Genomic DNA, 144,179 nt, shown 5'->3' on the forward strand with positions numbered 1-144,179 from the left:
TGTTAAATTCCCCTTGTCCGTAGAGTGACCCACGATTTTCTCCATGTTAATTCCCCTTGTCCGTAGAGTGACCCACGATTTTTCTCCATGTTAAATTTCCATTGTCCGTAGAGTGACCCAGGGGTCCCTGTAATGCTAATTCCCATTGTCCGTAGGGTGACCCCTTTCACTACTCACGTCGGCGACTTCAGCACGAAGTTCTCCTGTATCTTCAAGTATTTCCTCACCAAAAGTTGGAGGTTGAACCCCAGCTATACCAGCTGAAAGATCTCGTAAAATCTTCTTTGTTTGTTTAGTTCTTCTTGCTATTTTTTCGGTTTGTTCTGCTGTTTGTTTTGATACCGGAAGAAGGTCTTCCTTGATGACTGTTTAACTTTCTCAGTAGCTGCAGTGACGGGCTTAAACAGTTTTTTAGTGTCTTCTTCGTACTCAACTTGTGCTTCTTGCTGCGCTTGTAGATTTTTTCTAAATGAATCTCGCACGGGAAGAAATTTTTTAATTGCTTCTAGTCTCTCTCGTGCTATTCTTGCAGTATGAGATTCTGGATGTACCATTATTTTTAATATAACAATTTTTTAATTAATAGCAGCAGAGAGGGCTCGTCTACAATTCTGTTTGGGACAAACAATAACCGTAGACGTGGTATTGACCTCTATGAAGGGTCACTATCTTTTTTTTTTGTCTAAAAACAAAGGGTGACCATTCCCTATAGTGGTCTGATCGCCCTCTCTGCTGTTAATACAGCAAAATGTACAACAGATAAAAATATAATTCACTTCACTATACAATATAATCCTTCAGTACCTAGTATAGGCCATAGTTAATAAATATTGGAATCTCCTAAATTTATCAAATACAAATAGCGTAAAAACAATTTACAAAAATAGACTAATTTTTACTTATAGAAGACCCAATAATTTGCACGATTTAAAAAAAAAAAAAACTAAACAGACTGAAAACAAAAAAAAACTATTTTTCATCATCTAAATGCAACAGACATCGTTGCTCTCAATGTGCATATATAAGAGAAAGTACTTCTTTTGGCAGCGCCAATACAGAAGAAGTATTTTCTCTACGTTATAGCACTAACTGCGCGTATCAACTGATGTGATTTAATTGATAACCTGTAAAAAATGTAACATGCAATATGTTGGACAAACACTTCAACTATATAAAATTGTATAAAATGTTGATATTTCAATAAATTTTAATACCAATAATCACTCTACTCGATTTTTCTTCATGCCAATTTATATTGTACATGGACACATGAACACACTCATGAAAGAAAGTTATTGGATTCATAAGATACTTTGTATGATAATGGCCTTAATACCAAGGCACTATATAAAATTGTATGAAATGTTAATTAAAAGATTGATATGTTGTATGTCCTTTATAAAAAATGCAATTGTATGTATGACGGTTGTCTCTATTTTATTAACTTACTATAATTTTAAATGAACTTTTCGCACTTTTCGTAACTTTTCGCATTTTAGTCATACCGATTTGTTCTGATAAATACTTTAACCCTTTTTATATTACAATCCTCAGTGCACAAAAAAAAAACATTGATATTACAGCTTACTTTGTGAGAAAGGATTAACACATTTATTAGTTCTTTTCGTTGTTGTTTTGTTCTTTGTATACGAAATTACTCCTAGCTTGGATCTTAGTGTGTATGTTAGCAGTGGACTTCCGGTTATAGTAGGGTACTAGCGCAAGATACTTTTGTTTCCACAGGGGCGAATTTTTGCAATTTGAATTTTCCCGCAGTGGATGTAAAGATCATCCGTATCGATTAGGTAATGAATGATGGATAAACAATCAATTTCTTAAATATCTGCATGATTAATGGAATAATTATTTCCCATATAAAGAGCTTTTTACCTGAGCGAAAGACAAACAACCAATCCACCCCCGATCATTAACCAATAACATGGAATTTTTTATTTTTTATTTATATTATCAGACTAAAACTTTTTAACAATCACATTAGCCCAGTCGAAATTCGTCGAAACATAAACTATCACTGGAGCTTAACGTTAGATTATGTTACGTTTTTATGTGGATCGTACCCTCTCTGTTTAGTCCTACATGTAAGACAGCACATTTTGATTTTGTTGAGGTGCTATGTCTTACTATCCAAATAACGGCCTTGTATTGTGTGTTCCGATGTCGTTGACATCGGAATGAGTAATCAGAGTTTCAGAAACATCTCACACATTTGGCAGCCTATATCGACATTTTTCCACTAATTTATGTGTAATTAATATACTTACTGTACTGTCTTTATCCTGGTGGAATGAAAATATGACACTAGCAAAAGGGTGCATTTTCACGTTCCGTTGACATACATTTGAATTTGTTGCGATGCAACGGTAGTCGAGGTATGCCGAAGTAAGTTCAAGTAGAATGATGTTTGGGATTTGTTTCTTGAACGAAACGAACTGTTGCTTATAGTTCCCATAGGCATAATATATTTTTATTCGTTTCGTTAAAAAATAATGTTTCAACTTTATCCTATTTCGGCATTCTCGGCTTTCATCGCTTTCCAGCCAACTGAAAAGTAGGCCAAAGAAACTTGAAAACGGGTCCATTTCTTTTGTGAGAATTTGAATTAGAGAAAAGGCATCATAGTAAAGTCTGACTAAAACATTATAACTTTACTTTGTAGAAAAGCATCATTATTTTAGTTGTCAGTTGTGTGAAATATTCCTGAAAAATTTACTTTCGATACGATATTAGTCGACATCAAATCACACTACACAGTGCCATTAGTTAAGCTGTAAGACCCCGACTCCCACAACATAAATATCAGCGTCGGGTCTTACAGTTAGGACTACCTCTCTGTTATAAAGACAAGACTGGAAGGGTAATCTTCGATGCCCTTCATTGGAGTTCAGGCCAATGGATTATTGTCCCTTGCAGTGTTGCTTTGACATTATTCTTGGTTTACAATAAATTCTTGTCTGCACCACTTTAGTAGCTTGTATTATCGATTTACCCAGAGGCCTTTGAAATTATATCACTGTAATAAGAAAATGTCGGAATATCCACACAAAAAGAAACAAACGCAATATATATACACTGTTGTCGGGCATTTTTGCGCACCTAAGGTTTCCATCTCCAATATTGAAGCAAAATGTTTACCAAATTTGACCGATGAAAAAAAAAATACTGCAATACTTACCATTTGAAAAGAGGCATTTGTCACCAGAATATTCTGTTCAAAATAATATTAATTTTGGACACATGGGATACCACCCCAGTGTTTTCTTGACTCGAGATATGTCGGCCTATTCTGCTCACAGCTTTGAAAAGATGTAATGTTTATCCATTGGGATATAGAAATGAAATAGATTACTTTCAACTGTTTAGGTCAGCAATTAGGTCAGGATTATAGCTAGTTTTACAAAATTCGACGTAACAGTGCAATAGATGGCAAGAGATATTAAGCAACCTAAATCAATCTTGTAAAAAAATTAGTAAAGGTGAACATTTTATAAAAAGAAAGCTTTTGCGTGGAAGAGAAACAACATCGAATAGGATGTAATATGTTTACAATGTTTTATTTATGGGGAAGAATTACTAAAGAATTTAGAAACAGACTACAGGGAATTTCTTGAGAATTTATGTTCTGTCGGCAAGTTGACACATTGAGTAGCAGATGATATTTGTACATGTGGGATAACTTGCAAAATTAGAAACTTGGATTAAGATGCAGAATTTTTGAAGGTAGTACATTTTCATGTTTTTTAAAATGTATTTATTTGTATGATTCTAAAAGATACATAGTAAATAGGATTTTCTGGGTTACAGGTTTAAGAGGTGATTGAGTTGGTCTTTATGTTGACATTTAGAAATCATATTTACATATACCTTTCGAGTCGAAATGTGGGATATTTTTTTATACTTTATGGATATCCTTTTTCTTGATTAAAGTATGATTGTTCTTTCTTGATACAAAATGTATTTTTGATCCAGAATAGCATGTGATTTAATGTTTACAGAAATGACGTATCATTCTGCAGAATTGGCTGACATGGTGGTATATATATAAACACAAGGTGGCAACACATTCTCTTGGAGCGTGTGGTGGGTGCTGAATACAAATCATAATTTTCTGATATGGCCCACAAAATCATTTGACAGATCTTGCCTTATGTAGGAGAACAAGTGTTAATCATATGCCATAGTAAAAAACTTTCCTTAAATTATGTGGCAGCTAACCTTGCTATGACATAGTGTACCAGCTATGTATAAGGGACCTACCACTTATTTAGGGGGTGATGGGGAAAAGTGATAAAAATAAAAATATACCCCTGCCAGGTAAGTGGAATTTAAGTCTGGGCAATTGATTTTTTTATATATGCCTCTACTAGTCCAACACCAGAAGCACTTATGGGATGATCTTTTGTCTGTCCATTAGGACAAGTTTGTTATTGCTACTCCTGAACTACTTGAAGAATTGTCAGGAAACTATGTACACACATTCATCCCATGGTCTGGTTTGTCCTTAATGAAAATCGTGACAAATAGTAAGGCGACCAATAGCCTGTTAAATCAACCTATTCTGTGTTGATAATGATGGACAATATGTGGGTCTGCTGTCACCTGTTTATTAAAATATGCAATTTTGCTGCATGCCAGATCTTTTTGGAACACACCTGTGTACTGTTTAGACACTTCCTGTTATTTGGTAAGAGCCATATCTGGCGCAGAGTTCAAAGTGGCGACAGGACAGAGGGTTATGTTATTCCATGTGGATTTACAAGTCACCAAACAGCTATTGATCTGTAAATAGTATGTATGTATTACAAAAGAACCCCATAGCTGATGGTAGCTCAAAAGCTGAAAGAAATACCAGTAAAAATGTATTAAATATACACTGATGTGTACAGACAAGTGTGTTTGCAGATTTTTGCAGGTTTTAGTGAATATAAAATATCAGGCCCAAAACCGTCAGTCAGTATCATTATAGGTGTGGGACTAATTCATCGACCTTCAGCCACCACCTTGAAAATCTTACTGTTACTTCTTTTCAGTGGATTTTATATTAACATGGAGTTTTCACTAAAAGTCTGCTTAGTTATAAATGAAAATGGTGCCCATCTGATGTCCAAATATGAATGCCATGACAAATATCTTGAAAGTCTTGTTATAGCTAATCCTTGTGAATGAATGAATAATAATATCAACTTAAGTTTTCACTTAAAAACTTCATATGAAGTATAGATGGTCCTTAATGAAAGTTGTGGTCCTTAATGAAAGTTTTACCAATCTGATGCCCAGTATGGCCATGATGATAGTCGCCATCTTGAAAACTTGTTATTGCTTCCTTCTGAATGGCTGGCCATGTCATGATGGTGTTTTCACTACAAGCCTTCCCATGATGTCTAGTTGGTCCTCAATGACAAGGCTTGTCATATAGTCATAGCATTTTCACATAAAGCCTTCCCCTGATGTCTAGTTGGTCCTCAATGACAAGCCTAGTCATACAGAGTGTTTTCACTACAAGCCTTTCCATGATGTCTAGTTGGTCCTCAATGACAAGGCTAGTCATATAGTCATTGTATTTTCACAAAAAGCCTTCCCATGATGTCTAGTTGGTCCTCAATGACAAGGCTAGTCATATAGTCATTGTATTTTCACAAAAAGCCTTCCCATGATGTCTAGTTGGTCCTCAATGACAAGGCTAGTCATATAGTCATTGTATTTTCACAAAAAGCCTTCCCATGATGTCTAGTTGGTCCTCAATGACAAGGCTAGTCATATAGTCATTGTATTTTCACAAAAAGCCTTCCCATGATGTCTAGTTGGTCCTCAATGACAAGGCTAGTCATATAGTCATTGTATTTTCACAAAAAGCCTTCCCATGATGTCTAGTTGGTCCTCAATGACAAGGCTAGTCATATAGTCATTGTATTTTCACAAAAAGCCTTCCCATGATGTCTAGTTGGTCCTCAGTGACAAGGCTAGTCATATAGTCATTGTATTTTCACAAAAAGCCATATCATGATGTCTAGTTGGTCCTCAATGACAAGGCTAGTCATATAGTCATTGTATTTTCACAAAAAGCCATATCATGATGTCTAGTTGGTCCTCAATGACAAGGCTAGTCATATAGTCATTGTATTTTCACAAAAAGCCTTCCCATGATGTCTAGTTGGTCCTCAATGACAAGGCTAGTCATATAGTCATTGTATTTTCACAAAAAGCCTTCCCATGATGTCTAGTTGGTCCTCAATGACAAGGCTAGTCATATAGTCATTGTATTTTCACAAAAAGCCATATCATGATGTCTAGTTGGTCCTCAATGACAAGGCTAGTCATATAGTCATTGTATTTTCACAAAAAGCCATATCATGATGTCTAGTTGGTCCTCAATGACCAGGCTAGTCATATAGTCATTGTATTTTCTCAAAAAGCCATATCATGATGTCTAGTTGGTCCTCAATGACAAGGCTAGTCATATAGTCATTGTATTTTCACAAAAAGCCTTCCCATGATGTCTAGTTGGTCCTCAATGACAAGGCTAGTCATATAGTCATTGTATTTTCACAAAAAGCCTTCCCATGATGTCTAGTTGGTCCTCAATGACAAGGCTAGTCATATAGCCATTGTATTTTCACAAAAAGCCATATCATGATGTCTAGTTGGTCCTCAATGACAAGGCTAGTCATATAGTCATTGTATTTTCACAAAAAGCCTTCCCATGATGTCTAGTTGGTCCTCAATGACAAGGCTAGTCATATAGTCATTGTATTTTCACAAAAAGCCTTCCCATGATGTCTAGTTGGTCCTCAATGACAAGGCTAGTCATATAGTCATTGTATTTTCACAAAAAGCCATATCATGATGTCTAGTTGGTCCTCAATGACAAGGCTAGTCATATAGTCATTGTATTTTCACAAAAAGCCTTCCCATGATGTCTAGTTGGTCCACAATGACAAGGCTAGTCATATAGTCATTGTATTTTCACAAAAAGCCTTCCCATGATGTCTAGTTGGTCCTCAATGACAAGGCTAGTCATATAGTCATTGTATTTTCACAAAAAGCCATATCATGATGTCTAGTTGGTCCTCAATGACAAGGCTAGTCATATAGTCATTGTATTTTCACAAAAAGCCTTCCCATGATGTCTAGTTGGTCCTCAATGACAAGGCTAGTCATATAGTCATTGTAATTTCACAAAAAGCCATATCATGATGTCTAGTTGGTCCTCAATGACCAGGCTAGTCATATAGTCATTGTATTTTCACAAAAAGCCTTCCCATGATGTCTAGTTGGTCCTCAATGACAAGGCTAGTCATATAGTCATTGTATTTTCGCAAAAAGCCTTCCCATGATGTCTAGTTGGTCCTCAATGACAAGGCTAGTCATATAGTCATTGTATTTTCACAAAAAGCCATATCATGATGTCTAGTTGGTCCTCAATGACAAGGCTAGTCATATAGTCATTGTATTTTCACAAAAAGCCTTCCCATGATGTCTAGTTGGTCCTCAATGACAAGGCTAGTCATATAGTCATTGTATTTTCACAAAAAGCCTTCCCATGATGTCTAGTTGGTCCTCAATGACAAGGCTAGTCATATAGTCATTGTATTTTCACAAAAAGCCATATCATGATGTCTAGTTGGTCCTCAATGACAAGGCTAGTCATATAGTCATTGTATTTTCACAAAAAGCCTTCCCATGATGTCTAGTTGGTCCTCAATGACAAGGCTAGTCATATAGTCATTGTATTTTCACAAAAAGCCTTCCCATGATGTCTAGTTGGTCCTCAATGACAAGGCTAGTCATATAGTCATTGTATTTTCACAAAAAGCCTTCCCATGATGTCTAGTTGGTCCTCAATGACAAGGCTAGTCATATAGTCATTGTATTTTCACAAAAAGCCATATCATGATGTCTAGTTGGTCCTCAATGACAAGGCTAGTCATATAGTCATTGTATTTTCACAAAAAGCCATTTCATGATGTCTAGTTGGTCCTCAATGACCAGGCTAGTCATATAGTCATTGTAATTTCACAAAAAGCCATATCATGATGTCTAGTTGGTCCTCAATGACAAGGCTAGTCATATAGTCATTGTAATTTCACAAAAAGCCATATCATGATGTCTAGTTGGTCCTCAATGACAAGGCTAGTCATATAGTCATTGTATTTTCACAAAAAGCCATATCATGATGTCTAGTTAGTCCTCAATGACAAGGCTAGTCATATAGTCATTGTATTTTCACAAAAAGCCATATCATGATGTCTAGTTAGTCCTCAATGACAAGGCTAGTCATATAGTCATTGTATTTTCACAAAAAGCCTTCCCATGATGTCTAGTTGGTCCTCAATGACAAGGCTAGTCATATAGTCATTGTATTTTCACAAAAAGCCTTCCCATGATGTCTAGTTGGTCCTCAATGACAAGGCTAGTCATATAGTCATTGTATTTTCACAAAAAGCCATATCATGATGTCTAGTTGGTCCTCAATGACAAGGCTAGTCATATAGTCATTGTATTTTCACAAAAAGCCATATCATGATGTCTAGTTGGTCCTCAATGACCAGGCTAGTCATATAGTCATTGTAATTTCACAAAAAGCCATATCATGATGTCTAGTTGGTCCTCAATGACAAGGCTAGTCATATAGTCATTGTAATTTCACAAAAAGCCATATCATGATGTCTAGTTGGTCCTCAATGACAAGGCTAGTCATATAGTCATTGTATTTTCACAAAAAGCCATATCATGATGTCTAGTTAGTCCTCAATGACAAGGCTAGTCATATAGTCATTGTATTTTCACAAAAAGCCATATCATGATGTCTAGTTGGTCCTCAATGACAAGGCTAGTCATATAGTCATTGTATTTTCACAAAAAGCCTTCCCATGATGTCTAGTTGGTCCTCAATGACAAGGCTAGTCATATAGTCATTGTATTTTCACAAAAAGCCATATCATGATGTCTAGTTGGTTCTCAATGATAGGGCTAGTCATATAGTCATAGCATTTTCACATAAAACCTTTCCATGAGGTCTAGTTGGTCGTCAATGAGTTTGATATCCAAGGCCCCCAAAAATATGTGTTTCCTATTGCGCTGGTATTAAAATTAGGGTAGGTACATAGGTCTGTTTTAAACATTATATATACTTCAGTGTATTATGATTAGTATATATACATTGTTCTAATGGCATCAAAGTACTGGTCAAACTCAATTAGATGCAAAAAATCATTTTTTAATTTTATTTTATACAAAAGGATTACCATTGGGGGAATGTGCTAGGGTTGACAGTGAAAAACAGGGACAGTTGGTAGACTGAAAATACACATATTTGGTTTTTCTTGTCCAATATGGCCACCACAGTAATATTAGCATTGTCTTTGTCATAGATCAACCAGCATATTAAAAGTTAAGTTCTACTGATCTAATACATGTACTTCATTAATAACCACTGTATTCGTTTGACAGACTGAGATAAAGGTTTGAGAAGTAGCTACATCTATCAAGATAAAGTCTTGTCCTGCTTGCTCACTATGTTCCAGAAAGTGAGATTGTTACTGATAAAAGTACCCAATCAAACACACATGATGTCTTGGTCAAATTTTTGTGAAATAGCTATATCCACCTTGATCAGTGAACCTTGGTCAGAATTTCAGATTCATGTAAACATGTAACAAAAGAGCCTAAGCAGGTTCTTTATATGTTTGAAAATGCCAAATGGTAAGTTTACATGGTCAAATTTATACTAAACAAGATTTAAAAAATGACAAAGTATTTGGAGCTTCATTTTTACCATCTTAATATTTTCCATCTTTTTCTTTTAGTCCGACTATGAGTGAATTTTCCACCAACACCTTGATGTACTACCTCCTGCTCCTTCCCAGTACACTCATTGTCCTTGTAGTGTGTCTGTTCTTTCGATGGATGGGGCTGAAATTTTTCCGGCATAATTAGACCTCTGTGTGTCAGCTTGCATATTATTATTATGCATGGGTGAGTATTTCTACTGTAGCCCTAGCTGTTGTGATGGAATAAAGCTATTTTATTCTATTCACACATCCAAAACTTAATAGATAACATAATTTTCAAAGCATTCAAAGCTCCCAAACAGTCATTTTACCACTGTTTTTGATTAGTTAGCTCCCCTTTCTCCCCGACAGTGATGCAGGTTTTCTTGGCTATAGAGTTGTCATTTCTTTTTTTTATAACAAATACTGTCTGAAAAGTCACCTTAATTGTTAGCTCCACAAAACAACTCTTAATGCCAAAACTTGCTTCATTGGAAGCTTTTCAAGCTTGTCTACCATAAGCCTTTTCAGGCTTGGTTGCATGCATGAATAAATCATTATTTCAATGATATCACTTCTTGCCTGTGATCTGGAGATCTTCACAGGAGGCTGATTATCAAATTTATTGTCTTCAGCATCTTGCTTGGACATATTATACTTGAAACTGTATTTCATGGCTGGAGATTATGATAGTATTCTTCATGGTGAATTGTACCAAAAATGTTGAATGAAATATTAAATGATGGTATTACAGTGCAACCCTGATATAACGTGCCCTGCTATAATGTGAATTTGGATATAACACAATCGTTTCATGACTCCTGAAATTTCGTATATTCATTCGAACATGAAGATATATTTTTTCTTCAAAGTACATGAAATAGTGTATAAAAATGTATTATCATTATGGGGAAAAGATCGCTTATGAATTTGAATTTAATATGATTGTTCTGTGGTTCTTGAAATTCTAAAGAAATGTAAGTGTATTTTTCTCATACTGGGAAAGAACATTGTTTAAAAGTACGAGAAATAGTGTGTAAAACGTTTATTATCATTTTGGGGAAGAGTTCACGTATGAATTTTAATATAATACGATCGTGGCTTGGCTTCTGAAATTTAACAATATCACCAGGTTCTTGAAATGATACGCCAAAATAAATATCAGAAATGTTACTTATTACTGGTCCATGAGTAAAGTCAGTACGTCATCTTTGACTGTCTTCAATTAATTCTGTATACAATCGTTGCTCAAACAATAGCCAACATGTGTTTCTTCTTTGACTGCATACACAACCATGGGGCAGACAATGCGGTGGTTGATAAAAGATACTCACAGTTTAATAAAGATCAAAAAACAAAAGCTGCCAAGATGTTTGCTGGGCTTGGCAGTGTTATTAGATGCGATCAGTTGACCAGTAAATAATGTCATCTTTATTAGCTGGAAATTGAAAGGGTATGAAATTGTACATGTGTTCAACTGTAATTTTTTAAAATAAAAGTGACTACTGCACTTAGTATTGGGTTTTCTTGTGAACTCTATTAATTTCCTATTTTTTATAAGAATATTTTGCCATTATGGAAAAGCATGTTCACAAACGCAATTTGTTCTCTGCACTGTGCACAAAAATTTTTTAAAATCATTTTGGGGAAGAGATTATGTTTGAATTCAAATATAATACGATCATGGTGTGGCTCTTGAAATTTTAAATACATGTACTTGTATTTATCTCATACCCAGAAAAATACTTTTTTTTAAGGCATGAGAAATAGTGTGTAGATGTTTATTATCACTTTGGGGAAGTGTTGGCATACAAATTCGAATCTAATATGATCGTGGCTTGGCTTCAGAAATTTAAAAATTTCACCAGGTTCTTGAAGTGTTATGCCAAAATAAACATTATCGGAAATGTTACTTATTACTGATCCATGAGCAAAGCCAGTAAGTCATCTTTATAATTGTCTTCAATTAATTCTGTATACAATCGTTGCTCAAACAATAGCAGACATGCGTTTCTTCTTTACCATAACCAAGCAGCAGACAATGCGGTGGTTGATAAAAGAGTCTCACAATTTAATAAACATTTAAAAAAAGTGAAAGCTGCCAAGATATGTGCTGGGCATTGCGGTGTTATTAGATGCAATCAGTTGACCAGTAAATAATGTCGTCTTTATTAGCTGGAAATTGAAAGGGTATGAAATTGTACATGCATTAAGCTTAACAAATTTGTAAACATTACTTGTGACCCTACTGCACTTAGTTCTCGGGCTTTACAATGGTATGTTGTTTGTTTATGAACTAGTTATTAATTTACTATTTTTTAATAATAATAGTTTACCATTATGGAAAAGCAAGTTCACAAACACAAGTTGTTCTCTGTGTTTTGCGCAGTGATTAGTATAGCAGTTTTCACGTTTTTTTTGATATTCACAAAATCTGAAGTAAAAGTTATATACAGTCACGCTGAAAGCATATGTTGATTGTTAATTATTCTTGCTGTAGTCTTTCAGACGAACAGGTGTACAAGTGTTAATTATTGGAAATTTGCAATGGATAAATGTACACGGAAACGCTTATGAAATTTTTTTAGCACTATGAAATTTGTACATACACCGTTCAGAGACCCCGGAACGTAATGAACCATACACGTGCTTCGTCTTTCTTAACCTAATTTTGTTGTTAATTTTTCCCATTGAATTCAGACACATAATGATCTGTGACAAAATTATTAAATAGTTTAAATATGTATGCAGTTTTGGCAATGGAATTACATGTATTATGGATTAATTGCTAGCCCCGACAGTATCATATCAGACAGCAAGTAAACGGTGTTGATAATCTGTTCATGCTGTATATTAGACATTGAATTCAGACACAATGATCTGGAATTTTTTATATTAAATATTGTAAATATGTGTGCAATTTTTCAATGGAATTACATGCATTATTGATGAACTGCATGCCACGATGGCACAGAATAGTAAATGGTATTGATTCATCGTACACATTAGACATGAATACACGTATATGTGCCAATGAGTTGTTCTTTGAAAACAGTAAAATACTGTAACACCCCACATTAACGCGACCCCGATATTAATGCAATCCAATTTTTTGGACCCCAATTATCACATTATAGCAGGGTTCCACTGTAATTCCATATTATTATTATTGTTGTTGTTGTTATTATTATTATTATTATTATTCTGGTGAGTATTTCTACTCAAACACTGAAATCTATACCACTCATTCCCAGCCAGTGATGTGGATTTCTTTGGAGTCAGTTCTTTTGAAAACAACACCTTAAATATGTCTTTGTATAAAGACCACTTTTACTTTTTGTCCCATGAAACCACATTTAAATGCCAAAACTTGCTTCATTGGAAGTATTTCAAGCTTGACAGCATGCATGAATGAATCTAAATTAGGGTAATCCATTTTCTATGACATGACTTGAAGCTATTCACAGCGGACTAGTTATCTCTCTGTCATATTCAGCAGCATTGTGCTAAAGCAATAAAGCATGTTACACTTAAAACTAATTTTCATGGCTGAGATTATAATACTGTCCATAATGGATCAAGCATGTAAATTGACACACACACCACACACACGCAAACACACAAACACACAGAGGTCTAATAACATAGTGCATTGAACAGACAAATAAATGCTGACACATACATACAAAGGTCAAATAATGTAGTGGATTGAACACAAAAATGCTGATACATGCAAAGGATGATAGTGGATTGAACACACAAGTGAATGCTGACACACAGATACAAGGATCTAATGCTGACACAAAGTTTGGAGCTGCAGTGGAAAGGTCTAATGCTGACATGTGTATACAAAAGTTCTAATGCTGACATGTACATACAAAAGTTCTAATGCTGACATGTGGTTAGAACATCTGCCCCGGCCGAGTCATACCAAAGACTTCTAAAAATGGTACTAACAGCTGCCTGGTTATACAAAAAAAAACCACCATACTCCACAATACCATCATCTCTATACCTTTATTTCTTCTTTCACATTTGATGTTTACAGTAAAATATTTCTGTTGTAAACACTTTTTAATTGCTGTTGGACATTATAACACTATTGTATGTATAATTTTCAGTCTTGAAATTGTTAAATGCTAATAAAGGACACTAATGTGTTGATGAGAGAGGCTATTATATTGATGGCTGACAGTGTTGTGTTGATGAGAAACACTGCATTGATGAGGGACACTGTTATATTGATGGCTGAATCTCTTGTGTTGATGCAAGACACTATTTTGTTGATGAGAGACACTATTGATTTGATGAGGGACACTTATGTTGATGACTGACACTGTTGTGTTGATGACTGACACTGTTGTGTTGATGAGGGACACATGTTGTTGCAAGACAGTATTGTGTTGATGAGAGCCACTATTGATTTGATGAGGGACACTGTTATGTTGATGGCTGACACTGTTATGTTGATGCAGTACTCTATTTTGTTGATGAGGGACACTACTGTGTTGATGAGAAACACTATTGTGTTGATGAAGGACACTGTTATGTTGATGCAATACACTATTTTGTTGATGAGGGACACTATTTTGTTGATGAGACACTATTGATTTGATGAGGGACATATGTTGATGGCTGACACTTTTGTGTTGATGGAGGGACACATGTTGATGGCTGACACTGTTGTGTTGATGAGGTACACTATTATATTGATGGCTGACACTATTATGTTTATGAGAAACATTATTGCATTGATGAGGGACACTTATATTGATGGCTGACACTGTTGTGTTGCTGAGGGACACTTTCGCATTGATGCAAGACTCTCTTTTGTTAATGAGGGACACTATTGTGTTGATGAGATAAACTATTGCATTGATTAGGGATACTTTTGTGTTGATGAGTGACACTATCACATTGATACAAGACATTTTTGTTGATGAGGGACACTTGTGTTGATGAGAAACACTGCATTGATGAGGGTCACTGTTATATTGATGGCTGACACTTTTGTATTGATGAGGGACTTGATTTTATTGATGAAAGTGGAAGTTTGTTAACCATCATTTTGTGAATCAGATTTTGTTTGTTGTTTTACGGATATTGAAGGAACTGTTTACTTATTTCATATTTAATTCTTTTCATGAGATAATCAAGTTTAAGTTTAGATGAGAGCTTCATTTGATAAAATTTTACTTGGTATTGCATTATTGCAGTGTTGAATAATTTCATTTTACAGGAGAAAGAAGAATTCTTAACGGTGAAAATGGCAACTAATATTGAAGAAACTGGGTAAGCATAAACGCAAGTGAAAGTAACATTACTTGCTATTTCATACATTAACTTGCAAATACCTTCCAAATAATTCCAAATACAGTAGTCAGAGATCACACTGGCATTAATAATGTTGTTCTTGGGTTTAACGCCATTTTTCAGTACAAGATAGGCTATACATGGTGGCCAGTATTAATGGTGGAGGAAGAGTCCTGGAAAACCCAGGGAAGAACCACCGACCCATGAGAAATAACTGGCAGGCTTTCCCACATACCCACACTAGCCGAGCCTTGGACTTGAACCCACGCAGACATAGGTGAGATGGCAGTGATCTGGAACTGTGAGCGCTTTAGACCACTCTGCCACTCGGGGCCCCTCTGGCATTAATAAAGTTGTTGACCAAAAAATTTAATAATTAATTATTAGTAGATTAATAATCCCTGTCTGTTATCCTTGAAACTTGTAGTTTGTTATTCTGGAAATATCAGTTAATTTTTATCAGTCTGATGTGGAATTAATTTGGTGCACAGGTACACATAGCACAGCAGAACATGTACGGTAAACAGCTGGCATTACTGTAAGAAATCAGCTAATTCACTGTGTCACAAACTTTAGATAGCCAATGTATATGAGCATAAAACAAAAAGAATATTTGCTTGAAACGAGTGAATAACGGATACATTTCATCTCGTGGGTGAAAAACTCTAGTATTGTCATCCACTTGATGGAATATATCTATTTTTCACTCGTTTCAAGCAAATATCCTATATTTAATCCACTGCAGTGTCATCTTGTCAAAACAACCCTTCTGCAAATTTATGATAAATCCTTTTCAGTAAATGAATATTTTTTTTACCTTCCTCATACTGTAAAAAATTATAATTGGAGGCAACATGCTTCCAGAATTGGAAACTGCAAGGACTAAAGTAAGATTTGTTTATCTGCACAAGTTGTAAAAATTCTCACATTATTAACCTCCTTCTTATCAACAGTCTGTCCAGGAATGAGATCAAAATATACTTGAGTTTCATCCATGTTAATGATCATATTAATTATCTTCTCTTTTGATCTTCACAAATTCTTAAATGATTTTATTTTCTCATCCAAATTGTCTGGGATAAATTGGGTAATCAATATCCAAGCACAAAGCACTAGATTGTATCTCCTTAAAAACTATTCCTTTATTTCATATTTTTTCTTAAAATTCTGATAGATACCAGTAAAAGGGAACAAAAGTTGGCTTCCCTATCTCGGCCCACGTTGTATTAAAAAAAAAAAATTGACACGCTTAAAAGAATCCAGTCAGCTTACCAGGTCCATTTATTTTGCAATAAAATTTGTGTTTGAGATCCTTTTGGTAAGTTCAATGAATTAGTTCATTGCTTGCTGCCAGTTGTGTTTATTCACCACCTGTCTTCTATTTACTTGCCATCTGTAGTCATAATTGATACAGACTTTGATGTTTATATGGTAAATAGTATACACAGCTATGACTTGCTTTAATAATACTTTTTATAACCCATGCTAGCGAAAAGATTGTCAATTGCACTCACAGTGGATGTATTTTTAAATGATGATTTTTATTCGTGAGATACTGTCATACAGCTTACATGTATATAATACAATCTTGGTTAATTTGCATTTAACACTGTGTCATGCTTGAGTGGCAGGTGCTTTAAAGCAGCTGGTTGATATTTTCCTCTCTTTCTAATTTTGCAATTTTGTTGGATCCAGTTTTCAGTCTGATGACATATTCAAACCTCTGAGTACAACCTTCATTTCTCTTTATTCATGTCAATGAACAATGTCTTGGGTTATTTGAGATAATGCAATGTCAAGGGAGGTAATGCACTCCTTAAGTTTGGACAATCTAACTATTCTGATGTTAAATTTTGGGAATATGGTTGGAGTCAATTTTCCAAGGGTAAATGGATTTTTAATCTATTTCACTGTTCTATAAATGCATTAAAATCAACATTTTGAAGATTTTCTCCATATTTGACTAAAAAAACATAATTGGATACCATTTTAGTAGGTGAATTATTGCCCTTTTTATCAGTTTTAAATGTCTTCTACAGCAGTTCCTTGTAACCATCATACAGTTAGGAACCATTCTGATGCAAAATTTATTGTGTACATTGTCTCATAGACCTAGGTATGCCATTTATGAGTTTTGTCTCATCAGCTCCGCTTTGCAGTTATGGCCTTTGATGATTAACTTTAATCTTCACGTGGAATGTTGCTTATAACCATCATAGTTCAAGACCCATTCAACATTTTCTCATGCAGGTTGATTTGAACATTGATTGATAGACCTTATGTGACTTTTATGGGTTTAGTCTTGTTTCATCTTGGATAAAGTTATAGATTTTTTCTATCTTTTGTTTCAGTGCAGGACTCTTTTACTCTTTCTGGTTACTTATTTTTCTTAGAGTAAAAACTTCATCAATATTGGTCATATGCTGAAAGAACTTACTGGATAACATGTTGTTTGTCCTCATTCTGCCCATTTGACAAAGTTTGTTATTGCAGCAAATCCATAACTGCTTGAAACTTAGCTACATATTTATTCCAAGACCTATTTGGACCTAAATGAAATTATTATTACTCAAAGATCCAGTATGGCTGCTACAGTGGCCATCTTGAAAATCTTATTGATGCTACTCCTGAATGGATGGTCATGTTGAGATGGGGTAATGTGACTTTTTGACTTTCTCTTTTGTTATTTCTTTGAGCTGAATTTTTTGAGTTTTGAAGTACATCTACACTCGGTATATTGAAAAAATTTTAATACCGTTTCCAAATATTCAGTTGCCTTCAACAGTTCTTTTTCTTCTTTCTATTTTCGTTTTTTTTTTCTGAAAGAAGACTATTTTTTATCAGGGTGCAGATTTCTAATTAAATCATTTCAAAGTATTATTGCTCATCCATATTATTAATATTTGTAGTTGTAGTGGTAGTGTATTGTGAATTTATTTCTTCAAAGTTTTTCTTCACCTTTTCTACATGTACTTGGTCTTTTAGCAACAAATTCTTGAATTTCAAAAAACCTGGTTCCTTTATAAATTGTGTAAATTGATAGGTGAATGGTCATACCTATAACTTGGACATGCGTGTGCATTCTTATTATCAATAAAATTTAAACTTTCTTCATTTATGAAGAGAAAATCAAAGTGTACCATAATTAAAGAATATTTCTAAATCCAAGAATACTCTTTAAACTCAAAATTATAAATTCTCCATGGAGATGCAATTATTTTTGACAGTATCCAGTCCTTTGCTTTTTGTTTTTTTTTCATTCTTCTGACTCTTTATACATTTATGTTACATGCTTGAAATTAGTTCCAATCTGCACAGATGACAGTAGTGGGATTTTCATACTCTGATAATTGACTCAGTTGCATCAAAAATATATTCAAGAACCATTATTTAGGTAATACATATTACTGCTTGTTGTTTTTTAACTTTGATATCAAGATTATACTTAAAGTGTCTTGAAACTTGAAAGCCGAATATTATTTTGGAAGAGCATTGCCGCACCACATGATGTGCTTGTGCGAGAAGAGCTAAAATAACGTTTACATCCCCACTCTGTTTCCGTGTATGGTATGATTGCTTCAGTGAAATGAGTAGCTTGTGAGCAATATATGGAACATTTTTGTCTTACAAATTCAAACTCATCTTTTTGTTTTGCATGTCTCCTAGTCCCTTTGTATTTAAAGACAAAATACTTGCCATTTTCAGATAGGATTGAAAAGAACAGTACAATTCTTACAAATGTACCCATGCAACATAAATTGTAAATATAACAATAAAGAGCTACATACTGTGAACAACCCATTGAATGACCAGGCAAGAAAATTAGCTTAAAACGTTTAGAAAGAAGCGAGAGAGAATTGAAGCAGTGGGCATATTGGTAACATAAAGACCACACACTCAGAACAAAAATCATAGTATGCTTCATTTTGGAATGTGAAGTACAGTGAAGTTGTATAAAGAAAAAATAATCTATTGATTTGCATTAATCCATCTAGGCGGTAACTGCTTTTATTTATATTTTTTTACATATATTTCATCTCCACAGAAGAGGGGCTCTGAGTGGCTGAGTGGTTTTAAAACACTCACCATTATGGACCATTGTCATCTCACCTCTGTCTACATGGGTTTGAGTCTAAGGTTAGGCCAATATGGGTATTTGAGAAAGCATACCAGTAGCTTCTCGTGGGTCAGTGGTTCTTACTGGCTGCCATGTATAGCCTATCTTGTGCTGAAAAATGGCATTAAACCCTACAACAATAACAACAATATCCAGAGGAGAAGCTTGTTCATAGTAAAAATGATTTTTTCTATTAAGAAAGTCCACAACACTAATGCTGACTAGAATTTGACCAAGCTTGATAGAAAGCATCCTGTTCATGCCAGATTGCATATTAAAGCAAGGGAAATAAGTGTTATTGGCACTATCGAGAATTAAATTTTTGAGGTTATGCACAGTTCTCCATTTTGCAGTAAATGGAACAAATAACTTTAGAATCCATTTTGATAAAACAGGTTGTTAAGCTTTGCACACAACAAAATTGTGTTAAGGATTAAATCAAATAGTCTGTAATTTTAAGCTGAAGAAAAATATAAAATAGAAATAAAAGAAGTAAGACTACATATTAGATAAAATAAGTTACTGGTAGGGATAAGATTAGCTTGGAAATCAATGAAGTGTATGCAGACTTGAGGGTGAACTTGCTTATATTGTGTACAGGAGACATCTTGCTCCCACTGCCAAACAAAAATGAACGAAAGCCACTAAATACCTTCGACGCTGTCTGTTATGGATCATTGCCATCTCACCTCTGTCTGCGTGGGTTTGAGTCTCGGATTCAGCCAATGTGGGTATGTGAGAAAGTTTGCCAGTAGCTTCTCGTGGGTCAGTGGTTCTTTCCGGGGTTTTACCGGGTTCTTCCTCCACCATTAATACTGACCGCCATGTATCGCCTATCGTGTGCTGAAAAATGGCGTTAAACCCTACAACAACAACAAGTAAATACCTTCAAATGGTTTTGACATTAAAATGTCAGAAATATTTGATTTTATATCTTAGGTGTATATACATTCTTTTATGGCATTTCATATATTAAACACATTTAATCACAAATTCTTTTTAATTAATATTTTGTATCTTTCTCTTACAATTTAAAAAAGAAACAGACTGATGCTTTATCCCAGAAACACTTTAAAATAAAAAATGCAGTTATTACTTTATTATTTAGATATCCAGATGCTCTATTTTTCTGGACCCTGACCCCAGCAATTTCCATCCAAAGAAGAATTTTAAAAAATCCCCATCAAACAGATGAATTGAAGATTGTCTGTATGCTGTGACAGAATTGCATTTCATTTCATTCATAGGCAATACTATAGACATTACACTCACAAAGATGCTTACCATTTCTCCCAATTTTTTGTGTGCACCTATTTGATACAGACTAGAAAGCTTAATTCAGTAATAAGTATCTTTGTGTACTGTTTGCCAGTTGTGAAGAATTAAAATGTGCAGCAAGTTATATAAAATTAAATTATTTAAGCTACAATATAATGCTTGTATATGTAATTTAACATCATGACGAGTAGTACAGACAAGATCATTTGTCAAAAGAATACTATTCAGTCATGTATCCATGGCTCACTTTTAGCAAATGGAGGGTGGAAAATAAGTTTTAAAAATCTTATTCTGTCTGATCTACCCATTTTTGTTTCGCTTGGACCTGAAACAAAGTGCATACTTTTCTAGGCTTAGTAGACAATGAGGCAACTAATTGCTCAAATTTTGTTTCCACTCTACAGTTCAGTGCATTTATGAATTTGCTTTTAGAAGCTTGCATAAGTCAGTTACCTAGGTGAGCAATATCATTGAACATCAGATCTCTTGTTTAGAATTTATCATTTGTCATAAGCTTCTGGGTAAAAGAGTACCCATCACTTGTTTGCAGTACAGTCATCTGATTTATGGGAGTAAGACCCATCATGAATTACAATGCTGGTAAAGGAAAAACAGCTCTACTTTCAGTTGTCTTGAAAAGGCTAGTTCACCACAAGGTTGACAGGAGTGATGGTAGTTTCATAGTTCAGACATCTAATGCATCTGTTGCAGTGAAAACAATGCATTCATTACATCTTGCCATGCAAACCCAGGAAATAGACCCACACATTTTTCAAAGTAGTAATGGTTAAATGAATTCAAGCATTTTTTTTATGGACTTAGGTTTAAGAAAAACCATAATGCCATACCAAAATTGTGCATCCCATCTCAAATGTCAAGGTCACCATAAGGATACAGTAACCTGTTACTTTGTCACGGCTGTAACTTCGAAACTTGTTGGTGCAGAAAAAGTGCAACTTATTAGCTCTTTACAAATCGGAAAAGAATAATATGCAAGATGCAGACCTCAGATTGAGCACATCATCATACTCATTGCACAATTTGTGGACTTGACGTTATTGTCAATCAGTGAAAGTTTGACATGTAGATTGATTAACACATTAACCCCTGTTTTTTTGTGGTCATTTTTGCCTGAAATTCAAGTAGGAAACACATTTTAAAAACTATTTCTGAATAGATCCAAAAACACCAGATCCCAGGTGATCTTTCAATAACATACTGCCTAGTTGTGTTGGAAACACTTTTTTTTCATTAGCTATCTGGCTCGCGCATGAGCAGAAGGGTAACATGTGGATTTTTTTTTCTTCTTTTTTTTGTTGGTGCTAAACGGAGGCATTATTTTTGTATCATTGTAGAGCTACATCTGTCTACCTTTCTATAATACCACCCACTTTAGTGTATCGTGCATGACCATGATGCTACAGAGCTTGGCGGTAGGCTACTACCTCCTCTCACGTTAACACATTAACCCCTTAAACTTTTTGTCATTTTCGCCTGAAAATCGAGTAGGAAACACATTTTGAAATTTATTTCTGAATAGACTCGAAAACACCAAATCCCCGGTCATCTTTCAACAACATACTGCCTAGATGTGTTAGAAACATCGTTTTTCATTGGCTATTTGACTCACGCATGAGCAGAAGGGTACAAGTTTTTTTTTGCTACACGGAGCCATTATTTTTGTATCGAGACTGCTATTTATTCAAAATGCCCATCTTATCCTACTTTTTGCAAAGGCTTATCTGTCTGTTTTCAGTTCATACCAGTTTGCCTTAGATCTGAGACCAAAAAGTCTAAAATCCGGACACAAAATTGGATTCTGACCGCTGGCAAATTTTGGGTTAAAAAAGCCAGGTCCAAAAGATGAGGTTTTTTTATCTGTATTTTGTAGTGCAACTAAATATTCCAGATTATTTGGTATCATTGTAGAGCTACATCTATCTATAATACCATCCACTTTAGTGTATCATGCATAACCATGACGCTACAGAGCTCGGCAGTAGGTGACTACCTCCTGCCCTGTTAAGCCATCAATATGTTTTGTATTTGAATTTTTTACTAATTCACATGGATTTTGCCCATTTGTGACAAGAATTTTAACCAGCTGCAGGTCCTGGTTAGTCTAAAAAAAATGTCCATTTTTCACACATTTTTCTGCAATAATAGTATGTAATATATAGATTACACTTTTATGTTCACATTATAATTTTTGCACTTTCATTAATAATAACTAAACTTATAGCTGTCTATATGAATCACTGTTGTAGTTTAAGTTATTGACATGGCTCATTTTCTGACCCAGTGATCAGTTAGTTTAATAATTTCTTGTATGTAGGGTAATAAAAATGTATATGTGTATATGAGTAGAGCTTTTTTCTCTATTTAGATTATGCAATGGAATTTACATATCTCCTTAATCACTACAGGTACAGACAACTTCTAGAGGCACTTGCAGGAGAACTTACAAGTGATGAAGTCAGAGAACTGGTATTTCTGCTGAGATTGCATATTAAAGGGAAGAAAAAAAGGTCTGATATAAAGTTAGATGCTACAAAACTGCTGACTGAGCTGGAGAAACTGGATTGCATCAGAATTGATAATTTGACTCTTTTGGTTGAATTATTTGAATTAATTGGTCGTACTGATTTAAGAAATATAATTGCAGAAAAGCTAGGTCACAGCTGCCAAGTTTCTGAACATGAAATTAATGAATTTATGAGAATATTATGGAAATTTGGACAGAAGCTTGATTCAGATGATTTGAAGAGTGCCAAATTTATATTAGGTTTGACCAAAGATAAAGAGAATGTAGAAAATGTTTGGCAGATGTTTGAAAAAGCTTTTGAAGAAGGAATTTTAGTAGAGAATAATATTAATTCAATTAGGAATTTTGCTGAACGTATAAAGCAATTAGAAAGACTACAATCAGTTATGAATCAGGATCCATTCAGGTATCCCAGCGGCAAGTATACTTCAGGCATCACCTTTACACCAGGCATGTCGCAGGACAAGTATCCATATACAAGAGTTGGTATAACACCAGGGAAGGAGGAAAGACGTTCTTGGCCACCAGAACAACCTCAGCCTGAGAATAATTTGCCTCATTATTCACCCTATGTTGGAATTAACCCAAGGCAGTCTCAGAGCAATAACCAATATTTTCAACAGATCAGTGTTACTCATGTAGACGATATGTCTATACCTGCATCAGCAGCATTTAGAAATCCTCATGCGGCAAGAGATTTTCATTTACCTCTTGAAAAACCAGCAAGTAATATAGGAGCCAAGACAGATCATTATGACTTGATAATGGAACCAGTAGAAAAATTTCAAAGGCAAGATGCAGGTGCTAGACAGAAAGATGCAGGCCATGACACTCAATTTAGAGATTTTAATGAACAGATTGCCAGTTCAAAATTATTTGAATCTCAAAACACTTTTGATGAAATCATAGAAGGAAAAAAAAGTCAGAGTCAAGTTGAAGATGCAAGAGAAATGGGTATCGCAGGCAGTCCATCAGATAATGTAAACTTTACATCAGAACAAGCTGCCCCAACGGGGACTCAATTCAAAGGAGATCTTGATATAAATCATTTAATAACCAATGAAGATCAAGTACCTGAACAAGCTTCCAGAAGAGACAAACAGAAAGAGGCAAGTAAGGACGTTCAGACAGGAGCTGGTTATGAAGAGGCAATTCACCCTAGAGAAATGGTTAACACAAGTCATTTACATGATAAAGTAAACTTGACAGTAGGAAAAAGTGCCGAAACTGAAACTGGAAAATTCAGAGGTAGATTAATAGATGTTATTAATTTAGAACCAGAACCTGAGCAAGCTTCAAAAAGAGGAGAACAGAATGAGGCAAGTCAGGAGATTGAGTCAAGTGGTAGGGATGAAAAACAGATGTCTGAGCTGAATATATCTGGATCTCATCCAGACTTTCCTGATGAAGGAAAAGAAAGCAAAAGCATCCAGAGTGAAGCAATATATGTAAGAGATGTGGCTAATCCAGGCAATTTAGGAGCTACTTCACATCTTGTAATTAATAACCAGAATGAGGCAAGTCCAGAAATTAAGAAGGATATTAATGAAGATCTAAAAGACATCAGAGAAATGCCTAATACAAGCGAATCACCTAGTGGTGAAAACTTAACATTAGGCCAAACTTTCCAAACTGAAACAGGCAATTTCAGTTCACCATTTGATACTCCTACACATATATTCAGTCGAGACTCTAGGTCTAAAGGAGCTCAACAGAAAGGGGAAAGCCAGGAGATTATTTCCAGCACTCTCATTGAAGAAGCGATATCCAAATTGAATTTATCTAAAGAAAGCAATGCCAACTTGAATGAAACCAGTAAAATTAATGATTTGATTAATTCAGAACATGTAGACATAACATATGGACAAGATGAACAAGATGAAAAAGGAATGCCTGGTAATATAAATCAATCTAATAATGGTACAACCTCAAATTCTGTTGAGCGAACCAACACCTCAGATGAAAATCACCATGTAGGGAATGGGAGAGAGGGGCACAGCTCATTTGGTTCAAACCTCTTCAGCTCAAGTCATGCAAGGACCAGTGAAAGTGAGGGAGGTGATGCCAATGGAAAACAGGAAGCAGTAGATGGAAAAAGCACTGAGTAAGTTTATGCACAATTATGTTTGTACAGAGGATTCAACTTTTGGGTCTGTTCACTTTACTTTACAGTTAGAAGGTCTTGTCAAAAGACAAGTTTTCTGTAGTTTTTCCAATGTACTCCTTCCATTGAAAAGTTGGTTAAGCAGGCACTCTTGCCATGTCAAATGAGTCCCAAAGTCCATACAATTCATCAGCTAAGTCCCAAAGTCCATACAATTCATCAGCCAAGTCCCAGTGTTCATGAGATACATCAGCTAGGTAAGATGTTCATATAAAATAAATGTTCAGTACTCAAAATCAAAATGTTGCTTATTGTTTGTGTTCTGCCAGCATTTCTTTTTTCCAGCTTCTTTGCAAGACCACTGTGCCTGTTGGAATCAAACGTTAGGACATGATCTGCCAAAATTGTGCTTCCCTGGCATTGGTGTGACAATGTTGCAATCAAAATGGAAAGCCTAGTTTTGACTTCACAAGAATGGCCAAGCCAATTTTTATCAAGCTCAGTCTTATGTTTCCAAGGACATGCTCTGTAAAAGCCTTTTTCATGGTGACTCCCCTAGCAAATAGTGTGACTTCCTGAGCAACTATGTGGGAAGCCTTTTTCCCACTTCCTTTGATTGGTTCATTAAATATTAGCAACATTGTGAGCTCCATTGCAATCATATGCAACCTATTCTCAGTTTTTCCAGATGTCTGAGTAGACTAAATAATGAATGTTTGTTTTGATCGGTTCTAATTAAATTATGTCTTGATGGCTTCCTAAGCAGTGATGTGGCTTCCTTTGCAACCATATGGAAACCTTGAACAGCCAGGTGATAATCAAGCGATGCAAGATGTGTCATAATTAAATTCTCCATGACTACTCAAGAATCATCAGCTTTGAAATTGAAATGGTGTACGGAACAATGTTGCTTCAGCCAGCTGGCAAGGGTTAGTAACAATAATATCAGTTTCAAGCTGGAGTTGTGGGAAATGTAATTATGACATAACAACTTTGCATAAATACAGTAGCACCATCAGTAGAATATTCAGGCTTTCAAGGCCATATAGAAAGGGAGAGACACAGATGTTCTCAGTTATTCAGAAGTTTTCCAAATGAAAGCCTTTAAAAGAAAACCCCCTTTCCAGATTTGTATACAGAAGTTAACTAATGTATTTTGAGTTTTGAAAATAAGGCAGATAAGATTGTCCTAAGTTGTGGTGTGTAGTTTATTTCTTGGTTTGGAAATTAACTGAGTTTTTTCAGTTTAAATAAGGATTTTGTGAACACTATGCAACAGAAAGTCATGGTATCTGACATAATTATAATTAGTGAGATGTTTATTATGCCCACAAGACTGTAACAGATGATTTAGTGACCAACACAAATTTGGTACCTAGTTGTAATTAGTGAAATGTTTATTATGTCTGTGAGAATGCAGAAGATGATATGGTGACCAATACTAAGAGTGCTTTATTATATGGCTGTAGTTGAATTGTGTCCTTACCATATTAGGCACTATCATTTCAAGCATGTATGGAACATCAGGAATCCTTACCATTCATATAGTACATACTGATTGAATGAACCCTTAATGCACAATAGAATGTGACTACGGCAAATGACATATGCTGACAATTTTGGATCTGATGCTAAAAAATGTTGCATACATTGAATGCATTAAAAAATTTCTATATGCATTTGTGATCAATTTATTTTCATAAAATGTATTGATATGCTATTTATCAAAAGGTCTGATGAAGTGAAGTGAATTCATGTAAGAAAACATGAGTATTATAATGTTGATTGTATCAAGTCATGGAAACTGGTAAGCTCTAACTTCAAGAAATGTTAGGCTTATCAAGTGTTATTATGGGTTTTCCTTTTTTGTACTTTTACATCAGACAGAAGCTTGATATGACAATCACATTACCATCCTGTATGTTTGTCCATCTATCCATCCATACTTCTGTCCACGCCCTAGATTTAATGTTGAAGTTGGATGAAACACAGTTACAAAGTTTCTTTCTTTCTGGCTGAATTAATAGAGGACTTAACAAAAAGTTGGGGGGCTTGTTTATATTTCTTGTTTTTATTTTTGCATGATATTCGTCATTATTTACTTATCTTTTAATAGTCCAAGAAGTCAAGAACAGCCCCAGGAATTGCATGATCATGGAGACAGCAGGAAATCAGAGACATATGATATATTTCCTACAACTAAAAAGCAGGCAGTTTGCAGCCCAAACTATCCTAGATATGGACAGATCATTACAATGACTGTTCGAGAAATGACAAGTTATCTTGGGAAAGAGATTGGAAAAGGAGCATTTGGAACAGTTTACAAAGGTATGTAATTTTTAGCTCTACTATTCATAGACCAGAAGAGCTCATGGGCTATATGTCATCTGTCTATTCAATGACCAGAAGAGCTCATAGGGTTATATGTCATCTGTCTATTCAAAGACCAGAAGAGCTCATAGGGTTATATATCATCTGTCTATTCAAAGACCAGAAGAGCTCATAGGGTTATATGTCATCTGTCTATCCAAAGACCAAAAGAGCTCATGGGTTTATACGTCATCTGTTGACTATCCATTAGTTTATTATTGCTGTTCTACCTAAACTATTTGAAAGATATGTTAACTATTCTAGGAAAAACATAATTTACTGAAAAGTTTGCACTTGCATGTGGGGTAAGAATCAAGCCTGTTGATCTAGATGTCAAAGGTCACTGTGATTGAAAGCTGTAAAATGGCTTTTGCATAAAGGCTTTTTGGTTTTAGACTACGTACCCAGACCAGAGTTCAAACATATGCTAACTGTTAATCACAGTCAACTGCTTGTGCTTACTTACAGGGCAGGAGTACGGTACAGTTCATGTGTATTTTTGGAACCCCACGCATTACTGTGGGGCACTTAAATCCTCTTATTTCGCTCCGCAATAACACTCTGCTGTGGAGCACTAAAATACTAACAAATCACCACTAAGCCTTGGCTGGTATGCTGATGTCATCTCCACCATGGAGCAGCGGATCAGTATTATTGATTGACATTTGTTCAGAGACATATATTTCCTACAACTAAAAAGCAGTCAGTTTGCAGTAGTATTAGTACAGTTTTCGAGGCATTGCAACCATTTAATATTATTTAAATTTGATTTGACATTCTCTATTACATCATTTTCATTAGAACTAGGAAATGTGTATTATCATCTGATAATGATGTAGTTAAATTGGTCAGCCTCTCTCTCTTTATCTCTATTTCGCTCTTTAGCAGGGGTCTTATACAGTAAGTTACATCCATTTGATTGAGACCACATCCACTCCACGGTGATCATCCTCAATGAGTCCACGAGAGAGCATGGTGATCCATTTGATTGAGACCATGTCCACTCCATGGTGGTCATCCTCAATGAGTCCATTAGCGAGCATGGTGTACACAGCAATTCTCTGCGAGCTGCCATGGCAACTCCCATCAGGACACATGGAGAGATGGTGGGAGGTTTATTTTTTCGTAATCCTCTCCACTCTCTCTCCACACCACCATTTATGGTATTCTTGATTATCGTGGTCATGGTAATCATACAAGTCATGATTAATAATACAACTTAAATCGTAGAATCTAAGCTTTATACATACCATTGTTAAGGAGATTATGTAATTTTGACTGCTTGAAATTAAAAGTTGTACAGCGAATGCTTTGGTTCATACATGATTGAAAACGCTCTGTAATAAATTCTGTATTAAGTGCCTTCTAAAATCCTACTATAGACATCTTTTATGGTTTCAATTCTGGCACAGCTTATGATTATTTGAACTGTACATTTGTTTGTCAAGTCTCTACAGTTTTTCAATTTTGGAATGTAGGATTCAAAATATTGATGCAACTGTTAAGTTAAGGTCTACCATACATATTCACTTATAATATGGGGCAAACTGCACAGGCCCAGATCTACCGTTGCATGATGCACTGGCAGATCTGGGGTTGTGCAGTTTGTTGGAAGTAATCAGTAGAACAAACAAAATAGACCCTGATCTACAGGTGCATTATGACATGGCAGATCTTTGTTGTTTGCAGTTTGGCTTGACTTGTGAGTATATATGGCACTCCTTGTCAGGAGTAGTGATGTACTTTTTCTTGGTTGCATAATAGCCAAGCCAGTACACCAAGGGTCACGAGTTTGCTACCTGCCCAAGCCAGCCTGGGTTGGCTGCTATGTTGTGTCCTTGGGAAAGGCACTTAGCTCCCATTTCCTTGGCAAAATGTAGCCAATAGTGTTTTAAAAATGCCTTTAAAACTAACAAAAACAAAAATCTCCAAACACACCAAAATTATTTTCACTTATCCCAGATGTTGTATTGATGGAATTTGCTCAGCTTTGCTATACTTTGTAATGGTTGAGCTTGCCTGCCATTGATCAAGAAGTTTGTTTCTGTGCAATGCCTGTACTTTTGCTTCATATAACTACTAAATGTTTGAGTTGGGTTGCCAAATGGGGTGCAAAGAAGCCTATCAAATATTGTGTTATAAGGGTCAGAGGTAAAGGTCATGTGACCTGATAAAATAAAACTACTCAATAATGTGTTCAAGTTCTATCAGTAAACCTTTGCTTACACTGTAGACATGTTACCCCTATATTGAAGCATAATGAATCTAGGGTGAACAAGTTGGTTGGAATAAATAGCATTCTACTTAACATGCCTTGAGAAATCAGATTCTTCAGATTATTTGTTGTTGACATTACAAGATGTTCGTTGATTTAGTGGTCCAAAGACCATGAGAAAATATGATTTAGTGAAAAGATTGACATAGACTTAATATACCATAATAAAACGTTATAGATGGAGAAACTTGTTGATTTGGCAGCCAACAGTTAAAGGTCACATTCACAACAATCTTACAAATGGCAATTTTTATGTAACTTTCGCTGTCTGCTGAAGAAAAGTGTGTAACTTTGACAGATTAGTGACATTAGAATCCAAAGATTAGGGCTACCCTGACTCACATTAAAGTATGTGTACTAAGTATTCATATTGTGACCCCTTGTACTACACAGTTTATCCTTCCTTCTTTTTTCAGCAAAGATGCCCATGGAAGTAAAATGCAAGTTTGCAATCAAAGAAATCAGGGTCACAGAAGAACTCTTCCAGAAATCCTACGACAAGGTATAATAGCAATAAATTATATGATATACTTAAATGTGAAATATAGAAGGTCATTGGTGAAACGTATTTCATACTTTTGTCATTTCTTTATTTTCGCATGTGAAAAATATATACTTATAAAGCCACATGTGAAATACAAGATTTCCCATTGTGCCTTGTGATATCTGATTCTGTATAACTACAGTCCTACACGCTTATCTCAACATTATTGGACCTCTGGTATAATTGTTGACATCAGTGGATGTTGAGGTAAGTGGGTGGTCGGCTGAAGAAAGCAAATTTCTCAAGAGAAGCTTTACGTAAAAGTGGTTATTAAATGATCAGTAAAGTATTATGAAATTACCCTTAAAATACAGACTTGCGGCATAGAAGCAAACACTACAAAAAATAATCATTGTCGAAAAGTCCGGATAATTTGTTTGATTTAGATCCGGGTTACATATTAGAATTAGTGAAATTAGTCAGGGAACCAGACTCACTTTACAGCAGCACCTCAGATGCTTTAAACTGCACCTATTTGTTCATGCAAAGCATGTACATGATCAAACTATTGATTATAGATTATTTTTTTAAAATGGTGTCGAGCAAGCAATGCATGTTTAAGACAATAAGGAAAATAATCCTCTTGAACAGTGTTAATGATCAACACAGAAGAATAAAAAGGAATATTCAGATTCTGCCTTCATATGAAATGAAAAAAATTACGTCAAGTTGAGAGATAGCAACAAGGCATTGAGCTGCATTGGGTTTGGAATTAAAGTTTGTGCATCTGTACTAGTGGTAGTTAAAGTCTGTGCATACTTTACAAATTTTTCAGTTGAACATAACATTTATCATCACTGCATGTTTCAAATAGCAAAATTTTTAATTACATTTTCCAGCTTTACAATAGCAGTTTATAATATTTTGGTTCAACTTACTGAAAACTGGTCAAACTTATGGAAGAAAAATCAACTGCCTTACTGAGACAGACTCGTCAGGGTTGGCAGGTCTGACATGCTGATGGGATGACTAGATTAGAAGAGCATTGTAGGAGGTAGGGCAGATTTCAAGCTATGAGAGTTAGTCATCTTGTTTTTGTTGTTGTTGTGGGGTTTAACACCATTTTTCAGCACAAGATAGGCTATACATGGCGGCCAGTATAACTGGTGGAGGAAGAACCCTGGAAAACTCCGGGAAGAACCACTGACCCATGAGAAGCTACTGGGAGGCTTTCTCACAAACCCATGTTAGCCGAGCCTGAGACTCGAACTCATGCAGACAGAGGTGAGATGGCAGCGATCCATAATAACGGTTAGTGCTTTAGACCACTCGGCTTCTCAAGGCCCTGTTAGTCATCTTGTGGTAATTTGTATAGTACAAGGCACACAGGTCATGTAAGTGCATTGACTGATTTAAATTTAAAAATATTTTTATTTTTAAAATTTAATTGCAATGTAGTTATAACAAAGTTTATTCAGTAATGATTTTTGAGTGATCTACATGTTAATTGTCAGAACAAAATTTTCAGATATAAATTATCAATCACTAAGGACTTTTACAATGGCATTTCAGCATTACACTGGGTCAAGAAAGTCAATATTGGATGTGCAGGGGGAATCCAGGTATGATTGCATGAACAAGAAGTCATGCGCATCTTCATTCATCTCCTGTATGGATATTCATCTGTCATTGGGATAGAGGAGTAACATATATTAAGTTTGATTCTTAGCTTGTACATATAACATTTCTTCAAAATGATAATTTTGCATGATGTAAAATTTTACTAAAATAAATCAATTGACAGCCATGTTTCTAATCATTTATGTGTATGAAAGCACATATTTGTATGGAAAAAATAGGTATTGTCTATGAATTGAAATGAAAAAGATGACAGACCATGCGGAAGATATATAAGAAGTTATATAATTGCCTCCTATTTATTGGACTTGTTTGCTGATATTTTTCTTCCTGCCAGTGTTTTCATCGGCTTTGTTTATGAATGATGACATAGTCCTGTCTGTTTGTTTGTAGCACAAGTTTTTGCCTGCCACAGGCATGTTCCCTCTTTCATCATAGCGTTCAACAAAACCGGTTAAAAGGAGATCACTCTGCTTGATTGTGCCTAAAAATGTCAGAGTACATTATCATTGAATTTGCCGTTTAGCATTTAGATGTATGTGTTGTTAAATTCTCCAAAATGACACCTGTAGCTGCAAAAAGTGACTTAGAGTGCATACATGAGCTATTTGACTTGTACTACAGAAGGCAAGTGGGTATTGTCAGTAGTTTTTTTTTTTAAATCTGTCAAGCATGAATGTATATGCCTGCTACAGCTGTCTAGGGAAAATTATCAATTTAAAGAATATAAAGCACACAACTAATAAAATTTCTTGGCTGCTGAAGATTGAAGTAAATTGTATAGCATAAGTATTGTTTTGTGTCAGTTCTGAATTTCATGTATCAATATTAGTATCAGTATGGAACAAATTTCCATATATTGATTCATCACTGACAGTGATTTGGTTCTATGCCAGTGTGATGGAGGTGATGATTGCAGACCCACTTAAGTCTGTTGTTATTACTTTACATTGATGGTGTCTTTCAGGTCATTGATGTTTGATTCTGGTTTCTTGCAACAGAAAAATAACAATATATAGTCAGTACTGAAGAAGATAGTTAAAATTAAATTTGTTCTTGTTGCCATGACATGGATTGTGTTTATATTTATGCAGGAAATTCATCATGGAAGGATTCTTCACCCATTCATCAACCCCATTGTTGCACGTGCTGAAAGCCTTCCAACCAAGTTAGACAAAGGGTTAGTAGTTGTATGTGTAAACATGATGAGAAATAGATATCACTTTTACACTGATAACAGCTTCATTTTCAATAATGTTAAAGTTTCATGTTCAAGTTTTCTAAATAATATACAGGTATTTTTAGTTAGATACTGGTTTTAGAACTGCTCGTTAGACTAAAGATATTTCATGTAATTTTTCATACCTTTTAATTTTTCATTTAGCTATGAAAAATATTATTAATTAAATGTATCATATTTTTCATACATGGCACTTTGTATTTTTCAGAAAATCCTTCTTTAAAATGTCAGACGTATAATGTCTGAGATGTACGTTTGCAAAATGAATGAGAGATTAAAATCAGCTCCAAAAACTGAAACAACTGTAACACTTAATTTCAATTTTACCCTAAAAGAACCCCATAAGACTGAATCTCACTTCAAACTTGGAAATGTATTTGGCTATTAAGTTTCTGACGCACTGGAACATTAATTTTGGGTAGCAACTGCTGTAGTAGGCTTATCTATGAGACAGAAAATGTAACAAGGACATGTTAGGTTAAAACAGTACTTGACTCATTTGCTAACACAGAGCTAACAGTGGGATAATTGAAGTCTTTACACCACAAAAAGTGCCACCTTTTAAGGCAGAATAATAATTAAATGCATTTAGGTACACCATTTAAAAAGGATTATGTTTGTATGATTATTATCTGATTGTGATTGATGATATTTGTTTGTCTGCATGATAAGTAAAACATTTTTAAAAAAATTAAATATCAGGGCTTTATTAACTGGGCATGAGGCCTTCCTTTTTTATAAAAAGCTTTGCCAATGGAAACTGACAAAGCAGTTTCTAATTTAAGGCAGGTTCACTATATTGATTTTCAAAATAGAAAAATCATTACATATATTAAAGAAATCATGACTGTCATTTGTTTTCACTCACATGTCAAGATGTCAGAACATCCAGCAGAAGTATAGAAGGATTGAACAATCCTTACAAGATAAAATGAGTCTTATCAATGGCTATGAATCTATCCTAAAGCCTACAGTGAAGAAAGTAGGGGAACAGTTTGACGTAGGAATGCTTGCCATTTTGAATATTCTTAAGAAAATTGATTTGTACAAGAACGAAATTGGAAACTGCGGTGATGCAAACAAGCATCATTTCAATTGTGCATGCAAATTTGACAGAATGATCTTGTGTGGCAATGGTTTAGTGAAGCTAGGACCAAACACATTCCAGTCTTAGACCCTATAATATATACCCTATCTCTTGTCGCACAAGTTCTTAGAAAAAAAATAGTTTTCACATTCTGTGAAAATGTTGTAAACTAAAAAAAAATCAAAACCAAATTTTGTTGGGGTCCCAGTTGTTTTCAGTTTTGGAGGGTTTCACTGTATTATGATGATGCTGAATGAATTTGATAATGAGCAGAATTTATGCATATTTATGAGGTAATCTTTATCCCGATCATGGCAGCTTATATTAATAAAACCTTAGCCATATTGTTTTTAATGGCAATTTGACTGGCCATAATTTACTGCTGGCTAATTTGCACCTGTTTTATTTCAGTGTCTGCATTTTTCTGAATCTTTACTGTCAGTTGAGGTTGATTGCATGGGTTATGTATTGGACTGGTCACACATAGACTGAGCCTTGTCAGTAGTAATGTGGGCACTTAGTGTGTGAGCTGGCATTTATTTGTATATTTCAAAAATTTTATTACCACTCAATATGACTGATGTAAAATGTTATGGATTCGTGGCATATTTGGTATTTAATATAAAATGGTCCTGGTAAAGTTTGATTCTCCTTCAAGGACAATCCCTGATCACATTAATCTAAGGGATATCAGCCCGCTACCTCACGAATCCAGCCCTACTAAAAGACTAAAATTGTCTTTTTCTATATATCTCATGTAGACAAAGGGCAATACATCTTGCTCATTACCTCCCCTTGCCACTGCCAGGTGTTGCCAGTTTTTTTTAGCTTTGCTGCTGTACTGATAAGATGATCATTATACCTACTACAATCCAAGCCATTTTAGTGTTAAAATTGGACCATTCAACTTTAAATTTGGATTTATTGTGTGATCATGTTGTCATTAACGAGTTTGCATGACACTATTTTCACTTACTCCATTAGTAATGGGGGTGGCATTAGAAAGTTAGTAACATGCTGAATTGCTAATTTATGCTTTCTTTTCTCATTGGCAATTTTCCAACTCCCAGGGAAATCAGGCAATGACCATGCTTGGGAGGCGACAGCCAGGATTGCTAGAGTCATTAACCAGGCAGTTCACCATTCCATGGTCAATGTGTCGACTGCATCTGCCAGTTTAGACCTGATATGATGCATGTTTGTGGTCCATGTTGCTCAAGCCTCACCTTACAGGTGACCCCATTTGGGTTGTGATTACTATTTGGGGGGAGGGGAATGCAGTTTGGATGCAGGCAGCTCAGGAACTGCACCTCCAACTTGCTATTCAATCCACACAGGCATTTCAAAACAATCAGCTCATGTCACTGTAGAAGTACAATAAGCGGACTAGGGACAAGGGATCTTTTCAGTCATTGTGCAATATAGATCCCTGCCCAGTGCAGTGAGCCAACAGACTAACCAAGGTAGGAGGCAACCATATAGAGACAGCAGAAAACCAAGTTTCTCTGCCTTTAAGCATGCTAACTTTAGACATTGACCTATCCTCCCCACCACCCACAGACAGCCTGCCTGTGGGTAGTCACCTCCAGTAATTTCAGGCCCATTGGATAACCCTATTCCCTCAGTATTATTGGATGATCCAGGTCATTTTGGAGGGGCTTCAGATTTTATTTATTCAACCCATTTCCCTTTCTTCTTTCCCCCTCATTATGGATGTACCATCAGATCAGGAGAAGGATGCCTTTCTACAGCCGGTGATACAGTCACCTGTCAAAAAACAGGTGGTGGAGATTGTGCAAAAACCACTTTTGCTAGGGTTTTATTTCAGACTGTTTCTTATTTGAAAGGAGAATTGCAAATTGAGGCCGATCATTGACCTGAGTTGCCTCACCCGATACCTTTTGCCACCAAAATTCAAGATGGAGTTGGTGAGATCCATCCTATCCATCGAAGGGGATGAGTATAGCATCAGTCTTGATCTGACCAATGCATTTTTTCATGTCCTGTCCACCCTGTGTCACAGATGTTTCTCTGTTCTGCTTACCACAACATGTTTTATCAGTCCAGGGTTCTACTCTTTGTCCTCAACATCAGCCCTTGGGTTTTTACCGGTGTTATGGGTTGCATCATCACCCTCTTATGATCGACTTCATCTACTATGATGGTAGCATCCCTGGGACCACATCCACTAGAAACATATGTTAAGTTCTATTCCACTTCAAGGCAGAAAATGATCTCTCACTTTTAGATCATCTCGGCTTTCTAGTGAACTGGGAAAAGTGTGACCTCCGTTCATCACAGCTTTTTGTCCGTCTGGGCATGGAGTTTATCATCAACCTAAATCTGGTATAGCTTCCTTGTGTTTGTGTTATCATGATCATTGAACTTGTCAAGTCTGTTTCCAATAGGACTAGGATTTCAGCAAGAAAATTCTTGCGACTTCTTGGATTATTCAATGCAGAATTCCTTTCACTTTTGGAAGGATCAACTCAAAGGCAAAATGGTCTTCTTGCAACTCCTCAGTTTATCAAATGTGGCAGCCAACCTTACCCTGCTCTGCCATCTTTTTGTGTGCCCTTATAAATGGCATTGCAAATGCAGTGGTGCCCCTTTGCAAGTCCTCTCATTCAAACAGTCATGATCACACCCAATATTTCATCATTCCTGCATCACTGGTGCAACCCAAATTGGCTGACCATGGGAATCCCGCTGGAGAAGCTCCAAGCAGAAATAACAGTATGTACTGATGTCAGTGTGTATGGTTGGGGTGCTGGACTTCACTACCATCAGCAGCATGTGGCAGCCAGGGGAATGGTCTCTACACATAAACATGCTAGAAATGAAGACCATCATCAGTGCCTTTCACTTCCGAAAAGACCAGCTCTCAGGCAAAATGGTCCTTATTGTGCCAGCAGATCTGTGGTGGTGACAAGTGTCCCCAAACAGGGCACCAAATCACCTGACCTGTGTGTTCTGATTTGACAGTTTCTGCATTGTTGTGACAACCTCCATATTAACATACAAATCAGACACATTTCTGGCAGACTTAATGTCTTGGCCATCACTCTGTCAAGGAAAGGTTATGTCATTTACATGTATTGGTCTCTCCATCAATCAGTCTTTATTTGTCTGTGTGCACTTCAGGGGTGTCTGATGATCAATCTTGTTGTGACAAGGTGGAATCAAAACTTGCCCACCTTTATCTCCAGTTCAAGACCCAGAAGCTTGGGCCATGGACACTCTGTCAATCAGTTGGGAGGTGGTGTGGGCATTAGCTCTCCCTCCCATGGTCTTGGCACCAAAAGTAATCCAGAAGTTATTGTGTCAGCAATGCAAGATGATTTTGATAGCCCCTCTCAGATCTACTAGATCTAGCGATATATCTGTCCAGAAAGGTTCCGATCAACCTGAATCTTCTCAAGCCACCAGTCCTGGGTGTTCATCCCTTCTCAGACTATCATCTTCTTCATGCTTGGCTCTTGCAAGACAAACAGTTTAAACTTTGATTGTGGAAAGAATCTTGAGAGCAAGAAGGCCCTCCACTCTGAAGGCTTACGAGAGAAAGTGACGTGCTTTCAGGGACTGGTGCCATATCAGTAACATTGTCTGAGCGCCTCAGTCTCTCAGCTGGCTGAATTCTTTCTCTGGCTCTTTGAGGAGAAAGTTTGCACTAATTACTATCAAAGGTTACTGCTCCATGATACATTACGGCATCATGGTAGATGTGATATCAGGCATGATAAAGATCTGTCAGATTACACCCTGCAGTGTGAATATCTTTGTTAGTAAATCACTCAGCTAAAAAATACTAGTGACACCTCATAGTGGCAAGTGGAGGAAATGGGCAAGAGTGATTGTATTTTGTCTACATGTGAGAGAGAAAAAGAAAATTTTTGTCTTTTAATAGGGCTAGATGAGGTAGAAGCCTAATATCGCTAATGTTAATGTGACTGGGTAAGATTTCTTGGAGAAATACAATTTACTTAAAAATTCATTATTTTGCCATACATTTCTTTTATCTGTCCCATAATTTTTTAAGAGTTTATGAATTTAAGCCAGGTTGTATTTTGATTTTCTCATTCCATCTGATTTTGATGCAGATATGGCCCCACTTTGACTTGCCCTTGCATCATGACCACTTAACTTCTGGATGATTCAATGGAATAAAGCCAAATTTAACATGAAGCTTAACAAAATAGCATTCAATTTAATCATCATCACCTCTTCTACAGTTTTAACTATAGTAATTCAGCCCTTGCTGCACAGATGATTAAATTGATTTCTTTAGTGTTGTAAAAATGTTTGACTTGTTCCTTAATCTCATTTAAAAGAACTCCAATCTTTTTTTCTGCAACCTAGCATGACTGAATTAATTTTTTTTATTGTGTATTAGAAATGCCATTTGTTTTTAGAAACAAAACTCCTCATTTTGGGTACTTCAGATGCATTCATTGTTCTGCAGTAGATTTGTCAACTAAACCCTGATATCTCGGGACCCAGTTATGATATTTTGACAGCCCTGACATATTTGAGATAAGTAGGTTTGACTATTAAAATATGCATATCAAACTCATCAGATCAGTCCTTTGTTGCCATTCATAGCATTTTTAGCATTTGAAAGGAAATCATTGCCTGGATTATTAAGGTGGCATTGTTGATCTTAGCATTTAGGAGATGATGTATTTTGACTGGATTATGCATTCCCTTTGACCTTGAAGTCTGCCCTTAATCTAGGTTCTTGAGTAATGCCATATAGTACAAGTAGTGTGAATACATTTCTATTTTGTTTTTATTTTTTCTTCAGAATTTGCTATTTAATGTACCCTTACATGAAGAACAGAGAACTCCGCTGTAATATTGACATTGTAAACAGTGGAAAGAATTTGTGTCCCAAGGAATCAAATTCTAAAATATGGAGTCGTTGTATATATCAGATTGTACAAGCTGTGGATTTCCTTCACAGACCTGTTGCATCAGTAAGGTATGTACTCAGAGCAGTTGTATGTACAGTTTAATTGCAACAATGAGTTTGATTTTGTTTAAACATATGCACTCTGCCCTGCATTTTAAAATATCAGTAAAGTAACTGGCGGGATGTACATGCAGTGGAATTGAAAAGACCAAGTGTTGAGGTTGCAAAAGTATTCTAATGCACAAACTCAACCTTAACAAAAATTAAGATGTTGGCTGATACAAAATTAATAGGGGTGGATGGCTACCATTCTAGGGATGGATGGGTACCAGTACTGGCCAGGTTTTGCACTACCCAAAAATACCCAACCCTGTCAGATTTTAAGATCTTGCTGGGTTGGTTCCACCCCCATGCCCACAGGAATAAAATTATTTTAAAAAATGTTCAAGGTTGCCAAAAATGGGGGTGAGAGAAGGAGGTATGGAAAGTGGACAAAATGGAAGTGGAGAAACTGGATCTGGTTAAAGCTGATCTTGCCTGCTACCTGGACCCTGGTACCTGGCAAGATTTCACTACCTGTCCAACCCAGATAATGATGGCAATCAGAATGCCAAAATTTCACTTCCTGTCCAACCCAGATAATGATGGCAATCAGAATGGCAAAATGTCATTACCTGTCCAACCCAGATAATGATGGCAATCAGAATGGCAAAATTTTACTTCCTGTCCAACCCAGATAATGATGGCAGAGTGGCAAAATTTCACTTCCTGTCCAACCTAGATAATGATGGCAATCAGAATGGCAAAATTTCACTTCCTGTCCAACCCAGATAATGATGGCAATCAGAATGGCACAGTTTTACTTCCTGTCCAACCCAGATAATGATGGCAATCAGAGTGGCAAAATTTCACTTCCTGTCCAACCCAGATAATGACGGCAATCAGAGTGGCAAAATTTCACTTCCTGTCCAACCTAGATAATGATGGCAATCAGAATGGCAAAATTTCACTACCTGTCCAACCCAGATAATGATGGCAATCAGACATCAAATTCTGATGTTTGGTCAGCTTATGAAAAATGACTGATCAGCCAGATTTCAGCATTTTATGTTTGATTCTGCCCTTGTGTGAGAGCGTGTTTTTATAACTTTTGGGCCAGGCTCTATTGTCATGAAACCAACTTAGTATGAAAATTTAACTCCATTTTATCTTTCAATACTTATATTTTTTCATAACTTCACCAAGCAGGAGGGCTGTTCAATTTATACATACATGGTACCCAGGGAAGGCAGTTTATTAAAAATATATGCCAGTCTACTTTGATTTCACAGAGTTCACATTAAAGTAATAAGAAAGTTCTAAATTGCATATATGGGTGAGTACCCCACTTTAAAAGTGCCTTCCTTGGGTCCCATGTATGTTTTAATGGAATGGCCCAGAGTGTAGATTCACAAACATTTTAGAATTATCTTGTTTTTTTATGTCTTTACATCTAAAGCTTCTGTGATATTGAAAGATAATAAGTCTGGTGTTAGCTGACTGAGATAAATAGATAAAATTAGACAAGAGTAGCTTGGCAAACAATTAAGCAGTCTGGGGAATAAATTTGCTCTATGGTGTCCTTTAGCATCAAAGAAAAAGCAATGCTCCATAACGTTTTAGCAAGGTTTATATGAGCAGGAATTGACTAATGCTTGGTCCAGAGCTAGATTGTTTGGAAGTGATGCATTCTGCATTGGAGTGATGATGCTTTCCATGTATGTTTCACTAGTTCAAATATAAATTCAACTAGTGTTGCTGTTTTCCATTCCTGTTTCACCAGTTCAGATCTAACTTCAACTGCTATTGAATACACATGGCTTTTGTTCTGTCAGAACTGATACCAAAAAGGTGAGGTAGTGTTCTAAAGCATTAATGCCTTGGATCAGTAGAAGAGGGACTTGCTAAAATAATTGAAATGATTGTATTATTATAGTGAATGGCCTGGTTTCTATCTTTTTGTTTTACAAATCAGGCTATTGACCAATGATTCTGTCTAAATATAGTTGTTCTCTGTCACCAGTTATGTCATAAATATTTTTAAAAAGAGGTGGAGAACAATTTGTGATGAAGTTACCAACTTAAATTGAAACGGTTTATGCATAATAACTTGAGTTCACCACGATCTACAATTACCAAACTTTATGGGCAACTTCCTCTTGAACTAAGGAAAAATGTTATCAGTTTAAAGGTCAAAAGGTCAGTAGTTTCTGCACAATAAAACAAGTTCTACATGAGAGTTATGGATCAAGCTTTGCGGATGGCTTGTATATGGGTTAAATAATAACCTTACTGATTCGGCATCAAAATGTCAAGCTTCAAGGCCACCTTGACTAAAAGAAGAAAAGTGGTTTCTGCACAGGTCCTCCACTATCTGCAATTACCAAACTTTGTTGACGGCTTGCAATTGGGTTTGGAAAGGACCCCATGTCTTAAAGAATACAAATTGTTTCTGCATAATAACATTCGCTCTTCATCACAGCCTGGACATAACTTTGTGGAATGTTTCAAGTAATGGTAATGATAAACCTATCTATTTGGGAATCAAACTGTTTTCATAAAAAGAATTTAGCTGTATGGCAGAGTTTTTTAGTTGCTCCACTCTGATGGCAAGGTGAAATAAATTTTTGCTGGCTGGTGTCGGCTAGCTTTGGATAATCTGTCAAAATGTGCATAAGTTAACTGATAACAATGTTCCTTTGAGCAGAGGCTTTCTTTTAGGTGAGTCTAGCATTTAATTGGACCAGCTTTGCAACTGCACACATATATTAGCAACTGGTGTATCAGCTACTTGAGCAATCTTAACCTCAGACAAGCCTCTTGTTTTGAATAAAGCAACTAGTGACTACTCCCTGGTTACATTGATCTACAAGTGTATATACATATACCAATCAAAAGAACAATGAATAATCCTATCTACAAGTACAATACCATCTACATTCGTGATTATATTGAATTGATCTATAACAACAGTACAACAGTAAACAAGCCTTCCTGTAACTACATCACGTTTTCAAACATTTTAAACTGTTCCGGTGGCCTAATGGTTAAAGCATCTGCCTTGAATGCTGGAGGTTGCAGGTTTAAACACCGGCCAAGCCATATCAAAGAGTTATAAAAAATAGTACTAATAGCTGCCTCGTATTGTGCTCAGCATTAAGAGGTTAGTGTTAGGACTGGTCCATCTGATGCCAGGACAATGTGACACGGTGGACAATCATGCTACATATCTATGGCATGATGCCCCAGTGCTAGACATCACTATAAGCTGCTGCACTGCAGACATCATAGGGATATGACTGAAAAATTGTTAAAGCTGCATTACAAATCCAAATCACACACACACACATGCGCAGACACTAAAAAATTTGAAGTTTGAAAAATGTTGGTAATTTGAGTCAATACATTGACAGTAAAAACATTGTTTACAATATTGATTTTTGTGCTTTGACTTATTTCAAATTGCAACAGATTTTACTGTTGGATAAGTACTTTTTGATTGCAGTCATATTATCACAAGAAACATTTTATTTGTACAGGGGGCCGATCTTCCATCGAGATCTTACCTCCCGCAACATCTTCCTGGACAAAGACTTTAATGTGAGAATTGGTGACTTTGGAATAGCTGTTGAAGCCAAATGGAATGCAACTCATGCTACACTGACTAAGGCATTGGGAACAGAAGGCTACCATCCTCCCAATATGAACCCGAATGAATATAATGCATCCTATGATGTATTCAGTGTGGGTGTGGGTAAGTTGATTATTAGGTCTTATAGCCACAGAGCTATGCAACCATATGGTATGACCCTTTGTCCATTGTCTATCAAGCACATTTTGCTGGCAATCATGGGAGTATTCTTTCTCTTTAGCTTTCAGTTCATTACTGAAACCTTTCAACTGCCAGTAATTTTCATGCAATTTTTACAAAAATATTTTTGGTGTCTTTTCAAAAAATATGTTGAGATATCAATAAGGCCATTGTCACTAAAAGAGAAAAACAAACCATTTACCCCTTGCAACTAATATTAACTAATTTCACAGAAAGCAGTCTTGCATCAAGACCTTTTAAATTTAACAATGGAAGCAAATCTTAACCACTCAAGACCAAATAAAGCTATGTAAATTGACCACAAATAATATGACTGTCATGAAAATAAATTGATGATACCTTACTTGAGAGTTGCATTAATATAGTAGATAGTTCAGTTAACAACATGAAAGAGATTCTAGCATTTGTATACCCCGTGCTTTAGCATCACCCGGTCATTCTACTTAAGCTAACAAATGACTGAATTTGTTTACATTTTGGCAGGATCCCACCAGGACAAATAGCTGAGATCCCACTGGAAAAATTATGGAAATTTTACTTCCCAGTAGAATCCAATGGGGAATTTTTTTTGCAATTATCAAATTTTGCATTTTTCTAAACGAACTTTCCTTGCTGCTTTATTGCCATTATTGTGCTGAGGTTTCATTAAATACTAATGCATATGTACATAAAACTACCTAGGATTTTGTATCCTTGTGGCATCCCACTGGGAAAACTAACTGGAATCTTGTTGGGGAAATGGTGAGTTTTGTGCATATTTCATCTGAGGAAAAAAAAATTCCATCTGGAATCCCTGCAAGACTTGCTGACTTGCAAAATAAATAGTATATTCTCTAGTCTTGTTTTTTGTTATTATGTTATAAATTTTGACCTCCTGAGATGATATATCTCTAATGAAGTATTTATGATGATAACAAGTTGCCCTTCTCCTCCTTCTACCCCGTAACTGTTGTTTTTAACCAGGGGAATAGAGAAAAGATGATACAGATGGATTCACTTTCGTATTTTTAAATACCACATATGCTCGCTGAAAATTAGATTAATTCAGAGTATCATTCATCTTATATGCATGACGTACAATTTTTTTCATAAATCTGGGGGGGGGGGGTAATGTTGGAAACTTTAGATACTTTAAATTCAAATAGTTTTATATACAGTAATGTGAAGTGTCCTTCTGTGTTGTTTACTTTGGGTGTTTAATTGCAAGTATATTGGTTCCTAACAACAAGTATTTATTTTAATACTGTGTTTTGCTGTATAAACATTATGTTTCATGCAATACAGGTTTTGATATAATGTGTATATTTCTTTTCCATGAGTCAGATTGATTCTTCAGTAAAATTTCCCAATTCGTTTTGCCATTGCACTTGCCCCAATAAGCCCTTTGGCATGTAATGGCAGCACCCGCTTTTCATGTTGAGTCCTTTTGATGGTGCTGCTAATTTAATACTTGTACTTGTTCAGTGCCAGGTAGAGTTATGCAACTTCCAGTGAATGCTTGACCGTAATCCCTTATCTTATAAAGGCAGCAGGTTTTTTGTTTTCACAAGTGACAACCATTTAAACCATGAGTTTAATTATTTTTTTATTTTATAGTGTTTAACGCCATTTTCAGCACAAGATAGGCTATACGTGGCGGCCAGTATAACTGGTAGAGGAAGAACCCTTTTAAAATCGTTCTTTTAACAGTCTCCGTATAATCTTTTTGAAGCAATATTATAGACCAACATAATACATACAAGCCAATACGAAAAGCCAAATAAATCTTTTTAACCGAATGGCAGTCAATTTACTGCCTGTCATAAAATGTGTACTATCATCGGTTTCATTGTACTTCGTCCTAGAACAGATTTATCCAAAAATCAAGAAGGCTAATGATTAATCTTGTTTCTAATAAGTTACACTTGAACTTTAAGGTCTTTCTTTTATTGCAGCAAAGTTAAAAACCAACAAAATCTGCAATGACCCCTAACTGTGTAATCCAAATAAACGCATTTGTCTCAGCAAGTTTACTGATTTCTTTGTTGTGAAAGAATGTCTTGGGTTATAATGTGTTCTCCAGATATCTTGTGGAGAACAAGGGCAGATTTGTTAAAATTTTAAAACCTGTCACGAAAGGACTATTCACTTTTGCAGTCTTCAAATTCACGCTATCAGAAGTCACACCGGTAATCCTAATGGATGTGCTGTATTCCAGTCAAGGGAATTATTTTCTCCATTTTTCATTAAAGTTAGATCCACAGTTACTCTTTTGTGTTCTGCTTCTTTCACTTTCTTCGCTAATGATTTTTAGTGCAAGACGTTTTAATCTGGAGATCACTTTCTAGTGCAACAAGCATTGAGGTTAAACATCAAGATGACGTCTTGCTGAGCTCAATGGAAATCGTGCAAGAGCTTGCAAGATTAGGGGAAGCTACTCTGTCATAACATTTCATCATTTTCTTTTATTCTGCCTTTTATTTCAAAAGGGCTTGAAATTCTCTTTAGTCATGAAATAGATGGTCTGCTCCCAAAATTGGTTGAGGCCAGGAACTGTGGGGCAGGGATGGGATAGTTCCCTGCTAGAAGTTACATTATACTGTTTACAGAAGTCCCAAATTCAGTTATGTTGGCATGTGTATGTTGTAAATCAAACTATATCAATTACCTGAGTTTCAGTTAAAATGGTTATCATATCATATCTTGAATGTGAGTTTCTTTGGCTTCCAGGGCAATGTTAGCCAGGTGATGAATTTCAGGTTTTTTGTTTATAAACAATATTCATGTTATGAAAATTAGGTCACAGTTAAAGATGTCAAAATTTTAGAAATCTGTTTAGTGTAAAATGATTAATCTATATATTACATGCCATAATTAAAGAAAGCCAGATGAAGAACTTACATTTATTTTAGTAACTTACATGGATATGCAACTAGTTAAAATTCTTGTAACAGATCAGCTAAATCCATATGGATTAGTATGAGAATACAGACACAAAACAAAATGATACATTATTTATAGATAACATCCACTTTAAATAGTCTACATCATGTTTCACTTCTACTGAAATGTTGTAAAGTCAAGTCCACAAATTCTGAATGCTGTAGTACATCATTGGTAAATTCCTCTTTCAAAACTTTTCAAGTGCTATTAATTTCTTCTTCTCCTGATGCAACATGTTCTTCAGTTTAACAAAATCCCTCTCCTCTAACAATTTATAGTCCTATAACGTCCATAAGTCACATCAATAAAAAGTCCATTTCACTTGATATTTGGCACCTTATTTTTTCAATATAGACTGGTCTGCTACGTAAATGTGATCAGTATATAATGAATCTGTAGCACATGGTTTCAAATTCAAGAAACCTGTCTGTTTTCTTTGAAACGTGTCATGTACAGTGATATAAATAGAAAATAAGGAAACTGTTTGACATACATAGACAAATATTTGCACGCATCGAAAATACAGGATCAATAGACAGAGGTCTATGATGGATCAATGACACAAGCCATAAACTGTACTTGTTATTATGTGCCTTGATTGCTTCTAACTTTGCCAGATATAATCTTTGATCTGAACTTGGAAACATGCTGTTTTGCTTTTGATTTTTTTTTTTTTTACATGGACTAAAGGGGTACCTTATAGTTACCATAATTTTATTACCCAGGAAATTATGAACAAGTAAGTACCTGGGTACCCATTGACACATTTACTCACAGTGACCTACTTTTCTCTAGTTATGTTTTGAAAGATTATAAATCTGCATACCATGTGAAACACAACATTTTATGTAGCTTTTATACTTTATATTCAGTGATGCTGGAAATTCTAACAGGACTGGAAGCTCGAATAGAGGAAGACCCTCACTATCTTTATAAAAAATATAACTGTGATGGAGGATATGAAGACTTGATTGAAGATTTAGTGGAGGTGAGTGAATACATGAAAGAAAATACTTATTTAAGCACTTTTAATGCAATTCTGTTAAATGTTTATCAGTAGGTGATGAATCTGACATATCAGATTATGATATTCATGAAATCTAGCTTGGCCAATAATGATTAACCTTAAATTCTTATTTGGTTGATTCTCTATCAACCATTGGATTCAATAGGAGATTGATAGAATGTATATTTTGACATCTTCTCCAACACCACTTGTGGTGTTTTGGCTTTTTCAACCTTTGTGGAAATGTTTTTTGTGACATCTTTCTTTTTATGACAAACCTGGCAGTGGATCTGCTGTTATCACAATCAGCTGCAAAATTTAGATTTTATATCTCTTTATTCTTCAGTTTGCAAGTTTGAATCAAATTTGTTAGAAGTAGTCCCAGTGGTATATTGTACTCATGCTCTATACTCATGCTCTACTATACAGATATCTCCTTATTCTTCATTGCCAGTTTGAATCAAATTTGTTAGAGGTAGTCCCAATGATATATTGTACTCATACTCTATCATACATAGGTCTTGTTAGGAGTAGTCCCAATTACATATTGTACTCGTGCTCTGTCATACAGAGGTCTTGTTATGGGTGATCCCAATGATATATTACACTCATGCTCTATCATATTGAGGTCTTGTTAGGGGTAGTCCCGATGATATATTGCCATCATGCTCTATCATATTGACCACTCCAGTGGCCTAGTGGTTAGAGCATCTGCCTCGGATGCGGGAGGTGATGGGTTTGATCCCTGGCCGAAGCATACCAGAGACTTACAAAAATGGTACTAACAGCTGCCTCGATTGGTGTTCAGCATTAAGAGGTTAGTGTTAGGACTGGTCGGCCTGGTGTCAGGATAATGGGACATCATGCTACATGTCTGTGGCATGATGCCCCAGTGCTAGACATCACTATAAACTGGCACATTGCAGACATCATAGCGATATGACTGAAAAATTGTTAAAGCTATGTTAAAAATCGAAATCACATCACATCACTCTATCATATTGAGGTCTTGTTATGGGTAGTCCCAATGATGTATTGTGATCATTCTCCACCATACAGAGGTCTTGTATGGGGTAGTCCCAATGATATGTTTTACTTATGGTCTGCCATACAGAGGTCTTGTTAAGGGTAGTCTGAATGATATATTGTACTCATGCTCTGTCACTGAGGTCTTCTTAGTGGTAGTCCCAATGATATATTGTACTCATGCTCTGTCATACATAGGTCTTGTTAAGAGTAGTCCCAATGATGTTTTGTACTCATGCTCTACCATACATAGGTCTTGTTAGGGATGGTCACAATGATGTTATGTACTCATGCTCTACCATACATAGGTCTTGTTAAGAGTAGTCCCAGTGATTTATTGTACTCATGCTCTATCATACATAGGTCTTGTTAGTGGTAGCCATCATGATATATTGTGCTCAATGGTCTGCCATGCAGAGGTCTTGTTAGGGATGGTCCCAGTGATGTTTTGTACTCATGCTCTACCATTCATAGGTCTTGTTAAGAGTAGTCCCAATGATTTATTGTACTCATGCTCTATCATACATAGGTCTTGTTAGTGGTAGCCATAATGATATATTGTACTCATGGTCTGCCATACAGAGGTCTTGTTAGGGATGGTCCCAATGATGTTATGTACTCATGCTCTACCATACAGAGGCCTTGTTAAGGGTAGTCCCAGTGATTTATTGTACTCATGCTCAGCCATATAGAGGTCCTGGAGCAACTCTTTAACAGCAACAGTCAGGTTTTCTTATAAACTAGTTGATAAATTTCTTCAGGCTAGAATATCTTTTCATCTTGTATGTTTAGTTTGTTCACTAATGCTAACCGGATGGAAGATATGAGCATGAATTCCTTGAGCATTTCTTTGCAGGTCTCTTGCATCATTTGCTGTTGTATGAAATTTCTATGTAGTGCAGATATTTTCTTGGACACAATATTGATCTAATAGTACCGTTTTTGCAAGCCTTTAAGACGATTCTTTTTGGCCAAAAAAATCTTAGCTCTGTCTTATACTCCAAATCAACTTAATATAAGGATTATGTTATCCGAATCGCTTTATCGTATTTTTCTTATGGAAAATAATTCGCCAAGAGTACAAAAAATAATGTGTAAAAAATATTCATTTTGGGGAAGAGATCGTGTATGAAAATAAATAGGATCCCACCTTGGGTATTTTAAACAATTATATAATTATCAGTATTAAAAATTAACATAGATCAGATTTAACTGCATTAAAACAGCATGCACCAGTAATGCACATTGTTTGTAATATATGTTGCTTAAATTTGATTACATATGAGCATATGAATTGACATGTTAGAAGATGAATAACCATGACAAAGACATATTCCATCACAATTTTCTTCCTGCACCTAATGATCAAATGAAACGTATGCCCCATTGAGAGTGACAGACAGACAGACATATGGACAGACTGAGATGTCTTCACCATTGCAAATCTATATTGTTCACTTACCTGGTGACTGATTTTACTCATGTACAAGTGCAGTACCATATTCCATTATCAATTAATACCACTAGATAAGCAGTTCCTTCTAGTTTGTTGCCACTTCCATTATTAAAAGAATCACATGGCTTTGTAGTGGTATTTATATGCTAATTAAATATGCTACGGCTGTATTCAGTCAATCCAAGATAACACCTGTTTGAGGTCAAGAATCAGCAGACCAGATCAGATTAGTGAGGCTGTCAATAGGGAAATGAGGATACCCATGGGTATCATGAATACTTTACCATATAATGAAAGAAAATGCCAGGTGGTTGATTGTGTAAATTTCTCAGCCAGTGACATTTTCGAACATGCCAATGGAACCGACAGCAGTTTAAAGTACATCTAGCATGAGCAAAGGTCAAAAACAATTGCTGCCTAAGTACAGGAAGAGTACATGTTCTTTAAACAAAATCTTTTTTATTGGGAATGGAGAGGGCATTATTCTTGCAAAGAAAATTCAACAGCATATAAAATGGTCATTCTTGGGAATTGACATAATGGAGTCTATATGAATATATCTATTAAGAATAATTAAACCCAGAAGAAGTATGGTATGTATTCTCATAGATTAAAATTTACTGTTTCATTTATTAATGTTTTTTCTCTTTGACAAAAGCTTCAGCAAACAAGAAAGCCCACAGACAACTGAACTGTCTCTCTTTCTCCCTCTCTCTCTCTCTCTCTCTCTCTCTCTCTCTCTCTCTCTCGTGTATATCAGACCCTGTTTTATTTTGATCACGAGGTGCAAGAAGAAAATCACGATGGAATACATATGCATCCTTCTCTCAGTATTTCTCTTCCACCTCACCCACCAAAACAAACAAACTGGACAAAGCATTTTAGTATTAATGATGCATTTTTTCTATTGAAATCTGAAATAGCATACAGTGATACTTTTAACATTTATGAGACTGGAATTTCTTATGATTTAATTCCACGCAAGTTTTATCCTCTCTGTAACTCAATAAATGTTCATGTTGGCTGCATTATATGTAGCTAAAAGTATATAACATATTTAAAAAACCTATTGTAAAACAAATTACCTACATTTAGTTGCATTAAATGATCCTGACTGGAAAGGTTACTGAGTTACAGATAGGATACAGTTCATGATGCTGTGTGGAATGAAGTGAAAAACACAGTCTGAGATATTTATCTAGTCTTATGTTCAGCATCAACTTATATACAGATAAAAGATGGAAAAATTGCCAAATTTGCTCATTTAACTTATACTCTGCATCGACTTATAGGCTGGCAAATATGGTACAATTTGTGAAACGTTGAAATCAACTTTTTAGAATAGATGGTGCTGGCCTAGAGATCATAAATCTTAAATTGTTAGATTCGTAATTTCTCTCAGCCAATGAAAAGTGAATTTTTGGTTGTTGAATTCTCCGTAATTGTTTCATCCAATTCTTTTGCTCAGACACCTGCTTTAATTCATTAATCTCAAGGTCTGGAGAAAACCCTCCAATATGAATCTTACATATGCCTTGCATTGGATCAAACTCACAACTCCAGAAAACAAATGATTCTTTGGATAAATCATTTTAGATGTCCTTTTCATTCTTTTCAGAGGGCTGAAGAGAATGAAGCTGCAAGTTGGAACAACATATCTCGTAGAGATAAGTTTGCAGAAATAGCTTTGCAAGCTGTTGGATTGGATGAGAAGCAGAGAAAGACAATCAGTTTATTGCAGACAATAGAAGTAAGTTGGAAATATAAAATATTGTAAATGGCAACAATTTTTAAAGCATAAGGTTTTAAAACAATAGCAAGGAAACTAATTTTTGCTAGATTATTATGATTGCAAAAATCATTTTTAATCTTTTATACAGAAGATAGTAGTTTTATAATTTCATAATGAGATATTTAAATCTATCATTAAGAGAAAAATGATACTGCCACAGCAGCAATATCACTTTTGGAACTACTTTCTTTTCCCATTTATAAAATATATCTTTTATGGCCTTCAAATATTTAGAATTTTCTTTGATATTGATGGTAAAGAATGAAGTGGATGGCTTATTTTAATAAAACATTTTACATGGGATTCTACAGAAGGGTGTAAGTTGTCATTTTTACCACTGGTGTAATAATTTTGTTATTATTTAATTTTATTTTCATAATTTTTTCCTTTAATTTTTTCACTCTTAGTTGTAAATGTTACACCTGGTTATGTAAATTCACTGTAACTCTCAGAAACGCTATCCTGTCTTCTAAATTACTTTCAGACCAAATAACTTAAGCTTTTTCAGTATTGACACTAAATCTAGAAAATTTAGAAAAATAAAATAAAAGCCAAAGGGCAGACTTCATGGATTTACTCTTCCCATCCAGGGTAAAAAAGGATCATATGCATATTGAGAAAAATGAGTGATTCTAATGATTAATTTAAATAATTGCCCTCAAATTTTAACTAAACAGAATGAAAAGTGATTCAATAGTCTGATATTAAAACGGGAATGAATAATTGTTTACCTTGTTCATTATATACAAATTGCCACCTGACATATGACAAAACAAAATGCCATGGATCATTTGTAATGGTAAAATTCACTAATTTGTACACAGTGTCAGACCTTGAACTTAACTTTTAGTAAACATCTTATTTATCAGTTTTAACTTTAACAAACTCAGGTAGACATTACATGCCAACAGTTAGGCAGGCCAAAACTCTACCCTCCATCATGGACAGGTTGAGCTCACAATATTAATTAAACAGACCATTTGTTTGGCATTCATGTTTTTGAAAAACAAATAAAGTTTCTTTATAATACTCTTCAAACTTCCTCAGCAGGTAATTTAGCCTTCTCTATCTGAGCTAATTGGCCAAGTTTCCTTTTGTTTGTAATTTGCCTAGTATAGCACTGCAGTGCACTGCACTATGCAGTTGTTTATATTAGATGGCCCTCTGGTGGCTAAGTCGTCTAAAGCACATGCCTTTAACAATCACTGCCATCTTATTGTCCACATTGGTTTGAGTTGTGGGCTTGGCCATTATGGTTGTATGAAAAAGTGTGCCAGTGGCTTACTGTGAGTCACCGGTTCTTACTAGTTTTTCCAGGGTCCTTTATCCATCAGTTATACTGGACGCATGTATAGCCTATTTTGCGCTGAGAAATGGCTTTAAGCCCAAAACAACAACTCTTTACATTATAAAGCATCATGTATGATTTACACTTTTTTATAAAAGCAGAGATGAATGAATGTTGTTCTTATATGACCACTGGTGATGATATGATATATATAAATGATGGGCACCGCTCTGGTGGCCTAGTGGTTAGAGCGTCCGCCTCGGATGCGGGAGGTCGTGGGTTCGATCCCCAGCCGAGTCATACCAGAGACTTAAAAAATGGTACTAACAGCTGCCTCGCTTGGCATTCAGCATTAAGAGGTTAGTGTTAGGACTGGTCGGCCTGGTGTCAGTATAATGTGACTGGGTGGGACATCATGCTACATGTCTGCGGCATGATGCCCCAGTGCTAGACATCACTATAAACTGCCACATTGCAGACATCATAGTGATATGACTGAAAAATTGTTAAAGCTAGGTTAAAAATAAAAATCACATCACATCACATCACATAAATGATGGTTAGAACAGTTTTAACGACTTGTAGTACTGGAAAAGTGTCAGCACATTAGTCCTCAATGATGTGGTTTCTGTAAGACATCTTTTATTTGTTGTGATCTTTTTTCTTTAACCTCATGTGTACCCTATGCATGGTCATGATGGGTGGAGACAGAAGTATATGATTTTGGAGTTGCTATGGCAAATATAAAGGTCATTGGACCTAAAAATGTGATTTTACTTTACTTTGCTCTGTCTCCAAAACTGCTTGGAAGATTGACTTTAAACTTTTTCACACAGATTGATCCCATGGTCTAGCTGGTCTTGAATGAAAATGCTGCTGCTTTGACATCAAATGACCTCCACAGTAGCCATCATGAAAATCTTGTTAACATTAATCTGGAAAGGATGGTCAAATCAACAAGCAGCTTTCACCAAAACACTTGTTAGTTTTTCTAGTTGGTCCTGAATACAAACTGTGGTGAACTGAAATCAAATATAGCTGCCATAGCAGCCACATTGAAAATCTTTTATTGTTACTTTGGAATGGATGGTTATATTAACTTGGAATTTTCACTTTTTTATGATGTCTGCCTGCCCCTAAATAAAATGGTGTTAATCTGAAATCCAATATGAATACAGTGGCAGCTATTTTAAACAATTGTTACGGAATTTTCACCAGAAGACTTTTTGTGATGTCTTAAATGAAAATGATGCCAATCTGACATTCACCATGGCCAACATAGCAGCCATTATGAAAATATTGTTATTGCTTCTCTTCCTAAATTGAAAGTCATATCTTTTTTTAAATTTTTTTATCTCTACTACTCTCCAAGTTGATGGATATATCAACACAAATTCTTACAATACCTGGTTGGTCCAGAATAAAAATGTTGTACATCCAAACTTGTAAAAATCTGTCTTAAAAAACAATTGTTGCCAGTACCACATTTTGTTTTTGATGAAAAATATTGGAAATCTTTTTAACATTTGACAGTTATAAGGAAGAAATGGTCTTGTCTTGAATTCCTGAAACTACTTTTGCATTGTCGAGTGTCTATCCATTTGATGGACTCTTCTTAATGAATTAGACACTACCAAGTTTTATGTTTCTTTTATGTGATAATTTTATGCTTGCATTTTGTTCATTATTTTTTTAATAATTTCTTTTATTGCTATAGAAGATGCGACTGGATTCAGGGGAACGTTATCAAAAACCTGAAAATCAGGACAGATGTGTGTCATGCTTTGTAAACCCAACAGGTAAACACTCCATTTTGGGTAGATCATAAGTTAGAAAAAAGAAATCAGGACAAATGCAGGTCATGCTCTATCAACTCAGCAAGTAAACAATATAGATTGGTTAGGTCATTAGTTATGTACAGAGAAATCTGAATAGATGTCTATAATGCTGTATAAACCCAGCCGGTAAGCACTCTAAGTTGGGTAGGTCATAAATTACGTACAGATAAATCTGGATAGATGTCTATAATGCTGTATAAACCCAGCAGGTAAACACTCTAGGTTGGGTAGGTCATAAATTACATACGATAAATCTGGATAGGTGTCTATAATGCTGTATAAACCCAACAGCTAAACACTCTAGGTTGGGTAGGTCATAAGTTAGTACAGAGAAATCTGAATAGATGTCTATAATGCTGTATAAACTCAACAGGTAAGCAGTCTAGGTAGGGTAGATCATAAGTTATGTACAGAGAAATTCGAAAAGATGTGAGTCATGCTGTGTAATCCCAACAAATAAACAATATAGGTCAGGTAGGTCATAAGTTATATAAAGAGAAACCTGGACAGATGTGTATAATAGGTAAATATGCTAGTTTGGGTAGATCAGAAGTTAAATATAGAGAAATTTGCAATGAAGGATATCATATAATGGACACAATAGTGCATAAGAAATAATTTTGTTAATTCTCAAGCAAAATCGCTATTTTATTGTATTGTTTTTTAAGTTTAGTTGTCTGATGTGTGTTGATACTTATTTTTATTTATTATAACTGTGATAACTGAAAAACTGAATTGTTATACAATGGACAGTTTTGTTACATTGTAGCAAATTGAAAACTGAACTACCATATAAAAGACAATTTTGTTACATACAACAGACTGAAAATTGTACAAATAACTGCCATACAAAGGACAGTTTTGTTATGTACAGCAGACTGAAAACTACAAACATTAACGCCATTTAAAGGACAATTTTGTTGCATACAGCAGACTGGAAACTGCAAAACCATAACTGCTATACAAAGGAGAATTTTGTTATATATAGCAAAGTGAAAACTGCAAAAACATAACTGCCATACAAAGAAGAATGTTGTTACATGCAGCAGACTGAAACTGCAAAAAAGTATCTATGACATAAAGGACAATTTTTTTAGGGTCCCCGAGTGGCTGAGTGGTCTAAAGCGCTCTCCATTATGGATCACTGCCATCTCACCTCTGTCTGCGTAGGTTCAAATCTCGGATTCGCCCAATGTGGGTATGTGAGAAAGCTTGCCAGTAACTTCTCATTGGTCGGTGGTTCTTTCTGGGGTTTTCCCGGGTTCTTCCTCCACCATTAATACTGGCCGCCATATATAGCCTATCTTGTGCTGAAAAATGGCGTTAAACCCTACAACAACAACAATTTGTTACACATAGCAAAGATAATAATAAAATCTTAGCCATTCAAAAAGGACAGTCTTACTACATACAACTAAATGAAACAACTTTGAAATAACTTCATTGAATAATCATATTTATTCTTACTTAAAACTGCATTGGTCAGAAATATATATACACAGAGAGAGAGAGAGAGAGCAAAATTAACCCGTGTTCAATGTTAGAAAAGTATATTATGGGCCTGTTTTTTGTTTCAAGATTGGATTATCAAGTTTCATGACTGGAACGTAAAGAACACCCAAAAATAAAGGTTGCACACAAAATTTCAATACATTTTCTGAAGCCTGTAACAAAAACCTCTTTTGCAAATTGGGTGTAAAACTTATTAAATTACATCAGCTCTATGATAGCATAGGTAGGATGTTAAAAAACTTGTGACTGCTCTGGTGGCCTAGTGGTTAGAGCATCTGCCTTGGATGCGGGAGGTCGCAGGTTTAAACCCTGGATGAGTCATACCAAAGACTTATAAAAATAGAATTAACAGCTGCCTCACTGGGTGCTCAGCATTAAGAGGTTAGTGTTAGGACTGGTTGGCCTGGTGTCATGTCTTTGGCGTGATGCCCAGGGGTAGATATCATTATAAACTGCCAAGCTGTAGACATGATAGTGATATGACTGAACATTTTGTAAAGCTTCGTCAAAAATCTGAAACACACACACACACATACACAAAACTTGTGCTTTCCTGAGCTAAATGAAAAAAATCCTAACCCACTACTGAAATGAAGTAGTTTTCATCAAGATACTCTCCTTACTAGGTTTGATGATTCTAGGTTCTATATAGCAATTACAAAAGATGCATAAGGCCAATGTAGCCATGTGCAAGATGCAAAAACCTTTACTTAAAACCAGTAGAATGTGAAATGTAGGTAACAGTGACCTTTTTGTAGAAGAGTAATACTAAGATATGCAACGAATTAAATGCAGACCAGTCCAAACTGCATATGTACAGGTGAACCTTTGCAAAATTAGGATAACTTTGAGGTTTAGAGTAAACAAAGTGGCCAGGACACTGAAATCTTGGATCCAGTAGGCAAATAAATTTCAGTTTTACCCTTCTAAACATGCTTCAGGAAAATAGCTAACGAAAATAGTGTTTTATACACCTAGACATCAGGCTACATGAAAGTCTCTGAGAACCAGATGTATTTGGATGCATTAAAAAGTAACTCCTAAAAATGCATTTCCTACCCCCATTTCAGGCAAAAATGAGAAGAATCTACAGGGGTTAATTAATTAATCACAACGACATCTTCCAATGAGATGAAAATTATATAAGATATAACAAATATAAGAGAAATCTTTATTCAATCACTTCAGCAAAATTATCCACCAAGGGTCAAGATTGCCTAGGGAATGAGAGAAACAACCCATGTCAGCACTTTTGTGTTCTCTGCCTGATGAATCACTGCTTCAATCCTCTAGTGTGCCCACAACATGGGAAAACCAGGCCTCCTTTTGGTAAGTAATAAGTACATGTTACATAGAGAGTCTTATTTCAGGAAGAAGAAATGTATTAATTGAATTGAAATCACAGTGTAGTTCAGTGAAATAATAAACAGTTTGGAGCCCACAAAAGTTGTCCAATATAATGGGGCATTGATTATAACAAAATACTCTGTGGGTAAGTGCTGTCAGGGGTCTGTTGTGGGCTTTCATTATTTCAAGGAATTCATAATAGGTTGAATATTTTTTTATTTGAAGGATGAAAAGTAGCACAAGTTTCATGCAATACATGATACTGGAAAGCTCAAATGCAAACACAACAAGAAACTGCTATATCAAAATTGGAAACAGGAGAAGCAAGTGTTGCAAAGCCTAAATTATATTGTACAGTGTTTGTTCTGGAAATATTCTGGGCTCATGATTTTTACCTTTGAAATATCTTTTCAGCATCAATTATCTTTTGCAATTTCATTTTTAACAAACAAATTTGGCACTAAACTTTAAAGTTTGTACATTTTTCATTACAAAATGACCTAAATATACTTTGAATTTTTGAGAAAAAAAAAGATTTATTAGGAAGTACAAATGAATAAACTATAGCATAGCATATAACAACATTAATTGTCTGACTTTTACATTTTGGGTATTTGAATGTAAATAAGTTACTAATTTATTCAGTTATATAAAAATTATTTTTTAAAATATGCATTCTTCAGAAACGGATTTCTCTAATGGAAATTTCATCTTATGATAAATGACTACTTCATGTATCAATTCTCTTATAAAATTAACCATTTAGCTCTCTTTTTGTGTCCATTGGTGACATCTATAGAATATTAGTAGTTTAAATGTAGGCTACAAAACATTGCATGGAAACCCATTTCTGGTATGGTGGCCTAGTGGTTAGAATGTCCGCCTCGGATGCGGGAGGTCGTGGGTTCTATCCCTGCCCGAGTCATACCAAAGACTTGCAAAAATGGTACTAACAGCTGCCTTGCTTGGTGCTCAGCATTAAGAGGTTAGTGTTAGGACTGGTCGGCCTGGTGTCAGGATAATGTGACTGGGTGTGACAACATGCTGCATGTCTGCAGCATGATGCCCCAGTGCTAGACATCATTATAAACTGGCACACTGCAGACATTGTAGCGATATGACTGAAAAATTGTTACAGCTACATTAAAAATCCAAGTCAGACACACAAGTCACATATTTCTGGTATGCAGGAATACTTAAATAATCAATACATTTCAGAAATGTTTTCTGCTTATCCTTTCATCTGTCTATATACATGTACATGTCTGCTTTTGCTCCTCCACCTATATCTGCATTCTAACTCCTTGTAATCTACATATCTGTCTAGTACATTCATATTTAATTATCTGTATATGGTTGTAAGGTGCCAATAGAGATACAAAGGAAATAAAAGTTTCAGTGAATATATCATGATTTCCTTCAAATATGCAATTGTTTATCTTATTGTTTTACTGATGTTGGGATGTTATGTTTGGGGCAAGCTACAATTTTCCAAGGGCAGGTTCAGTTTTCCAGGGCAAGTTGACTTTTATACACTTGGTAAAACCCATTTGCAATATTTAGCCTATCATTTGCTGAAAAATGTCATTAAACCAGCAACATATAATTACTAATGGATTTATAATGAGATCATACATCTAAACATCAACCAAGATCTTTTGAATCTAGATTATTGTGAAGTGAACAGATGAGAAATATAGAAACCATTTCAAATAGTATATGTATTTGCATTGGTGGGAGTCATAATTTAATGTATTTTCATTGGGAGTCATAATTTAATGTATTTTCATTGGGAGTCATAATTTAATGTATTTTCATTGGTGGGAGTCATAATGTAATGTATTTTCATTGGTAGGTATCATAAGGTAATGTATTTGCATTGATGGGAGTCATAATTTAATGTTTTTTCATTGGTGGGAGTCATAATTTAAGGTATTTGCATTAATGGGAGTCATAATTTAATTTATTTTCATTGGTGGGAGTCATAAATTAATGTATTTTCATCGGAGGGAGTCATAATTTAATGTACTTTCATTGGTGAATGTTATAATTTAATGTATTTTCATTGGTGGGAGTCATAGTTTAATATATTTGCATTGGTGGGAGTCATAATTTAATGTAGAGTGACCCCGCAATGACACGGTAGTTGGGAGCCATAAAACCTGACCGCGTTATTTACCGAACCATGTCACATGCAACCTAGTCAATTAGCTGAAGAAAATGTACCCCACCAAAAAAAATAATAATGGGGGGGGGTAATAAATGCGGGCGGTAAAATATGTGCTTTGTCAGCACAGTTACCATCTTGAATTGATGCATATTAAATGAGAAATACACCTGTAGTGAAAACAGAGAAGACATAATATAATAGTTTACTTATTTAGAGAACCATGAATTGGTACATATACGTGAATCCTGTTTATATATAAATGTCTAATGTATAGGATGAATATAGTATCAACACCGTGTACTCACCTGCGAACCTCATCATATACATTGATTCCACAATACAAGTGATTCCATTGAAAATATGCACAGAGAGCTTTAAAATATTCATTAATTTTGTAACCGGTCATATTGGTCTGAATTCAGTGGAAAAACATAGCACAATCACGTAATGAATGACGAAGCACATTTACTTTAAAGTACGTTCCAAGTCGGTAAAAGTTAGTTTGCATTTTAAGCTGCCATTGGCATAAACTTTTTCCCTACAAAAAGGAAACTTTCACAGCACGTTAAAGTGTTCCAGTCATGTTGGAAAATGCAAAAATCCATCAGATTCCATCACTTTTATTTAAGTTTAGTACTGACTTCCTATGAAGAAAAATTCTTTGCTGTTATTGAAAGATTGTAGTCGGCTTTCTTTGATGAAGGGTGTATGCACTATTGAAGTCACCGCTAAAGGACAGCTTGCGAGAACCAAACGAATGCCCATTTCTTATTGTGGCGGCAACATCAAATAACTGTATTGCATGATTGAGACTGGTATTTTTTCCATTTGCTGAGTATGTTTTCATAACAGTTGGTGCTTCAAAGGTAATGTTTCCTTTGAAATTTCAGCAAACTATTTTATCGGGGTACATTTTTAAAAAGAGATTGGCCGTCGTTTAGACTATTCTAGTTACTCTCCCTCCATGCCTACTGAATAAACCAATAAGTAAGATGTATTTTTTTTTTTTTACATTTGTGGTAGTAGCATGTTGCTGCCTTCCATGCATGTGTCTGAAAATTAACAAAGGGTCAACGGACGATAGAGACGCAGGTGTTCTGACGACAGAAACATGAGCGTTCTGAAGAATTTAATTCTGAGTGAAATGAAAAGGAATTTTACTTACCATCCACATGCAAATGTCATTGTAAATATATTAATTAATAGCGAGTGGCCGAAAATCCGATGAAAAATAGATTACAAGACAATGCCTCGTCCGGTTGAGCTCCGTTACCAGAAATGTCAACAACAAAAAAGCAGATATTTCACAACATACAGAACTCATGCTAGATGTCAGGATAAGCGGATTACGATATAACAATGCACTGTTTAGATGGTTTGTCAGTATGGACAAAGAATTTGTTTATGTAACAATAGATAAATTCAGTGCATTTTATATCCAATTTGTGGCTTCCTTTTGTGGGGCCTCTGAATTTCTGCACTCCAAAGCAATGGTTTTATATAAAAGTTTAAACAGCCAACAATATTGCCAACAAATAAAAAAAGCCACATGGTATGTTTTGCAGCCAATAAGGAAAAACAATCCAAGTTTGCGACATTGGCGAAGACCTATGCGATTCCAGAATAAACATTTTGTGCATTTTTTCTTCTTCTTACTTTTAAGAAGAAAAAAAAATACTTTTTCGTGTACGAGAAAAATACTTTTTCGTGTTGGAAAAAAATACTTATAAAATTTCAGGAGCCAGGCCATGATCGTCATGTATATTATTCATACGCGGTCTCTTCCCCAAAATGAGAAGCAACTTTTTATGGTTTTTTTTGTAATTTTTAAGAACTTTTTTGTGCACAAGAAAAATATTATATATGTAATTTCCTGTAGCCACGCCATGACCGCCTTATATCCGAATTCACGTTATAACGGAGCGCGCTATAGCGGGGTCACACTGTATTTTCAAGATGATTTTTGTATTTCCTTTAACACTTCAAGGGAGATCCTTTTACATTATTGCATAACAAAAGCAATTTTGCAGCTTTCAAATGGGAAGATAACAGCTTTTGTGAAACAAAATTACTTATATATGAAAATCATGAGCGTTATCAAACATATTAGGGCAAGGTTTTGCATTTCCTGTTTTTAATCATATGCCAGTAACATTCAAAGTCATTGATGTTTTTTCCTCATTTATCATCTGCCATGTCCAACAAAAAAATTAAAATGAATGTTTTTATATAATACTTGTACAAGAAATATTACTTGTAGCAGGCTTTAATGAAAACCCATTCCTATGCAGTTCATACATTCATGTACACATTTTGTGTTGCAGTGTATAGTTTTGCATCTGCCTTCCAAACTGGATACCATGGTAACTGGTGCTGATAATATTCCTTGACAGAAATCATCAAGGTCACTTTTGTTTGTTGTTTTACATTATGTCTGAATTGTAATCTTTTTGTACAAGGCCTAATCAACCATTATATCCTCTGCGATTTTGTAGACTAAGAATTTATTCCATCAATTCAGTGACATTTATCTGTAGTTAGATTTTCAATTTTTATTTGTCTTTTCCTCTTTGTTTCTTCTTTAGCTTGTTTTTGCATGTTTTAGTTAATCTCAGTCAGCAAAATATGAATCATCATGATAGAAACATAAATTCATTACCCATCCTGTTACCACAGTTACAAGCATATATCAATGAACAGTTTTAAAAAAGTAATTTTTACACTGTGTATCATATATTCAGTATTATTGGTAAGTTTAACCTAAATCACACTATATTTATCTATTATATATTTATATCAGGACATTACAAATTTGATAAAAAAAACTTGCCTTTGGCAAACTGAACGAAAAATTGGCCTTGACCTTAGTCCAAAATATGACTAGAATATCACTACTAAAGTAAACAAATCCTGTTGTAAAAGAAAACAGATGTTTTAAGAAAATCACATATTATTTGCTTTAAAAAAAATTGAAGTTTTATTTTCTGGTTTTCATTTTCACCTTAAATCTATGTGTAGATAACTTAAGTAATTGAGAAAGATGGATGTAATTACAATACATCTACATAGATATGTAGATGACGAAGATATAGATTAGAATGGAAATGTAGTTAGAAGTGCAAAGACAGACATGTATAAAAATATAAATGGATAGGTAGATATGTGTTTGGAATATTCCAAGATCAATTTAGTTCACTCTTTGCATTTCTTCTGGAGAGTGTTGTGTCCACTAACCTGTCCACTTTTGCTTTCATGTCATTCAGTTTTCACCATGAAATCAGCAACATGTATCAGAACAATCACTGACAAGGAGACTTTCAAGAATGATTTGAGAACACTATTTTTATCCATTTAAATATTTGCTGAACAGGTCACCTGTAATAATCACATGAACAATAGAGGATAAATGCCACTTGTGGTTGATAGATTTCCAAGTGGTTAATTGTTAGAGATGTCTAATATTATCAACAATTATCATCAGATAACCCTGAAATCAGTGACATGCATTGAGACATTCTTTGGCAAGACCAACTGGCAATCAGGCACATTTGTAGTTCAAAAACTGTCCATGGATATGTTAGGACTTGAAATTTGGCAGATCCCATATGTATACAAATATAATTGCAATTAATTTTTAATTGATTACTTAAAATATAAATATTTACTTTTTGTCAAAATTTTCTTTTAGTAGTAAATACTCACATTATAATTGCTGCATAAGAGAATGTTGGACTGTCCTTGCTATTGATAACAAGATGGAAATGACATATTTTGACAGTATACCATGTGCAAGAAAGGATTAATGTATGAAATAAACTGGGGCCAGTTACATAATAGAAAAATGCAGTACATATCAATGTGAAATAAAGGAGTTGATATATGTACTGTGGTGAGATCATGAAGCATAAAACTTGCGTAACATAAATCAGTTTAGTTGTGTGCCATCTTGCCCACTTTTCTATTATGCATCCTCTTTTATATCTTGATGATTTAGTCTAGCTTCTTCACTCTTGGAGCTATCTTTTCCTTTTCATAACATATTCTTCCATTTTTTTTCTCCCTCATGATTCTGCTTAGCTTTCTATGGACCAAGATGTCTGCTAGGTTTATGTCCTTTCTGTATCATATGAGCAGTGGCTTTTTCAATATTTCCTGTATATTATGTCATTTGTGAGATTCAGCGTGATCCCACTATAGCATGCTCCGTTATAACACAAATTCAGATATAACACGATTGTGGTGTGGCTCCTGAAATTTCACATACATGCACTTTTCTCATACAGTAAAGAACAAATTTCTTTTTTTAAAGTACAAACAATAATGTGTAAAATGTTATCATTTTTGGAGAAAAGATTATGTATTCTAATATAAGGTGATCGTAGCCTGGCTCCTGTAATTTCATATACCTGTATTTATCTCATACAGAAAAAAAATGTTTTATTCTTCTAAAAAGTATGAAAAATAATTTGTAAAATGTTATTCAGGAATCATGCTGGGCTTTGCCAGTGTTGCAAATTGCAAATTATTTTCCTTACCAGAGACAAAATATACCATATCTGGTGATTTTATTCCCCACAACATTGTTGGCTGTTTAAACTTGTATCTACAACTTCAGTTTGTAGTGAAGACCTTCAGAGGCATTATGAAAGGAAGCTGCAAACTGGAATTTATTATCTGTTGTTAAGTAGACAAATTCTTTGTTCATTTTGACAAACCATTTTAACAGTGCATTGCTATATCATAGTCCACTTAATCTGACATCTGGCCTGAGTACTCTATGCTGTGAGATCTTGGCATTGATTTATGGGTTTTTTTAAAACACTTCTGGTGGCAGAGATCAAGCAGATGAGGCACTGTCTCATAATGGATCTTTTGGCCACTCACTAGTAATTAATATATTTATTTTGACTGACCTCTCTATGTGGATGGTAAGTAAAATTCCTCTAATTTTGCTCATGGAATTAAATCCTTCAGAACATTCTTATTTTCTGTTATCTCTGTCAGAACAGAACAGAACACCCTTGTATTCATCATCTGTTGGCCTTTTTTTAATTTTTGCAGGAAAAAAAAAATGCTTATGGTCACTACCAACAGCAGAATGAAATGTAATTTAATTTTCCGATCTTGTGAAACCATATATATTTGGCCAACAAGTTAATTGAAGATTGGGGTATCCTAAATAGATGTTTGTTAAATTTTTAAATTTGTTCAAGCTTTCATTTCCATATTAATAGCCTCATCCCCTGGGTAGCCTCAGCAAAGATGATACTGTCTTCAGCTGACAAAAGTCTTGGCCAGTTTAAGTACATGTACATGCAGCATGTAAAAAGCTATAGCCATATGCTACATGCGACATCTGTAGTGAATTGTTAAGTGACAGTTGGATATAGATCAAAATGAGGACTATATGTGTTATGTTTTCTAATGGGATGTGATCATTTTCTGCAGCTAACTGACTTGTTTGGTTATAACATGGTTTGGTCTAGAACACAGTCAGGTTCTATGGACTCAAACTACCTTGTTGTAGCAGGGTCACACTATATTTTCAATATTTTCTTTTAAAATTATCAAATTTTTGGAAGTTGTCTTGTGCATGTCACTAACAAAAGAAATCTGTTTTCATTACTTCTGGTAAATCTTCATATTTTATTGATCAGCCCTTTATAACTAGTTCTCAATTCAATTTGAACTGTACCTAATTCTCCTGCGTGTGTTGTTGCTGGAGTTCTTGTCTGTTTATATACTGTTGTACATTATTTCATCACCTGTTTGAGTCCATGCAGTATGGGTGTTTTCTTCTTTTTTTTAAACAGGTGACCATGTTTATGCTGTATTTGTAGCTGGAAACAATGTCGATGATACACAACAATATCCAGGTTGGGAGGGCCCAAGCCAAGACACAGAAGTTGCACAGATGTTTGTTAGAGATGTTCAGAAGGTTGTTCAAGTCCTTACAGCAAAGCATCCATTTGTTTTGGGTGCCAGGTAATTTTTAATTTTAACCTAAGCTTAAAGTTTGAAACCGAAGTAAACTTTGCAGTACTGTGCATGACTGGCAGAATAAAAGTTTACAACAGTTTACAGTATCCATGAGAATTGATCTTTTATGTGAACCATCTGTAATGTGTTATTTTCTGGCAGCATTTGCAATTTTAAGTTTTAACCTTTTAGAAAATCGCTGGACAAGTATCAGATTTGGCAGTGACCATTGCACTTGGAGACTTGTTAGATTTGTGTTGTTGTTGTTGTTGTTTTAGGGTTTAACGTCATTTTTCAGCACACGATAGGCCATACATGGCGACCAGTATTAATGGTGGAGGAAGAACCCAGAAAGAACCACCGACCCACGAGAAGCTACTGGCAAGCTTTCTCACATACTCACATTTTAGATTTGTGTAAATGATCCACCACATTTATTAAAGTAGAAAAACTTTTGAATTGGTTCGTTTCAAATATGACTTAACCGAAATTTGCAAAAAGCATCCGGTCATAATTCGCATCTAAAGCAACAGGCTTCTTCACAGAAAAAGTCAAATTTGACATGTCAGACAAGCCTTTCACATTTGTTTGATTTACCAAATACAACCAGTAATATCAAGAATATGGTGGTAACACCAGGAAGATGGTGTGGCAATGCAAGGAAGTTTTAACAAGGAAATACTCCAATCTGAGCCTGTTTCGCAATACATGTTTGATTTCATTGCTTGGCATTTAGTGATGCATTACCTTGTTTGGCATTTAGTGATGCATTACCTTGTTTTTGTTTGGCATTTAGTGATGCATTACCTTGTTTGGCATTTAGTAATGCATTACCTTGTTTGGCATTGAGTGATTCATTAATTTGTTTGGCATTTAGTGATGCATTACCTTGTTTTTGTTTGGCATTTAGTGATGCATTACCTTGTTTGGCATTTAGTAATGCATTACCTTGTTTGGAATTTACTGATTCATTAATTTGTTTGGCATCTAGTGATGCATTACCTTGTTGTTGTTTAGCATTTAGTAATGCATTACCTTGTTTGGCATTTAGTGATTCATTAATTTGTTTGGCATCTAGTGATGCATTACCTTGTTTTTGTTTGGCATTTAGTGATACATTACCTTGTTTGGCATTTAGTGATCAGGGTTCGTACGGTCTTTGAAGGTCTTTGAGAGTTTGGGAAAAATGAGGTAGAATTTTCAAGGCCTTGAAAGTTTGGGAAAATTGAGCATATTACCAATTTCTTTCCAGAATCACAAATAAAATTATCCGAGGTTGTTAGATTCAGATGTAATCTAGTTATCGTGGTTATGTTCTTTTGATGACCCGTTCAGTTTCATTGCCGCCACAATAACAAAAGAGGCCTTGTTTGGCCATCCAAAGTTGGCTTCTGCGGCGACTTCAATAACACATGCACTCTTCATCAAAGCAAGACAGCTACACACTTCATCAAAGGAAGTCAGAAATAAAATTGCCTAAGGTCGTTAGCTTCGGATGTAGCTGGTTTTCCTGGCTTCTTTCTTGTGACGAATCGTTAAATTTGATTGGATGAGTCCATCAGCTTTGGCCGATCAAAATGTTCATTACACTAATTCACTCTACGTAGAAAGTGCGCGAAAGTATTACGCTCGAGCATTCAAAATTTGTTCAGTCAATTTACATCTGCAGTGTTTAAAAATGCCAGGTCTTTGCTCTTTCAATGATATCTGGCTTGAACAAGAGAAATACAAGGAATGGCTGCAAAAGGATAAATTATGTAAACGAAAGGCGTTTTGTACATTGTGTAAAAAGACGATCAACTTGGCTTCAATGGAAGAAGGAGCCCTTACAAGTCATGCCAAAGGTAATTGCAAATTAGTAACTACATACTGTTCATTTAGTGGAACAAAGATGCAGAAGTATAAGCTATTGGTAGTTTTGGGAAAAATAATGGTAACTCATTACTTTTTGGGTATAAAATAAGATACTGTTTAGTTTGATGATTTGGGAGATATGGCAAAAGAGGGCCCGTTTAAATTTACTTATACCGTCGGTTATTTAACACGTTTGAGGGACAAAAATCATTTTTGAAATTTTTTTTCTACATAATAATGTTCCTTGGTTTAATATAGAAACATCCATTGTAATAAATTCAATTCACGGATAAACAGTTTCAAAGTGTGCATGCGTACACTATAGTAGAGTTAAGCAAGAGTTGTTGTTCTTGAATTGCGAGTAAAAAAAAAAAAAATGGCGTTAACGTGTGCTGTGAAGCTTTAACTGTAGGAAGTCAAGTCATTTGATTAGGCAAATAAAAAAAAAGAATGAAAAAATGTGTTTCCAGTTGACGGAATGTCCCCGTTGCTCATTGTCAACCGTCGACCTTTTTCCCCAGTGGTATAAAATAATTTTTAAAAAAAAATCACATTGCCGAAATTGATTTGTGTATTTATAGTCTGACTATACATCCCCGTTTGTTTGTACCCCTATATTTTATTTCACTTTTTCAGAAGCCATTTTTTAAATGGTAATTTGTGTCTAAATAGCGTTTCTTACTAGTATGTAAAACTGCATTAAAAATTACTTTCATACATCATGAAGTTATTTGTTTTTATTTAGATTCATTAAAATTCTTGCAATGATAATTAATTTTGTTTCGTTTCTAGGATATAAGCACCAACAAAATAAAAAATCTGCAGAACAAGTCGCACCAGAAAAAAAGCAAACATAATAATGCATTTAAAGCAGTGCTGATGTCTGTTAAGAGAACAATTTATTTTGTATTAAATCTGACACGTATGTTACATATTTCTGAAAAAATAACAAATGTTAACCTATTTTCCAGATCATTATGATGCTATTTTAGGAAATTAATTATAGTTTGACTTTAATCAGTAAACAGTATTGTAGTATTTGGCATTCGTTGTTTTCTCATATAACCTGTATACACAATGTTAGCAAAAATAGGTCTTGGAAATCTCTGTTTGTGGTCTTTGAAAGTTTGAGAAAAGTCTTTGAATTTATCATTCATAGTTCAGGATGAACCCTGGTGATGCATTACCTTGTTTGGCATTTTTATGATGCATTACCTTGTTTTTGTTTGGCAATTATTGATGCATTACCTTGTTTTCGTTTGGCATTTATTGATGCATTACCTTGTTTGGCATTTAGTGATGCATTACCTTGTTTGGCATTTAGTGATGCATTACCTTGTTTGCATTACCTTGTTTGGAATTTAGTGATGCATTACCTTGTTTGGCATTTAGTGATGCATTACCATGTTTGGTATTTAGTGATGCATTATCATGTTTGGCATTTAGTGATGCATTACCTTGTTTGGCATTTAGTGATGCATTACCTTGTTTGGCATTTAGTGATGCATTACCTTGTTTGGCATTTATTAATGCATTACCTTGTTTGGCATTTAGTGATGCATTACCTTGTTTGGCATTTATTAATGCATTACCTTGTTTGGCATTTAGTGATGCATTACCTTGTTTGGCATTTAGTGATGCATTACCTTGTTTGCATTACCTTGTTTGGAATTTAGTAATGCATTACCATGTTTGGCATTTAGTGATGCATTACCTTGTTTGGCATTTATTAATGCATTATCTTGTTTGGCATTTAGTGATGCATTACCTTGTTTGGCATTTATTAATGCATTACCTTGTTTGGCATTTAGTGATGCATTACCTTGTTTGGCATTTATTAATGCATTACCTTGTTTGGCATTTAGTGATGCATTACCTTGTTTGGCATTTAGTGATGCATTACCTTGTTTGTATTACCTTGTTTGGCATTTAGTGATGCATTACCTTGTTTGGCATTTATTGATGCATTAATTTGTTTGCCATTTAGTGATGCATTACCTTGTTTGGCACTTAGTGATGCATTACCATGTTTGGCATTTATTGATGCATTACCTTGCTTGGCATTTAGTGATGCATTACCTTGTTTGCATTACCTTGTTTGGCATTTATTGATGCATTACCTTGTTTGGCATTTAGTGATGCATTGCCTTGTTTTTGTTTGGCATTTAGTGATGCATTACCATGTTTGGCATTTATTGATGCATTACCTTGTTTGCATTACCTTGTTTAGCATTTAGTGATGCATTACCTTGTTTGGCATTTATTGATGCATTACCTTGTTTGGCATTTAGTGATGCATTACCTTGGTTTTGTTTGGCATTTATTGATGCATTACCATGTTTGGCATTTATTGATGCATTACCTTGTTTGGCATTTAGTGATGCATTACCTTGTTTGGCATTTAGTAATGCATTACCTTGTTTGGCATTTATTGATGCATTACCTTGTTTGCATTACCTTGTTTGGCATTTAGTAATGCATTACCTTGTTTGGCATTTAGTGATGCATTACCTTGTTTGGCATTTATTGATGCATTACCTTGTTTGGCATTTATTGATGCATTACCATGTTTGGCATTTATTGATGCATTACCTTGTTTGGCATTTAGTAATGCATTACCTTGTTTGGCATTTAGTGATGCATTACCTTGTTTGGCATTTAGTGATGCATTACCTTGTTTGGCATTTATTGATGCATTACCATGTTTGGCATTTATTGATGCATTACCTTGTTTGCATTACCTTGTTTGGCATTTAGTAATGCATTACCTTGTTTGGCATTTAGTGATGCATTACCTTGCTTTTTTTGGCATTTAGTGATACATTACTTTGTTTCTATGATACAGCTCTCCCTTACTATAAGGCCTTTATCAAAACATGGTTCCCCTTATAATGTGGGTATGGTCATGAATCCAACTTCATTAAGTGGTATTAAAATTATATGTATTAATGTTCTTCATTGTAAGACAGTCTCACTATAAAGCAGTATACTTTGTGGTTGCAATGGAGAATTATAATGAAGGAATACTGTGGCTTCTATAGACCACATGTTAATGAGGAAATACTGTACAATATGGCTTCTATGGACAGCATTTTAATGAGGAAACACTGTATAATATGGCTTCTATGGACAGCATTTTAATGAGTAAATACTGTACTCTGGCTTCTATAGACAGCATTTTAATGAGGAAATACTGTACTCTGGCTTCTATAGACAGCATTTTAATGAGGAAATACTGTACAATATGGCTTCTATGGACAGCATTTTAATGAGGAAATACTGTACAATATGGCTTCTATGGACAGCATTTTAATGAGGAAATACTGTACAATATGGCCCTTTGGTCATTGTTATCCTTTCGCAATTACAGTTGAATTGTATATGTTGTGTGCAGCAGAATACTTGTTTTGCAATATTGTTAGAATTACATGTGATAATAATAATAATAATAATATAAAAGTTTTTATGGGTTAGGGAAACAGAAATTAAGAATATATTATCTTCTTTGTAAAAATAGTACATCTAACAATATTTTTGCCAAAGTTAGATGAAGACTGAAAAGCCAAGAAGAAAAAAATTCGATTTTAGACAAAGCATTTACCAAACAAAAATGCTCTTCATGACAATGTTTGGTAAAGTTTAACATAAAATCAGTCAAAAAGTATTATTTGTCAGAAGCCATTGACAAACTAATCTTACATTGACCTCTTCTGTGCACCTAGCTGACTGGAAGGTGCTCAGACCAAGAGCACACTGTAACAGACCTGATTTATCTTGAAAACTGACTTTCTTATGATTAAAGAAAACATATTCCCAAAAAATTCTCTCCACCCACTGTATTTCAGGCATTCTGTTGGGGGCTTTTTTGCCACTTTTACAACCTGAGATGGATTGTTTGGTTATATTTAAATACAAATACATAAGCCAGTTGTATTTTAATGATCTTTGTCATGTGACACACGTCTCATCATTTAATACTAAGCAAGAGTGAGATTTGTTAGTACACTAGACTATGCAGGCCCAGAATTTAAAAATAGATTCTTGTAGCAAGAAGGATTTTCAGACAGAGAACTTTATTAGTCCTCTTGAATCTTCGCTAGTCCTTCCAAGAAAACAATATCAAACATGTACGTAGATAAACAATACTTGTCACAATCATTAATAATTACAGTAGAGTACAAATATTGTATTATACAAGTACCAGGGATAATTGAAAAATTCATCTGAAGTTCGCAAAAGCAATGAGTCACAGAAATTTAGTGTGAAAAAAAAAGATGCCAAAGTAAACATTTTTAGCATTTTTCTTTAGAGCTTTGTCATCTGGAAAAAAGGATAACAAAAATGTTAATAAGTGAAGACAAAGACATCATTTACAGCTGGTCATTATGTGTCATAATTTCACAGACAGATTATTTATGGTAATACCCACTGCTACAGTGAAAGCAGGCTGAGACGACTTTTCGTTATAGCTGTATAGGTATTATGCGGTTTTCAGAACAGATATGACCCTTTAAACAAAAATACCTTTCTCCATGATGCAATTTTTTTAAAGGTGGAATGATTAATCATATTTATATCAATTTCATGCAAGTAGGGCTTGAGTAAGGTCATTTTAATTTGCTAGACCTGGTTATAAGCAGTTACCTTGTGCTAACACTGCATGGTTTCAGCAAATTACAGCTTTTCAGTAGGCAGTGCACTCTGACCGCACACCTCAACATACATATTTAAATATCTAATTTAAAAATGGAGTAGGAAATGTCAGTGGAATCATACAATTTTTGATACAACTTTACATTATAAATCTAACAAAGCTGGTGAAGATTAATACAGCCTCATTTTGAAAAATAATTTATAAAATCCTCATTTGTTTTAAGCCTTTACTGTCGCATTGAATACCTGGAATTATGCAATTAGTTCTGAGAAATTGGACATTCATGTTATTGAAAATTACATGTGATAGCTTGAATAAGTGTTGACTGGTGACAAATCTTCACTAGCCATCAGAACACTGCAATTATGAAGACTGCTTGTCAGACAGAAGTCTAGACTAGAAAAAGACAACCATGCACAAATAAAATTATCTTTTGCAGCCGACACATTTTCTTTTAAATAATTCTCTAAATTTGTTTAATAGCCTATGACTACTATAACAATGAAATACCTGTGATATAATTTGCCCTTACATAAACTGACATAAAATAACAGATGTCGTTATGACTCATCAGTTTTTAGGTCAATACAGATATTTTCCAGTATAAACAACAAGCTGAAATAAACTACCTGAAACATAATAAAGTTGAAAGGTTGAATTCCTGTAGAAACAGCCATGTAAAGTTTTGCAAACATAACCATTTTTCTGTTTTATTTGTTTGTCTTGTCTATGTTTTGTATTTGCCTTTGAAAAAAGACTTATTAAAGGGTTGAAAGTTCTCAGGCTAGCTAGATACTGGTTTGCATTGTTCATTGTCAGTATATTGCATTTGTCTTAATCCCTGACACGCGTGATCCCTTGCTGGATCCAGTGCACTTGAAAGGATTGTTATTCGCCATATGATTTGTATTCCCTCTCTCTCTCTCTATACATATATATATATATATATACATATATATATATATATATATATATATATATATATATATATATTTGACAATTTCACTCATCTCATTTTGTATATGGACATACCATAATTTATTAATTTTAGTTTATGCACAACTACATAATCTTGAGTTATTTTAGGTATGTATGGCCATTTTTGCAATGGCTTTGTCTGATAATGCCTATTAAGTGAGAAATTGTGGTGTGGTAAGCTTTTGTAATGTTGAATTATAAGGCTTAGTCATTGGCTAACACTTTTTTAGGGGTGTTGTACATGTACCTTGAAATTGAGATGCAGACAGAAAAATTTGTGCAGTTCACTATTTTGTTTTGTGCATGAACTATACGCTCTATGAAAATGCACTCGTTGACCTTTTGTTCCATCTGTATAAACACTGAGTGAGGGAAGTCAGTGGGGCTGGAGAGGGAGGGACATATGTTACAAAACATACTGTAAATTCATTTTTAATCAGCTTGTGTGGTTTATTGAAAAATATTGTATTTCTGCTAGTACTTAAACATGTGGATTAGAGTTATTTTTTCCCCAAGAAAAATCACCATTTTCTGCACATTTAAATTATGTGATTTGAAGCAAGCATGACAGTAGGTACCCCCAAAAAATTGAATTCACAATTTGGTGTACTTTTCTGTCCTAGTGCATTGTCGCGCACTGAGTAATCCCAAGGGACATTAACCTACTCCAAACTGTGATTGTCACCAGGAATTAACAAAGTCCCATATCTTTATCATGATAGTGGGACAGAGTTACTGTAAATGACCTTGAGGGCTTAACCAAGGTAGAACACTTGCATGTTACAGAGTTACTGTAAATGACCTCTTGAAGACTTGTCCAAGACAGAACACTTGCATGTTACAGAGTTACTGTAAATGACCTCTTGAGGACTTGACCAATGTAGAACACTTGCATGTTACAGAGTTACTGTAAATGACCTCTTGAGGACTTGACCAAGGTAGAACACTTGCATGTTACTTTGCAACAGGTTAAATTTGACATTTACTGTTCCTGTTTTCTTCCATCTTCCAGTAAAGAGAATGTAAGGGTTGTGGTGCCAGAAAAACCAGGGACTAAAGATGAAATGGAGGCAAAAATCAAAAAGGCCTTTGAAGATCTCAATGCTGCAATCAAACAAGCAATTCAAATGGAAAATCTTGATCCAGAAAAGGACAGGCTTCCAAATTCTCTGTTTATATTTTATTTTAGTGGTCATTGTTCCGCAGAAGAAGGACTGTATCTAGGGAGTACAGATGAGACCCTGAAAGCTTCAACACCCTGGATTCAGGAGATGCTGCACAGGAAACTTGGTGTAGACCAAATAGTTGTTGTTCTTGATTGTTGCCATGCAAACTCTCAAAATTTTACTGATACCCATATTTTGAATGCTGTAGGAAACTGTACAGATGACAGAAAAATTGCAAGCATTGTGCAGCTGTCATCATGTGACGTACAGGAGACATCCAGTGCAAAGTTTGAAGGGGAAGGCCACGGCAGCTATTTCACCCACTTTTTCTGTCAGGGTCTATTGGGTCTGGACAGTGTACCATTGGAAAATGATATAGTCGTGTTTTGTGATGAATGTGAAAAACATAGAAGAGATCAAAATGTTATCGATATCACATTGCCCTGTGGAAAGTACCATTATCAGTGTCTGAGTGACCATGGTGTAACATTTTATGCCATGAAGAATTTCATACAAGGACATTTTCAGCTTCTACGGGGTGTCACTAGTGGCCCTGAGTTTATGACACAAGTTCACAATGCACAAGGGGAAAAGGAGGTCTTTCTGGCATACTACAATCCATTTAAATGGCACATTCCCATTCATCTGAAAGGCTCAGAGGCATCCCATAGTTTTTGCTTAAACTCTCATCCAGATTCAATGGACAAGCTCAGACAGGACATCATCAAACATTCAGGTAATTTTTTTATAGAAATCTCATTATTCCTTGTTCTTCAAACAGGTGACTTTGAGTTATAACCTTGGCACATTCACTAATAACTGCTCCGGTGACCTAGTAGTTAGAGCATCTGCCTCAGATGAAGGAGTTCACATGTTTTAACCCAAGCCAAGTCATACCAAAGAGTTATGAAAATAGTACTAACAGCTGCCTCACTAGGCACTCAGCATTAAGAGGTTGGTGTTAGGACAATGTCTGTGGCATGATGCCCCAGTGCTAGACATCATTATAAACTGCCACACTGCAGACATTATAGCGATATGACTGAACAGTTGTTAAAGCTATGTTAAAAATCCAATTCACACACACACACACACACACACACACATACATACTAATGTAACCAGGTTCCCACATTACCGGAAAATCAGGAAAAAGTCAGGAAAATGATTTTACAAAATCTGACCATGAAAAGTCTTTGAATATTGTAAATATTGACAAAAGTCGGGGGAAAAACCGGGGAATTTTCCTCCACAACTTGATGCCCAAAACAATTACATAATTGAGTCATAACTGAACTTTGGGTATTTGCCATAAATATATTTATTAAGACAATCCAAACGCTCAGTGGATTAGATTCATCTAGTAGACTTTTTGTTTCACAGACAGCTCAATATCCGTATCTTTTTTTGTATGGAAGGTGTGAAAACCAGTCTAGCATCACAAGAGGCCAACATGGTGGTGTTAACCCTTTACCTCACAGAGCACAGTGACAAAGTGCAGTGCACTATAAATAGAACACCTATCACCTATTCGACAGCATAGGCATAGGCCTGCCTGTGAATTGTTAAGCAATGTAGTGATGTTACATTTAACAGCGGTTTTAACCGTTTTACGTTTTTGGTACACATCTATTATATGTGGAAAAATTTAAGAGTAAAGTCCGATTGTTATAGCTGTGTAATTATTTTTCACGGAAGAATTTTTTATGTGCTTTAAAATTGAGAGAGAACTCGTTCACCGTCATGTCAGTGAGGCCGCGTGACCTACCGTAGCTGCCATTTCCCATACTTGAAATTTACATGTTTTTCGTCTGCGTCTGCATCACTAAGTCATCTGAATTTGATAATTTATCAGAACTAATTGCTGCCCACATCAATATCAGAGACTTTACCTAATTTATTGAATCTTTTGTGGTTGTGATTCTAATCGTGAAAACTTCGTACGTATTGAATGAAATCCGCAGCCACCATTTTGAAGAATGGAGATTATGACTCGGTTACTTTAAATAGCAGTTATCAACCAGTGCATGAATAGCAACCACATGATCTGACGTAATTGTCATTCGCAGAAAAGAATGTAGTATCTAATAGGGGGGTTTTCCCCGAAGGTGGCGCTACGAAAACCAGCTCAAAATGGCTGATGTTTACAGCAGGCGTCAAAAGGCGCTTCCATGCGAATGGAGTAGAGGCGTCCAAAGACACTTGCAAGAGGTAAAGGGTTAAAGCATAGCCACTTAGCGGATGGGCTAGCAAAATTAAATGTTGTTAAATCAAGTTATACCTGCATGTAATTGATATGAAAATTATTTATTTCCTCAGAAATTGAGGGTATTAAAATTGTTATGTATTTAATCTGCTGAAAGACGATAAAACTAATGTGTTGATGAAATTTGCGCTTGTACTAGCGATTTCAGTTGCTAGTCACACAAGCACACATAATCTCACAACCATCATTTTCAAATATTGTAGAAAAAAATATTAAATGAAAGTCGTATACTGGTTGTAATAAAAACACAAAAACAAAAGAGCACAAAATTCTCTATATTTATTCCAAGATCAACTTCTTGGAGTTGTGTTATATCAACTTACTACCATGTTGACAAGTGCTCTCTCACGCACGGAGCATACAAAGCAGGGAACCAGACTACTCTGCTTAATGAATCAGACTCGCCAAGTTTCTTGGAGTTGTTCTCGAAATAACTATGTTAACAGTTATATGTTCTTTCTGGTTTTTACAAAGGGTATCAGACTTTCATTTAATACAATTGAAATTTTGTACAACAGTATTAAAAAGAAGTTTGCTGTTGATATCACATGACTATTGGACTTACGATGTTGATTGAGATTGGTGAAGTCATGTGACTGTTAACGCAAATGGCAAGTATGGATTTCATGCAGGTATAAGTCAATATAACATAGTTTAAATTTGCTAGGCCTACTGGTAAGCTATCTTACAGTGGCAGCAGATTCCAAATTTTGTATATGTAATTGCTCTGAAACCACACTTCCTGCTGAATGGCCAGATGTGAAAAATGGGGTTGGAATATTCTGGGGAAACCTGGATTAGATAAATTTTGAATCTCTGTGCTGAACTTTGGTGTGAAACTATTATTCAGTGACATGTAGCTTGAAGCATTGGTTTCAGATCTTAAATAGAATGCAAGAGAAATGGGAAATTATTGTCCCTTTTATTATATATTAAGAAACGATAAGTTGATTTTACAGAAAATTCAGTCCTTGTTATATAACAATATATAATTTTGAAGGGCTTTTGTCAAAATTTAAATCAATCCTTTTGTCTTTAAGGGATGGAATTTTTACCCAAATCGTCTTAAGGAATCTGGGTTGGTTGAAAAATCTTGTTTGAGATTTTATTGGCACACATTAAAATTCAGGGTTAAACTTTTTCATTATAAGATAAGATTCTAATACTTTGCATTTATTGGAGTTTTTTCATACTGTGATAGGAAATGTTTACTTTGTATAACATGCACATATATTGCTCTAGAATTCTTTAGAATTAAAGGTTGAAAGGAAACTAAATAATTTATGCTCATTATGTTGTTCCCACGTAGCAACATAATGCAGGTCAGCAAAGTAAAGTTAGAATTTGTATTCTGTAAATTGAAATGGCTTTAAATGACAATTTAAAGGAATATAGTCAGATTTGTTTCGTGTGACTCATTCTGTGTTTTTTTGTACATGATCATCTTTTCTGACATCTATGTTATGGAGAGTCTTGAAAGAGAAACATCTTCAGATTTGGAAAATGCATGTTTATAATTATCCAAAATGTTCTTTAATTCCATTCAGTAATGGTCATATGTTAACCTTGAAAAAATTGATTTCATTCTGGAAAAAACCCTGAAAATGACCTGGAAATTTATATTTAGAAAAGGGTGGGAACCATATGTAACATTGCTCAGTGGATTGATTTAAAGACCTGAACATTTATATTTAGAAAAGGGTGGGAACCATGTGTACATTGCTCAGTGGATTGATTTAAAGACCTGGAAATTTATATTTAGAAAAGGGTGGGAACCATGTGTAACATTGCTCAGTGGATTGATTTAAAGTTTAATATTTATAATATCCATGTTTATTTGAATGTTAATTAAATATTATTGATTTGATAGACAAAGGCTTTCATAATGGTGCTCAGAATTCTACAGGATCCTATTCTCTTTTTTATGATAAGAATGAGATATTAATATAACATAGATATCACTGATCAGGGGACTGGACAGAGCAGAGATAACATGCTCAGTTTGCATACTTTTATCTTGAGTTTGGTCCTTGATTACACTGTTTGATGATTTATGGTCACCCACTCAAGATGAAGACACCTTAGCTCCTAATGATGCTGTTTGACTTTCCGACTTGCATGTTTGGTATTAGCATTAAGGTCTATGAGATTGTGAAATCTTAAATGACTCCCGAATTTGGAAATTTCAGATATGAAAGTGTCATTATTGTAAAGGTAACACCAACCCAACCCCAACCCCCAAAATCCATGAAGGCTGTTCCTTTTAAACATACATGGTATCCAGGAATGGAAGTTTTCTTCACAAAAATATAGGGGGGGCAATGATTCATCGGTGTATCAGTGCATTGATACTTTTACTGTAACGATACACATATCGATACAAGAGATGGAGAATTGATACAAAACTATACTTACCATAATTTATTTTAGTCTTCAGCAGTCATGAATAATTATGATTATTTTACCTTGAAATTATTGGGGGGCCCCGAGTGGCCAAGTGGTCTAAAGCGTTCACCGTCACGGATCACTGCCATCTCACCTCTGTCTGAGTGGGTTCAAGTCCAAGGCTCGGCTAGCGTGGGTATGTGGGAAAGACTGCCAGTAGCTTCTTGTGGGTTGGTGGTTCTTTCCTGGGTATTCCAGTGTTCTTCCTCCACCAGTTATACTGGCCGCCATGTATAGCCTATATTGTGCTGAAAAATGGCGTTAAACCCTAGAACAACAACAACAACCTTGAAATTATTTAAATGCATAATTCATCTGAAACAGTATTTGCAGTCCTAGGCACTCATTTTTATTAGTAAAAACGAAAAAGACTATTGAGAATACTCACTTGCCTTTTGCAAATTAAAACAAAGTAACATAGTTTTTAATCTTACAATTCCCCCCACTTCAGTGCTAATTATCTTAACCCAGCAGACTGTTCAGTGTGTAGGATACATTCCAAACATGTTCCACATGTATGATGAAGTACTTCACTCATCATTTAATAACTACTTTTTCACTAAGTTTTGAATCTTGTCTACTTTGGTTGATTTGAAAGCTTACTCTACAGGTGCGTCATGTTACATTGAAATCTTATTGCTTGTTATTGCTTCTTCTGGTCTATAGTCTGATAATAGAAACCTATTTCTTTGTACCCCCCTACCGATTTAAATAATAGAAACCTTTAATGTGATAAAAAGTGCAAGGAACTTAGTTCATTCATTGATTTATAGTTTCTAACCTGACTCTAAACAGAGTGGCCCTAACACCGTCATCTTATGCGCGTTTCATGCTTAATGGAAGTTTTCAGTGTAATAGACGGACATGCTCGGATCCATTTCCAGTTTCTGGACAAGTCCATTTTCAGCAAAGGGGTGTATCACGACTACAGATGTACATACATAAGTCGTCTGCTTCCGATATTTACAAGGTCGAATCAAGCAAAGGAAATTGACAACTACACTTTTCATGTGGATTTAACAAGTAGTTTTATTTCTGTGTTCATGTATGCAGAGGGATATCATTCCAAACTCTCAACGTTATGTAATTTACGCAATTATTCAGCATTTGCCAAACAGGATGAAATACGTCATTATGTTGCCTGATGGAAATAAACTAGCCTATAGTGTACGCAATATGGCGCCGTGTTAGTATGGAAAGTTTGTTAGGCATGAAATGGTGCAGGGGATGCCAGCATTAGTGCCATTCTGGTCACAGTCAGGTTAGAAATTATAAATCATTGATTCAATTGATTTAGGTATGTGCACTTTTTATCACATTAAACGTTCTTTTTTTTAAAAAATCGGTAGGGGGTACAAACAAAGGGGGATGTAGAGTCAGACTATAGGTTAAATAATAACTACCAGTCAGGAATTAGTCCCTGCATGAAAAACAGGAAGTACTAGCAAAGCAACAGAGAAACTTTGTGGAAAAGTCATTAATGTGTAGTATGTAAACAGATGCTGTTAGGGTTGCAATTGTGTGAATCATGCAAACTTTGTACGAATTTTCACACTTGGAGAAAAGGGATGAGTGAGAACTCCCACAAATTAGTTGAAAGTCCCACATATAAAAATGTGCTCGGCAAAGTAAACAAGTTTTATTTAACCATTCTTGTTGTGATGTGTTTTTCTGCTAGTCAGCTGTTTACACATTTGGGTTCTGCAAGCATGACATGAATGCTTGTTAAACTAAATTTTAGTTAACATATGTTTATATGCAATTCTCATTGATGATAAGAAAACAAATCTAGTTTGAAACAGACTACCTGTTGGTTATCACTGAGTTTTATTCATTGTTTTAAGCTATTTAATGGTTGCTCCATTTAACTCACTTCAGCCACCAGGCCCATTGTTTTGCATGGCATGAATGCTTTGAAAACATCTTATTATGAATTTCATGTCTTGCTTAAAATTGGAACACATTACAATGTTATCTTCAAAACAGAAGAAATAAAGCAGTTTCCTTGTGCAAAGAAAATCTTGTCTATAACAAACCCAGACATTAGAATGAAGAAGAATACCAATAAAATCTATCACATTGTACTTCTTGCAAATGCAAAAGACTGCTGTGGCCAGGGGTACTTGTATTTGTTTGTGAAGAAGGAAAACTATTGATGATACCCTGTCCTATTCTATATTATTTTGCACAAGGTGGTAAAATTGAGTGGTTGAAAATCTGCCCCCTTGCTGATTCTGTACTAATTTTATTTATTACATCTGCCTTCATTCGCTGTTTAAATATATCTGCATAGAAAGAGAAATTCCAGATTTGTTCCCCATGTACAATTTAAGGAGAGATGCTACCAGGATTTTATCTCCATGGAGACTTCACCTTTTGTCACCGAAAAAAAGAGGGAGGCAGTAGAGAAGAAGAAGGGGGAAGAGTCCTAGTTTAATATTTACCTAACACTTCAATATCAGTCTCTCTTTCTTCCTGCTCTGCTGAAATCAACATCTTTGACAGATGTCACCCCTAAGTATTAATCTGTTAATTACTTCTGAGCATACTCAGTATATTATCTGTGCTTCCTTCTGAAGGGGCATATGCATAGCTAGCCTTCTGAGTTTGAAGATTTTGGGGAACTGATCTTTGTGGCTGTTATTTACAATTTTCCAAAGCTCACAGATATTATATTTTTGGATACAAGCCATAGTGTTCCTATTTCAAGCCTTATTAGAACAGGTCCAGACACCAGACGACTGGAAAGGAGCATTCCAAACTCCAGTGGTAAATAAAGGTGACAAAAGCAAAGCTTCCAACTACAGGTCCGATTCCCTGACGTCAATTTGCTGCAAAGTCATGGAGAACATCATTCATAGCCACCTGATCACGTTTTTTGAAAGCAATATCATTCTACCTGAGAGACAACATGACTTCAGAAAGAAGAGATCATGTGAGAACCAACTTATAATCACACTCCAGGATCAAGCAGCCGGTCTAAACCACAAGTAACAGATAGTTGCGATACAGCTCATCTTCATCAAAGCCTTCAATAAAGTCCTTCCCAAGCGAATTGCAGCCAAGCTTCATCACTTTGGTGTCTGAGTCAAGACCCTTGGGTGCATAAACAGCTTTTTAACTGGAAGAAACCAGCAGGTTGTGCTTAAAGGCCAGCCATCCTCATCAGCCCCTGATGCTTAAGGTGTTCCACAAGGAACAGTAATGGGTTCCCTGCTGTTTTTGATCTACATCAACAACTTGCTGTTGAGAGTCGATTCCAAAGTTAGTCTTTTTGCCGGCAACAGCTTGCTGTACAGAGTAATCAGCTCAGACCTAGACTTCCTACAGCAATATGAAAAGGATTGGCCAGTGGAGTTCTATCCTGACAAGTGTAAAGTCATCTGAATTACCAACAAGATATGGATTGTCCCAGCCATATATTCCATCCATGGTCAAGAACTGACGATGACATCAGAAGCCAAATATTTGTAAGTCATCATCGATAACACCTTATCATGGAAAGGCCACATTAGCTCAGTTACGAAGAAGGTTTACAACACCACAGCATTCCTTCATAGAAACCTATCCACATGCCCTGAACAAGTCAAATCACTTGCTACAAACCCTTAGTATGTCTGACCATTTGTGACTCATCTACCAACTCAAACATTGCCAGATTTGAAGTAATATAATATAGGGTGGCATAGTTTAATATTGGCGATTATTGGTCAACCAGCAGTGTCACCACCATGCTTCAACATTTGGAATGGGAACAGCTTCAACTCTGATGACATCAAGCAAAGTTGTTATGGTGTACTGGATTGTACACCAGCTAGTTGACATCCCAGCAGCATCATACCTCCACCAGATAGGAGCTTACACTAGAGGACATTCATGCAGATTTCTCATCCCTTTCACGAGAGTCAACACAATCAAGGACCCCTCCTTCCCATCAGGAATCCACATATGGAACTCCCTACCATCCAACCTAGTAAACGCCAAATCCATCAATGCTTTCAGAGCAGGGTTGGCGCTGGGATTGCTAGGCTACCAACAGAGATGTTTTTAACTGTACTTGAACCTCTTTCCACATCTACATAGTTCACATCATGTACAAGTATCCTCCAGAGGAACCCAGTGCCACATTATTAGAAGAAGAAGAAGAAGAAATATTTATAACTCAGTCATTAATGACTTACATGACTTGATCAGTTTTCATACAAAGCCTTCTGTTTCCTTCAAAATATAAAGCATGGATGTCACCATTCCAGATTCATGAAATTCTATAAACACTTAATTAAATACATCAAAATTTTGAACAGTTGTTTTCTGTGTGGGCACAGGTAGGGAGAAAAGTTCTTATATACAGTATCATAGACTGATACATGGGTTATAGTTTCTGAATGTAAAACCTTGAATTTCCTTCACAAGAAAAGTGGGTTACACTGTAAATTGATACAAAATGCTAGTGGAGTTAAAGCGAAAAGAAAGATCTACGTATTTTGTAAGAAAGACTAATGTTTATGGTTGCTGTTTTAACCAGAAATGTTGAAGAATTAATGAATTTGGAAACGGAGGAATGGACAGACCAATTTATTCTCATTGCACATAAATTGTTACTGTGTACAGGTATGTATAGGCACATAGGAAGATACAATATTATTGGTTAGAAATTTAACCAACTTTGTATCCATTCCAGACAGACAGTCTTAATTCTGAAAAATTCTTGCCATCATTCCTGATAAGCATGGTCATGTGTTGGAATGTTTACAAATGAAAGATAGAGAAAAATTGGTCCTTCAGAACACTGAACATTCAAAGCATTTTTGTATTGTGATCCATTTGAGACAGTTTGCTTGGATTGTGAAATACAAGTTTCTGTACACCTGCTTGGATTGTGAAACACAAGTGTATGTACACCTGCTTGGATTGTGAAACACAAGTGTATGTACACCTGCTTGGATTGTGAAATACAAGTGTATGTACACCTGCTTGGATTGTGAAACACAAGTGTATGTGCACCTGCTTGGATTGTGAAACACAAGTGTATGTACACCTGCTTGGATTGTGAAATACAAGTGTATGTACACCTGCTTGGATTGTGAAACACAAGTGTATGTACACCTGCTTGGATTGTGAAACACAAGTGTATGTACACCTGCTTGGATCGTGAAATACCAATTTATGTACACCTGCTTGGATTGTGAAATACAAGTTTATCTACACCTGCTTGGTTTGTGAAATATAAGTTTATGTATACCTGAAATACAAGTTTATGTACACCTGCAATATCTCTGAAGGGGGCATATTATTTCATTATAGTCCTTTCCTTTGGAAATTGGTCTTCTATAATGTTTAGAGGGATATAGTACCTGAGCTGAAGCCATGGGCATGACACTCCATTGGACAACACTTTATGGGGATTTCTCTTGGGAGAAGGCATTAACAGATTTAGTACATTGCATATTTTGTGATGTCACATAATGTCAGCATGTTCCAGTAGTGCTCTAATCAAGTATTGTGTTATTGTGTACTGTACTCAAGAGGAAATGCATACTGTTCTAAAGTATATCACTATATTCAGCTAAACAGAACATAAGAATTTGTCATGTTATGTATCAACAATATTTGTACTGCTACCCATGTCCATGCATTCTATCCCATCCTGTCACATCACATTGTGGTGTGTTACTCTATCACTAATTTAATTTTCCACTCGATAATGTTTTGAAGGACTTTATGGATCATGACCAGAGTTAGTTTTAGGCTGTACATCAGGAAAACCTACATTGTAGGTAAAGTAGGCTATACAACAGGAAAACCTATGTAGGTAAAGTTAGTTTAAGGCTATACAACAGGAAAACCTACATTGTATGTAAAGTTTGTTTAAAGCTATACAACAGGAAAACCTACATTGTATGTAAAGTTAGTTTAAGGCTATACAACAGGAAACCCTACATTGTATGTAAAGTTAGTTTAAGGCTATACAACAGGAAAACCTACATTGTATGTAAAGTTAGTTTAAGGCTATACAACAGGAAAACCTACATTGTATGTAAAGTTAGTTTAAGGCTATACAACAGGAAACCGTACATTGTAGGTAAAGTTAGTTTAAGGCTATACAACAGGAAACCCTACATTGTATGTAAAGTTAGTTTAAGGCTATACAACAGGAAACCCTACATTGTATGTAAAGTTAGTTTAAGGCTATACAACAGGAAACCCTACATTGTAGGTAAAGTTAGTTTAAGGCTAACAGGAAACCCTACATTGTATGTAAAGTTAGTTTAAGGCTATACAACAGGAAAACCTACATTGTATGTAAAGTTAGTTTAAGGCTGTACAACAGGAAAACCTACATTGTAGGTAAAGTTAGTTTAAGGCTATACAACAGGAAAACCTACATTGTATGTAAAGTTAGTTTAAGGCTATGCAACAGGAAACCCTACATTGTAGGTAAAGTTAGTTTAAGGCTATACAACAGGAAAACCTACATTGTAGGTAAAGTTAGTTTAAGGCTATACAACAGGAAACCCTACATTGTAGGTAAAGTTAGTTTAAGGCTATACAACAGGAAACCCTACTTTGTATGTAAAGTTAGTTTAAGGCTATACAACAGGAAAACCTACATTGTATGTAAAGTTTGTTTAAGGCTATACAACAGGAAACCCTACATTGTATGTAAAGTTAGTTTAAGGCTGTACAACAGGAAACCCTGCATTGTATGTAAAGTTAGTTTAAGGCTATACAACAGGAAAACCTACATGGTAGGTAAAGTTAGTTTAAGGCTATACAACAGGAAACCCTACATTGTATGTAAAGTTAGTTTAGGGCTATACAACAGGAAACCCTACATTGTATGTAAAGTTAGTTTAAGGCTGTACAACAGGAAAACCTACATTGTAGGTAAAGTTAGTTTAAGGCTATACAACAGGAAACCCTACATTGTAGGTAAAGTTAGTTTAAGGCTATACAACAGGAAACCCTACATTGTAGGTAAAGTTAGTTTAAGGCTATACAACAGGAAACCCTACATTGTATGTAAAGTTAGTTTAAGGCTATACAACAGGAAACCCTACATTGTAGGTAAAGTTAGTTTAAGGCTAACAGGAAACCTACATTGTATGTAAAGTTAGTTTAAGGCTATACAACAGGAAAACCTACATTGTATGTAAAGTTAGTTTAAGGCTGTACAACAGGAAAACCTACATTGTAGGTAAAGTTAGTTTAAGGCTATACAACAGGAAACCCTGCATTGTAGGTAAAGTTAGTTTAAGGCTATACAACAGGAAACCCTACATTGTAGGTAAAGTTAGTTTAAGGCTATACAACAGGAAACCCTACATTGTATGTAAAGTTAGTTTAAGGCTATACAACAGGAAACCCTACATTGTAGGTAAAGTTAGTTTAAGGCTAACAGGAAACCCTACATTGTATGTAAAGTTAGTTTAAGGCTATACAACAGGAAAACCTACATTGTATGTAAAGTTAGTTTAAGGCTGTACAACAGGAAAACCTACATAGTAGGTAAAGTTAGTTTAAGGCTATACAACAGGAAACCCTACATTGTATGTAAAGTTAGTTTAAGGCTATACAACAGGAAAACCTACATTGTAGGTAAAGTTAGTTTAAGGCTATACAACAGGAAAACCTACATTGTATGTAAAGTTAGTTTAAGGCTATACAAAAGGAAAACCTACATTGTATGTAAAGTTAGTTTAAGGCTATACAACATGAAAACCTACATTGTATGTAAAGTTAGTTTAAGGCTATACAACAGGAAACCCTACATCGTATGTAAAATTAGTTTAAGGCTATACAACAGGAAAACCTACTTTGTATGTAAAGTTAGTTTAAGGCTATACAACAGGAAACCCTACATTGTATGTAAAGTTAGTTTAAGGCTATACAACAGGAAAACCTACATTGTATATAAAGTTAGTTTAAGGCTATACAACAGGAAAACCTACATTATATGTAAAGTTAGTTTAAGGCTAGACATCAGGAAAACCTACAGTGTATGTAAAGTTAGTTTAAGGCTATACAACAGGAAAACCTACATTGTATGTAAAATTAGTTTAAGGCTATACAACAGGAAACCCTACATTGTATGTAAAGTTAGTTTAAGGCTATACAACAGGAAACCCTACATTGTATGTAAAATTAGTTTAAGGCTATACAACAGGAAAACCTACTTTGTATGTAAAGTTAGTTTAAGGCTGTTCAACAGGAAAACCTACATTGTATGTAAAATTAGTTTAAGGCTATACAACAGGAAAACCTACTTTGTATGTAAAGTTAGTTTAAGGCTATACAACAGGAAACCCTACATTGTATGTAAAGTTAGTTTAAGGCTATACAACAGGAAAACCTACATTGTAGGTAAAGTTTGATTTTCAATGTATTCAGAGTTATGACCATTGTATAACTTCAAAACATTGCAGTTTATTTGTATCCTAATGGATATCTGTCAAATGGACACATTTTTATTTTTAACCCATTTATTTTTGCTTTAATTGAGGAATTGTAATTTACTTACATTTGAATTTACAAAAAAGATTTTTTACATTGGTACAAAAATGAATTCTTTAATATGCGTGTGTCAACATTTTGAAAATATTTTTAAATTTGAAAACCTTTTTTTAATTTCCTAGTTGAGATGGAATTGCATTCTGATGTGCTGAAATTTCATAAGAGTTATGAAAGTACTGAAAAGGACTCCAGCCGTCTGATTGCCATTCACCCAAAGTATGGCAGCGACAGGGACAGTGAATTGAGTAGTCTTGACAGCATCTACAAAGCCAGGTCCTGTAATCGTGAACTTGAGGCACGTGTGCGTGAGAATGTAAAGGGAATTTCCAATGGCCCTGTTAAATTGAGCAAGATCAACACTACAATGGTCATAAATTCTGAAATAAAAAAGGATTCTGATCATTTAAAAATCAGTCAGGTGAGTAATTACTGGCTATGGGTAGAGTGTCAGGTGAGTAATTACTGGCTATGGGTAGAGTGTCAGTCAGGTGAGTAATTACTGGCAATGGGTAGAGTGTCAGTCAGGTGAGTAATTACTGGATATGGGTAGAGTGTCAGGTGAGTAATTACTGGCTTTGGGTAGAGTGTCAGTCAGGTGAGTAATTTCCAGCTATCTGTGGAAGCATACATTTTCCATAATTCACCACAATATATATTTTTTTCTATATCAGTCTCTCTCTCACTTAAACTTGTGTACACCATCAGAGACATTGTCCTCTACGAAAACATTGTTACATTTATATACCCAGATGATGCCACAAATGTCCAAATGTTTAATCTTCGTATGATTGTAAATGTTGACCTATGATGTGATTTGTATCTCCATATGTTAATGACATCACCTTACAATAATGTAGCAGTTGTGGTATTCTCATATGCCACCTACGTGTGGCCTGAGATGCATTTTTATTAATACAAGTTTTGTTCCGTTCTGGCATAGAGTCAATCAAGGGAACAATTACTAAGTATGAGTAGAGTCATACAAGTGAGTGATTACTAGCTATGAGTAGAGGGTCAATCAGGTGAGTAATTACTAGCTATGAGTAGAGAGTAAATCAAATGAGTAATTACTAGCTATGAGTATAGAGTCAATCAAGTGAGTAATTACTATCTATGAGTAGAGAGTCAATCAAGTGAGTAATTACTAGCTATGAGTAGGGTCAATCAAGTTAGTAATTACTGGCTCTGGATAGAGAGTCAGTCAAGTAAATAATTACTAGCTATGGGTAGAGAGTCAGTCAGGTGAAGGCATTCTGGACTTTATCATAATGGTACGTCAAGACTATCAGTACATCAGCACATTAAGACTTTGCACATCAGCACATTCAAGATTCATGGAATTCATTCAGAACCTTATATACTTTTGGACTTGTGATAGAACATTAAGGATTATTTGAGATTTAATTCAAAACGCTCCAAGTTCCTCTTAGATTTTCCTTTTGTAACTAGAAAATTAAGTTAGTCATTGTTTTTGCTTTGTCTGTTACTTAGATAAAGACCATAGAGTAATAACTATATAATTTATAATGTCAATTTGTCCATCAATCTGTACTTATTCCATCTGTTCCTTATTTCTTTTTCATACAGTAACTCTTGTTCTCCATCTCATATTAAGTGCTTATTTGCTTGAGACTTCTGGCTTCAGAATGTTTCTTTGTGATAGTACTTTAAATGGTTTTATGTCTTTCCTTGTCTAGGCTATTGCCTCATAAAAAGAGGAAACAGTCTTGATTATGTAATGTAAAACATTTGTTATAGCTCAGAACCTTTCATGTCACAGTGGCAAACAAAAACTTAACTCTTAAACAAAGCATTATCTCATTGCTTTCCATCATTGTCTCTACCACCACCATCCCATTATACAAGTATGTGAAAATGTCACACACTCTCCTCTTCCAGACTATACTGCCTAGGTGATTGACATGCTCTCCATCATTGTCTCTACCACCACCATCCCATTATACAAGTATTTGAAAATGTCGCACGCTCTCCCCTTCCGGACTATACTGCCTAGGGGATTGATACAAAACCAGAGTATACATGTATAGACCACTATCAAAAGTTTGAAGTCTGTTTTGAAAGCTGTGGCATGATGAGTTACATGTCATTTAACATTTTGTAAAATCACTACTAATTTGATATACAATTATATACACGCAGAAATGTAACCCAACCCAACCCCCCTCAAGCTCAAATCCTAGGAAATGGACTAACACTCTAAAGCCTTTGTTCATTTGTGAATTCCTTATTTTTCAATAGGTACCAATTTTTTTGAAGTTCATGGGGGTTTGTGAACCTATTAACATAACTACTGAATAATTATTAATAAAACCATGAACATTGAAATTAAGTGAATTCACAGTGGGTACAGTTCACATTGATTCCTATCCCATTGTATCTATAGACCTCATCGAGGCATTTCCCACAGTATCTACAAATGACATGCAGTCATGATGTCTACAGATCACATGCAGTCATATCCCATAATGTCTACAGATCACATGCAGTCCTATTCCCAGTCTCTACAGACCACATCCAGTCATATCCCAGTTTCCACAGACCACATCCAGTCATACCCCACAATATATACAGGCCACATCCAGCCATATCCCACAGTATCTACATTCCACATCCAGTCATATTCCACAATATCTGCAGACCACATTTGGACATATCCCACAATATCTACAAAACATATTTAATCATATTTCCAATATCTACAGATCATATTCATCCGTGTCCAAGAATATCTACTGAACACATCCAAGCATATCCCACAATATCTACAGACCACATCCAAGCATATCCCACAATATCTACAGACCACATCCAGGCATATCCCACAATATATACTGACCACATACAAACATATCCCACAATATCTACAGACCACATCCAAGCATATCCCACAATATCTACTGACCTTAGCCAAGCATATCCCACAATATCTACTGACCATAGCCAAGCATATCCCACAATATATACTGACCAAATCCAAGCATATCCCAAAATATCTACTGACCACATCCAAGCATATCCCACAATATCTACTGACCACATTCAAGCATATCCCACAATATCTACTGACCACATCCAAGCATATCCCACAATATATACTGACCAAATCGGCAAACATAATCTCAGGCACCTTTGTTAAGTTACCTTGAAATTATGTTTCAGTAGTCCCTTACATTTTTTAGAAAACAAGAAAGGTTGAATTTTGGGGCAGAGAGACTGAAATTAACCTTTTTCATGGTCAACCACTACGATAGGATGCATGTTTGGTGATAATGTGCAGACAAGGCAGTCAAGACAAGTGCTCCAAAGAACACCAAAGTCCTATACACCATATTTCATACTGTATGACTCTGACATCAGTGTTCTTAAAGGATATGAGATATCTTCAAAAAAAAAATTATAATGTTAAAAAGAATAAAAAGACTTGTTTTATTTCCTTTTCAGAGATACATTCAGGTAGCCATTAAATCTATCAGGGATGCTGAAAATGACATGAAGGAAATGAAAAAATTATCACCACCATACCACAAGGACTTAAAGACTCTCGTCCAGGAAGTCTTATTAATACTACGAAGCATACGTACCTGTGATGGTGGATCACTTCTTGAAAAGGAAAAGGAAAATGTGCTCAAGTTCTATGTATATAAAGAATTCTCGGTTCTGGCAATTGAAGCCATGTGAAATTTGGCAACAGAGAAAGAAAGAAGGTTTCAGGAAATTACTTGAATTTCATTAAAATATTGTCATTACCATTTTAAATATATATTCCAGTGATTCTTGTTTTTCTTCTCAGAAGGAGTGCATATAATATTGTGTTCGAACTGAATGTATAATTACAAGAGAAAGTCAGTTCTTCAGACACTAAATATGTATTGTATGTCTGAATTATGGGAATATTAGCTAGATTCACCTTTTATAAATACTGCATATATGCTTATAAATTAATTGCTCCTGCATGAGTGAAACGGTTGTCTACTATCCATGACCATACTGGTCTTATAAAAGGACTTATAAAAGGACTTGCATTGTATTGTATTATATTAATGTAATGGAATCCATTACCGTACTGACCTTATAAAGGGACTTGCATTGTATTGTATTATATTAATGTAATGGGATCCATTACCGTACTGGCCTTAGAAAAGGACATGCATTGTATTGTATTATATTAATGTAATGGGATCCATTACCATACTGGCCTTATAAAAGGACTTGCAATGTATTGTATTATATTAATGTAATGGAATCCATTACCATACTGGCCTTATAAAAGGACTTGTATTGTGTTGTATTATATTAATGTAATGGAATCCATTACCATAATGGCCTTATAAAAGGACTTGCATTGTATTGTATTCTATTAATGTAATGGGATCCATTACCATACTGGCCTTATAAAAGGACTTGCATTGTATTGTATTCTATTAATGTAATGGGATCCATTACCATACTGGCCTTATAAAAGGACTTGCATTGTATTGTATTCTATTAATGTCATGGAATCCATTACCATACTGGCCTTATAAAAGGGATTGTTGTACTGGACACTTCATACTAAGGTATATTTTATACAGTATTAAAATTACATATTGTAATATCACTGTTAGTAAAATGAGGGACAACTGCTGTAAAATATAAGCGTGTTTACCAGAACTTTTTTCAGCCTAGTTATGGGTACCATGGTCTCTCATTGGGCAAGGCATTGGACTCACATCCACAAGGATACAGGTTTGATTCCCATGATTAAATCAGCACAAATTAGTTACCATTATGTGCCCTTGTGCGAGGCATTTTACTCCACTTGCTTTGGAAGATTACCTGCCAGTGTTCATGTGCCAGTTATGAAATGATCAGAACCTCTTTCATGAATTATGAACAAGCAGGTTTGGTACATTATTACTTAGGTTTATCATCCTTGTAGTTATACATTTTAACACCATCTTCACATTATCTTTTGAATTTGGTGGCTCACATTCAACACTGTGATGTTCAGTTAATGCAGTAGTGTGACAAAAATGTGTTACAGTATTGTAAAAGTAGATAGTTACAGCTTTTCAACTTATACAAGTTGAACGTTTTTATGCAAGCTTCTAAAACAGTGTGAACATTGTTCAAATTAAAAAACATTAAGTTTTGTTCCACTGAATTTTGTCATATTTACATGACTCTGTATACACTGACTTTGACAATGGTACAAATACTGCAGAGTTCATAATTGGTGGTTGTCTAACTTCTGTACCATGTTCCCTTGCTTCTGATGTGGGTAGCCATGGTTGATGTGAGAAGCCATGGTTGATGTGGGTAACTGTGGTTGATGTGGGAAGCCCTGGTTGATGTGCGAAGCCATGGTTGATGTGGGCAGCCATGGTTGATGTGGGAAGCCATGGTTGATGTGCAAAGATGTGCGAAGTCATGGTTGATGTGGGCAGCCATGGTTGATGTGGGAAGCCATTGTTGATGTGGGAAGCCATGGTTGATGTGGGCAGCCATGGTTAATGTGCAAAGCCATTGTTGATGTGCAAAGCCATGGTTGATGTGGGAAGCCATGATTGCTCAGTTGGTTGAGGATCTGACTCGTAACAAAGGGTCATGAGTTCATTACCCATCCAGGCCAGCCCAGTATGTTTGCCTCAGTGTTTTCTTAGGAAAGGCAATTATTTCCCATTTCCTCTGCATGATATAGCCAACAATGTGTTAAAAGTACAGTTGAAGCCCCACCCCCACCAAAACAATAAAAAGGTGTTTTTCAAAAGTGACCATCCCTGATACAAAGACAGTGTGGGAGGACTCCCATTCTGTAAAGAACTTGTATGGAGCATGTAGGACAGTAAGCAGCAGAAAATAACAAAATTTCTAATTGTATAATTTGTTAAATGATTATTTACTTGAAACCTGCATTAACAGAAACCTTCCTATGGATGGGGCCTTATTAAAATTTTAAACATCTGTATTAAACAAATGTTCATAAAGGAAAATTCTGTTTGGTATCTAGAATAGCATTCTTTGCTTTGCATTCTTTGGAATAAAATATCTCTGTGGATAAAAAAAATGTAGAAATACAATTTGCTATGACAAAATAGGATCAGCAGATTTTTCTGCCAATTTACAAACTGTCCAATGCTAATGATGCTGCAAAGTTGGCAGTTGTACAGCATGATTATTGTAGAATAAATAAAAGTAAGACATGATTATTGCAGCATAGCAAGTATATGTTTAGTGTTATTGATGTTGCTTAGCAAGGATATGTTTAGTGTGATTGATGTTGCCTAGCAAGGAAATGTTTAGTGTAATTGATGCTGCATAGCAAGGAAATGTTTAGTGTGATTGATATTGCATAGCAAGGATATATTTAGTGTGATTGATGTTGCTTAGCAAGAATATGTTGTAGTGTGATTGATATTGCATAGCAAGGATATGTTTACTGTAATTGATCTTGCTTAGCAAGGATATGTTGTAGTGTGATTGATGTTGCTTAGCAAGGATATGTTGTAGTGTGATACTGCATAGCAAGGATATGTTTAGTGTAATTGATGCTGCATAGCAAGGATATGTTTAGTGTGAGTGATGCTGCATAGTAAGGAAATCTTTAGTGTGATTGATGCTGTGTAGCAAGGAACTCTTTAGTGTGATTGATGCTGTGTAGCAAGGAAATCTTTAGTGTGATCGATGCTGTGTAGCAAGGAAATCTTTAGTGTGATTGATGCTGCATAGCAAGGATATGTTTAGTGTGATTGATGCTGCATAGTAAGGATATGTTTAGTGTGATTGATGTTGCATAGCAAGGAAATGTTTAGTGAGTGATGCTGCATAGCAAGGAAATGTCTAGTGTGATTGATGCTGCAGAGCAAGGAAATGTTTAGTGTGATTGATGCTGTATAGCAAGGATATGTTTAGTGTGATTGATGTTGCATAGCAAGGAAATGTTTAGTGTGATTGATGCTGCATAGCAAGGAAATGTTTAGTGTGATTGATGCTGCATAGCAAGGAAATGTTTAGTGTGATTGATGCTGCATAGCAAGGAAATGTTTAGTGTGATTGATGCTGTATAGCAAGGATATGTTTAGTGTGATTGATGTTGCATAGCAAGGATATGTTTAGTGTGATTGATACTGCATAGAAAGGAAATGTTTATTGTGATTGATGCTATTTAGTAAGGATATGTTTAGTGTGATTGATGCTGCAAAGGTATTGAATGTACAATGTTATTTTTGCTGCAGTGGGATGAAATCTACACTCTAATTGATGCTGTAAAAGTGGAACAGTGTACACTTTGATAAAATAAATTGATGAAATGATTTTGTTAATGATCCAATAACAAACTATAATAGTAATAGATTATAAAATATGAGAAACACACTACTAAATGTATGTTCCCATAAAAGTTGTTGTTTTTGTTTCATTGTATGAAAATTGTTCTTGTTCAGTTCCTCTCAGAGAAACAGTTTCAAAAAGGATGGATTCTTCAGTTGATTCCAGATGTTTTGCTCATTTTGTTGTTTAAATATAAGTATCAGTTTATATTGTAGTGCAGAGTGTATATATATTAACATGTTTGCAATAATTATTTTTGTAAAATATGTGTGCAAATATATGACACTTTTATACAAGAGTTTATTTGTTGAACTTTTTAAAAAGACTTCCATTTTCCATGATGTCCAGAACATGTTATGGATAACTTCACTGAGATGCTCAGATCCAGTAGTGAAAACTTTTGAAGTTTAATGATCTCTGACTTTGTTATTTTTCTCAGTTCAGTTCATTGCTATTTTTGGTTTGCTGAAAGCATATTGGTATAATTGTGTGTGTGTCATGTTATATTAGAATCATGTGAAACTTTACATATGTGTACTTATGCTGTATTACATGCAGTAAGGCCAGTTTCAGTTTTTAAAAAACACTCAGCATAATTTCACCAAATTTTACAGAAATCTTTTTGCCATTAAGTTCTAATAAGTTTTGTCCAAATGATGCCAGTATGCCATCAGATATGATTGCTGTTACTAAACAAAAAGAAAAACTTTTATGACCCCTTAGATAGCTGCTTAACAGCATTTTGACTAAATTTGACATAAAGTGTTCTAGCATATACAAATGATGCCATGCTCCCATCAGATATCTTTGTCCTTACTAAATTATACAAAATATTTGTCTTACTACAATAAACAATGAACAGATTTTGACCATCTTTGTCATAAAGTGTCCCAGCTTGGTGGTCCGTTATTACTGGGCACATGATGCTGATGTGCAGTCAGTATAGTTAATGATTGAGAAACAAAGAAACCTTGAAACAGTTGTTTTCATACTGTATGCAGTAAACAGTATAACAGAAATGGCAACAGAAATCATCTTAGGAATCCGGATGTTTTTTGCTAATTACTCTTGCATCTGGGTATAAGTAGATCTCAGCCAGGTGGCTATAAGCAGATCTCAGCCAGGTGGCTATAAGTAGATCTCAGCCAGGTGGCTATAAGCAGATCATAGCCAGGTGGCTATAATCAGGTCTCAGCCAGGTGGCTATAATCAGGTCTCAGCCAGGTGGCTATAATCAGGTCTCATCCACGTGAGAGATTACAGGCCTTCATAGGCCTCTTGTTTAAATATGCTAATGCTGAATTTGATTGTACATTTTTTGGTATTTGTTTTACAAGTATTTGGCTTGAAGACATCTATCAAGCTTATGGCTTGCTGTCAGCTCTTCTCACTTAAGAGTAAGTCTTATTTCTAATAAATGATTTTTCTGTATTTATCTGGTTGGCCATGTAAAGGGAAAAAACTCAAGTTCTAATTCTTGGAGGAAATTATTGTATTCCAAGTGGTTACCTTCCTTGATATAGTTTGACTGCCCTTCAGAAGTAATTACTGTAATGTTTCTTTTTAAATAATTTATGGATTTTTAATTTATTTTTAGTCAAGAGATGAACAAAAATAAACCTTACACCATGTATTTCAGATTACCCGTATTTATGGGAATATGCATTTGCTTATGACTATTGATAGGGACATGATTAAAATCACTCACAATTTATGTTATTTATCCCTTTTGACATTATTTAAGGTGCAGATACCCTCCAAGCCAACTGTATTCTTTAAACTTTGATTCTTGCACAATATGTGATGGTTTTAATTACATGACTGGAAATAGGTATCTTTTGGCAGTAATAGGTATCTTTTGGCAGTAATAGGTATCTTTTGGCAGTAACAGGTATCTTTTGACAAAATGCAGAGAAAAGTTTTACAGTTTTGTTCCTATGATGACCCATCTACCAAAAAAGACTTTTATGCATTAAATGTTTTAATTTTTTTCAAACCATTTAGCCTTTTCAGGATAGTTTCTGTAAAACTCTTTAAGTGAAATCATGATACAAAAATAAAACATTTTGGGGGTTTTTTTTGTTTCTTTTTAAAATATGTTTTAGTTACGATCAGCTCAACAGTTTGTGTGCATAATTGTATAAACCTATAAAAATCTACATGATATGAATCAGTTATCTGTTGAACATTTTACTGCAGATATTGACTTGAGACATACATTGTTTGGAAATTTCATATACATCAATACCAAGAAATATGATAGTTCATTGTGTTCCTGTTTCTGGTTGAAGAATTTGTTTTATCTAACATTGTAAGTCCTAATACTATATTACAGCTGTTTAGGTTTAATGACATTTGTAACTGAACAATAATTCTGTCAAAAAGAAAACCATTATTTATTCTGTGATACAGAAAAAATATTTGAGATATAAAGTCAAACCTGTCCAAACAGTCACCTTTGCATAACATTCACCTGCTTTCAGTGTTCATTGTGAGGGTGTTTCCTAACTAAACAGTCACCTTTGTATATCATTCACCTGCTTTCTGTGTTCATTGTTGGGGTGTTTCCTAACTAAACAGTCACCTTTACATAGCAGTGTTTCGGGACCAAATAGTGGTTTCTCCCAGTCTTAACTGGTCACTGAAGCATATATGCAGTGACTGCTTAGTCTGTACAGACTAATTATTTTACTTTGTGAGGAAGGCATTGTCTAACTAAAGAAATATGTGAGTTGATGTGTAAATAGTTTTTATCTTGCTTGTACTTACAGTAGTCCCGTCACTTTGACAATGTAAATCAAATTGTCAATCAATGTAACTCAGAGTGTCAATCAGTGTAACTCAAAGTGTCAGTGTAACTCAGGAGTGTCAATCAGTGTATCTCAAAGTGTCAATCAATATAACAGAGTGTCAGTATGTTAGGCTTGAATGCCGGTCACTTTTGATCAGTAGGGTAGATGGTCAAAGAAATTCATTTGCTGTCTGATCAGAAAAGTAGTTGTGTTAAAATGGGAAGTTACTTTCTGTGCTACAGTGGCAGGAAAAGTTTGATATCTTCATCTGTTTGCTTGAAACTTAAAACTATGTTTGATAAAAACAGTTAATTTTTGAGAAGAAATATGAATTACAACCATTTTCATTAAGTCATGGGTCATTCAGTATTTAAAACTTGTCTGTAAAGGCAGACAAAGTGTTTGTTTCATGGGTTACAAAAATAGCCATATACAGCCTATTTTGAGTCCTTATTTATCACAGGCCTCACATAAGCTGAGTATCTTTTGATCTCACTGAGCTGACCAAATAGCTATATAGTTTTGAAATGTGAAGAACTGTTTCCAAGCCTAATTTATTCAAGTTGGCCAACCAGAGTCAGTTCTCTGTTTTACAGTTATATATAGGCTGTCAATCATCAGTAAAATTGAAGATTATTTTAAATCAGTGATGCTTTGATTTATAGGATGGATTAATTTGAGTAGGATACTGTAATCGTGTGTGGAACCTAAATTTGGAAGAGAACAACATATGCATGTTTAATGATTTTGTCGAATAGCGCACAAAAATCCATCTTGATAATGTAATAATAATACAGATACTAATAATAATAGCAATAACAATAATAATACAAATACTACTACTACTAATAATAATAATACAAATACTAATAATAATAGCAATAATAATAATACAGATACTAATAATAATAGCAATAATAATAATAATACAAATACTAATAATAATAGCAATAATAATATTCAGTGCATGGTATTTGTTCAAAACATTTTTTTAAAAGTGAACATGTATACTGGGGTCACTTGTGTACAATGGCCAGTTTTGTCTTTTACTATGGGTGGCTGCAATTGGCAGGTTTGACTGTACACACCTACGTAAATGCAATGAACAAAACCCTTGATGCAATAAATCACAAAATTTGAGTTATGTTACTTCAGTATGCTAGTGCGTCATAAAGTCCTTGGGATCCAAGAAATTTGTTTATTAAATCATAATTTTCATTTTATAATAAAGAGTAGGGACCATCCTGTAAAATCATATGGGCTTGTCTTTAATACGGTATTTATTTTGGTACATCAAGAATCATTCATTTTTATTTACCCAAGTTACATTGTACAAGTAGTTTTTAAGACATGAAAACATAAGACAAGCCTTGTTAAATAATAAAGTATGCATTTATTCTATGATAAAATTGCAGTAGAAATTATGAAAAAAATCAAGTACTGCAGAAATGCTATATATATGAATCTATTAAGATCATTATGTGTTTACAAATGTTTTGTTTGTATTTACCCATAGGTACACGCATTTTGTTCTTGTATCCATCTGTCCATCCATCTCTCTAGTACAATCTCATTAGCGGACTGCGCCGTGGCCTAGTGGTTAGAGATTCCATTTTGGATGCAGGAGGTTGCAAGTTTGAACCCTTGCCAAGTCATACCAAAGACTTATAAAAACAGCTAACAGCTGCCATGCTGGGCACTCAGCATTAAGAGGCTAGTGTTATGACTGGTCAGCCTGGTGTTATGATAATGTGACTGGGTGGGACATCATGCTACATGTCTGTGGCATGATGCCCAAGTGCTAAACATCACTATAAATTGCCACACTGCAGACATTGTAACAATATGTCTGAAAAATTGTTAAAGCTACATTAAAAATCTATATCACATATGCACACTCTCATTAGCATAGCTAGTCCTGCAGTTTATAATCAATTGCCATAAAACTTGGTAAATATTACTGTCTTCACCTGAAGATGTGCATATTGACAAATCATTTTGCTTCCACAATTTTTGTTGGATTTACACAGTATTACCCTGTTTGCACTGTATCTTAATGGAGTGTATGGCACAATCTCATTAGTGTAGTTAATCCCACAACTTTTGATCCATTGGAATGAAAGCTTGCAAATATTATGGTTATCACCTGAAGATGTGTGTATAGGAAGGACAAATCATTTTGCTCCAATGATTTTTGATGGATTTATTGCCCTGTTAGCCTTATATGTTAATGTAGTGTATGACACAGTCATGTTAATGCAACTAATCCCCCAATTTGTTATGGGTTTCTTTGAAAGTTTATAAGCATTACGGTCATCACCTGAAGATGCAGGCATCACAATACCTTGCTCTCACAATTGATGTTAGAGTAATAACTTGGTCTTATAGCTTTAATGCAGTGTATGACAGTCTAATTAGAGTAATGACTTTTTGGTCTTATAGCTTTAATGCAGTGTATGATAGCTTAATTAGTGTAATGACTTGTTGATCTTATGGCTATAATGCAGTGTATGACAGCCTAATTAGTGTGGCTAGTCTTCCAGCATATGACACTATCTGATTAACACAGCTAGTCTTTTAGTGTATGACAGTCTGATTAGTGCAACTGGCATTGCAGTGTATGACAGTCTGAATTGTACAACTAGTCTTGCAGTGTATGACACAGCCTGATTAGTGCAACTAGTCTTGCAGTGTAAATCTCATTAGTACAACTAGTCCTTCAGTTTACGACACAATCTGCATAGTATAACTAGTCCTTCAGTGTATGACACAGTCTGCATAGTACAACTAGTCCTTCAGTGTATGACACAATCTGCATAGTGCAGCTAGACCTTCACTGTATGACACAGTCTGATTGGTACAGCTAGTCCTGCAGTGTATGACACAGTCTGATTGGTACAGCTAGTCCTGCAGTGTACGATACAGTCTGATTGGTAAAGAGAAAAAATGACAACATTCTGATAAGGGCAGTTAGCATTGCAGTGTTGGATGGATCATAGTAATTGTTATCTAAAGATGCACCTATTGACAAATCACTTTGTCCTTGCTTTTTTTTCTGTAGTTATTGCCATTTTATATCAGCATCTGAAATCATTGTAAAACAGTATCTTCAGAATGCAACTTGTCTTGCAGCCACGAGAATTGCTGATCATAGACCAGAAGAGCTGATGGGATGGCATTTGTTGTCCATCACCCATTTACTAGCTTTAGTTTGTTCCCATTACTCCTAACTGGAACTGTACACAAAAAAAAAACGAAGGTCTCATTGATCCTAAATGGTTCCATCAATATGGGTCTTCCGTAAAAGACTTAACAGATGTCTGGTTAGCCCCAAATAAAAACAAAAATGGTGCTGGTCTGGCATTCAGTATGGCCACCATCTTAAAAGCTTGTGTTATTACTTCTCCTTCTAAATTGGTGCACATCATTTCAATGGGGTTTTCACAAAAATACTTCTTATGATGACTAGTTAGCTGTTGATGTTTTGACCATTTAGGTGTCCATCGACAAAATCGTTTCATTACTCAAGAATATCAGAGATTTTTTCAACACTCATCAGTTAAAAAGAAGCAGCAGTCATATACTTGAGTCCTGAAAATTGTTGTTGGCCAGTACAGCATCAGTCCCTTTGTTATGAATTATTGTTGTTGGCCAGTACAGATCAGTCCCTTTGTTATGAATTATTGTTGTTGGCCAGTACAGTGTCAGTCCATTTGTTATGAATTATTGTTTTTGGCCAGTACAGCATCAGTCCCTTTATTATGAATTATTGTTGTTAAACTTGCTACATGTTATGGTCAACATCTAAAGATGCACATATTGGCAAATCCATGTGCTTCCTTGATTTTTATAAACTTACTGCCTTTTTTGAATACTGCTTGAGACAATGTATGACAAGTTTGAAAACGCAGCTACTTTTGCAGTTCATCATCATCAAATATGCATGTTGAGCAAACATTGAATCAGCCTTAATTTCACAATAAGTTTGCCCTTTGTTTACTTTTCATATTTACACAGAATGTGTGTACTTTTTGTTCTATACGCTCATCTCTATAAATGGCAAGATATGGGAAAAGCAGAGATCTGTTTATGTGAAGAAATTGCTCACCACTTCTCAAGTTCAAAATGGACATTGTTTATAAGATTATGACAAAAGCATGAGATATGCAAATGGTTTATCATGTATGGTGTATTTTATAATGATTTAATTCATTGATTCATTTACTGTATCTTTCCAGTCTTTTACAGTCAAACATGAAAAATAATGCAGTTGTAAAACGAATTGTTATAATCTTGAATAAATATATTTTTAAATGATTATGTTTTGCTTGTAATATCAGAATCAGTAACAGTATATTGTTACATTGTGAACTTATACAAAGTGGATAATATATATATATATATATATATATATATATATATATATATATATATATATATATATATATATAAAGAGAGAGAAACATTTATAGACACACACACACACACAGACATACATGAATATGTGATACTGTCAAGAAATGGAGAGAGAGAGAGAGCTGGCTATAAAGCTAAATTTTACAACTCTGATGATATCATCTATACAATGATACACCTTTCCCAGATAAGTTTAGTTTGTTATTCATCATTACTGAGAATAGTTGGGTTTTAGCCAAATGTAGCTTTGCTGATATATTGATACATTGAACAAGTTAGATTTCCAGAAATCCTCAGTATCATGTTGTAGAGGTCCAGAATTCCTCAGTATCATTTTGGAGAGTTCTGACCCCTGATTGACCATCCTCGTAACTATGGTTTGTTCAGTCAAGTCTAGAATATACTTTTATATTGATAAGACTTTACATGTTTAAATCACTTTGATTTCTAGCATACCGCAACATCAATTACAGGAATTATGTCCTTTGATCCTCTAGACAATGGATTCTGTGTCTGTATTTTAACAAGGATTGTTGGATGTACCTCACATTTGGCATATAGCTGAATAATAATGAGACATTGATTAATATTTTTAGAACATAGAAGAAAATCAACTTGAACTTAAAACTGCTGGATTAAGTGAAATATTGATTAATGTAAAATTAATTTGGGATAACATTTTCAAATCAATTATGTATGACAAAGCAGATTTGCAGGCTAATATATACTGTTTTTGGAAATGTTATGTATATCTGTATTGTCTGTTGCACTTTTGGTCCTTGACTGTAGATTCTGTAGTTAGAACGAGCTATAAATAGGTGTTTTAAACTCTGCCTTGATAATGAAACTTCTTAAAAGTTTAGGGTAATTTTCTGATCGGACAGTTGAGTATTGTGACATAGATCAGGTAGTTGTATTAGTAGTGAAGGGGGGCACTTTACCGTCAATGGGAATTAGCATTACAAGACCCCTTGGGCAAGATTACCGTCAAGGGAAATTTAACATGGAGAAAAATCGTGGGTTAGGTTACCGTCAAGGGAAATTAACATGGAGAAAGAAAAAATCGTGGGGCACTTTAGCGTCAAAGGAAATTAAACAGGGTGGGTCTTTATAGCGTCAAGGGCTTTTACTAAAGTGGGCCTTTATAGCGTCAAGGGAAATTGAACATGGGATTTTTTAAAAATTTTTGAAAAAAAGGGGTAGGCAATTCAAAGACTATCTCTTTTCGAGAAATATGGCTGGCCCTGAAAAGGGCCTTTGGGTTTTCTTCTTCTAATTTCTTCTTTTCCTCCACCAACTTCTTATTTTCTCACCTACACTCTTCTTCTCTTTCTTCTTTTTTTTCTCCTCCTCTTCTTTCTTCTCTTCCTCCTCTTCTTCTTTCTTCCTCTTCTCATTTTCTTCTTCTTTTTCAATTTTTTCATTCCATGCTCTCATCCTTTTCCTTTCCTCTTCATCCTCCTTCTCCTCCTTTATTTCCTTCATCACACCACTTATCATATCCTTTGCTTTTCTTAAATTATTAATTTCCATTTTTACTCTATGCGGACTATAAGAATAGTGATCTTCAACTAGTCGTACGAGCATTTGTTCTATCATTCCCAAATTGTCAAGGACGTCTTGCAATGACTGAAATTTATCCAAGTGGTTTGAAGCCATCTTCTATGAAGAATGGTTTGAACGACGAATACTGTGGGTTATTATAGTGAAAGCGCGGACGTGATGGAAAACATCCCCTAAAAACATAAAATTAATCTTACCTAGATCATGACCCATCAACGCGCGTACGTGAAGGAAAACATCCCCCTACTTTTTCATTTCATATAATATAACCCCAACTATACTCTCCACATGCGCTAAGAAACATTAAAAAAACCTATAATCTACTATTCACACAAACATACCTGAGCTCTTACAAACACAAACACACAATCACACAAACACATACCCTCAAAAATTTTTTAAAAAAAAGAATTAGTGTTTATATACACACTACTCTACCTACACACATTGGCAAATTGATCGTTATTTCTTTTCTAGAGTATTGGGTAGCCCTGAAAAGGGCTGTTTTGTTTGGAACTTCATGGGCACCTGGTTAATGGTGGCACCTTCCAGGCCTGGCGCCACATACGCATCTTATCCCCCAGTTACTTTTTACCTTTTGGGGGGAGAGAGCAGAGGCAGGATATGTCGCTTCAGAATCCCAATTTTCGCTCTCTGGGATTCTGAAATTTTTTCTTCTCTCCTTTTCCTCCTCCTCTTCTTTGTATCTTCTCTCCTCCTCTTTATATCTTCTTTCCTCTTCTTCTTCTTTATATCTTCTCTCCTCCTCTTCTTTGTTTCTTCTTTCCTCCTCTCTTATCCTTCCCTCCTCGACAATGGCTTCCGCGGCCAGTTCATTTAATATGCGCCTGGCATATTCCAGATGCACATGAAGCTCCAACAGTTTCTCAAGTCTCGTGTTCATTTTTTGGTGTTGATCAATCAACAAGGGTAGCTGGACTGCCGAACGACTTTCAATTTATACTGAAAGCGCGAACGTGAAGGAAAACATCCCCTAATAACATAAAATTCATCTTACCTAGATCATGAACCAAAAAAAACAACAACGCGCGGACCTAAAAGAAACACTCACTCACTTTTTATGCTACCCATCACTATTGTAAAAATTTTTTATAAATCACTTCAATAGACTATCCACATACTCAAAGCAATCCAATCTAATCCCAAATATACACCTCAAACACTAAGATAAGATATCATTTTAATCTACTATCCTCACCAACTTACTTTAGCTCTTACAAACACAAACACACCAACACATACCCTCACATTTTTTATAAAAGAGTTAGTGTTTATTTTCACACTACTCTACCTACTCACATTGGCAAATTAATAGTTATTTCTTTTCTAGAGTATTGGTTAGCCCTGAAAAGGGCTGTTTTTTTGTTTTGCTATGGCATTCTTTTTTTAGTTTCTAACAATGCGATGTCCTCTGAGGATAGACTTTCTGGTAATAGGTCTGCTTCTTCGGAAAGAGAAGAAGAATTCTTTGGTGTCGATACGGCAATCTACAAAGCCTCTGTCAGGTTCAGGTTGCTGCTGCTGTTCTTGTTGTTGCTGTTGCTGCTGTTTTTGAAGTCTGTACTTCTCTGTCCATTCTTCTTTTTCCCTGTTCACTTCTTCTCTGAAGAGCTCTTCTATTAGGTCTTCAGTGATTTTTAACATTCTCACATTCTCTATTTCTTCTGGCTTCGGTATCAGACTGTGTCTGACCCTATGCAAATTCACGTAGGCTTCGTTGAGCTTAGCTAGTTTGGAGCACATCTTCTTAGGAGGATGAGTCGACAATGGATGGTTAGACTGGGAACAAACCGGTTCTTAAAGTTAAAGCGCGGACGTGAAGGAAAACATCCCCCACACGGTTTTTCGAGCCGCAACGTTCATGAGAGAGATAGTAAGAAATGAAAGAGCATCAATCCAACAGTCTTATAGCTGAACAAACCACAAAAGCATTTTTTTCAAAACACAACATTTTTTATTCAAAAATCACTTAACACTTAACAACAACATTTCTAACATTTTTAACAATAATCCATCACTATAACATCAAACAATTTTTTCAAATCACAAACATTTTTTTCTCAATCTACAATCTACTTTAAACAGGGCTGACAACGTTGTGAATGAAATTGTGATTTCCACTGTTGGAAATCATTAGGCCATTGATGGACACTACGTTTCCTAGCTTGAGACAAAAGATAAGCATAATGGTCACAAAACCATCGATCTACTTTCACATCGTTTCTAGCAGAAGAACGAGGATCGAAATGAGTCACTAAATGTTCTAAGGAATAGCCCAGGCTGCGATGATGCAGAAAATACACACAGTACTGTCCACACACCAAGGAATCTGTGCCTTGTAATTTCACATTATTGAATCGGGTGGTTTGAGCATTTCTTCTCATAAAGTCAATGATATCGTCTTCCAAAGGGGGCAATCCGTACGAATCGAAATATTCCACACATCCTTCTTGAGGAAAGTAGACGGCTACCCAGTGGGTTCCTGGGAGATGACTGTCGTCCGTGTTGATCACGTAAGCTTGATGGTCTTTAGGTTTGCGATGAGGGAGTTCATCTTTAGCACAGACGACAGGATTCCAAGAAGCCGTATACGAACTGTGGTTCAAAAGGTAATAAAGTTCCCAGGTATCCATTTGTGTTGTTTTCTTCTTCTTCACAGGTAATAATAAGTCGTCAATTCGATCCTGACTTTTTGCTTGAAAATGTCTGACGAATAAACGGTTATTCGTTCTGTTTCCTCACTCTGATTTAGGAGAGCTTCGATACGATGGATCTCTTGAGTGGTTAATGGTGGACAAGAATGTTCACGCAAGTCTTTATACCACTGGTGCAACACGTCTTTGTTTGAGATGAGACTCCAAGCTTCGTCCAGATACTCGTCCAATTTTTCTTCTTGACTTAACATCAGGCATTTATCGTGTTGAATTTGACTGGGATGATCGTTTTGACATCCATAACAATTTTTCTTGTTCAATTCCGTCATTTTGTCAACCAAGTGTTTGGCAAAACAGGAGACTAAATGGGCTTCTTGTTCTGGCCATCTCGATTTCATCATAATCACTTCTTCTTCCACAGTCTCCTCACATTCCATCTCCAAAGTTTCTCCACTAGGTAAAGAGGGATAACAGTCTTCCATGGCTTCTAATAATCTAGAATGACTTCTCTCAAACTGTTGATTTCTATGGTATTATCGAATTCTGCATACAGGATGACGTTCACTGTCTGTTTCAGTGTTTCTGCAAACTGAAGTTCCACACGAATCTGGCCAGATTTTATAGGGTGGAAATGTCCCTCGTCGCTGCCTTGGTCTGGAGTGAAATCGAAAGCCCACAAAGCATAGCCTCCTGCATAATCGTCGTACTCAATGCCGTGACTGGTGTTGGTTCCTAACTGGCCGGTGGCTTCGTACAGGGACAAGTACGATCTCAAGTAATTCTTCGCGTCACCAAAGTCAGGTTCGAAAGGTTGGGTACACAAGGTCTTGCCATCGCGACTGACTTCGATTTTCTTCACTAAAAAGTGTTGAAAGTTGAAAGGATTTTCTTTGAAGGCTCCGTTGAAGGCTGAATTCGAGACCATACCAAGGATTAAACGTTTGGGTAACTGTCCTTGGAACAGATGATCTTCGGTTATGGATTGCAGTCCAGCAGAAATGGTGAACGTTTTCACTTCCACACGTCGTATGGGATACTTGGCGGTCGTTCTGCTCAACGTCTGACTGATGTCGTTTCCCACTTTAGGTAACACTTCCACGCGTCGTACGTAGAGTTTGGCTTCTTGGATTATGCTTTTAGGAACCTTAGTAGCATCAGCAGCTATCAAATGGAAAGCGGCACTGCTGCGATTCAGTCTCAAGCGGACATTCACCCCGTTCAGCAAATATTTCTCTTGCAACCACATGTCCAAATGCAAACGATCCATCAGTTCTAAACTTTTCTTGTTTAAGATTTTGTCTTCTCTTGCCTCAAAGCCGGAATTGCTTCCATCTGTTTTGTCGAACTTGCCCGCTTCGTCAGCTACCCACAGCACGCAGGCATTGAGATGACTATCCTTGGCATCTATTCCGTACGTCAAGAGATTTTCCAAGTAGGCACGGTAAGGGTATGTATCCATGCTGCTGCTGACTAGTTTGTTATTCAAGTACAAATCCACTGAGCTGAACAAGGAATGCATGAAATTGTTGACGGGAGCTATTTCGTCAGCGTCATCTACTCCACCATTATCTTTTTCTAGAACTTGGACTTTCAAGTACAAGTAACTGCTATTCAGATCGATGTAATCTTCGGGCTGTCCCTTGATTTCAAACTCGATGGGAGCGGAATCGGTCAGTGAGGAGACGGGGTGAAATTCCACCCACTGGGATTCTTGCATCGTCATCATGGTGGGGGGCATGGCAAACAGATCCAGTTCCGTCTTGGAACAAGCGCAAGACTCTCGGTGCATCATTTTGTTCTGTGTTTCAATAATCGAAAACGTCTAAGTCTCGAACGGTTCTTCTTTTCTTGGCCTTTCTCGCTTGAAGTCTGGTGAAAGGGTGTTTTCTTCGTCGTCTCTTTCTTCCTTGTCCTTGCTGAATGCTTGACTCGGTAGCGTGCAGGGCATTTATAGGTGTCTCTCGTCGGCCCAAAATGTCTTTTCCCGTTTGCAGCAAGACATTTTTGCCTGCCCTCATGAAGGCTTCTTTAGGGTTTTGTTTGTCGATGATGACATTTTGGAGAAATTCTTTGCCTTGTGTCAGTGCCGCATCTTTCAAGGCGTGCAATCCTCGTGTCACCATCGGTTTCAACACCGGGGCCACCGAACGAAAGGCCGATTTTAACATGTCTCCTAAACCGTGTCCTCGTTGTCGAGCCACCCCTTGGTACACTGGATACATGACTTACTTACGAGTCGTGAGAGAACCGTTTTCGAAAATGGAGTTTCACCGTGACTTTTCCTTTGGTGAATGGAATATTTTGTCCCAAATCTCCTTTTATAGTAATGTTGACCGTGTCCAAATACGACTTGCTGACCGGCAAATAGTGAGGATGGACAAATTCGCGGTGGACGTGATAAGTGTTTCCACCTTCCTCGTCAGCGAGCGTGGCAGAATCCACTTTGAAAGGAATGACACGCAGTAACGGCACGGAGGTGTGTCCCACCACGTTGTATTCCACCACATCGGAATACACGAACATCAAATTCAGTCCTTGGTTCAGTTCTACCGGGGTACGAAAATACTTGGCAAAAGAGTCGTTGTCATAAATGACTGGTAATTCGGGGCTTTTTTTTTGTTCTCCTATCTTCCTCATCTCCGTGTCACCGCCCAACATGTCAAACAATTCAGGACAAAATAAGAAAGACATGAATTTTTTGGACCCCTCAGAAAATTTCATCAGAAAGCGACGAGCTATTTTGTGGTATTCCAGGGTGACACTTTTTTGGACATTCCCCAAAGCTTTATGGAACACGCCATTAAACCTGGAGGCTATGACGCTGACCAAATGATGACCACTGAAATAATAGCCTGGGAGAATGGACAAGTTGTAGGTCCACGTTTTAGTTTTCTCATCATAGGTTCTATTGCTATATGTGCCAATCTTATCCAACTCCTCTTGCAATTGTTTGTCATGAACTTCCACCTTAAAATAATTTTGATTGGGAATGACATTGTGGACTTGGGTTGGGTGAATCATTTCCACTAAAGCCACTTCCCAATGGGCTTCGTGATCTAAGGGGATGGCTTGAGGTAATTTGGCCGTGTAACAGCACAACGTGTTGTGGGGAAACACCTCCATGGAACTGTCACTGGGTAAGGTTAAGTAAAATTGGTTTTGGTGACTCATAATTTCAGAGTTCTGTGGCTGTCCGAGGGAATATTAGTGGATGTCAGAGGTGTGTCTCCGCCCAAAATGGGGTTCTGGTTGTGGTTGTTGTTGGAGTGGTGACTGGCACTGGCACTGGACACAACGTTCCCGTTCGAGGAGAATTTCAGGGAGGGATTAGGAAGCAGGTAACCGATGCAACTGCTCAATAAAATGGTCCACAATTGTTTGTCTCCTTGTTGCAAACTCAAATTGGCGATGGCTGCCCCGATGACACAATACACCACGAAGATTTGGCAGAAAAAGACGATTTGCGTTTTAGGCACACGTTCTCCACACCACACCCACAAGGGTTGTTTTTGTAAATCTTGCACAGAAGAACTAGGGGAAGAAGGAGTGGTCGACGTAGCTGCGTCTGATGTGTGAAAGGGCATGATGGTCACTTCTTCTTTTTATAGTCGATGACTTGCGAAGCGTCGATCCAAGAATCGAAACTGGGTGGATATCCTTTCCAACGTACTTTGACTTCTTTGACACGTCGTTTGCCCACTTTACGGGTTCTGCGTTCGAGAATGCTTTCGATGTCGTACACGTCGTCTTCTTTTTTGGTGACACGTTGTAACTCGGGCAAATAAAACGTTCCTTTGAGTACTTCTCCGTTCATGTCTTCCAATTTATAGACGGCAGGATGACGGCCATGCACTCGTCCAGTGACGCGAAACAATTCGGTCGTCCAGTTAGGTAAGTAACCTTTGTCGAAAGTGCGTTTGGTTTTGCCAATGCGCACCCAATCTCCTACGGTCAACTCTCCACTTTTCTCGGGGACAGCCCTCGTCGGGGACGTACCAAACAGACGCTCAAACACCAACACTTCGTTGTCGGGAGTCACGTCTTGCGGGGCACGTCCGATGCTTCGATGGTAAGATTGGTTGTACGCTTGCACCAGGTGCGGTAAGATGTCGATGTACTTCAGAGTGTGGTGATGCGTAAAATATTTCCACATGCGTTCTTTCAAAGTACGTTGAAAACGTTCCACGATGCTGGCTTTGGTTTCGGGATTCTCGGTGGTAAAAAAATGAATGTCACGTTTCTTTAATTCTTTTTGGAAAGCTTGGTTCAGAAATTCGGTGCCTTTGTCCGTTTGCCATCGAAGAGGGCGACGACCGCTTTGTTTCAACACCCGTTGCAGGGCTCGCACTAACTCGCTGCTCGATTTGGAAGTCAAGGGCACGACCCAGGCAAATTTGGAAAAGACGTCGATGACACAAAACAAATATTTGTAGCCACGATTGTAGCTGGCCAAATGAGAGACATCGGCTAAATCGGCTTGCCATTGATGATCGATGCCTTCCACTCGGGTACGACTTCTGGCAAACTTGCGTCGAATGGGTTTGTGTAAAGTGTAGGTAGCTTGTTCTTGTAACCATCGTTGCACTTGAGGTAAACGGAGACTTTTCAGTCGCGTTTTGGCAGCACGATACAATTTTTGAACTCCTGCGTAACCTGCAGGATGCGAGGGATCGTAGTAAATGCTGGCTAAGAGTTTTTCCATTTTTTTGTGTTAATAAGTCACCCACTCTTCGGTGATGCTACTTTGGGTGGGTCGAGAGGGTGGTTTGGAAACAGATTTACGTGTCCGATGGGCTACGGGAGTAGAAGTCGAAGGTAGTGGTGGAGGTGGCAATGGAATGGCTTTGGTTTTCTTTTCTTTTTTCACTTCTGGTTTCCCTTCTTTCTTTTTCACTTCTGTCGAAGGAGGTGTGGACATCATCTTTTTAACCCAAGCTTTCATTTCTTCTCGTTGGGGTGTGGGGGACGGGGTCAACAAGGATGCTGCAATCTTACTCGAAATGGGAGCTGCTGACGGTGTTTGAAACACTTCGTGCATCTCTTCTTCCTCAGGTCTTTGTGGGGTAGCATCTCTGGTGACCCTTGGGGATGGTAGTGGTGGTAATGATGATGATGGTGCTGGACTTTTCATCAAGGTCTTAAAATCTTTTAGAGTGGGTAAAGCTGTTTCGTCTAAAGCTTTCTGGTGAAAGAGTTGCAGTCGTTGCAAGAGTTGACCGTACTTTTGCGATTTTTCTGTTTCGGACAAATCTTGGCGATCCATCAAGGACTGCAATTCGTGTTGTAACTGGGACATCTCGCTCAAATTGGGATTGGGAGGTAAATGCGGGGTGCGTTGTTCTTGCCACCGATGGTATTCCATCCATCGTTTGTAAGGCACTAAAGCTAGTTCTCGTCCTTCCATGGGGTTGTCAGGGGTCGATTCTGAGATCTTGGGACTTTCGAAGGCCTTTTTATCTTGCTCCCATCAGTCCTCCCAACATGGTTCCCAAGACTCCTTTCAGCAAGAGAGGCAAAATGCCTCCACGTTGAACCAACATCTTCTTTTTTTTACGAATGGGAATTTTCTTTTGAACCATTTCGCGAAGAACGTGACGTTGTTTGCCTAAGCATTGTTTCTGGTGTATGGGATCGTGCCTTTCAAAACGTTCAAACAACATTCGCACACGGTATCGATGACCTCTTTGGAGGCCGTTTGAATGAGTTTTTTTCGTAGGGGTGGAGAAGCTTTGGACAGGACAGATAACAGGTCCCCATGTTTGGCTAAACGTGGTGGCAGTCCTTTCCTTTTCTTTCCTTGGGGTTTTCTGGAGGGTGACATCTTTGAGTCTTTAGGAGCACCAAAAGAACACTGATACCCTACTTGGTCACAGGCCTTTTTTATACTGGAACGCGTCGCCACTGATTGTCTTTACGGCGTATCAACTTCATGACAGGCATGACACGTCGTGCAGGGGTACGTAACGGACTAAATCGAGTCAGTTCTTGCTTGGACAAATCCAGTAAACTTTGTAACATGCCCGATCTTTCTTGGACTTTGATTTTGGGAGAAGGTACTTTGTGAGCAGCAGCCACTGCCACTAAATTGGAAGGTCCTGCCACTGGGGAAGTTCTTTTGGGGGTCATCAACGGAGATGTTCTTGGTGTAATCAACGTCTCCAAGTACTCTTCAGTTCTGGGTGTCATCAACGGAGAAGTGGATGAACGTGAGGATGCTGGAGACGCAGTCACTGCCGTGGCAGGTCGTGGTTTGCGAGTGTAAGGCTGCGTCCTGGCCGCAGTGCCTCTCTTGCGACTAGTTTTCTTCTGTGGACTTTTCTTTTTCTGAGGACTTTTTCTCTGTTTCTTTTTCTGGGGGCTTCTTTTCTTTTTCCGGGGTGGTGTCTGGTAAGAGGAGGGTCCCGCCACTGGAGAAGTTCTTCTCTTTGGGGACTTGGTCTTTTTCTTCTTGGGGCTTCGTTGGACTTTTGTCTTAGGGATAACTTTGGGGTCATTAGGATCCCATCTTAAGAGTGAGCGAATGATGACCCCTCCTAGAGTACCGCTCCCTCCAGGTTTCAAAATGATTTGTTTTTTGGTTTGAGTGTCGATGCGGGGATCGGCCAGTTGGACCAAAGCAACTTTGTTTCGATCGAAAAAGCGTTTGGTTTGATGAGGAATCTGAATGATTCCTTGGAGTAATTGACGTGCCGTCACCGTGAACCATCGTAAGACTTCTTTGAGACTAGCTTCTAAGACACGGGCTCGTGTTTGTGGATCTTTTTCTCGACTGATGCCATACAAGGCACGAATCAATTTGACGGGAAGATGCGACTGAAGGGACGTCATGTTCACACTGTGTGAGACAGACGAAAAAGGGTCTGAGGTTTTTATAGATTTTTTCATGGGGAGTGAAATGAAGTCGAGGACGGAGACGTGTACAGGACAGGCCCTCCGTCTTGGCACCAGTGGTGAAACAAGTGGGTACGAAATCGCAAATCCTCGGGAGTGGTAGGTTTCAAATCGACGAGTAAATAGGCGTGTGGCGTTTGAGTGGCATCGTCGTACGCCTGAGTCAGCCAAGGCGTTCCTAACTGTTTGGCTAAGACTTGCACTTGCGATTTATCTCGAGGGCTTTTAAACAAGACCACGTAATGCGCATTGAGACTGATGGTGCGATGGGCTTTACTTTGTTGAAACAAATTTTGGGTGATGTAAACGACACTGGCATTACGGTGATGCCCTTTGCGCGTGAACCACAATTTAATTTCTTCTTCGTCTTCTCCTAACATGTCGTCGAAAATGACCAAATGGGTTTGACGGGAGTCAGAGACGATGCCGTCGTCTTCTTTAGGAATGCCTTCCACAAACACGATGGAATCGCCTTGACTTTCTCGCAAGAGGCTGTACGCCGATTGCCACTCTTTGTAACACCACACGATCCGTTGAGGGGGCCGATCGATCAAATGATGTTTATGTTCGATCAAACGTTTGACGAATTCGGTTTTGCCTGAACCGCTAGGTCCAGCAATGAGCATGTTAAAGGGATGGCGAAGATACAAAGCCTCCCAACTGGCACGATCTAAGTGTTCGTCGATGACTTTGACAGTAGAGGAAGAGGGAGCAGAGACAGTAGAGGTAGCCATGGTATGAGAAATGTCACTTGTGACACGAAAAACAAACAAGACAAGAGTTTATATACTTTTTTTCAGAACACGTTTATTGAATGTTTCAAACATGAATCAGAAAGACAAAAATACATAAAAGCCAAAGGCTTAAGTACAAGGATAAAAGGCACATGATAACGATGAACGTGGAATAAACACAAGTGTCTGTACAACATGTTTTGGGTAATGTTCTAACCAGTTCTATAGTAGGGGGTAAGGTCACACAAGTGTCCTCCCGAAAGGGTCTTTCAGGTCTGTCCACGACAGTCCTGTCCTGGGTGACGGGTTCTTCTGGCACCGTCACTAACACGGGTTGAAAAGTAACTTTTTTCCTTGAACAACTCTCGTGCATACTGGGCCACTTCTTGGGTCCAAGCCTCAAAATCCCATTCTTTCCAGGCACGGACATCTGTCCAATGGGGATGTAAGTCACAAGCTACACACACATCGTCATACACGTCTTGGGTAGCTAAAAGTTGACGAATCTTTTTTTCCCGTAGAGGTCGAGAAGTATCCAGATGAAAACGCAAGGCTTTGAGCAAAAGGAGTTTTTCGTGACCATTTAAGGCCATGGAGGTGGTAAGTACTGATCGTAAAGAGTCCACAAAGAATCGGCTGGTAAACGAAATCCCAAAAAACAAGTCACTAAGACACACACCACTTGTCGTCCCAAATTGAATGGATACAGTTCTTGTAATAATCGATGGTAATGATCCACGGTTTGAATATGGTCATTGAGTTCCTTCCACGGAATCTGTTGGATGACATGTGACATAAGTCGTGGCATGGCAGCCTGTTTTTATAGTCTCTTTGTTTCGGAAACAATACACGTACTTTCTAGCCAGAGATCTTCGTTCTCCAGTAGGGAATCTAAATCTTGCATACTGTAACCGAAACTTCAGAGTTCGTTTAGAAGTTTCCTCTTCCTCTAAGTAGATTCCACGTAAAATATGTTGATAATCCTTTAACTTGTCTTCCTCAATGTATTGCTGTAGGTGAATCTCGAAGTAACCAAAATAATGAACATTTCGATCATTCACTAACTCAAAGTGTTGAACAAGGTCTGACCACTGAAACAATTTCTGACGAATCAGTTCTCTTATACCATTCAGGTACCAGTGGTTAAAGATCTGGTGACGTAACGGATGCAATTGTTCTTTACGTTTGACTTGTATTTTCACCAGCTCTCGGTAAATGCGTTCTCTCAACTCCACAGGCAAAGCACGAATGTTCTCTAGCAAAGTATCCATGAATAGGTCATACTAAATCCTCTTTGGTCTGACACAAGAAATGTACTCTTTGCACAAACATGGTTTCACTTCAGTGTCAAATTTAAATCGTTGAGTCACTAATCTACACATTACAATTCGTTCAGAAGTTTCCTCTTTCACTAAGTTGACATTGTGTTCAAGATGTTGGTAATTCGTTAACTCTTCCTCTGGAATTCGATGCAGTACGTTTACAATGATGTAGGTAGAATCGTCCATACCAAACCAATCCTTTTTAAAACTAGAGGATCGTTGATCAATGTCTGTCCGATGGAACACTTTCAATTGAATCAATCCTTGTATAGCCTTCAGGTACCAGTGGTTCAAACACCGGTGACGTAACGGATGCAATTGTTCTTTACGTTTCACTTGTATTTTGACCAGCTCTCGGTAAATGCGTTCTCTCAACTCCACAGGCAAAGCACGAATGTTCTCTTGTAAAGTATTCATGAACAGATTATTATGGTAAGAAGTTACTTCAATGTCTCGGTCCCACTAAGGGTAAGTAATGACAATTCGGTGACCATCGAGCATGTTCTACGTAGGCCGAATCTTGCGGTTCCCAGTGGTGAAGTGTCACATCGCAACTGAAGCACCTGACTTTATCTCCTTCGCCCAAGTAGAAAAATCCGGCTCTGGCTAATTCTTCGGGGGTCGGTCCTCCCAGATACTTTGGCCATTTTCCTTTGAACGATTGAAGACGATTTTCAAAGTCGCAGTATTCCGACAAACGCACAGGAAACGAATATTCGTCTTTCACAGGTTCGTTTCGATGAGGGTTGGGTGACATGAACAGGAGTTTGCTCAGGGCTGGATGACATCCGTAGGGAGGTAAACGTGAAGGTCGACATTCCCCTTTAAACCCGGTAAAATGTCTAAGAGGACGAGCGGCATCGCTTTCGCATCCCTCAGGTTTGACACGCACAGCATCACTTTCCATGATAGGGGCAGTGAGAACAAAGTTCCCATGATGCTTTACGGCATCGCTCAGGTCACAAGGTACAGCATCGTATCCATCGCAAGGCTCACAATCGCACTCGTCTGCAAACTCCGTTACGCAATTACAATGGTAACCACATGGACAATCGCAGTTTCCTTCCGGACATTTTCCGTCGCAATGCATGGGTCTTATCCATCCAATATTAGTCACACTAGAGGAAGATACGACTTTTTTACAATCCCCAAACTGGAACGATGCCTCTTTCAAAGTATTCATCTTGTTCGCTCGGTCTTGGTAGTCACGATGAACTATCGATCTTGCCTAGGGTTCCTTTTTTATATACAGACCAATACCGACGTGACCGTACGGTAAGGTGAAATGATTGGGAAGTCGAACTCGCTTCTGGTACACGATTTGATAGACTTTTTCCAAGGGTAGACTGACGATGTGGTGAGTGGGTAAACGTACAATCTTGTTCGGTTGGTGAGTGGTCACTTTAAAGTTTCCATCCTCTCCCGATTGCAAGGCTTCTTTCAATACCCCAAAGTTGACCACTCGACTGGTACGATAATTCAGAGTCAGTCCTTTCACTTTGCACGTCGTGTGTACTTCTCCTTGTTTGTCACGGTATTCGTAGCCGTAATTTTTGGGACCGCCACTGACGAAACTTAGAATCTTGTCGTCGGGATGCTCGTCTGTCCAGGCTCCTAAACGGTCTCCTTCGATGTTAGGGTGATGTTGAATCGGGTGATGGATGTAAATGCAACTGTCCGTGTCAAAGTACAGGACACGTTCTTCTAACAGTTCTAAAGCTTCGTACAATTTTAAGCGAGCATGGGCTGTCACGTAAGCCGCAATGATGACATTTCCAAAAGGGTCGTCTTGTACAAAGTCCAGATCTTCTTCGTAATTTACCAAGATCAAATTCTCTCGAACGACGTCCACGTGTTTCATGCATTTGGTTTTGTCGTGAATCATCTGGAAGTAGCGGGAAGGTTCTGTCAAATATTCCGTCTTGGGTAAACACGGTCGTTGTGCCATTTTACCCCACAAGCAATTTAACATCACTTTGGCAAACGATCGCCTGCCTTCGTTTTTCTCGATGTGGTCTAAAGTGATGCCTTCTTGTTCGTAGTATTTCTCTTTGAATTGTATTTGGTCTTCGGGAGTGTGACACCAGGAAGGATAGCCACTGGCTTCTTGCTTCAGTTTCAAAAAGGCATCCACGTAGTCTGCGAAAATGCCTTTCTGCGTGGGGTCACCCTTGCGGTATTGTTGTGTCTTGGGAAAGTGGCAAATTTCGTACACTTCTAACAGTTGGTATCCCATGTCCAGAGCTTTGAACAATTCCACGCTGACCCAGGTTCCCGTCAAGGCCCGTTCTTCTTGGGTGTGCTGACAAGGTTGGTCTTGGTTGCACGTTTCGGCACAAGTACGGCACAAGGGAAACATCAGTTTGCCTTGACAATGGTGAGGTAAGACGGGATGGTATAGGTTCGTGGGAGGCAAAACTTTACACTTGATCAAGCCTTCGTATTGTCGAATGTTTTTCAGGTCGATGTGTTCCGTTAGCAATTGCGGGTGGCCTACAGGAAAGCGACAATATTTGCACACGTAGGGATACAGCGAACACACGTCCAAGTATTTGATTTCTTCTCCTTTCTCTTCGTCGGCTTGGTACAGCAAACAGGTGGCATTGGTCCTTCCTCCGTACAAACTATCCCTCGGGTTCAACGGGTCCATGAACTGGTAACTTTCCACGAGGCGTTTAAACTCGGGATCGGTTTTCATACGGTGATCGTACTCGTGTTCCCACATTTCCACCACTTGGTATCCTTGCTGTTCTAACTTTAGGCGTCGCTGACAAGTGTCCTGGTACAAGTCTTCCATGGTTCGTTGTAAAAACTGATTTTTAGTGCCACGGTCAGGGTAACAGACGGGACATCCGTGAAATAAGCAACCGTTAAACTCGTACACGATCTTGGGGTTTTCTAAGTCCCAGCCATCGACCGAATACGTTCCGATGGTCTTTTCGCCCCCTCCGTTGCGGGCATGTTGAATCCACTTGTCTTCCTTGTCGCACAAGTAATGTAACCAACGTAGGGCTTTGACCGAGTATTGACGTTTGACAAAGTGGGTCGTTTGAGGGCTGATGACAGCCACGGTGTTTTCAGGCATGAATCGTTGTCGATACACTAAGGAACACGCTTTGGCAATGGTGCAAGCTTCTTTCAAAGGATCGACCCCTCCGTGTTCCATGAACAGTTCTCGAAATTTTCCACAGCAACGCCGTAAAATGTCCACGTCGGAACGACAATACTTTAGCATTTCTTCCTGAAAGTCGAAAGGGTCCGAGGCGTGAGCCTGGTACCAAGCGTAGAAAGCTTCTCGTTGTTCGGTACGCATGTTGTCGGGGTCGTAATAGTGAGCCTCAGGCAAATGGGGTAGAACGGCGTGTTGATTGGCTTCCGTATTGAAAAAGTGTGGAAAGTACCCTTTAGCCATTTCTGTCATTCCAAACGTTTTAGGCATTCGACTCAAAGGCATGGCCAAATAGCTCATCGAATCTTTAAACTGCACTTGTCCCACTTGCATGAAAATGATTTTGGCTCCGTTCAAAGTCACTTTAGGACGCTCGGTGCCTTGTTCCGTATAGTACCTCAAAAGAAACTGTCCATCGTATCCGGAGAAATTGTGAGCCATCACCGTGGCATGACGATGACAATCTCCGTAACGTTCGATGTCCTCTTGGCTCCACGTCTTGTCGATGGGGTCTAAGACCCATTGGGCAAAATCGGCTAACGTGTTCGGTCCCCGAAAGATTTTTTCACGCCCTCCAGGAATCTTGCTGCAGTGAGGGCAATGACTGAAGATAGGTTCTTGAATGCACTTCTCGCACGCTCGATGAGCCACGCAGAAATTAGGGATGTGAATGCCGGTCTCTTGCATGCATTCGAAATCGAAAAAGATGAAATTGCCTTTCTTCTTGTGACCGTCCTCTTTCTCTGGTGGGGGTTGGTATTTTTGCACGTAACATTGGTGTTCCAAGTCCACGATGTGGTGACAAATGTGACATTTTTTCTTTCCTGAACATACGTGTGCCTTGGTATTATTGGTACGTATGACTTGTTCACACGTAGAGCACAATCTCAGCAGTTGACAAGCACATTTCTTCTGTGAACCTTGCGTCTTCAGATGTTGTTGGTAACAGGTAGGGCTGACAAACGTGCGCAGACAAGTTGAACAAGGCACTGGTTCTTCGCTCAGACAGGGTGAAGAGGCCAAACATCCTGTGCATTTCGATCCACAATGCTTGTGTTGCACTCGATTGTTATAACCATGGTCACATTTCTCACAGTAATAACTGTATCCCAGGAATCCAGTGATAGTGGTAATGGTATCGAAATGGTCATCGTGATAATAGACGTGAATGTATTTTCCGTCCTTAAAGTCTTGCCCTCGAAACAATAGAGGTCCGCGCACTTCTTGAGGGTGCACTTTCAAGGTGTAGCGTGGAGCTAGGGCATCTTGCAATTTTTGCATCTCAGGAATGCCACAGGGTGTGTCTTTGGACAGTCCGGCTTGTTGTAACAGGAGTTCTGCTTCATTTCGTTGTTTGGCTCGGTCGGATTGTTGAATAGTTTTCCAGGTTCTTTTCCATTCTACCGTGTCGTTCTTGTTGGCATAGGTTCGTCCCACCACGATGGCACGGGCTAAACACATCTGGTCATGAGGGTTGTTAATTCGGACGAGACTCTTTTTGGTGTTGCGAAGGTTGTCCACTAATAACATCTTTTTGCGTCCAGTCCCTTGAGGAGGAGAGACGTGGGTCATATCCAGTGTGGCTTTACCATCGGTGATGTCAAACTGGTCATTAGATTGTTGCACGTGTTGAATCTTGTCCATGACTTTGGAAGCGGTCAATTCTGCAGGGGTGCTAAACTCGATCCAAACAGGGGATTTCAAACCGTCGTGTTGTATGGAAAGTCTCAAGCGATCGTCTTCTTTGGGTTGACATTGTCGCTTGAGTGAAGTGAGCAAAGAATCCCACACCCCAGTGATGAACACTTCTGCTTTCTCTAACGGCACTTCAGCCTTGAAATCTTTAAACTTCACCGTGTATTTGTAAGCCGTGGTTCTAAATTTTCTAGAGGAGCGCTTTTCCGTCTCTCGAATGGAATAGTATTTTTCAGGGTTGACTAAGGGTGGTGAAATTGGTTTAGAGGTTTCAAATTCTGGTTCACTCATGTCCTCTTCAAAATCACTGGCATGAATTTGTGCCAAGATTTCAGCCCTGGTACGAGGCGATAGATCACGTTTCTGCCTCTTACTTTCTTCTTCTTTCTTCTCGAATGAATGGGATCGTTTCATCTTGAAAGCAAAAAGTCAAATGACTCAAGTTCAAACACCATAAACTACTTTATAGTCATGGCAGACCAGCGTATATAAAAGGGTGTGTGTCTTGTCCTTTCACTATTCATTTCACTCTCAAGCCGAGCACAACGATGGAAGAGACTAACCAGATGGAACGTTTCGTCAGAGCTTTGCGAGGGGTCATTAGAAAATTCTCTTCAGACCAGCCTACGGACTACTCTCCTTCCTTTAGAGATAAAAGTCAAGATACTTGCTATATCTGTCAGAAGAAAGGGCATTGGTCTTCAGAGTGTCCAGACCGTGAAAAAAGAACAAAAACAGGGACTAAAAAAGACAAAAGTCAAGATACCTGTTATTATTGTAAAGAAAAAGGACATTGGTCTCCAGATTGCCCAAAAAAGAAACAAGAGGAGTCAGAAGAAAAAAAGGATTCTTCAGAAGAAGAGAGGGATTCTTCGAAAGAAGAGAGGGATTCTTTAGAGGAAGAAGAGGAAGAAAAAAGACAATTCTATTTACAAGAGGCAAAGAAACAGGAGAAGAAGAAAAGAAGAAGGGAAGAAAATGAGGAAAAGACGGTGAAGAAATTCAAAAAACAGAGAGACTAAACAAGGAGAAAGAAGAAGTCAATGAACTTTTAATTAAAGTGTTGTGTTGTGAATTGTGAATTGAATTGTAAAAAATGGAGAAAAGAATAAATGAATGATATAAGGTAAGTGTCTTTGAGTTATGATTTTAAAATAAGAAGCTACACTCACGCACTCATATACAGACACGTACTATAAGGGTAAAATGGGTGGGGTTTTTTGAGTTATTGGCAAATTGAAATTGTATTTCTTTTCGAGAAATGTGGGTGGCCCTGAAAAGGGCCTTTTTTTCTTCATGGTGAAGGGGTGAGTTTAAGCAATCAACTTTAACTGCCTTATGCCTTTGCCACGGCCAAGGCCTACTTCTGGACTGCGTAATGTTGATGATGATAATGATTGGGTTGAAATCACTAAGGGTGGTACGGTAGGCTTAGTCACAGGGTTGACGTGTTTAGCTCGGGAAGGTCGTATTCTCTTCGGTCGTGATAAAGAAGTCTGATACATTTGTTTCAGACTTCTTAACTCCGCTAAAATGTCCAACAGTACCGTGGCCGTTTGATTTTCACCCTCTTGTTTCTTTGCTGCTACTTCTTCTTGCTGTTGCTGCTGTTGTTTTTTTCTTACCTCTTCTTCTTCTTGTTGCTGTTGCTGTAGGAGAAAAGCTTGTTCCGCTTCCTTTTGTTGTTGCATAAATTTCTCCAATTCTTCTTTCTGTCTCTGTCTAAAATTCTCCACTTGCGGTAATGAAGAAGGTAACGAAGGTTCCGGAACAAATTCTTGCGAGGAGAGAAAATCCACAAAATCCCAATTCACTTCTTCTGAAAGTAAGTCCGAGTTCCCTTGGGCAGTCTCCCCTGCTGGTGCACCCCAATGGATCGTTTTCTGAGTTTCCGTCATGTTGAATCACTGTCGCATAGATTGACTGCACACAAGCGCTAGCGAATCTATATTGACTACGTGACGTCACAGACTGCTCTCTTCGGATTGGATGCGGGCTGACTGAATTCTGTAACGCGTGTTCGGATTGGTGAATGAACTCAATCCGTTTCAATCCTTCCTGTCCCTATAAATAAGCGCCGTTCAATGCATTGATTCACCTGTTCTCGTCGCTTCAAGATGTGGACTACAGTTGAGTCATCCACCCTTGTGTCTTCCATGATGTTTCGGACAGACTTGCTCATGTATGTCCGATCGAAGTGGACCGTTGTCCACAGGACAAACACCAGCCTGTGGATACGTAGGATCTACGTCGAAAGACAAGGATGCCTGAAAAGAGTGCTGATGTACGGACCAACAGTAAGACGCAGCCTAAGGAGAAGAAGAAGACCAATGCGGTGCCATTTATGTTTATGAATACATTAACATAAACCCAAAGGCCCTTTTCAGGGCCAGCCATATTTCTCGAAAAGAGATAGTCTTTGAATTGCCTACCCCTTTTTTTAAATTTTAAAAAAATCCCATGTTCAATTTCCCTTGACGCTATAAAGGCCCACTTTAGTAAAAGCCCTTGACGCTATAAAGGCCCACCCTGTTTAATTTCCTTTGACGCTAAAGTGCCCCACGATTTTTTCTTTCTCCATGTTAATTTCCCTTGACGGTAATCTAACCCACGATTTTTCTCCATGTTAAATTTCCCTTGACGGTAATCTTGCCCAAGGGGTCTTGTAATGCTAATTCCCATTGACGGTAAAGTGCCCCCCTTCACTACTTGTATTTCAACATAAGTCAGATTTTTTTTAAATGAGTCACATGGATGAATTGCCACACAAGGTCATAACAGAGTCATGGAGATACATATAAAGAGAGAGTTGAACAATTATTTTTATCTCTATTTCCTAGTATTGTTCTTGTTTTAACATCAGTCTGCTGATTTATTTAAAAATGTGTTTAGATTTAATTTGAGAGAATTCAATTATTTTTTGGAATTACAAAGTGCTCATATTACTGTTGGAACTAAACCCAAATCTAGAATTATTGTGAAATCATTCAACAAGTTCTGGACAATGCTATTATGATACATCAAGACTGTTGAAACTTTAACAAGATAACCAGGTGGAATTTTTGGATTCACAACAGAACACTTTTGACAATATAAATACAATGTTTAATAATGGATGTCTTGCATGAGCAATTAATTATGAATATGTGCATGTATATATAATCCAAATATTGGATTTAGTTAACATAAGAATGCACAGACTTAATGATGAAAAATACAAACAAATTAATTTAGCAAATACAATGGCAATGGGTGAATGATTCACAAAGATTTGACAATGAAATTATGGATATAGTTTTCTCGGGTAGTAAACAATGTTACATTTTACTCGTGTAGTAAACTGCATTCACTCAGGTAGCGAAATTATGGTGATAAAAAAGAGGGACAGATATACAACTTATCTTTACAGTCCCAAAAGATACACTGGGTTCTACGAACCCCAAATTTGCCCACAGCTACCAAATTACAGGTACAGAGATACACTCCGTCATCAGTACACTTTGTTTCAGCTCCACGGCTGCTACAGTTCAGCTTCACAGCTGCTACAGACTCTGGACATTCAGAACACTTCGAAATACTTGGAACAGTCTGAACATTAGACACTCCGGACACCTCAGACATTAGACACTCTGGTCACTCCAGACTCATAGATACAGACAGCTCTACAGCTGAAGCTGTGCAAGTCCTTGAAGCAGACTGCCGGCTGACAAGACTATTCCGTGTTATAAAGAAATTTACGTACGGTGAGGTATTTATACACAGACAGTCTGTGCATTATAGGCATTCAGTTAATCCCATTGAGAGCACCTCGCACATGTGGCATGGGATGAACTGAACTCACTATTTCAAAATACGACACAATGTACATTAATCACCCTCAGGTATTGATGTACACACAATAAACGAAACCAAGTACATTTATTCAATAAATAAAAGAGTTTAATTCCGTGACAGGCACTACTGCACATTCAAGAGTATTTGCACATGAGCACATTCAAGAACTTGATTTCATTTGAAACACTTTATTCTTTTGGACTTGTGATAGAATTTTTAGGATTATTTTTGGATTTAATTCACAATACTGTAAACTCCTCTTAATTTTCATTTTATGACTTTGAGAATTAAATTATTTACAAATGATGTAGGTTTCACTTCTGTCTGCTACTTTGTTTAAGACTGTAGAAACATAATAGAAGGATTAGACGACTTCTTACACTTTGACCTTTGGCTACTGTGAATCTGTTCTTTTCCATCCCTGTTCAGACTATAAAATTCAATGACATCTTATAAATAATTGTGGTAAGTTTCTTATTCCTATCTTTTAGCATAGCATTTACTGAGAAAATGCTTTGTACATTTAAAAACAAAAGCAACTCATTTTTCACCTGTATGAGTCACTGGTAATAAGGAGGGTGATCGTGTTAGACTTGGATGCTACATAATAGAGTCCCGTGGAAGAAATGCATGATAGTTATTCTGAAGGACTGTTGAGATACTAATGACTTTAATGTTTCAGCTACGCAACTAACATTATATAATACAAAAATAACGTCCATTTGATCCTTTTTTGCTCTACTCTACAGTTAATAAGCACTTATGAAAGGTAAAATTCAGATATCAGCAAACATACGGTACTTAAAGGTACTTGTTATCCTTCATACTGATGATCTTGTTGTCCTTGTATGCTCACTCACATAGTTTTTGTTGTTTCACATTCATACGACTTACCAGAATCCATTTCTATGCTGCAGGCCAGTAATTAATATCTGTGTACTACAAAACATGACCCAAACAATTAGTACACAGAATTATTCCTATTTCAAATGTCCAAATGTGTATACATTACAATGTTCCAAGAATTCAGTATTCTAAAAAATTACAGGGCATCCATTATATTGTACACAACTAATCCTTGCTACAATAAAGTCTCATGAATGCTGTTTATTATGATGTCTGCAGTTGGCTAATTACTTGCATTACTTGTCTGGAAAAATATCTTCATAAAACAATACTATATATATATACATATATATATATATATATATATATATATATATATATATATATATATATATATATATATATATATATATATATATAATTGACACACTACATGTTATGGATATAAAAGTGTTGAAACAAACTGATTTAGAAATAACTTCCCTATCCCTTACTTTACTATTATCCCCTTATAAATAGAAAAAATCTAAACAGGATTAAACAACTTTTTTCCTATCCTATAGTTAAGGTATTTTGTTAACCAGCAGCATCACTACAACATTTGCTTGTGTTAAAGGGTTTAAGAGAGAGAGATAGTATTCAAAATCTAAATGACCCTTTTTGCAAACTGCCTTATTAAAAGAAATTACTTGTCACTGTCAAATGAAAGAAAAAACACAGCGACACTTGTGGTTTTCTTTTCCTTGTTTGTTTGTATATTTTCTTGTACAAGAATTATAATGAAATTTCAAAAAGACATAACAAAATTCATTGTTTCTTCCTGTTTAGCTGTCTTTTTTTATTAAATTTCTTGATAGACATTGGTGCTGTTCTAATTGGACCCTGTTGATGAAGACAATATTATTCACAAGTTGTGTTTTTGTAATACCTATAAGCATGTCACAAAGACTGACTGCTAATCAAATATGTGATCATTGTTTCTGGTATCCATTGTAATGTTTATAGTACTTGGCTCGTTTCCATGCTTCACATTAATATCTTTCAATAATTCTATTTTTCAGCCATAAATTAAATCAGACACATTCTTGGACACAGGGTATCCTCTGCATGCTGGTTTTGGCTGGTGGTGGCATACCATGTTAGCAATAATTAGCATTACCCAGTGGCGTGTCCCAGGGACCAACTTTATGCCTGATTCTTGGTGCAGTTGGATTTAGTTTGGTTTGCTTGACTTCACTTGCTAAAACAGCTGACATTCAGTTGCTTAAACAGCTTACATTTAGTTGCTTAAACAGCTTACAGTCAGTTGCTTAAACAGCTGACATTCAGTTGCTTAAACAGCTTACATTTAGTTGCTTAAACAGCTTACAGTCAGTTGCTTAAACAGCTGACATTCAGTTGCTTAAACAGCTTACAGACAGTTGCTTAAACAGGTTACAGTCAGTTGCTTAAAGAGGTTACAGTCAGTTGCTTAAACAGCTGACATTCAGGTGCTTAAACAGCTTACAGTCAGTTGCTTAAACAGCTGACATTCAGTTGCTTAAACAGCTTACAGTCAGTTGCTTAAACAGCTTACAGTCAGTTACTTACAATTCGCACTTTATATACTTTATTATTAGTTTCAAGCAGATTCCAACTTTATCTTATTTGTATTCTGGGATCACTGCAATGGTGTGATGCTTGGTGATTTTTTTATAGAGATGTATTCCATGTATCTGCCATTTTCTCATAATATACCGTACGTACTTGTTTATAAGTCGAAACCAACTGCAAACTGCTCAGGCCGAGATCTGCCATTGTATAATGCACTGGCAGATCTGGGTCTTTGCAGTTGTTATGACTAATAAGTAAAACAAAAATCATAGACCCTGATATGCAGGTGCATTTCTGTGTTAGATCAGGACCTCTATGTTTTTTGTTTGACTCGACTTATAAATGAGTACATATGGCACTGGTCTTCTTCCTAAAAAGACCTGACATTTGCGCTGTCTTTGTCGTTTCAAGTGGCTTGGATTCATAGATTCATCTGTGGTCTTTTTAATGTATTTACTTATTTGATGCCTGTGCATATATAATTATGTTTATGTGTGATTGTATCTTGCATTTTTAAGTTCATAAGTGTATGATGTGTGCTGGAGAAGAGACAGCATATATGTATTGGTCTCAAAGACAGCGAAACGTGTCATTTGTTTACCTACTGTCTCAAAATGAAATCAACACAATGCGGGTGCATCAATACTACAGAGGCGGGTCCATTCCAAACTTATATGGACATTACTTCAAATAAACAAAGTGTATTATATGGCATGCATCACTGGTCCTATGTACAGAGAAAATTGTGTCTGAAGCATAGTGGGCTGAGATGGGGCCTTATGGGAAATTAGCATTAGCTATTGGTAAGCCTATGGGAGTCCTAAAATTGGATTGTCTGGCTACGATGAGTAATCCTATGTCAAATATGTATACTTTGTCTGACCAACACCCAGTCATATACTATCCACCAGAGAGTAGCACCATTAATAAAAAGCAGAAGTTGCTGAAAATTAGTTTTAGCTCACAACAATGCATATAATAATAATAATAATAATAATAATAATAACAATGAGGACTTTGTATAGCGCCTAATCTTTAGATGCTCTACGCGCTTTACATTAAACAACACCTATAAGAAAAAAAAACATAATGATAGGATTACAAAAACAAACACCATGAAATTAGAAAACATTTGTAAAAAAATAAAAAATAAAAAAAAACATGCTGAGAATATTTAAGGTAGGAAACACTATTAGGTCTTTAAGTTTGTTCTTGCAGTCGAAATAAGTGAGTTTTGAGGGCACTCTTAAATGGGATCACTGTGTCTTTATGTCTAAGTTCAGTACTTGTCAATTAACCACACTGGGTAGGAAGTATAAGAAGGGGTTTAAAATATAATTTAAACCCTTTATAAACAAAACTAATTTCCCTACCCTACATAACTTTCGTAATTTTCCCCTTATAAATAAAGAGAAACATTATATCCCACTTTAATTTCTACCGTACACAAAGCGTAAGAAGAGAACTTACTGAACATAATGCACGTGCATTTTCAACGGTTAAATTATATATCGGTGGTATCTTTTCTGTGATATATAATACTATTAAACACGACCCTGTATAGGCATGTTTATTTAGCGATGACATACATTCCACGACTTATGATCAGTTTGTATTACCATGCAAAAATTGTTACCGTGCTGAAGAATTTCATGGTCATTTAAACATTTATCACGTCTAAATACACTGATGACGTCGATAATCTAAGTAATATTTCACTTAAGAAAGCGTCAGTTGCATGTTATTTTCCCGGTAAAAAAAAATAACTTGAACCAACTCCAAAAATCGTCTTAACAGATGTTCATCGAAAGTGTGTAGAGTATGGCCAGGAAGGTCTCTGGAATTCAAGCTATAATAAGTGTAGTTACAGTCGATATGGTTGCATGTTGTCCAGCTCGTGTTCTCGGTAAAGATGAGTGTGAACCATACTTTAAGCGATTTGGCCATCCACATATGGATTAATGGACCTTTACCCGTAAATGTCCTGACATAGTATTGATGCAAATAGATTGGCTGAAATTCATTCGAGTTTAATCAGAATGGTATCCGATTATATCTGCGTGGTATTGGAGTAATTCTAGCTCGAAAAAGGTTTATGAATATTCAAAATATAAACGTTGAAGAGTTCTAATCATATAGTTGAGATTTATGCTAGATAAAAATATTTTGATAAGTTTAACTGTGGCTAAATATCTTATTTCTTCCAAACTTCAAACATAGTCTGGCTACCTGAACATGAGCCTTATTCAGCTTTTGATGAAATATCACACGCTAAAGACATTGGAAGAAAAGTCAAGGTGATAATTGCTGTGGGGTGGGATGGGGGTCAGCCTATTGTATGCTTTTATGTCAAAGATTAGTTATTGGCAATGCTAGCTTGATTTTCTTATCGTATGTACTACCAGAAAAGGTTTATTTGTGTCACGAACATCTGTTAGTTTATCGACAGATCCGCCAATTAACAGGTATATAATTACTTATCGTTATGTAGCATCTGGTCAGTATAATTGTAAGATCACCGATGCTCACATACGTAATATTAATCAATTGTAAGATCACCGATGCTCACCTACGTACCTGTTATAGATGATCAATAGATGTTCAACAACTACTGTTAGAGTTTTTTCTGGTTCATTTTATATTGGCAAAAAAACTTTTTATCAGACAATAAACCTATACAAGATAATCTTCCACTGCTAAAATTGGTTAATCAATGCCATGATCTTAGTAGGTCTTTTCAAAATGATGAAATAGTACTTCATCAATGTATTGATCCACCCGAATCAAATATCACCGTCAGACGAATTAGTTCCATAACGTCACTGGATAATCAAAAAGAACAATTAAGATTTTGTCCATATTGTTGCGCTAACATTCACACATATGCTCGCCTAGGACACGAGAAATAATAAACGAGTTAAATCTAAGGCATACCATAGATTCTTTCTGTGGTATGGTGACTCCGATTGGGTCAGTAATATATTCATTGGGTTACTATCTGTGATGAAATCCGTATTGTGCTGAAGAAAACTGGAACTGTTTCTGATGTGGTGGATGACTAAACCGATACAGCGATCGAGAATGTCATCGTCAGTTTGTTTCTGACAAAGATTACATTCTTGTATTAAAAGAAAAACAAAATAATCATTGCCACAAATGTAACGTTGAAATGTTATGAGAATATTCTCCTGGCAGTTATAAGAAATGTCATATGGATCGGACTAATAATCAGCTTGGTCACAAATGCAGCAATATCGTACTGTCTTGTTTTGAATGCATCAGAGGCAGATTCGCTGCCGAGATGGTTAATTAATCCGTGTTAATACCCACGCTGGTTATGCATGTGCATACTTGAGTATCACTTGCAATACCTCAGGGACAAAACCACTTTGAGCAGCTGCTTAATCCAGTCTGTGCATTGTAGGTCTGCCTTTCAAACTCAATACCGGCGAAATTGTAAGCATGGTTGTGATCCAGACAGGATCAGTTGCCCTTTATATCGCCTTCTAGTTCACAAGGTGCATACAAATGTCTTACGATGACGTTGTGGTCCAATATTTATTCACTTCACCCCCTGATGGATCTTTCCACGGATATTTGCTACTCATCTGTTAATATTCCTTCGACGGGTTTTATCGAGATCATGCTAGTAATTTCATTGACACTGGGATATATTGCTACCATTCGCAAGACGTCTGTTGAATATTCGTATCTTCGATCAATATTTCCTGAGCAAACTCCAAATGACCTTTCGTCAAGCATTCGATTAAAGCGTTCAACAACTGCTTGTTCAAGATGTACCCATGCTTGTCCTCAAATTCGTACCAGGTTTGGTCCCATCAGTGCAGATCCTGCTCCGAGGAATTATTGCCAGGATCAAACGGCAATATTTGGCCACCTTAGTCGTCTTACATATGCGCTTGAATTCATCTGCAACTTCTGTTGATGTTTATAACTTTAACGGTTCAGTTTCTTTGTATTGGCTAGGGACATCAATGACTTTCAACTCGTATTCGCAGATATGTTAGTGGAAATTCCATGTTTAGTTTTGTTAAAATATCATTATTGGACATAAATAAAATATCTCCCTGGTGAACATCGTTGGGAATTCTAGCATAAAACCATTCACTTGAAATTTCTTTAGTGCTGATAGATACATCTGCCATATTGCCTGTCTGGATACCAACGCTCGTGCGACTCTTTCATCTAAAAATGCCGCACATTTGCTAATATGTCAATCACTGCGATAACTTTCCAGCAATCACCAGGGTAGTAATAAAATCGATCCCATTTTAATACTTCAACACCTACCAATACCGTGCCTTTCATCTCAATTGTTATTAAGTGTTGTGCTAAATCATCTCTGAAATTTGCACTTGTAATTGGTTTTAATGCGTATATTAATTTTACATCCGCTTGAGTCGTTGCGTTAATATTTTGGAAATGTTGGAGATATTTGCAGTGGTATATGCTACATCATGATGATATCACGCATTATCGATTTTATTAACTGAATACTCATATAAGTGTGGACAATCACGCTCATCCAATTTTATATCTAATCTTGTTCACAGGCCACAGTTATCATGACCAGGTAGATTTTTTTTTCTCCAAGATATTTTACCCCTGGTGTGACTTGTAATTAGCTATGTGACGCAGCAATATCTCCACCATTTACTTATTTCATTTTTTTGACCAGATATAATACACATACCTGCAATTGCATGTCTGTTCTTGTCACCGTTAGCGAATCATTGTCAGTCACACGCTTACATCGAACACAGTGTGAATTTATAATGTTTATTATAAAGTCTGCACTCGATATGAAAGTGATTCACTTTTTAGCAACACTAGAATGACCTCCATTGTTACCAAATTATATCAGAGCTATCATCAGTGGACTCCCGTGATCTGGTAAATTTCACTTGCTGCTTAATTTAATAGTAAGAGGGCTTAAATGGGATACACTTCATTTAGCTGTAACAGTTACATATGATAGTCATCTTACGAATTTATTAAAGATTTAAATAAAGTCATTCATAAGAACCGTGATAACAACGAAGATAAAGAAACAGGTGAATTTATCACAGATATTAACAATTCTCGGTCAATGCATGATCTTGTGGAAATTAAACAACTTGGTTGTACGAGATGGAATGATGGTGGATAACTAATCATATCCAGCACGAAACTTTTCACAAGGTAGACATAAAAGTATAGATATCACTCATCTTATATAACGATATACACAAGTTCCTAAATTTATCAGAAATAACGGCAATTTTATCTTAGTTTTTAACGGTGTTAATATTTACAGGCTGAAAAATAGTCACACGACTTGGTGTTCAGGTGATATGGATTATACTAATTTTAGAAATTTCTCTTTGCATGCATAATCCACCCCAAGGATTTATTTGAGATTAATTTAGAGGATTCATTACACGCGACCGAGCTGGGTTTGATAATGTTGTCAAAACACAGACTGATTTATCAGTGACTTAAATGTCAACCAACACCCCATGTATATAAAAAGAAAATTGAACCCGGGGTTAGGGTAATTCCTTTTCCTCACACAGAGACATAAAAGTAGTGTAGTGGGACCCTTTGAGGAATAATACTCCACCCGCTCTGCCTGTTGATGTTGTTGTTGTTGTTGTTGTGTGTGTGTGTGTGTGTGTGTGAGAGAGAGAGAGAGAGAGAGAGAGAAAGGAGTCTGCTTATTCATCTCGAAACAATACATGCCATCTGTTAACCGAAATGTTTGATTTTGTTTATAATCAAGCGGTCTCAAGTAATTCAATACATGATTGTATCTACTGCCACAAAATGAATTCAATACAACTTGGACTCGTCCATACTACACAGGCAGCTGCCTTCCAAACTTCCAAGGTCATCGCTTCAAATACACAAAGCTTATTATGCGACATGCATGCCTGGTTCTTGATGGAGCGATAATTGCGTCAGTAGTATCGGGGGTTAATATGGGGAGGTAAGGTAAATAAGCATTAGCTTATGTGAAACCTATGGGAACTCCTCAAATGGAATTGTCTAGTGACAATGGAAAATCCTATATTAGATATGTCCATTGATTTAACTTACACTTTGACTGACCAACATCATGTCATGTACTATCCGTCTCTCCATATATACCATCCAAAACGCGATTGGAATGACTGATACTTAGTCATATATTCTCCAACCAGTCTGCAATGTTTACACCCGCGAATGCGGTAGTTTAGATTAATGCCTGTAAGCGTTTACAAAATTGGTAAAGATGAAACTAAACATGTACGTTCGTTTCTTTTTATAACAACAGGAGCTATTTCCATATTCTTGCTTCAGACGATTGTTTACCATGATTTTTGTGTTCTTTCTTAAAGTAAATCTCTGTGATTTTTGCATCGAGCGTGACATTGCTAAGAAAAAAGAGAAGATGACGAGGATTAGGTTCAGCCAACATTATAAAACACTGCACGTCTGAATGACTCACTGATATAGAATTTCGTATAAAATACAGCATTTACCACTCAATATCATATTTGTTAACATGACCTTTGGTTAGTGAGATTTTCTTTTAAAGAAACATTGCTTCAGACTAGTAAACCATTGACTAGTTTCTAAATAATTGTGGTCCTGCAAAAGCCGCATGGAAGAGCATCCGGTTCTAAAATAGATGTTTTAATCATGTATATATTTGTAATGGTAGGGAACAGTATCGCTACAATCCTAGGGATATTTTACTAAAACTGTCGGATATGTTAAACTTGAGTGTCTTACAAACTAAATCCTGTCATAATAAGAGGCAAAGACGTGCAATTGCACACTGATTGAGGTGGAGAATGTACCATATAAAAGTTGTCAGATTTTCATTAAATCTAACGTGTACATAGTTACAAAAATTGAGATTCTAATCGTTTATAATTAAACGCCGTTGTTTCGTTATCGCAACATTATGTACAGAGTTAGTAATTTTGATAAATATTGCAGCCTAACGATCCAACACCCACTTATATAATGAAGGAAGAGAAATGAGTCGAAATTACTTACACACATACACATAGCTCTCTACAAACAGTAAATCTGATGGGGAGACGAAAAATCCTCGCATTTAAGACAGTCATTAGCATACTTGTATAATCCAAATGCTCTATTGAAACAAAGCAGTTGTAAATTTTGTTTGGCGCCAAGTGAGGTTTAGAACAGTTTATAAAATATTTACGTTTTAGCATCTTAGATTTTGGTATACTTAATGACTTTTTTCAATTACATTTCGTTTCATTACAACTGTTTGGTTTGTTTTATTGTACGCTGAAATGTGACATTTACAGTGTCAATTTCTTTAGAAATGTTTCTTTTATAATATGCTGAGTGAAATGTGACATGTGAACTGTTGTTACGAGAATAAAATTTGTCATGTTATCAAAGTCAGAATATTGCGTGAAGCTAATGTTTTACTGTAAGGTGAGTTTTCTTTTATTTCTCTTTCCGAAAATGCCCAAACTGTGTGCAGCTTGGTAGAGAAGCTAAAACTTTAGTAAATGAAACATCTTTTCATAAAATCCTAATCAACACAATTATTTCTAAATCAGCATTTTTAATAAAGCCCGCTTATACCTTTCCATTAAACTTTTGATAGAACTTTCTGTGCAACACCAAAGATTGAGAGAGAGAGAGAGAGAGAGAGAGAGAGAGAAAGAGAGAAGATAGATTGAGAGAAAATATCATTTTCTGTTATATTTTGAGAACGGTCAAACAACATACATTGTACGTGGAATGGGTATATATGTCAAGGAAAAAAATTCTGTTTGAAAAAAATCCAAAGGGAAGGGTGCTTACATACGCTATACCCACACCACTCCCACACCTCACCTTCGAATGCGTCCTTTGAGGTGACCAACATGAAGTTATCTACTATCAAGCACCCACTTTTGTTCTATCCAAACACCATACATTTATTGTCCAACATGCCGTTTGTAATGATCAACCCCTAGTTACCACCTCTTACACAAACACGCTATCCCTTACATAATCCGTAAAACTCATCAAATACTATTTCACACCGAGCGGCAGAAAAGAAACGAGCAGTGCTTCCATACATACACTAACAGCTTTCTATAAACATTCAAAAGGTAGAGAAAAGAACAAACCCACCTAACTGAAGGCATTAGCTTACATTTACAATCTGAGAAGTATGTTAAAACATAGCCGACATTGAGATTAAACCCGTATAGGTCCAAGTTAGAAAAATGTAATATACAATTTATTGGTGTACCGAGTCATACATATGGCTCAGAAACGAAATAAAAATCAAATAAAGGTTTAAATGCACATGAAAGACAATGACGGCGCAAACTAAAAAACGTATGTTAATTAATGAGACAGTGAACGCTTCAAAATAGCAAAATCATCCATGAAATATACTTTGTATTATTCAATTTGCACATCCTATCCTTTTATATGTTGTGCTCTGTTTAAAGTAGACATGAAACTTGAGCATGGCAAGTAGTATAGAAAGCGCAAGTATTGGAACAACCATCCAACTTATTTTCGTTACTCCATCATAAAATCCTATTTTTTCATGTGTTGCAGTGCATTTTATTTAAAGACGAAACCTCTTAATGGCAAGCAGTGTATAAATGTCGATCTGTGCATCATGTCCTTTTATATGTTGCACTGAGAATAATTTTAAAAAAAATATGATATCGGTGTCAGTGCGAGGAAAGAAAAACATTTACCATTATCCTAAAATCAGAAGTTTTTCCTAGTACTTTAATGTGAATATTAGTTGATTCATTTGCTGAAAAATTTCATTGAGAACTTTTCAAATCATTGGAAGAGAATAAAGTGTTTTCCTTGTCAAATGTTCTGTTAATAAACGGGTCAGAGAAGAAGGTAGAGATCCAAATGGGTCTCACAAATATGAACTTTGTTTTGGAACTGTGAATTTGTTACAACATGAAAGAAGAAATAAAACATAAACTTTGTTGGTTTTTTAAAATGTGAATATTTGGTACCGAGAAAATAAAAATGAACTTTGTTTTTTAAACGTGAATTTGTTCCATCATGAAAGAAAGAACATGAACCTATTTTAGAATGTGAATTTGTTTACACCGTGAAAGCATAAACATGGAGTTTTAATTAAAATATGCGTGTTGTACAATGAATGAAACATACACTTTGGGGTACTTTTACGTTAATTTATTGCAATATCAAAGATAAAACATGAATTTTGTTTGATGAAATGCAAATGTTTTACATCATGAAAGAAGTAGCATTTTACATTTATTCATTGTGAATTTGTTGCACGTACAAAATTATGAACTTTTTTCAAATTTAATTGGACTCGGATCCCTTTAACTTTTAAAATGGCCAAAATCTGGTTAAAAAACATTTTCTGGCATAGTATTATCTCTATCATAAACATTAGGATACCAGTCAGTCTTCAGCGTGGTACATTTTGACGTCATAGGAACGCGGTGACGTCAGGACGCCAGGTGACGTTATTGAAACGCTGAAAACTCATTTTCCGTCAGAAATGTACCCTTCTGTACAATATTTCACACTGAGTGTATGGATTGCCCACGATGATATTTAACACTGAATGTATGCATTGCCCACCACGATATTTAGCACTGAGTGCATGCATTGCCCACCACGATATTTAACACTGAATGTATGCATTGCCCGCCACGATATTTAACACTGAGTGCATGCATTGCCCACCACGATATTTAACACTGAGTGCATGCATTGCCCACCACGATATTTAACACTGAGTGCATGCATTGCCCACCACGATAGTTAACACTGAGTGCTTGCATTGCCCACCACGATATTTCACACTGAGTGCATAGATTGCCCACCACGATATTTAACACGGGAGTGCATGCATTGCCTACCACGATAGTTAACACTGAGTGCATGCATTACCCACCACGATATTTCACACCGAGTGTATAGATTGCCCACGATGATGTTTAACACTGAATGTATGCATTACCCACCACGATATTTAACACTGAGTGTATGCATTGCCCACCACGATATTTCATACTGAGTGCATGCATTACCCACCACGATATTTCACACTGAGTGCATGCATTACCCACCACGATATTTCACACTGAGTGCATGCATTGCCCACCACGATATTTAACACTGAGTGCATGCATTGCCCACCACGATATTTAACACTGAGTGCATGCATTGCCAACGACGATATTTAACACTGAGTGCATGCATTGCCCACCATGATATTTAACACTGAGTGTATGCATTGCCCACCATGATATTTAACACTGAGTATTTGCATTGCCCACCACGATATTTAGCACTGAGTGTATGCAATGCCCACCACGATATTTAACACTGAGTGCATGCATTGCCCACCACGATATTTCACACTGAGTGTATGCATTGCCCACCACGATATTTCACACTGAGTGTATGGATTGCCCACGATGATATTTAACACTGAATGTATGCATTACCCACCACAATATTTCACACTGAGTGCATGCATTACCCACCACGATATTTCACACTGAGTGCATGCATTGCCCACCACGATATTTAACACTGAGTGCATGCATTGCCAACGACGGTATTTAACACTGAGTGCATGCATTGCCCACCACGATATTTAACACTGAGTGTATGTATTGCCCACCACGATAGTTTGTCAAGTGTTAGTGAAAGATAATCATGACAAAGTGAAAGAATTAAATTGGGCCGTAATTTCTCACTGTATTAAAATTGTAACTTACAGACTTACAGAATGTTTACAAGATATAAATATTCAATGAGCACATTTTCCTTCTCAGATAATAATCAATCTTTTGTTTTTGCCCTTCGAGGAGGCCAGGGTTTATTCTGAAATAAAATGCCAGGGCCTATGAAGATAATTAAAACTTATGTGTGAGCTAACTCAACATGAATGTCCAAATCATCACAAATATTCTTTTAAAACGCCCTGAATTATCATTCAACTTATTTCATCAAGAAAACAATTAAGTTGCATTGATAATACGGACACGTACCAGTAACTGCTGTGTGAAAGAAAACTATTTGATATCAGATAGTTGTTGAACAAAGAGAGTATTGATTTACATCCACTTGTTTGTCATATTAGACGAAATATCTACGTGGGTCTTTTGATACATTTAATTAAGAATCTATGTAGGATTCGCAGTCAAGTTCAAACTAGCTCTGTGTCGTTTACAATTGGTCTATTGTGCGAGTATTTTAACTGAGTGACTGATTTAAAATTGTGTAAAGGGTAATATACTAGTAACAATTCATCGTTCAATATATGTGAAAATGAGGGAGATATCACAGTGTATATGAATAATATATGCGTACTCCTCGTTCTGTATACATTTTCACCAAATTTATTTGCATATCGCCTTTGTATTTTGATATTAATATTTAATTGGACACACTATTTAATAATAATCATGTCTTTTACGATAATGCATTTCTGCTTGAATTGTTCGCTTTTGAAAATAAATAAGAAAATTAAAGCCATCAGTTACGACTACATCGATGCAAAACTAATCTAGGTTTAAATGAAAAACGCTGTGGGGAGGGGTAGCAGAACAGAGAATAGGGGGGAGGAGAAAGAAGTAACTAAAACACTAAGAAGTAGTAAAATGGAAATGTGTTTATGATATAATGTGTTCAGAAACCGACTTCTTAAAATATTTAATTGTTGGAAATATCAGGTTTCCGCTTTTGTGAATGAATGAATGAATGGGCGCAGAATTAGTATCACTCTATTCCATCGCTTCGAGTGATTTATCACTTGCCTGAACGAATGCACGCAATTATCGGAAATTCCAATTATTGGAATTTCTCTGCTTCCGTCCAATTTTTAATTGGACAACGTTACCTGTCCAAAACTTCGTTCACTTGTCTGTGTGTTTGTGTGTCCGTTTTCCTTCTCAATCTGAATGTCTTTTAAACAGTACTTGGGTCTGTCCGTTTATAAGTTCACCCCTCAGTCGGCACGCTCTTCCGTCGTTTTATTCGTCTATAACTGTTTGGTAATTACCAATGTGTCTATTCGCTCTTTGCTGATCCATCTGTTTGTCATTTCATCTTTTAATGTCTTCCCTTTGCTCATATTTATATCCACCCATTATTGTGTTTTTCTGCCACCCTAAATAGCTGTATGTTTGTCTCGTCAAGATGTTGATTGTTTATATCGTGTTTAAATACTTTTGTAGAAACAAAATATCTATTACAAATATGATACTGCACGAACGTTTGCTTTCTTGTCTTAGTTTATATCCTGTTTTCGACGTAAAAAGAAGTAAGTAAGAATGATATCTACTAAGAACCTCTATAAACAGCATAAAACATCCCCCCTCCTTTTAGAACATTTTGAAGAAGAAAAAAAAAAGAAGAAAAAAAAATCGGGAACAAAAAAAACAAAAAAAACGCAAGAAACACCAGGCAAATGCAACAAGAAACCAGCGATGTAAAGCAAGCAGGACCGTTCCCGAGCTCTCCTTCCCACTAATGACAGCCAAACATTCAACTATAGGGACCTTTTATGGACCCACAGATTGAGGCCAAACTATCAGGGTTCCTTGAATCTATAAGAGCCTGGGGAAGGTGGCACCATCCATTTCCCCAGGAACAACTAGTAGGCTGTGGTGCAGTCAGAAAAAAGTGGCAGATGCACAATTGTGCGCACGCCACTATAATTAAACTCAACAACAACAAAAGATAGTAAGACTTGTATTCAGATGAAAGAAATTAAAAGGTGGACATATAGTAAAAAGGAGTTATTTTCATCATGTGCATACCAGCTGACCTATATTCATACAGTGTGTATATATATATATATATATATATATATATATATATATATATATATATATATATATATATATATATGTTGGTACGATTTTACTATTAGGAATAGGAGGGAAATATATCAAAATAATACATTTTTAAAAAAATTAGAAATACCTAGGAAGTTCAGACTTGTTAAAGAATTACTAATTAAATATCGCGATAAAAAAGAGTTATGGGAAAAGGATGAAAAAGATACATACCAATGGATAAGAGAAGATACAACAAAAAATAGGAGGAAAGTAGAACAAGAAAATTTAGGAGTAAATTGGGACAGGTCCTGGGGGCACTGGAACAAATTAGGATCACTTAAAATTCAAAGCCTCTGCTTCAAATACATGCACAATGCATGGTTGACAGGAGAGGTGGCAGTGAGACGACACATGATCAGAGATTATCGCTATTATGTCCACTGTATAAGAACGCCCCTTTCAGTATATATCATACCATGACACAATGTGAAAAACGAAAAGATGAAAGACTAAAGTTAATAGAGGAAATATGTAAAAAAAGAAGACAAATATAAAAGAAATAACATTTTTTTTTTTAGATGGAAAATTTGACAAAAGCACACTTTATAAAATTACAGATTACATTGTTTGAACAATGAGGGCTTGTGGGCAAATAATTGTGATAAGGAGATAATTATGAAATAACTTGTCGAGAAATTGGAATCCTGAGGAGAGGAGGAGCAAAATGGGGAGGGGGATGGAAGGGAGAGCTTCGGTTCGCTACCCACTAGGGGTGTGATACTGTCAGTGCGCAGGCCACAGCCTCCAACTCATCACCCGACCCAGACATGAGTCCCACCAAACCTTAGGGTCCAATTCCCAATTTTAAAATTTCAACTGGTTTTAAATCCTAAATTTAATATAAATTAAATAGGAACCCCAATCCAATATAAATTACATAAAATTTAAATTGTAAAATTTTTAATAATCGAGAAAAAATTGAAAATTTCAAAAAATTATGTATGACGTTTAACAGTTAAATTTCTGTTGTTGTTGTTGCTTTTTCTCCAAAATTAAACTTATATAGATCATTTTAAAAATTTACTAAATTATAACAAGGTTTTATATAGGAATCTTAACTTATTGTAACTTTCAAATACCAACTGAAATTTCTAAATAATCCTATGACGCTACACTTTGGAAAATTCTAAAATATTATTACCTGAAATACGAAACTACAGGGAATCCACGGGGAATCTATATGGGGAAAGTACAAGGCGATGACATCATGGGGCTGTGTCACAGGGTGCTACGCGAAGTGGACAGGCCTATGAAAGAGTCTTGGAAAAACACCCTATATAGAATATAAACAGACCAAACACAAGCACTAATACAACAGTACAACCCATACTGCCTCTTATCTCTTTCTCCAACCATACAGCTCCTGCGCTGTATGGTTGACCAACCTACAATCTTGTAGTGATTAAACAATTTTTGGAATTTTCTAAAGAAATAGTTTAAATAATCAAAGGAGGCCTAACTCGATTCGGGAGAAATACAAGGAATAAAGAAGTGTGGACATTGAATCGAGCACAGCCTACCTATTTCCTTCTTCAGCACGTATTGAGAGGAACGACACATATTACCACTCGAATAAAACAATAGAAATTATTTTTTTTTCTTCATAGCCTAATATATCACACCGTTCCGATCGCCAAAACTGGAGATTGAAAATAAATTAACGGAAAATAACAAAATATATTGTAATGGATTTTAAATCCAAATAATTGAAATAAGACAACAAGGGATTCTTTTTTTTCAAATTGATTTATACTTGCTGTCTCAAACATACAATATAGCATACACACAATATAGCACTAATACACATAGCAAACAATAAGACATAGGAGACCTCTAGCAAAGGTCACAAAAATTACAAGGGAAGGGACTTCGAGCAAGATGAATAAAACCAGGCTCGGATGAACAACCCTTTCGATAACACTGGGGAAAATAAATACCCCATCAAAAATTCAAATAAAATTTTTGATAAAAAATTCTTTATAAATAGAACATACAACATATCTGAGGGGGAAACACACAAACATAAAATACTTTTTATATTTTCTTTTTAATGGTGGTGGGGGCATCTGTCTGGTGCCCCCCCCCCCCCCCAAGAACATTCTTACATTTTTTATGAAAGCATGTTTTAGTTTTAGAATTCAGAGTTAACAATAAGCAGGGTTATAGAGTACAATGTCACTCGAATCTTTCTTGAAAAAGCCATGTTTGTTTCCTTTCAGAAAAACGGTAAATCTAATGCTAGAAGAAAAAAAATCCGTGACACATTGCAGTGTCAAAATAGGATAAAGCTAAGATACCTTAATTGTACAAGCTCAAGTCAACTCAAGATTTTATTTCATCCAAAGATTTACTAATTTACAATTTTTAGGGGTGCAAGTTTTTTATTATTTGTAAATTACATGACAAACGGAACAGTTTACATAAATATATAGTGACTACTGATCACAATTTTGGAGAGATATCTACAAACGGGAGCAGATACCATTAGGATTTCAATCAAAACTACTATGAGAGAGAGAGAGAGAGAGAGAGAGAGTGTGTGTTATTCCTACTTTAAAAAATACCACGACACTTACGTTTGTTTTTATGGCATTTCTTTCCTTTAGAAAGATCCAAAGAAACACACGTTCCACTTAGATAATCGCATTCGTAGAAAAATACACCATTATAAAATATCACAAGAGTGAACGGAAGATGTAGGCAAGTCAAGTTTCTTCTTTTGAAAAAGTGGATGTAAAATTTTCACACAATAGTTCATCCAAATATGATGTGATGTATTTGGCCATAAGATTGACACAATTTCCGTGTGATCGCCTAGGGTACGACTGTTCTTGCCTTAGTTGTATTTTTTTTAAAAAATGTTGTACCCCGCATTTAGATTTGTAAAAACTTTGCAACATTGATTGTAACGTGTGCTGTGAAATACATGAGATCTCTAAAATTTTGAATATACTACAAATGGAGAGAGAGAGAGAGAGAGGGAGAGAGAGAGAGAGAGATGTCTGTGGTATGATGAATTCGCGAATTGCGTACACATCTTCTGAGACATTTATGATAGTCTCAAAATACCTAAATTTGTGGTAAAATCACAACCTTGCCTAGGTACTACAGAGTTGAAAAGATATTGTGTGAAACGACGAATTAAGTATCGTGCAATATATAAACAACACCAGACAACTTTGAAAGATAACATTTGGTGTCTTTCTGTATTTTATATTCTTACTTAAAGTATCTCTTCATGCTAGAGTATTAAGCTGAGAGAGAGAGAGAGAGAGAGAGAGAGAGAGACCTTTGGTTAGCACCATCATAAAATATCCGATAATAATCTAAGTTAATTAATCATATAAACAGTTCAAACATCATCTCTGTCACGTAAATATGGTCAATGTATTTATTATTATTTTGAACACCAATTACAAGACTTTATTCATATAGACAGCTTTGTTGAGGTTAATATTTCTATATGTGGTATGCCTCTTTGCATTAATTGGTTTGACGTTCCAAAGCGTGCTTGTGTATAAAAAAGGTGAAAAAGCTATAACAACACCTAAATTTAATATGGTCGTCTTTATATGCATACAAATATGCTTTCATAATTCTCTATGTGTACATTCAGTGGGTTTTTTGTTTGTTTTTGTAATCTTGTAAACGAACTTTCGGGAACATACTACACTGTCGGATGGATCCACACAGTCACTTTGTTAATACCGTTTAATCTCATGAGATAAATCATAACAGTTTCAATGCCCTTGACAGATATTTCTTTGCAATTTGCTGCACTGATCCAGTACTTTATGAAAATCCCGCATTTTCGATCTATAAGTGATCTCGGCTCATTCCAGTTCATTTGTCAGTACATAATGCAAACAAGAAATGACCACCAAGTTTTAATAAAATTGACAGATAAATCGAAAAGGGAATTATAAAATTATGTGAATGATATTCTGTCATTTAACTTTCCTTTGTTCTCACCTTTCTCTAAAATCAATTTGGTCTTTAAATGACGATTCGAACAGCTCGCAGGGAAACATGCTCTTGCCACGTCGGCGGAAAATGACGATCATAGCGTATTGCCATTGTAAGTGATGAAAGATCGCACCAACGTTCAGTTGTGCACTTGCGCTTGCGCGAGGATTGGCTGTTTCGCCTTTTGTTTGTGCGTCCATAATAATGCATGTTTAACACATTTTTAATTTGCACCGATATGCCTTCAACGGTTTTTTCGATTCGTCTTCCCGCCCAGCGAGGCATGTGATCTCATTGGCCCTCATAGATGACACGAGTAGACCGGTTTAAGGAAAAGGCACTAACAGCAAACGACGCAATTTTGTTTCCTTGATTTACCCCTTCGTCATTATTTAGGGGTGCTCTTTCCACTAATGCTATTTGGCCTTCCCTACGGCATATATCTGGTTTGAGATGCCCTCGAGCGTCACCAGCACATTGTTAATAAAGGGGTTGTGGAAGTACTAAGTAACATGCACGAATTCAGCGATGTTTGTCGTGGTGCCCTGTGTCGGTGAGTGGTCTAAGGGGGTCGACTTGATCGCTCACTGGCATCTCACCTATGTCCACTTGGATACTAGTCTCAGGCAAGCATGCCAATAGCTTCCCGTAGGTCGGTGGTTCTTCCATTGGTTTTCAGAGTTTTTTTCTCCACCATATATATTAGCAGCCATATATAGCCAATCATGAGCAGGAAAGCGATATTAAACTTACAATAACATCAAAGCTCTTTGTCACATCTTCTCAGAATACATCGCGTTATGCATTTTTGCAGGTGAATTCATGTTCATGTTACGCTTATCCTCTTTCCTATTCATTATCGTTCTGCAATGACGCATCAGCTGGGTGTACAAGACACACGTTTGTTCTGTTCTGCTGTCCTGACGTGCGTGCAAACTCTGAGTGGATCACAATGTTGTACTACATTGAAATACCTCTGATAGTGAAACTCGATCCTCATAGTACTCTGAATGACCCTCTCGTTTGTTAAAGGTCAGTTCGAAGAAAAAGTGGTTTGAATGGCATGAATGTTAGGATGGCATGGGATTATTTAGCAGCTAGAACTAGTCCAAAGATACAATGGTTCCCAAAGGCGACAGCGATATATGCATCGGGCCTAGTACGTGCGATGGCATTGAAATTTCGACACGCATAACGGTAGTGTTAGCGTGTTGTATACCCTGAGA

At 36.3% G+C, this 144,179-nt stretch overlaps 1 protein-coding gene across 1 annotated transcript; it reads left to right on the forward strand.

Annotated features, from left to right (window-relative positions):
• The first annotated feature begins 1,713 nt into the window (after window positions 1-1,713).
• Window positions 1,714-101,673, forward strand: LOC149779204 (uncharacterized). The gene is made up of 17 exons (XM_089939778.1): window positions 1,714-1,805; window positions 9,825-9,993; window positions 15,028-15,080; window positions 22,923-25,145; window positions 27,262-27,473; window positions 30,207-30,292; window positions 33,007-33,092; window positions 39,044-39,220; window positions 42,730-42,944; window positions 46,817-46,932; window positions 51,051-51,182; window positions 54,230-54,311; window positions 57,051-57,191; window positions 65,193-65,364; window positions 73,857-74,746; window positions 87,358-87,653; window positions 90,698-101,673. The coding sequence occupies exons 3-17, from the start codon at window positions 15,055-15,057 to the stop codon at window positions 90,932-90,934; spliced, it is 5,091 nt and encodes a 1,696-aa protein (XP_089795904.1). The 5' UTR covers window positions 1,714-1,805; window positions 9,825-9,993; window positions 15,028-15,054; the 3' UTR covers window positions 90,935-101,673.
• The last annotated feature ends 42,506 nt before the right edge of the window (window positions 101,674-144,179 follow it).

This window comes from Sinohyriopsis cumingii, chromosome 17 (assembly GCF_028554795.1).
Source record: "Sinohyriopsis cumingii isolate HCF-2022 chromosome 17, ASM2855479v2, whole genome shotgun sequence".
Lineage (NCBI taxonomy): Eukaryota > Metazoa > Mollusca > Bivalvia > Unionida > Unionidae > Sinohyriopsis > Sinohyriopsis cumingii.

What these genes read in the sequence shown, in the direction of transcription:
- LOC149779204 (XM_089939778.1), top strand. Translation starts at nt 15,055, where the DNA reads ATGGCAACTAATATTGAAGAAACTGG. An exon ending in TGATTGAAGATTTAGTGGAG is followed by an intron (nt 46,933 to 51,050) that starts GTGAGTGAATAC and finishes CATTCTTTTCAG; the next exon opens with AGGGCTGAAGAGAATGAAGC. An exon ending in CCATTTGTTTTGGGTGCCAG is followed by an intron (nt 65,365 to 73,856) that starts GTAATTTTTAAT and finishes TCCATCTTCCAG; the next exon opens with TAAAGAGAATGTAAGGGTTG.